Genomic DNA, 144,179 nt, shown 5'->3' on the forward strand with positions numbered 1-144,179 from the left:
TCAGTCCCATAATGCTGAGCGCGCCAGCCCGGGTGGACTGGAGGGCGGGAGCGGCATCGCGGACAGGAGCAGCATGGAATCAGGTAAGTATATTATTATATTTATTTATTTTTAAACCTATATGCACAACGGGGGAGGGGTTGGCTACTACTGGGGGGGACATCTACTGGGGGGGGACTACTCTACTGGGGACTACTCTACTGGGGACTACCACTTGGGGGGGGGGGGGACTACCACTGGGGGCATTCTAAAAGGGGCCTAGTATTACTAGAGGCACTGCACTCGGGGGACCACTAATGGGGGCAATAATAGGAAGGGCCACTACAGGGACCACTGGATAGGGGGGGGTCACTACTGGGAGCCTGCATCAGGGGGACCACTGCTGGGGGCACTGCATGGGAGGGGGGGACACTACTGCTGGGGGCACTATATAAGGGGCTTACTGCTAGGGGCACTGCGGGGACCACTACAGGGGGCACTAGATAGGGGAGATCACTACAGGGTGCCTGCATAAGGGGACCACTACTGGGAAAACTGCATGGGGGGACTACTGTTGGGGGCACTATATAAAAGGGCACTGCATAAGGGGATATCGCTACTGGGCGCACTGCATTGTGGGGACTGCTACTGGGGGCACTGCATAAGGGGGAACACTACGTGGGGCACTGCATTTGGGGGGGCCACTACTGGGGGTACTGAGTAAGGGGAACTAATTGGGGGCTGTATAAGAGGGACCACTACTGGGGATACTGTATAAGGGGCACTACTATGGGCCTGCATGAGAGGGACCACAACTGCATACTGGGGGTACTACTGGGGTTAAGGTGCATATGGATAGGAATGTTCAGTTTGAAAATAAAGGGGTGTGTCATGTTGACACGCCCCATTTTTAAGTGACCACGCCCATTTTTTGCCGCGCGACGAAGGCGCGCGCACATGGGGTGGGGGGCTCCTTTTTCAGATTTGCCCTGGGCTCCAAATACTCTAGTTACGCCACTGGGTACCACATGTGTGTTCACAAACTTCACATATCCCCAAGGAGAGACTAAGGGTGTCCATGAGTGTTGTGTCAGTCTGGCAATTTTTACACTATAATCCTAGAGAAACATCCTTCCACCATTTTCAAATGTGAGGATGAGTAGCAGTAAAAGTAATGATGGTGACATAGAAATTGAGGATGCTACTGTGGAAGTGCAATAGCATGAATGTCATATTTGTGTATCTGACACTAATAAGAATATTGATGATGAATATGTTAAACAAGAGGAAGTTGAAAAAATTCAGGAGGAGGTTGTTGTGTGCGTCAAAGTAAGTCAGTCACCAGTGGCAGCAGTTCTTGCCAGTGATAAAAAGAAAACAATTGTCATGCCTGGGCATAAGACCAAATAAGTTACCTCTTTCATGTGGATTTTTTTTAAATATCCTGACATTTGTCAAGCCATCTGTACCATTTGGGAGGCCAAAGTAACTAGAAGTAGGGACATTAACCATCTAGGCACTTCCTCCCTGTTATGTCATATGCAGCTAGTTAATGTAAATTATTATTGAAATCTGAACAGATTTCCTCTTTTACAGCCAGTGGAAGAACATGGAATTACGTGATGCGACAGTGTCAGTGAATGCCCAGCTGGCTGCAGTCGCATCCCTTGCGAACGTGCAAGGTATGTGGTTAAAAAAAATGCAGACTTACTGGGCAATACTTGCATTTGCCCCAGTAGGCTGGTTCACATATAGCAGAGGAATCCACACCCATTGTTTGATTAGGAACCAGCTGAGACTATCTTCTGCTGGGTAACACTAAGAAATGTGGTGGGGTCTTGCTACCAGATATTGTAAATACTAACAACCAACACATTAAACTGAATGGTCCTTAAAATGAGAGAAACTGCAAAATGTGTACACCATCACTGGTGACATATAGATCACAGAGGTTATACACAGAATTCAGGGTTTTATTATAGCAGTTTTGATCTATTTTCAACTGCAGAACAAGATCGATCTTTAATAGATTCGCATCCTTGTATTATAGAACTGAATATATTTTTGGTGTATTGGTGACATGTTATAAGGATATTGAGGACAGTGAAGATATGTACTGTATGCTGGTACAGTTGTGTTACATTAGCAATTATTACAGAGCACAGTCATAAATATTGTATAAGAAAGAATTGAATACAAAAAATACCATTGTTTCCTTTGCTCTGACAAAAGACATCACTAATGTGAATTGTTCATTCCACAATATATGTTAAGACAAATAAATCCTGCAAATACCCATCTTATGACTTCTCCTGTGCTGCTTCCCACCTGTAGAACTCCCTGCATTATCAGTCTCTTCCCAACCTACAATCACTCCCTCATAACTCCCGCTTTCTTCTTACCCTACCCTACACCTTGTGTATACTCACTCCACTTCCTCCACTGATCACTTGATCCGATTTGCATCTACAGTCTCTCTAACTCTCATGCTATAATAAAAGCTGTCAGAGTCAGGGTGCTTCCTAATCCCTGTATCCTGTCCATCCAATTTCAATATACTTTCTCTCCCCGGAATGGAGCATTTTTATTTTTGTGTGTTTTATGCCAATTTTCTTGCTCACTCGCACGGAATGCTTACCTGCATTTGAACTGGCTGTAATTGTTTGTACACAACTCATTCTTGTATTTGTACCTCCCGCTGTTATCATACACCATTTTATTAATTATTAAGCTTAATGCTATTCATGTACTATGCTTACTGTATTCTTTGAATTTTTATCTGTATGATGATTGCCCAGCATTATGGAGTCTGTGTCGTCCTGTGATGAGGATTTCACAGGGTCCTCCTATTCCCTGGTTACTCATACCAACCCATTACCTCTGTACCATCCCTTACATTCTCTACATTTGAAGTCCATGCTTTACGCCTCTTCCACCCAGTATACCTCCGAGTAGCTGTCATTTACCGTCCCCCTGGCCCTCCCTCCAAGTTCCTTGACAACTTTGCTTCCTGGCTCCCTCACTTTCTCTCCTCAGACCTTCCCTCCATTATCCTAGGTGACTTCAATATTCCAATTGATATCCCCACAGAATCCTCTGCCTCCAAACTCTTCACTTGGTCTCTCCCAATGGACCTCCTCACCCTCCCATGTGAGTGGCCATTTGCTTGATCTGGTCTTCACTCACCGATGTGATATTTCTGATCACTCCAATTCCCCTTTCCCACTTTCTGACAATCACCTTCTCTCTTTTAACCTGTCCCTCTCTCCTTCCCCTCCTCTACCTCCAAAAGCCACCATCACTAAGCGTAATATTGACGCTATCGACGCAGTTTCTTTTTCTTCCCTGCTGGACTCGCTTCTCTCCCCTATCCTCTATCTCTCCTGCCCAGACCAAGCCACTTCCCTATACAATGCCTCCCTTACTTCTGCTCTGGACTGTTGCTCCAGCAATAACTACTCACACTCGCAGATCTACTCCTCAACCCTGGCATTCCAAATGCACCAGATACCTGCAAAAGTGTTCATAAACCGCCGGGCGACAGTGGAGAAGATCATGCTCTAAGGCAGATTTTCTCCATTTCAAATTTATGCTCTCATCCTATAGTGCTGCTCTCTCCCTCTCTCCCTCTCTAAACAGTCATATTTCAAGAACCTCAACTCCTCTCAGTCCTCTAATCCCCAGCGTCTCTTCACCACTTTCAACTACCTCCTTCACCCACCCCCTCCTTGCTCTCTGCCCTTGACTCTGCTACCTACTTTACATCTAAAATTGATTCCATACATCAGGACATCATATCCAACCAGTCCCCCAAGCTCTCCCCCTCCCAATCAACTTTACCAACACTAACATCCTTTTCCCCTGTATCTGGAGAGGAAGTCATGGCCCTCATCCAGTCCTCCCCCCTTGATCCTATCCCCTCCTGCCTCCTCCACCTTCTCTTTCTGCCTGATCCCATCTTGCCCACCTCATTAACCTCTCCCACTCATCAGGTACTGTTGCTTCTGCATTCAAGCATGCCCTTGTCTCCCCCATTCTTATAAAGCCTACGCTTGATCCTAACCTTCTTTCTAATTAACTACCGACCCATCTCTCTGTTCCCTTTTGCCTCCAAACTCCTTGAGCGGATGGTCTACAAATGCTTTACGGATTTTCTTTCCTCCCACTCCATCCTTGACCCTTTTCAGTCCGACTTCTGTTCTCTCCACTCCACTGAAACTGCCCTCACTAAAGTCAGCAACTACCTCCTTGCTGCCAAATCCAAGGGTCACTACTCTCTTCTCATTCTCCTTGATCTCTCTGCTGCTTTTGACACTGTGGACCACCCTCTCCTGCTGCATATCCTTCACTCCATTGGTCTACATGACACTGCCCTCTCCTGGCTGTCATCCTACCTCTCTGACCGATCTTTATCAGTTTCCTCTCATGACTCCTCTTCCCCCCCCACAGCCTCTTACAGTAGGTGTTCCCCAAGGTTCTGTTCTTAGACCTCTCCTATTCTCCCTCTATACTTCCTCTCTAGGTGAACTCATCAGCTCTTTTGACCTCCATTATCATCTCTATGCTGATGATACTCAAATCTACATTTCCTCCCCTGATGTCTCCCCCTCTCTTCTGACTCGTATCTCCAACTGTCTCTCTGCTATCTCTTCCTGGATGTCCCAATGATTTCTTAAACTTAATATGTCTAAGACAGAGCGGATAGTGGCCCTGATTCAGAGCCGGATGCTCTGACCAGAGCGCTCGCTCTGAATCAGGGCCCTCCTCCATTAAAATGGAGCGTCCTCCTGGACGCTCGTGTAGCTGTGAGTCACCACCCACAGCATATACGAGCGTGCAAAAAGATGGTCGCGATGGTCAAGACCTTCGCGACCATCGGACTTGCAAGGGAAACCCTGCGGTCGGGTTTCCCTGCCGCAAGCCCAGGAGTGATTTTGGCTCTATCAGAGCCAAAATCACTCCCACTGACATCACTAGTGATGTCAGTGGGGCCGGCTTCAGATGGTAGGCGTTCCCATGGGAACGCCTCCGTCTGGCAGGCACCCCCCCGGCACGCCCACCAAAGGGGGCGTGCTGTCAATCAACATCGACAGCATGCCCCCATTGGTGCGAGACCCCAAGCGATGGAAAGCCTGTCGCTCGCCGGGTCTCGCGCATGCGCACGACGGAGCTCCCTCCATCGTGCGCATGCGCAGTGGGGAACATCAACCCACTTGCGAGCGTACTGCCGCTCTCGAGTGGGTCTGAATGACCCCCAGTCTTCCCACCCTGCCACATAACCTCACTTCCCACTATTTCTTTATCAATTGATGGAATAACCATCTCATCTAGTCCCAAGGTGCGCTGTCTTGGAGTTATCCTTGACTCACCACCTCCTTCAAACCACATATCCAGAACCTCTCACAGTCCTGTCGTTTCCATCTCAAAAATATTTCTAAAGATCAGACCCTATCTCACCCAGGATGCTACAAAAACCCTCATACACTCACTGGTCATCTCCATATTGGACTACTGTAACCTCCTCCTACCTGGCCTCCCCAAATCCCATCTCTCTGCTCTCCAGTCTATCTTTCATGCTGCTGCACGGCTTATCTTCATCTCCAAAACGCTCTACATCTGCCTCCCCTTCCCTTTTAAAACCCAATTTAAGGTTCTCACGCTCGCTTACAAAGCCCTCACCCAATATTCCCCCATATACATCTCTGATCTCATCTCACTTCACTCTCCTATCCGCTCTCTTCATTCAACTAATGCATGCCGCCTTTCATGCCTGCTGATTACTTCCTCCCACTCCCGCCTCCAAGATTTTGCCCGCACTGCTCCCCACCTCTGGAACTCTCTCCCACTCCCCATCAGACTCACCACCTCTTTGCAATCCTTCAAACGGGCTCTTAAGACCCACTACTTCATCAAAGCCTTCCAGCTATCATTCTAACTCCCTAATACTTTCACCTTCCTCCCCATCTACCACATCTGTGTCACTCCTGTTTGTCTCCCCCCCCCCTTTTAGAATGGAAACTCTTACGAGCAGGGCCCTTTACCCGCTTGTGCTTCTCCCTACTTTAGTTTCATCTACTTCTTACTCACCACTAGGGCACCTAACACTTGGTTGCCCATGCTCTGTTGCTTATCTGGGTGTTATGGTCGCTAATGTAGCAATATATATTATCCATGTCCTGGTCCTGTATTGTATTGTTCTGTAAGTCGCTGGTCTACAACTTGTGTATGTACTTTGTAAGGCACTGCGGAACATTTGTAGCGCCATATAAATAAATAATAATAATCACAATGTAAAAACAAAACAAGTAAGGCTCATATGATTTATTACCACTATCTTTACTCAAATCTACATTGTACATTATAGGGTGCTCAGGAAACACACTTCAGTAACATACAAAAATTAGTAACAGGGAAAGCAGCATAATGATAGAGAAATATAGCAACAGTTTGTTTTGTATTATTTATTCTGCGTTTTATAAGGATTTGCATACATGTTCTTAGTGGTAAGAGATGAGAAGTATGTTTGAAGACAATGTATGTCATTGCTTTCATACTTCTTGTATGCATATTTAAATTCATGTGACCCTTTTATTTGACAGTTGCCTCCATAAGCTCTTTAAACTTTTCCATATCACATCCATTCATTACAAAAGCCTTATTTTGTTTCTTGAGGTCATCAATCAAATCCAGCACCATCATTCCCCGAGTGAATTTTCCAGAGAGCTCCACAGTCACTGCACATTCAATGACCTTTGTAACTGTGCTGCCATCAATAGCTGCAGCCATGGCATATGAGTCGCAGGAAACAAATCCGGGCCCGTCTACTATAGCCTTCTCCTCCTTCTCACTCCTGGAATACTGCAAGCTGTGAGCGTAGATCTTCTTTATAAAGTCAGATTTCTTTGTTCCCATGTTCACCCATTTATCATACCACTCCTGTGTGATAACAAAAGATTGTATTATAAATGGTCTTAAAGTGAAATGTTACCATCATATTAATATCTATTTTACCAATTTATATGATTAGATTTGATGCAGCATTTTTGCTCAGTCCAATAATGGTCACCCTGAAAGTACAATACTTCTTACATGTGTTCCTCATAAGTCCTGTCCTCCAGCTTCTAAAATTTCATTATGGTAAACAATTCTAATTGCTGAAAGCAAAACAGTGTGAAGATAGCAGATAAAATAAAATCAGAAGTCTCTGCAGATTGTGTTCCAGACTGGGTGAGTGATAGCACAGTAGGTGATTTATGAAGATCACTTTTCAAAAAAGAAAAAAAAGAAAAGTAAATTACCATGTTTGTATACTCAGCACAAACCCTCCTCTCCCCCCCCCCCCCCCAGTGGTGCCTATCCCTAGCCTCCCCCCCAAAAAAAAACTAACGCTCACCCCGCTACGCTGCCTAAACCAAACCTTCCCTCCCCGCGACTAACAACTAAGACGCCCCGGGGTTACCTGGTTCGGGCTGGTGTCTGTCTGTGTTCCGGCATCAGGGTTAAGATAGGTGTCTGTATTTCGACGTCTATCTTAAGTCCCGTGTCGGACTTCCAGTGTCAGGATTCAAACTGGCGGCATCCCGTCCGCCGGTCTGCTAACTACATACCCTCAGCACCTACAACTAAAATTACTAGTCAAGATATCACACTATGAGGCCTAATTTTCAAGCCCTTCTGCCCATAAAACAATACGGAAACAGCAGTTTCATTATATATTTAGCAATGTCAAAAGCAGGAGATATAACAGACATTTTCTGCGTATGACATAAAAATCACAGCATAACGCAGCTTCGATACAAATTATACAATGCTTATGGACGTTGCAGTAGTGCAGTTTAACAAGCTCTGAAAACAAAGTTTTTGTAGCTTATCTATCTCTAGAAGTAGCCCAGTTGGAGAAGAATCTTGCAATAACTTCTTGGGAGGCTGAAGCTCATCGCAAGTACTTTGCACTGCACTGAAAGTACAGTAAACTGATCACATAAGTGATCACAGTTCTCCTTTCTCATTGCCAGAACATGCTCTTAACAGCCCCATATTATACAATGTTAAAAAAAAATTATTTATTGCCGCTATATGCAGCAATAAGGAACATTCATTTTCGGGGCAGCTTGTGATTCTACATAAATAGGCCTTTTTCTTTAATAACTGTCATACAACTGTAGCAGTATACTAATTCAAGCAGTTGGCCAGGATTGTATTATTCCAGAGGATTTAAAAGCGCTCACAGTGGATTTTCCCATTACCTCTTTGCTGGCCAATGTGCCAGTTATCATATCGTCTAGTGCAGTGGTTCTCAAACTCAGTCCCCAGGACCCCACACAGTTCACGTTTTGCAGGTCACTGAGTAGCTACACCAGTGAATTCATTACTCACTGACATTTTAAAAGATCCACAGGTGTTTGAGAACCTGTGGTCTACATGGTTCCCAAGATATACAAGCGGCTCCAAGAATCCCAGGCCGACTCATTACAGTATTTCAGACTGTGGTTTCTTGTACCAAATAGTTTCTATATACCTTGATGCTTTCCTCTAACTGTGCATTCAAAACATTCCTTCCTTCCCTAAGGATTCTTCTCTGCCGCTTAAACTAGGATATCTCCTCAGTTGCCTATTGGCTGCTTCTTGTATAGCATAGATGTCAAAACCTCGTATACTTATATTCCACATGCTGATGTGTTAATAGTTGTGTGATCACAGATGTTCTTCTGTCTAATATTGAGTTCTTTATGCCGTTATTGTAATTAGTATTAATGAGGAAATATTGTGCTATTATTTACAGACGACAGAGTGCGCGATGGGGTCAGTTAAGACCCCATTCTACACCAATCCCTTTATGTATTTTAATGAATCAGATCTCTTTTTTAACAGTCAACATATTAAGGATAATATTAACTTATATTTGCATTATATAGATTATTTGTTATTTTTTTTGTTTTGTTTCTGATACTAGTGCCTCATTTGTTATTTTATGCTAAGTTAACATAGTGCCTGATTCAGCAAGGAACGCCTTTGCAGGGGCGTGCATAAATTATCCACTGCGATGCCTTACGCAGCCTGAGGCCTGATAGTGTGCGTGGAAGTTAGCAATTTTAGAGTAAGGTCAGGGATTGTGCAAGTGTGCATGAGGCTGCGATGGTATTCGATTGTACAGATGTTTTCACAGTCTTGCTAAATATTACTGATGTGTGGTAACTAGAGTGGGCGTCTTTGTGTAGTGCATTGCGATCACAATGGATTAGCATATTATCACAGTTGAACTGCGTGCATAATCGTTATTGCATTCGCAGTTGCGGTCCTTGCTAAATCAGGCCCATAGTCTATGGATTAGGAGCGTATCAATTTATTAGATGCAAGTATCTCTATGAGAAATTACCATTTGGGGACTTTGCTCTTTGTAAAACCCACAGATAGAAAAAAAAATAGGGATTCTCTTGCTTGCAATTCCCGAGAGTCTGCAGGATAACCAGCAATTTAGCAACACAGAAATATAATTGAATATTATGTAGGTTAAATTTGTCCAACACAGTTACAACCGCACAGATTTAGGAAAAGATCACATCAAAAGTAAATGACATGTCTCGGGATGATGCCTTTCGTCCCGAAAAAAAAAGGCATGTCTTCAACATTCCTTGGGTAAATCATTTTACAACAACTAGCCAACATGCTAACTAAATGACTAACGGGTCTATTTACTAAGCCTTGGTTGGAGATAGAGTGAACAGAGAAAAAGTACCACCCAATCAGGTCCTAACTGCCATGTCACAGGCTGTGTTTGAAAAATGACAGTTAGGAGCTGGTTGGTTGGCACCTTATCTCCATCGACTTTATTTACATCCAAGGATTAGTAAATAGACCCCTAAAAACTTTTGCTCAATTGTCAGCTCTGATAAAGATCTTACAGCTCTATTCAGCACCATGAGAAATGCCAGCATCAAACATGGTAAAAAATGTTAGGGACTTTGTAAATGGATATCACAGGATTAGAGACAAGTCAGCATAGTCTTTGACCTCCTAAACCAGGTTGTTTTGAATGCATACGTTGCCTAATGTGTAGATATCTTTTACCAGTTAAATTTTTTTTTTTTTTTCACCCGTACTCTGGGGAAAAAAATTCAGAATTAGTCATACACTTACCTGCACTAACAGGTTTGTGGTTTACCTTCTGTCTTACCCTTCTGGTCTTTACTACATGGTTAAGACAGAGAGGCAATTCAAAGAAAGGATGACATAATGTATCATAGATCTGCCATCCATGCAGCTATCCTGACAGGAACCAGTGAACAGCATGTGGAAAGGCATTTCAACTACGTCAACAAAGTAGCATCAATATGATATTGCATAATAGATCATGTAGCTAGGCATGGGATTAGAGTGAGGAAACAGTTACAGATGGAGTCTAAAAAGGGGTACATTTACTAAAGTGAGTTTTTAGAATTGGAGATGTTGCCCATAGTAACCAATCAGCTTCTAGCTATTATCTTCTAGAAGGTGCTAGTTAAATGTAAAGTAGAATCTGATTGGTTGCGATGGGCAACATCTCCACTTTTAAAAACTCACTTTAGTAAATATACCACTAAATGTACTTCTCTGTTAGATACTCTGGAACCCAAGGGGTTAAATGAATATCTGAATTTACATTGCTTTTTATAATTATATTAGTTTAAAGATAGATTTGTAAGGCCTATATGCGCACCTAACAAAGCAGCTAAGGTGCTCTGTTGGGGTGTCCCTACCACCCAAAAAAGGTTTAAAAGCAATGTGTATTAGCAGTGTCCCTCTTGCGCTATGCATTAAAATGATATACAGGATCTCTCCGAACCCAGTAATATATATATTTTGTGTGTTTAATAAATTTAGATTTTTTTCTAAAAACAGTGCAAGGATAATAATAAGAGTTCATAAAATTATACTCCAACAGGTGGTATAGACTGGAGTCATGTAGTTCACCACAAAGGTGCTGGTGAGAAAATGAGGCTAACCCTCACATATACTGTATAGTTGATAAGCAGCTTAAAAATAAATAAACAGACAAAAAAAACCTCCCTAATAGGGATGTGTAAATTAGCTCTCAACAGAGCAGATATAGTCAATTAGCTCTATATGAGCAGAAGAAAAGTTTCTAATACCAGTAGATGGAGGAGAGTGTCTTTCAGGTAATTTAGCAGGGTGTCTCCGAATCGGTTACGACCCCGCTATACACTCTCAGGCTTAAGTTACCAAAAGTCTGGTGGCTGTTGATGAATGCATACACTACTTCCCTATTAGTGTTTATAATTTACCATTACTAGCAAGAGGGTCTGATTTCAGAATCAATATAAATCATGTTGAATGGTTGATGATTTTATTAAATAGTTTTTAAACATTATGATTATTAATAGTAATTTTATATTACTCTGCTTTGTATGCATATTTGCAATTCTTGTCTAAGCTGCACATTTTCTGTGTTTTACTTTTTATACATGATGCTGCCCATGGTAACCATTCAAGGGTTGCATCAGTTTTTGGGTCCCCCACACTCTGTGCCACAGTGCCAGATATTCCTGGGCTTGGCGAGTGATATTTATAATTTATTATAAATAATCAACCACTCTGCAAATAGGCACCATTTTTTCACCGGCTATAAGCTGGCAGGTCTACTCCTGTCCTTTATACAAGGGGCGGGCTGACATGGCCATTGTCCATAGCACTGTAGCCTGGAATGCCACAGTCAGTCCGGCCCCTCAGACTCTAGTATGCATTGTTCCAACTGCCCTCCTGCTGCCTCTCCTCTGCTCCATCTATCCTGCCCAAGGGTGTAACAACCTTGGGTTGCTATGGAGCCCAGACTGGAGTTCCTCCAGAACAGTCCTCCCCTGCACGCAGATGGCAGACATATGAGGACTCGGAGCGTGTGGAACTTCTTTTTTTTACCAACATCTGGGTCAGCAGCTATACCTACAGTCAGTGCGACAGCACATTTGTTATTATATGTACTGAGCGGGATGTAGTCCCAATACTGGCTCCAGAATCCAGACGGTCAGAATCCAGACAGTGAGCATTATGGTTAGGTTGAGGGTTAGGCACTAGGGGGAGGGGACAGTTAGAGTTAGGTTGCGGGAAGAGTGGGTTAGGGGTAGGGTTAGAATACTCACCATAATGCATAAGGATTTTGACCATCATAATTCCGAAGTCGGCCTTGTGACAGTCGGGATTTTGACTGCCGGGATATCAAACCCAACCCGTGCTGAGCTTCTCCAATCAGAGCTCAGCACAAACTCCGCTGAACTCTAATGTGCAGTCTCCCCTTAGTTCACAATTAGGCTACCTCTCGTCTGTCAACAGCTGCTGCTCTCCTCTTTCCAGGACCAGGTACATGTCTTCAATGCTTTATTACATACATGCCTAAGGGCTCCCTTATCCCTACTCCATGAGCCCAGCCTGCTCTTTGTTAACAGCACACAGTGTGCTAATAATGCCGAGAGACACACAGCAACTGGGTTTAGCACCACCTGGCAAATACTCCACTGCTCAAACTAGTCAAAAGCCTCTAATACCAACTCCCCCATTCCAACAGAATGATACCTTGAGTTTCTACACAGAGCATGCAGTAGCTGTCCTATAAGCTTTCTCCTGACGGCAGATGTAAGAATCCTGGTCCATGTGCAGCCTGTGTGTAATGTCTGGTCAGTCAGGAGCCTCAGTACATGAGTTGGGAGAACGTTACTGAATTTCTTTCTATAGTGAGGAAAATACATATATGTATGTATTGGTATGTATGATACCTGTATGTAGCAGTCAAAGTGTATGTGTATTAATGTATTGGGTATGTGTGTGGAGATCTATATATTGGTATGTGTAATGCAGATATTGGTCATTTGCATGTCTGAGACACAGTAATTGTATTTTCCCCTGTCACCCTGGGCCAGATCACCTGCTAGGTGGCATTACTTTATTGTAAGCTATTCATTGTGATTTGCACATGACTACTAGACATTTTTTTAAAGTGAATGTATTCATTGGTCTTATACAATGGCAGTATTTTTATTCATAATTTGTTCAGGAAAGTAGTTAACATACAAGGCTTCTCTATCCATCTTTTCGGGATAAAGTCACAAACCCGGCAGTTGAGATGCCGGTGCTCAGAATACCAGAGGCGGAATCCTGACAGCAGTCAGAATTCCGGCGCCAGAATTCCGACCTCCGGTATCCCGATGGTAAGTATTAGGGTTAGAGGGAGGATTAGGTTTAGAGTTAGGCACTGGTTTAGGGTTAGGGTTAGGCTGCAGGAAAGGTGGGTTAGGGTTAGGCTGCTTACCTTCATGCATCCAGATTTTGACTATCGGGATGCCACTGTCGGTATCCTGACTGCCGGCATCCAGACTGCTAGGATCCCATACACGTTGACAGGTACAAATTAGAACGATGTGTTAATTCATAATAAGGGGGATCCAGAGGCGTTTCAAGAGACGGGGACAGTGTGCAGTGCGGGCCCTACTCTCTCCAGCGGTGCTGCACTGGCAGTAGATTTTGGCGCCATTTTTCCGAGGACAGCGGCACTGTGCATGCACAAGTCTCCGGGAAAATGGCCGCCGCCATTTTCCCAGTGATTTTTGCACTACGGACAGCTAAGTATAAGACTCTATGGGTGCAAGTTGTGCAGTGTGGGGCCCCCTGGACCCAGGGGCCCGTGTGCAGTGCACACGCTGCACCCATTATAGATACGCCCCTGGGGGGGGATCTATGGCCACATGGTGGCACTAGCCACCCTCTAGGTACATTTTTTGCAGAAGTGTGAACTGGGGCTCTACAATGTGACATAATGTGAACTGAAAGTACTGCAATGGTGGATAATGTGACTTTGGGCCATTACTGTGGGGCATTAAATAATAACCCCTACAAGGAGAAAAGTCTCTCTAGAAGCATTGGGACATGTGCCCCGTCAAAATATTGTATGGGGCCCACAAAGTTCTAGTTATGCCCCTAATCTTGCCCCATAGTCCATGCAGCCTCTGCTCCATCCCACCTCCTGTTCCATGGTATCTTCCCCCACTACATACTGCCTCTCCTCTGCTCCATCCTGCTCTGCTGGTCTGTTCTAGCCTTCTCCATTTCATACTGCCACTCCTCTACTCTGTACTGCTTCCCTCTGCTTCATGCAGCTGCTGCCTTTCCTCTTGCTCCATACGGCCTCCCCATGCGCTGTACTGTACCCCCACCCCCTGCTCAGTGGTACTTCCCCCTCTGTCCTCTTCACCTGGTCCATTCCGCCTTCCCCCTGCTGCATACGGCCTCCCCTCTGCCCTTTGATGCTGCCTCTTCTCTGGTCTGTGGTCAGTGACTAATCTTTCCTGGGTTTTCCTGCTGTCCAGCAGCCCAAGTGATGTCATGGGGCTGCTATAGGAAGATAGGAGCAGCCTAGAAAACAATCAGGTAGATCATGAAGACCAGAGCTAGACATTTGGTGTCCGGTGCCAGAAAGAGCTTTGGCGTCGTCCCCCCATCCTAAACAGGGACAGTGCGGTCCGCAGGTGCGGGACAAAGAGGGCATGGTCTCATAGAGAAAGCACGTGGCCACACTATAGTACCCGCAATTCACATTACGCCACACAGTAGTGCCCCTTCTTTACATTACAAGACATACCTGTAGTAGTGTCCCTTATACACATTACGCTAAATTGTAGTAATGCCCCTTGCACATTATGCCACACAGTACAACTCTCCCCCTCCTCCCTTACATATGCCACACAGTGTTAACTCCCCCTCTCTCCCCTTACATATTATGCCACGGCACCGCCGTCTGTAACAGTGTTAACAACACAGTGGACCGGACCTCACCTGGCAGGTTCTATCACTGTTCAGTGTCCTGGTGTCCACATAGCGCAGCTGCAGCGCGCCGACCCCTGCCTGACCCACCCAACAGCAGCAGCTCCTCAGCAGGGAGACTTCACCCACGCAACTGTGGGAGCCTTAGGAGGGGAGATGTCATGACATCTCTCCCGTCCCAATAGATACAGGGGTTTTTGACCTTGCCGGGACTCGAGAGGCGGCACCGGAGACTAAGACTGAGAGACTCACACTCTGTCACATGTAGGGGGATAGCTGGAGGCTGCGGCTGTTAACTGTCCTCCTGCTGGGCGCAGCGCATCCGCGCTTTAAGCAGCGCCCGCCCAGCGCCAGCAGAGACCAGAGAGAAAATGAGGTGGGCGGCCAGTGTTCCCTCCTCAGGACAGTTGCACTCTGGGCCTGATTCAGAGCCGTACGCTCTGACCAGAGCGCTCGCTCTGAATCAGGGCCCTCCTACCTCACTCACCATCGACAGCACGCCCCCTTTGGTGCGAGACCCCGAGCAACGGATTCCCCGTCGCTCACCGGGTCTCGCGCATGCGCACGACGGAGCTCCCTCCATCGTGCGCATGCGCAATTAGGCACCATCGACCCGCTTTCGAGCGTACAGCGCTTGCGAGCGGGTCAGAATCAGGCCCTCTGTGCGGTAGCACCGGCTGCACCACCCTAGCTACGGCCCTGATGAAGACTAGTACATAGGTGAGTGTACGTGTGTTAAATTAGCATTATTTCTCTAGTTCACCATTTATTCCTTTCCCCCATGTTTGTGTTCTAGTGTTTCTCTCTATCCTCCCTCACTCTATGGCATGTCTGTTATCACTTTCCTCTGAGCTTTACATTTTTTAGATTCTCTCCTCCATGTAGGGAATCAGAGTCTTGCACAAAATTGCAGTGTGTAAAAAAAATAAAAAAAATAAAGCAATCCCAATGCATCCTTACTGTCAAGGGTTAATTTAATACATGGAGGGGGCTCAATTGAGCAATATTTTACCGGACAAGTAAAAAAAAGTTTTATTTACTAAAAGAGGTTGTTCTACAGTGGTAGGAATTTGGACTTTTCCACAGTATATTTCTGGAGAATTTTTGCAACTACCTCTGGTTTGCAAAGTAAGATGCACTTCTGGCTTGTATTCCAAGACTGCATTTGTGTCATTTGCTCCTTGATGTTTACAATGATGTTAAGTGAATACAAAATGTGTTTTTTTTGTACATAACTGTTTTACTGATTATACAGTCACATTATTCTTCCCAGAGACATTCAGGTTACTAATGTACTAACCAGGATAAGATAAGATTTTACTATTATAAAACCCGCTTTGAATTAAAATGACATTGATAACCAATGTTTTATTGTTGCGCTTCCTCTTTAAGGTACACCTTCACTGGCAATACTGCAGCTTCCCAATACCACAGGGACTTACTGGACTGGTGCACATACAACTTACTAGGTGGGTTATAACTTATAACATTGCTGACTTGAGGGCAAACAAGATGCAACTCCCAATGGTGAATGATCTGATACAGTACAATATTTTGAAATACGGAATTATTTTGGCATGACTGAGATAATGAAACCTTTTTTGATGGTTCAATGTACACAAACTTTGTCTAAGGCACAAATTATTACAAATATTGAATAAAATTACCTTCAGGCTGTGTGTATAAGGTGTATATGAAACAAATTAATTTCATTTCTGTACTCAAACTTTGCTTGAGCCACAAAATTATTGAAAATATTGTATAAAATTACCTGCAGGCTGTGTGTATATTTGGGCCCCATTCCTAAGATACTGCAATATGGTATGCAATTATTCCAAAATACGGAATATTTCGTTATCCAAAATACCACTGGTCCCAAGCATTTTGGATATGGGAGACTCAACCTGTAGTAGCTTTCATGAAGCAGCCAAACAAATTTTACTCTGCAAATGCCAGTAGCTCACCTTCTTTTTGCTAGTTGATGAATAAAGATTATCACTATTAAGAATTATATTTGCCTGCAGGGCTGCCATCAGACATTATGGGGCCCGGGACTGACAAAATAGGCAGGCCCCCGGGCCCCCTTGCCTCCCAATCCCCCCCGGTCACGTGCGGAGCCCACCAGCCCCTTCCTACGCTACAGTTTTCCTTTTTCCCTGGTTTTTAAATCTGTGCCAGTGGTCCTAAGCCCAGCTCTTTTTGCAACTTCCCTTTTTCCTGGCCTATTAAATCTTATGATTTACTTACCTTACTCCGAGTCCTTTCTTCTGGCTTCATCTCCTACGGCAGACGCTCGCGCTGCTCCGCGGCTCCTCCGGCATCTCCCATCCAGACAGAGGCGCGACGTGACGTCATGACGTCACGGGCGCCGACTCCAGGATGACGTTGATTGAATACAGTGGCTGGCAGACCTCAGCGCGACTTGCCATGTAGCTTAGAGCAGCCAGAGAGGGCACTTTATGGAGAACGGGTAGTGCGGTCCTGGTCAGCGGCGGATGCCAGCAGCAGGTGGGTCAACCTTTTTCACTCAAGGGAGCTGCGGGCTGTGCATTGGCAGTAATAGCGGGCCCCCCTGTCCTGCCAGTGTCCGGGCTCGGTACTACAGTCCCGGCAGTCCCCCCCTGATGGCGGCCCTGTTTGCCTGCACTTAATCTTGGGACATGAATAACCTTGCATCTATGCCACCACATTAATTTTTATCTTTTATTTGTTATGTCTAGCTATGTAAGCATTTTCTTCATTTTCTGTTTCTCATCTAGCCGCTTGTGGAGAGAAAGATATTGAGCATTTTGGAAGATATCTCATGATTAGAAATCGGAATGGCCTAATAACACAGAGGTGCACTGTGTTATGAGGCTTACAGATGTGTTGTCCTCAGTACACCATGTGGCACAACACACCTGGCGCAAGTAAGCCGCAAAGTCCAGTGCGAGTGCTTGTGTAATGCAATGAGACTGCACTGATTCATTTGATATGTGACACTTGTAGATCTGTATGCGACTGAGTCTGTAAATGAAACACAATGGAACTGGACATGATAAAAACCAAGGGCTGCTGCGTTCAGAAATACAATTGTTACATATCACATTCATCAGTGCAGTAACCTTTGGCATCCTAGTCACACCACATTGCCCCCAAGACACTTTTCGGGAAAATAAAAATAAAAAAAGTAAAAAAAAAAGATGATCGGCACAAGCAGAGTCACACGCAATCTGGTGCGCATATTTGGTCAAGTGCAGTAAGAGGATGTTTTTGGTGATAGGATCGTGGATACCATCAGCAAGTGGGATGCTATTTTCGCAAACAGGAGGCACTTCTTGATTGGCGGATACTGGTTAGTGGATTCACATCATGGTGTTTGATCAGATTGCTCATGCATTAGTCTGCTACTAATTATTCAATTTTATTACATTTTCATTTACAAATTCGATTTCTATATTTAGTTACAATAAATTTTTTAATAATCATTTTAATTACACCATACATGTTTCCTGGTTTTTACTTCAATATATAGTGGTTAATTCTTGTGTATCAATGGTTAAGCCATCTAGAGGGTTTAGTAGTGCTAACTCATAGCAGTCAGTCAAAATCTTGTTTTTTCTAGGACAGGTTATAAAAAGAAAGATCATGCCATTGGTTCTATGTGATACAGTACGACAGTCTGTGCATTATCATATTGCAATATTTATAACCTCTACAGCAGGCTTACCCATGAGAGCTTGTGACGGCATGAATGCTCCCAGGTAGCAATGTAAGTTGTGCACAGGAACTCATTCAGGACAATGTAGGCTCCTTCAGGATCCGCAAGGAAGTTAAACTCTCCACATGCTGTGGTGTTTCCTCTTGCTAATGAAAAGAAAAAATCATCATTAGTTCTCAAAATAGAATAACAAACTTGAACAAGAACAAAATGTTTTCCTCACAGTGAACATGGCCAGCAGGTTTATTTCTTTATTCTATTTAAGTCAAACAAGCAGGTGTACATGTGATGTTTAGAGAAATGATATCCATGCGAAGACTGCAACTTTGTTAATAAGCCATGGCTGGTTAGTTTTATTTGCACAGTTCAGATACATAGAATGAAACAATAGGAGCTGTAACCCATACTACTTTCTGTAGATCAGAGACAACTAGATTGAACTTTATGGTTTATATCTGAGTACAGAGTGAGATCGGATTGCTAATGCAATGGCAACACACCCCCTTCACGGCTAATTGAATGGACCGCATTGAGCAGATGCACTATGTCTACACTTTGTAAGCCGCCAGGAGTGAAAGATATTTGATAGATGTTCTACTGTAGATATTTATGAAGTTGCCTGGTGTTTTAGATATAAATGTGTGGCATGCAGTCACGATGTTAAAATTCAGAATGTTGACATTCAAAATGTCAACATGGTTAAAATTAACCTGGTCGACCTTATTAGCTGTGAACAAGCCTTAAGCAAAACACGTGTCAGCAGCCAGTTAAGTGGTCCCACTGTGTGCTCAGAATGGGACTGTAGATGGAGAACTAGCAGACTGCACGCTGCCCAGACACAGAACTAACTACGCATACAGGTAACACTTCTCTGTCACACACTCATCAGTGCAACCACCTTCAGTGACTGCAATGTTTTCACATCAGGGCACTACTGGGACCATTGCCTGACAGAGGTAACACCACTTCCTTCCTCCATAGAGTGAGATGAGTCTGCTCTCACCTCACTGTTCACTGCATTGCCAAAAGGGCTGAGGCCAAATGGGCCGCTTTAGCTGAGCCAGGCTTACCCGGCAGTACACCCTTCTGGGCGGCGCCTTGCTCAGCAAGCAGACGTCACGAATGCGCGGCCAAACACCACGGCAATGGGGGTAGTGGGAATCTGGGCACCCCGCTATTTCCTTCTGTCTCTCATCTCACCTTATTCCTCCTCCTCTTACTCTGTCTTCCATCTCCCCTGATTTTTCTCTCCTTTCTGTTTCCTCATATGCCCTTCTCTCACCCCTCGCGCCTTAAACAGGGTGTTCAGTTGCAAGAACAGGCATTCTCTGACTAAACTTCCCGGCGTGATGCTGTTTTTGCCTCGCTAAGGGCAGAAAACAGCATTGCGCCTGGACTTTTGTCGGATTTTTGCTTACATCCCAGGAGAGATGCGAGAAGAAATCCTTAGTCGGGTTTAGCAGCGTTCTGAATTGAATAGCTCCGGGAACTCATTACTGGTGCTATTCAATTCGCGTTGAATTGAATCGGGCCCAATGTCTCTCCCGGATTGCACTATTCCTTCTCTCTCTCAGCTTCCCCTCTTTCTCCTATGACTCTCCTGTCTCCCTCTCTTTCCCAGCTTCCCCTCTTTCTCCTATGTCTTTCCCATCTCCCCCTATTCCTTCTCTCTTTCCCAGGTTCCGCTCTTTCTCCTATGACTCTCCCGTCTCCCCCTATTCCTCCTCTCTCTCTCGTCTTTCCCAATTCCTTCCTACTCTCTCCCAGATCCCCAATTCAGTCACTCTCCCGGCTTCCCCTATTCCTTCTTCTCTCCCAGCTCCCCCTATTTCTCCTATGTCTCTCCCGGCTTACCCTATTCCTTCTCTCTCTTTCCTAGGTTCCTCTTTTTCTCCTATGTCTCTCCCATCTTTCTCCTATGTCTCTCCTGGCTTCCCCTATTCCTCCTCTCTCTTGTCTTTCCCAATTCCTTCCTACTCTCTCCCAGCTCCCTTCTCCTACTGTATGTCTTTCCCAGCCTCCCCAATTCCTTCTCTCTCTCACGTCTTCCCCTATTCCTTCTTTCTCTCCCAGCTCACCCTATTTCTCCTATGTCTCTCTAGCTTCCACAATTCCTCCTCTCTTTCTCCCGGCTCAATCTGTTCCTTCACTCTCGTCGCTCTCCCTATTTCTGCTCTCTCCCGGATCAACCTAAACCTTCTCTTTCTCTCCTGGCTCTCCCTATTTCTTCTCGCTCTCTTCTCACTCCCCATATTTCTCCTATGTCTCTCCTGGCTCCCCATATTCTCTCTCTACCCCAGTTCCTCCTCTCTCTCTCTCCTGCCTCTCCCTAATTCTCCTATGTTGGGTCCCCTATTTCCTTCTCTCTCCCCAGCTGCCCAAATGTCTCCTCTTTTTTTCTCCTGGCTCCCCCCTTTCCTCCTCTTTTTCCTGTCTCCCTCTATTCCTTTTTAGTATGTTACTATTTCAAACCTGCAGATCCATGTAGTATTAATATTAATTGTATACAATATATTGTTTATATTTCTATTTTATAATACTTGTTATGGGCAAATATTCATGTTTGTATGCAAATAATGGACACTATTGTGTGACATATCGTGAAAAAGGGACACTACTGTGTGTCGTATCATGAAAAAAGGACACTACTGTGACAAAAGGTGAGAAAGAGCACTACTGTGTGATGTAACATGAATAAGGGACACTACTGTGCAGTGTAGTATGATGAAGGGATACTACAATGTGACTAAGGGACACTACTGTGTGACGTAATGTGAAAAAGAGACACTACTGTGTGACGCAACGTGAAAAATTAGGTGGCTACGCCCCTTCCCAGCAAGACCACACCTGAATTCTTTTGCAAGTGCCTTTGGCACGCGCTCTCCGTGCTTCCCCTATGGATGGCGGCACACATGCTCTTTTCTCAAAATGTGTACTTGTGGCTCTGCTCTGGTGTGCACAGATGTGTCCTCTGCATTCAGCACCCCTGCCCTACAAAAGTCCTACAGTGAACACTATCTAATTTTCTACAGGTGCTAAACTAGGGCTTGGGAAAATGCATTTCCCTTTCTTTGTGTATGACCTACACCAGTAAAGTGCCAGCTTTACCTATAGATATCTGTCCAATCTATCTGGCGGGAAAGAAAATCTGGTCCATTTTCTAGCATCTGGGAGCAAATATCTATTTTTATTTGCTCCCATACATTCCCAGATTTTCTGTCCCACCGCACAAATTGGACAGATATATCTATAGGTGTGTACACAGCTTAACAGAACCAACAATACCAAATGTTTGACTCCCCTGCAGGATGTGCTCTGTTGTATGTATTTTAATAGAGATTGATGTGTACTTGTCTGATGTTCGAATATTAATTATATATGTAAGAGCATAGACTAAGAAGTGGGAGGGGTCAAGAATAGTAAGGGGAGGAGTCTATGCCAGGAGCCAGATGCTGACGCAAGGTGGGCCTGTGTGCTCTTTAAATGCCAGGGCCTATTTTTAGTCCCAGTCCGGTCCTGGTACTTGTTAACTGTGATGCAGGCTTATTAAGTGAAAGAAGATTCACATGCTATTTGGAAATTAAAATGCATATGTTATTTATGCTATAATAATCATAAATCATTTAACTGAATAGACAATCATTTGTGTTCGTAATTTGTTTATAACTGCGGCTATAACTTGATGCTCAGGTACTATTTTTATCTATGCCTGTGTGTTGCTAAAACTTAACTCATAAGGAGGAAGCATATACCAATGTCTGGACAATTATTGTATATCATATAGATTCTAAGTGATATTGGATCACATTGGTATTTAATATGAGGTGTTAATCAGGTTTTCTATGATAGGATTCAGAAGTGCAGTTTGCTACTAACTTGAGCAAGTGCTCCACCTAGTGACCATATTTGCATCACTCATATTGTATGCAATTTAGCATGTTAATTATTTTTTAGATTATGCATTTATATATTTTTTATACTTCACATTATGTTTATGTGCATGACCACTAATCCTCTAAAAAAGTGGCAACTATCCAATCTGTCAATTATTGAGAAATAAGGCAAACACACAATAACCATGATATACATATTTAATTGTTATGAATTGCTATAACAAGGCCATAATCCCTTTTGACAACATAAAAGTAACACAAGAAGATACCTCTATTATACCCCTTTTACATGACCTAAAAATCCTGGGTTGATGCGCATCCACCCAGGATTTTTGTCTGCGTAAATTGATCCACCCCGGTTCAGAGACTCGGGGATCCAACTTGGGTACTTTGCAGGGTTGGCCATGGGTCATTCCTGTGGCACCCTGCAGTGTAAATGGCACTATCAGAGTCACAATAACCCAGATCGTGCTGCATGCCACCCAATTGGCCGACTTCAGTGGCGCTTGCAGTGGACGCTTGGAGCTGTAGTGGATGCTTGGAGATGATATAATCTCCAAGTCACAGCAGACCTGGCTTCGATGAGAACAGCGCCGACTCGGGAATATTCTGGTTCGGCGCCGCAGACTGAAAGGGGTTAGTTTCTGGGTCTGAACCGGATTGGAACCCTGTTCCAACTCCCAGGTCAAACCTGGAACTTTGGTATAATAGAAGTAATAATCTTGCGGTTCCCATCATAGGATACAATGTAGCAGTTCTCACCAAAGACTTCAATGGCGCTTTTCCACCATTGAAGTCTATGGGGGAAGTTTGACAGACAGGCTGACCACTCAGAGCTAAATCAGCAGGCAGCTACTATGGAGGCGACGATTGCTGGCTCCTGTAATGACAGGAGTCACATAGGTCTCGCCCATTCGCACTGAAGAGTATGTGTTAACACATGCACTTCCTCCTGCCCCACTTTGTTTCGAGTGTCTGTTTTTTTTGTTTTAACCCCTTGGATGCCTACTTGGAACGAAAAGGGCATGATCCACACTAGGTATAGGCGAGTATGGATTTTTAATTTTTTTTCCCCCTCTACAGGCGTCGTGGGCAAGGTGAATAACTACAGGGATTAAAAGGTGAGTATGCGTGATAGTAAGTGTGAATGTACATGTATGTTTTAAAAAAATTATACTTACATGGTGTGTGTGTCTTGTAGTTATTTTAATATTTATTTTGCAGTTGAACTAGAGGTAGCAGCAGGCCCTTAATGTCATGCATGCTGGTACTTGTGGTTCTCCAAGTACAGGCATGCGGGGGGAGGCTTGCTGGGACCTCTACCTCCAGTAAAAGACAATGTGATTCTTTTTTTTCTTTTTCTTTTTTACACAATCAACCCAGCACCCACCACCCACAGGTGCCTCATTAGCCCTTGGCTATCACAACAGGCCTGGGGTGCCCTGAGGAGGGGGAACCCCAGCAGTCAGGTGTCAATGCTTTGGCTGTGGGACCAGGCGAAAGGGTACCTCGACTGTGGCATTACACCTCCGCTAGAAAGTCTGGTGCTGGTTGCGGAGAATATGAGGGACCCCTACTCATTTTGTACCCCGTATTTCTACAACCAGGATCGGCTCACTGAGTCTGGTGCTAGTTGAAAATACGAGGGACCCCTACGCAATATTTCCTCAGTGCTGTAAAGGCAAATGTAAAGCACTTTGAGTCATTTTAAGAACAGCGCTTATTATTAATTATTATTATTATTATTATTATTATATGTGCGAAAAGGACCAAGTTTGTCTCAGATGTTCCATCAAAGGATCTGTGACCTCCGTGTTTTTGCATGCAGTTGCTTGGATCTACGAATTCACCGGTCGGCGTCTTAATACATTTCTAAGCAACTCCATGCATTAGCATATTTTCGCACAGCAGCTGCATATGGGATCAGGAACAGATTTCATTAGCATACATATCTGAATCAGGGTCACAAACAGGGTAATAAATTAGTTTTACATAAAAGTATTGGGGAAACGATAAAATTTAAGCTACTTGGAGGCATACTACAATAACACCATTAAGCACAAACTGCAGACACAACCCTATGCATTGCTATTATTTCTAAAGCATAGGTTCTCAAACCTGGTGCTCAGGACCCCAAAGTGGAGCAGAGTAGTGGGTAGTGGATACTGGCAAGATGTGCAGAAGCTGCATAGGAGCATAGTGTTGGAAAGCGGAGATTGGGGAGATTTGCAGGGATCAAGCAGGGACTGGAGGCAGCAGGGAGGTGAGTGAGGTGATATTAGGCTAGCGACAGCATTGATGTGGTGATTGGGGACTTCACGCAGCAGGGAGGTGGTGAGTGAGGTGAACAGAGACTGCTGGGAGGTGGTGTGGGGTGATTGATAATTTCACTGACCTTCTCAATACCCAGAGGATGGAAGTAGCAGAGTGGAGGTGAATGAAGTGTTAGAAGTTGCAAGCAGGCAGCAGGGAGGGTAGTGATGTGATTGGAGACTGGAGGCAGCAAGGAGGATGTGAAAGGTGATCTGAAGCTAGAGACAACATTGAGGGGGTGTGATGTGATTGGGGCCTGGATACAGCAGGGAGGTGATGAGTGAAGTGATTAACTGCAGGAAGGAGGTGAGCGAGGTTTTCGAGGACTGGAAGCAGCTGGGAGGAGGCGAGTGGAGTGATCAGGGTTGGAGGCAGCAGGGAAGAGGTCTGTGAGGTGATTGGAGGCTGAAGGCAGCATGGTGCAGGTGAATTAAATGACCAGGAAATGGCGGGTAGTGGTGCAGGTAGTAGATGAGTGAGCAGATTGGTGGCTGGAGAAAGCAGGGAGGAGGTGAAAGGAGACTGTAGCTAGGAGGCGAGTGAGGTAATCGGGGACTCCAGGGATGAGGGACTTGAGGCGATCAGTGGCTGGATATCAGTGCTATCTCCTGCTTACATTTTATCCCCAATCTGGCCTGCTGTTCCCATACGCTAGATGGGGACCTAAATTCATCAAGCTCAGAAAAAATAACAGTTATGGTATAACATACCTTGTTAACTCTTTCTTCGGGGTCCATGTGGTCCACAGCCATTACGTTGGGGTATGAATCCCGGTCACCAAACAGTTAATGCAAAAGAGTTCTCTGCTCCCAGGATGCACCGGGGTTCCTCCTCATATACCCCACCCCCTGCCTCAGGTAGCCAGTTCGTTACAAAGCTCAAGCAGGCAGAGACAAACAAAGGGTAAGAAAGAAAAGGACCCATACTCACAAGTTCAGACTCTCAAGAAAAGAACTACGGAAAAACCTCCCCCAGAACTACAGGTGCGTCTGGGTGGGTGTCCTGTGGACCCCATGGACCTCGAAAAAAAAGTTAACAAGGTATGTTATACCATAACTCTTATTTTCTTCTTCAGGATCCATGGGGTCCACACAAATTACTTTGGGGATATCCCAAAGCACTAACCCTATGGGCGGGGACGCTCCTGACTCTCGGAAGAGAGGAGAATCATACGCCCGAAGGAGGCATCCTGAGAGGCAAAGGTGTCAAAGGAATAAAATTTGACAAAGGTATGGATGGAAGACCATGTGGCTGCTTTACATAATTGCTCAGCAGAAGCACCCTGGCAGGCCGCCTATGATGGACCTACCGCCCTAGTAGAATGTGCAGTCACTAAATCCAGCACCCGCATACCAGCCTGTGTATAAGCCAATGAAATTGCCATGCGAATCTATCTGGCCAGTGTCTGTTTACTGGCTGGCCAGCCACGCTTATGACAACCATAAAGCACAAAAAGTGAAATTGGACTTCCTCCATTTGCTCGTGCGTTTAACGTAACTTAACGTACGGACCACATCCAGGCAAGCCTCACCTTGTGAGAGACTTGTGCCCTGAAATGCTGGAACTACTATTTCTCCATTTATATGAAATCTAGACACCACTTTCGGAAGGTAACCCTCCCTAGTATGTAGCACTGCTCAATCTTGATGAAATACCAAGAACGGCTCTCGGAAGGAAAGTGCAGCTAAATCCGACACTATACGTGCAGATGCCATAGCAAGGAGGAATACCGTCTTTGCTGTTAGCCACTTGATGTCTATTGAATTCAAAGGCTCGAACGGAGGAGCCTGTAAAACCTTCAGAACTAGAGTCAAGTCCCACAGAACAACCGGGGAAACGAAGGGAGGCTGAATCCTCAACACCCACTGAAAAAAGTCTTTATATCCAGTCTCAGAGCAATTTTATGTTGAAACCAGACTGAAAGAGCTGACACCTGTACCTTTAGAAAGAGGCCAGGCGGAGCCCTTTTTCCAGACCGCTTTGAAGAAAATCAAGCACTCTGGATATCAGGAACTTCTGTGGATCATACCCTTTCAGTTCACACCACTGAAAGAAAGTATGCCAAACCCTATAGTATATACGGGTTGAGGATGGTTTCCGTGCCTTCAACATCGTCCGTATAACAGACTCGGAAAACCCCTTCTTCCTCAAGACGGAGGCCTCAAGAGCCATGCCGTCAGCAATAGCCGATGAAGATCCGGGTACCAGCAGGGACCCTGTAGCAACAGATCCGGTCTCAATGGCAGAGGCCATGGAGTGTCTATGGAGAGAGACTGTAGATCTGTGAACCAGTGCAGTCTCGGCCATGCTGGAGCTATTAATATGACGGTGCTGCCCTCTTGTTTGATCTTTCTGACAACTCTGGGCAGAAGAGCAAACAGGGGAAACAGATATACCAGCTTGTAACGCCACTTTACTGTCAGTGCGTCTACAAACTCGGCTCTCGGATCTCTTGTCCAGGATCCGTACCTGGGAACCTTGTTGTTCCTTCTTGATGCCATCAGATCTATTTCTGGTAGGCCCCACCTGTCCACAAGGTTCCGAAAACCTGTGGATGTAGGGCCCACTCCCCTGCATTTATCTCTTGCTGGCTGAGAAAATCGGCCTCCCAATTCAGGATTCCTGGAATGAACACGGCAGATATTGTGGGCAGATGAGTCTCTGCCCATACCAGGATCTTTGATACCTCTGCCAAGGCAGCTCGACTCCTTGTGCCCCCTTGATGATTTAGGTAGGCGACCGCGGTGCGATTGTCCAACTGTATCTGCACCGACCTGCCCTTTAGGATTTCTTGAGCCTGCACTAAAGCTTTGAATATAGCGCTTAGTTCCAGGATGTTTATCGGTAGCCGGCTTTCTGCCACTGACCACTTTCCCTGGAAAGTGTGTGACCCCGTCATCGCCCCCCAACCTTGAAGACTGGCGTCTGTTTTGACTAATGTCCAATCTGGCACCAAAAAGGGGCGACCCTGCCTGAGATGCTTTGTCTGCAACCACCAGGTCAGGGACAACCGTACCTCTGGAGAGAGACGTAGCAGCTGAGACCTGATCATGCGATGATCCTTGTTCCAGCGAGACAGAACTAATTGCTGCAGTGGTCTGGAGTGGAATTGAGTGTATTCCACCATCCTGAAGGTGGCCACCATCGACCCCAGGACCTGCATGGCAACTAGAACAGATATCTGTCTGTTGCGAAGCAACCTGCGTATTCGTGATTGTAGGGCCAGGATCTTCTCCTCCGGCAGATATATTTTCTGCACCACGGAGTCCAATCTCGCTCCCAAATGACACATCTGTTGCACTGGACAGGGTGACGACTTTTGCCAGTTTATGATCCAGCCGTGACTGTCAGCCTCAATGACCCTGTACCCGCTGTGGGGACTGCCCCAGCAATAGGAGGTCGTCCAAGTAAGGCAAAATCCTGACGCCTTGGCGTCTGAGGCATGCCATCATCACCGCCATCACCTTGGTGAATACCCAAGGGGCTGTGGACAGGCCAAACGGCAGGGCCTGGAACTGAAAGTGTTCCTCCCCTACCGCAAAACGAAGAAATTTTTGATGAGCCTGTGTTATTGGGATGTGAAGGTAGGCATCCTGTATATCTAGGGATACCATATAGTCCCCCTGTTCCATCGCCAACACAATCGATCGCAATGTTTCCATCCTGAACCTGGGGGCTCGAACAAATTTGTTGAGCTCCCTCAGATTCAGAATAGGTCGGTATGACCCATTCGGTTTCTGAATCAAGAACAGATTGGAGTAAAACCCCTCGGAACTGATTCTCTGGCACCGGAATCACTACTTCTGATGCTAGCAAGGCAAGAATAGCCTTCTGAAGGGCCAAAGCTTTTCCTGAACCCACCTGCGGGTTTACACAAAAGAACCTTTGCGGAGGGGTCCTCCAAAACGTCAGGGCGTATCCCCGGGAAACAACTCCTCGAACCCAGGCATCCTCCATTGTGAGGTGCCTGGGCTCTGAGAAGCGAAGTAGTTCACCCCCTACCCTGGGATCCCCCAGGGGGAGGCCCGTCCCATCAGGCCACTGGTTTATCCTGAACGTTTGTTTTGCCAGGGCTTCCTTGGTCCTGCCTTTTTTGGTGGAAGTCTCGCTGAGGGCTGACCTTTGGCCTTGCCCTGTGGCCGAAACCCCCGAAAGGACGCCCTCCTCAATTTAGACGAGGTTGCTGATGGCAAACCTGCCATCTTTGAGGCTGCCATGGAGGCTACAATTTTGTCCAATTCTGGACCAAAAAGAACACCTCCTGTGAATGGAAGGAATTCTAGGGCCTTTTTGGACCCTGCATCTGCCTTCCAATCCTTCAACCAGAGGATCCTCCGTGCCACCACGGACTGCTGAAACCTTAGAGGAAAGGATCCCTGCATCCAAGGCGGCATCTCCCAAATAAGAGGCCCCTTCTCTAATAAAGGAGATCATATCCAGTTGCTCCTTAGAGGCATCTGGTAAAGACTAAGAGTTTTGGCCCACTCCTCAATAGCTCTTGCTACCCAGGCGGTGGCCATAGCTGGGCGGGTGGTCATTCTTGCCAGCAAAAAAATTGATTTTAGACAAATCTCCAGTCTCCTATCCGTGGTTTCCTTCAGCGAAACTGCTGGGATTAGCAGAGTGGTACATTTAATCAGCTGTGCCACATATGCATCAACTGACTGTGGATTCTCCCACTTGGCACAGTCCTCTGCTGGAAAAGGATATAGAAGCGCCATTCTTTTAGAAGAATGGCTTATCTTATCCGGACGGACCCAGGCTTCCTCCATAAGTTCTGATAAATGTTCAGACTTTGGGAATTCTGCCTTAACCACTTTCTGGCGCTTAAACAGGGGGATTTTCCTAGGAGGAAGATCCCCCTCCTCGATATTTAACACCGATTTTACCGCCCTTATCAGAAAGGGGACATCGGCTACTGGGAAATGATCATCACCCTCCTCGGAGCTAGACTCCTGTGAAAAGTCCTGTGCCTGTTCCTCGGAGGAGGAGGCACTAGAGTGCTCAGCCATATGAGGCGATACATGGCGCCTAGATTTAGGCGGCTTTGGCTTGACAGCCTGAAAAACCCCCGAGGAAGATGCCATGACCTTACCAGCACCAGGGTCCATCCAAGGCAGCCACATCATGAGCATAGGATGCATCTGCTGAGGCAAACCCCAAACCGGTGGTATCGGGGCAGCCAGCCGTTCCGCCACCTAAGCCATAACCTGAGAAAAGGACGCCCAAGGGGGCTCAGGGTCTGAAACAGGCAAACTTAATTGGTGTGGAGGCTGTCTGAAACAGTTCCCACAAAGCCCATTTTGTAGAAAGTCCTGTGGGGACAATCCTGCCTCGCAGGCTATACAGGATATCAGCACCGGGGCTCCCGCCACCTGACCCTCAGACTCCTTAGACATAACACTATGCTACTGGTTCTGAGTGTATGTGCTGCTTTCTACTCTCAACCCACACACCTGTAGCAAGGGAAGGGGAGAGACAGTGACAGTATACAGGAATTACAGTTCTTTTACAGAAGAAACAGTATCCATAAACAACAATCACATGTCATGCAAAAATACTCCGCGAGCCATATGCATATAAGCTCTCAGTACCACAATCAGACTAAGCTTAGGTAGGATAGAGCCCTGTAAAATACCAAAACCAGCAGTACGCAAGGCATACAGGGAGACTGCCCAGCGTCCTGTTAGGAGCAGCGTTCAGAGAGCAACTGACATACACTCTGGCTGCCCTATATGGAGGCTGAGAGGAGCAATCCACAATCAACTGTGCCAGAGGACTGAACTAGCGTGTGGATTGGGGGAGGGGCCACCAGGGAAGCGTACCTCCCCTATGCTGCTTGGACCTGCCTGGTAAACTGACCTGGCCGCCGCCACAAACCCCGGCTGGTCATGAACATCATATCACGGCGGTCTAGGCTAGGAGACAAGCCGTATGCTTCTAGACTGCAGTGCGCCTCGGGCCAGTCTCACCGCCGGAGGCCGGACCGCCACGTGGTCCCGGCATCAGCGGCCGCCGCAACCACCTGCTTACTTGCCATCCCCTTGATCCGGTTGCGGTCCAGGGCCCGAGAGCCCCTGCCGAATCCCCTGCCATGGACCTGCCAAGGCTAGCGGTGCAGCGCCGGAGGAGGTAGTTGCAGCGCGTGGCCGGTGCGCCTCCAATCAGGCGCGAGGCTGCTTCCAGGACAGCTCAAACCACCCGCTGAGATAGAGAGTAAACTCTCTCTTTTTTTTTTTTGTACTCGTCTGCAGGACTGCTCCAGCAGTCCCACCGTCTATGTGGTGAAACACACCAAACAGGAAGAACTGGCTACCTGAGGCAGGTGGCGTATATGAGGAAAACTTGTTTGCATTAACTGTTTGGTGACCGGGATTCATACCCCAATGTAATGGCTGTGGACCCCATAGAAGAAAAAACATTTTTTCATATCTTACCAGAAATAATACTCACTGGGCATGATTCAGGAAGGGTCGCTATTGAGATTACACACGCAACTGGCCGATTGTTGCATTCTGCCATTGCAGTGACTACGCAGACCCATCGCAGAGTGATTAATAGGGTGTAGTACAGTGGCAGCAGTTCCTTCCAATGATAAGGCGGCTATTATCATGCCTGGGCATAAGACCAAAAAAAGTCACCTCTTTCGTGTGGAATTATTTTGATCCACATCCTGACATTTGTTAAGCAATCTGCTCCATTTGTGAACCTAAAGTAGGTAAAAGTAGGGATGTTAACGATCTAGAAACCGCCTCCCTGTTGCATCATTTCCTACAAATTTGGAAAAATCTTGAATACTGTATAAAAAAAAAAAAAAAAAAAAAATAAGCAGTCTACCATCAGCTTCCAGCAGCATCTATGGATCCCAGCAAATGCAATCTCCACCGCAAACACCTTCATCCTCAATCTCCTCAATGATCAAAGGTGGTCCTCCTGAATCCAATTTACGAAGGCTAACAGACTTCTCCATAAGAATCCTTGCGCATTAAGGCTGCTGCTGCTGGTGGTGACTCTTCATCCCAGAAGGGGACCAAGAATACTAGTTTCAAACAACAATTGACTGAAACAATCCTTTGCAAGAGGAAGCAAGTGTGAAAGCTGTCATCCAGTTGCTGCACAGTGGATCACTGAAGCTATTATTGCTACGCTAGCATTAGATTTGCATCCAATATCTGCCATCAATGCATGTAGTTTTAGACAGTTAATTGAGGTCCTGTGTCCCTGCTACTAAATTCCATCTCAATTCCATTCTACCAGAACAACAATTCCTTGACCTAGAAATAGCCATTGTACCCAATATCCATTTAACTACAGATATGTGGACAAGTGGTACAGGTCAAACTAAAGATTACATGATTGACAGCACACTGGGGGAGTATCACCTTCAGTGGCAGCAGCATCTTACACACAATGACAACCAAGTCATAGGCAGGCTACTCTCTGTGGCTTTAAAGAGTAAGAACTTGGTGTCATGGCACAGTTACTTAGATGACATTTTATTTTTTGGAAAAGGTAATCTAGAATAACTGAACTCATTCTGTGAACAGCTGAACAACAATGACCTTAATATAAATCTTACCTTCCATATCAGTCAGGAGGAGATACATTTCCTAGACCTTACCATTTACATTAAAGAAGGGATCATGAATACAAAGTGCTATCATAAACCTACTGATACAAATAGCTACATAAACAAGGATAGTGAACATCTCAGCAGATGGCTTGAAGGCATTCCAAAAAGCCAGTTCTTGCTGATAAAGTGAAACTGCACAGAACAAAATCTGCCAGGAACAAATGGAAACTGTGGGCTCTAATTTCATTGCAAAAGGTTATAATGAAGAAGATATGGAAAGAACCAAACAAGAGACTCTGAAGCAGCGTACACACTAGACGATATTAATAAGCGATTGAACGATTAAGACATCGTAATCAATCACTCATTAATCGTGCACTATAATGTCGGAAATGATCAGCGATGCACTCTCCCGCTGGTCATTTCCGACATCTATCATCACCTGAACATGCAGGTCAATCTGCCGATAACTACAGATTGGCCATGTTCAGGGATGAGGGAGGGTGCCTACACTGAATGACTTATCGTTCAGTGTAGGCACTACAGGGGATCAGGAACGACTGTACGATTAAGATGTCGTAATCATATGGTCTTTCCTAATCACCAAGTGTGTACACTGCTTTAGTCTGAATAAAGAATCTCTTCTTATTCCAAAGATTAAGAAAAAACCGGACAATAAAGATTTTTTCCTTTATTACCAAATACAGATTCCATCATCGCATCTTTTAGAAATGTTTTATGAAACACTGGCACATCTTAAATAAGGACCGGTACTTTCTTCCATCTTACCGATGAAGCCAAGTTTGGTTTACAAAAAAACTGACAATTTAAAGAATAAACTAGTTAGAAGTGCCTTGGATAACGATGCACCAACCAGAGTTAGAACAAAAGTGTGTGGTACATGTATAATGTGCAAAACTGTTCAAAGCACCAACACAAAACTAACTACATTTGAAATTAAAGGAAAAAAAGAGTACCACATCAAAGACTTTTTAATTTGCCATACCCCCTATGTCGTCTATCTTTTGGAATGCTCATTTACATTGGGAGAACTTCAAGAGCATTAAAAACAAGAATGCAAGAACACTTGAGAAACATCAAAAAAGGTTTCGATCCCCACTCCATATGAGAACATTTTAAAAAATGTCACAACTGTTCCACTAATAACATTAGAAATTCTTTGCCATTGAAACAATAAGAGATTCCTGGAAAAATAGGGAAAGGAATACAAGATTAACTGAACAGGAAATTAAATGGATTTACCAATTAAAAACGCTTATACCAACAGGCCTAAACAAAGATTTTGAACTAAAATTGTTTTTATATGTTCTTTTTCATCTCAATGTCTTAATTGAACATTAGATCTTTTAACATTTTTTGCTTAATTATTTTATTCATCATTTTTAGCACCAATTCTAAAATATCTTCTTAATATGTTCCCCTTGTTTCATTTTCATGAGGTATTTCATAAACAAAAGAACAACCATTCCAACGAGAAACCTTTCTGAACTAAATCGCTGAAAGAACAATCACTCATGCTTCCCACTCAATTCATGTCAGAACTTCCTGCCTTCAATTCAGCATCACTTCTGTTTGCGGGTTCTTGGACATTTGTGCCCTCAATTTTACAGTACATCACTTCCGGGTTGCGGCTCCCCAAGCGCACCGGGGGTCGCACACATGCACCTCTGGATGCACCAGGAGCACGCTCACCTGAAGTGCTTGATGATGGGTGGGGCTACTGTACATGCAGAAAAATAACCGGAGACCACTCAGCACAGGAAGAGGAAGAGCCTACAAGGCTCGAAACGCATTGGCCAATTAAACTGTACCCAGACTATCTACTAGATTGGAGTGGACATTTGGAGCCTATGCAGGGTACTCCGGAGGTGCCTTGCATTTTTTTTTTACCTGTGGCTCCAAAACCCATCTTGGGTAAGAACTCTCCATTTATATTTCTTGTAATTATTTGCACACTTGCACTTTAAACTGTTTATACTGAAAGTGCTTATTGGATGTTTTACAGGTTGAGTCTCCCATATCCAAAATGCTTGTGACCAGGGGTATTTTAGATATCGGAATATTCCGTATTTTGGAATATTTGCATACCATATTGAAATGTCTTAGGAATAGGGCCCAAATCTAAACACAGAATACATTTATGATTCATATACACCTTATACACACAGCCTGCAGGTAGTTTTATACAATATTTTCAATAATTTTGTGGCTCAAACAAAGTGTGTGCATACATGAAATGAATTTAAAGGAAATCGCGGCACTGCGGACCTCAAAAGGTGCCTCTCCCACTCACCCAACAGACCCCAGGGGACCCCAGGTGACCGCCCCTACCCGCCGCATAGCGATAGCGGGCCCGGAGGAGCTGACCGGCGGTAGCACTGAGGTGACGCCGATCCCCTTCTGCAGCCAACTCCCTTGCTCCCGGATGCTGTGGCCTCCCCGCCCCTCCGATTGCCCTAGGGATCAGCATTACCCCAATTTTGCACCTGGCTGGAAATCAACAGAAGGGGACATTCTGTAATACACAGCCTATCCCTGTGTAGAAGCCCTTAGCCACACTCTACTATACCCATACAGATTGATGAAAGATCTACTACTACTATAACAATAATTTACAAAGAAATCCAAAGCAATTGAAATTACACATCACTGATATTAAAATCTTATATCATTGCATAATTGGTTTGGAGCTCCCTCCTGTGGCCACTAGTGAAGCTACAAATAAACTCCAAACCTATAACCCTGGACATCTCTCAACTGCCATATAGATACCAGATACCCTCCGTAGAATTTGTATACGGTCATTCACCAATTCTGTGAATATGCTGGGAGAACCCTGTTTGCTATAAGTCTTGCAAAAAGACGCGCAGTAGAGAATCATCATTTTAGATTGTCCCCAATAAACCGGGACATAACAATTGAAATAGTTCTGAACATTTCTTAAACAATAAGTTCAAGTAGACTTCTGGTGGGCAGTTCAGACAGTCTGGCCGCTTTTATTTAGAGCTCCCTGCACGACATATACGAAGTGATTCTCGCCTGCCACGAGTACCGGTACTTGGATCCCCAGTATCGACAGAGGCCTTCAGGATACTGCCAGGAAAGTGTGGCAATAGCCCCGGCTCCCTGTGCATCATACCGCCGAAGTCTAGCTGCACACAGGAGCACCGCCGCTCACGGCCGCAGTCTAGGATTTGCGGCTGAGCATCTACTTTCACATCTCTCCCCGCTCTCAGCTGCTATCAAGTGCTTAGAAATAAATCTGAGCTCTCCTCGACCTCTACATTAATCACAGGTGCAGCTGTTCTACTGTGACCCAGATAGAGATATCAATCTCAATTTGTCATGGAGAAATTTGTAAAATCCCAGAGAGGTCCCAGAGGCTCTCAAGCAGCAAAAAACAAGGGTAAAACGACAGTCTCGAGAGCCTCCTCCTCTCCGTCTCCTGAGGACCCTTTTGATAATCTGTTTGATTCAAACAAATACAGCACGGTATCTGTTCAAAAAGCTAAGGAGATTGCTGACAATTTCACCTTTACTAGACCAAAAATTAGCCCCACTGACAGAAGCCATCAACTTAGCTGTCACCCAACTATCGCAACATTCCCAACGGTTGTCGGAGGCAGAGGAGAGGATATCAGTGCTGGAGGATGAGCTGCATAAGACCAAAACACTAGTGCACACCCATGAATCTACTATAACGGCACTACATGATAAACTAGACGACCTAGAGAACAGGAGCAGACGTAATAACCTCAGATTGATAGGACTGCCCGAATCGATCAAACCAAGAGAACTGCTACCGCTTGTCTCCTCATGGCTGCCTACTGCTCTAGGTATTGAGACGCCAACGAAATCCATTCTGGTTGAGAGGGCACACAGAATCGGTCCACTCCGACAAGAACCACAGCAGCGCCCAAGACCTGTAATCTTCAAGATCCTGAATTATGCCAATAAGGTGTGCATTATGGAGGCGTATCGCAAAACTAACTCGCTGTCCTTCGAGGGCCACAGGTTGCTCCTGTTCCAGGACTTTTCATTCTAGGTTTCATCACAACAACGAGAGTTTTCTCTTATCTGCGAGGAACTCTTTAACAAGGGAATATGATTTGCATTAATGTATCCAGCGAAACTGCGTATTATGCATGAGGGCAAGCCTGTTTATTTTAATTAGCCTAAACCAGCTCAGAATTTCCTGAAATCTCTAGACACTAGTTCCACTTCACCTCGTCCCATCCGGAACGAAAGCAACTGATCTATGAAAATGATATGTTTCTTGATAAGTATTTTGTTATCATCAATATGTTGTGGATAGTGTATTTTCTATTATCCCACTGGAAATTTATGCTATGCACTGCCTCAAATGTTTCAAGGAGTATTACTCCTTTTAGTTCTGATTTATTTATTCAGTTGTATTACATTCTACAATCTTTAGGATTGTTTTATTGGATCGTTATTCACATTTATATTACTGCAATTATGAGAAACTCTTGTGGTTGCTCGCCTGGGTTCATAAAATTAAAAATTAGGTTAGGATTTTTTGGATAATAGCTAATAAGTGTTACCTAAATGAAGTTTTTGTTTATAAGTTGCACACCATGGAATATATATTGTGTTACAAGATCTTCCTCCCTTGTCCAGCTTGCTGGGACTGGACGAGAGGAACAGATAGGTATAAATATGTACACTTTCCACCTAGGGCTGGCATTGGTTGATGTCTACATCAGATTCACAAAGGCCATTCGCTAAAAGTACCATGAATTTCCTTACATGGAATGTCGAAGGGCTGAATACCCCTATAAAAAGGAAGAAAATATTGCGGCATTTAAAACGTTTCTCACCAGATGTGGTATTTTTGCAGGAATCCCATTGGAAGCAAGGAGATTCAAATACTCTTAGGGACAATTAGATAAAGGAATTTAAAAGCGCATCTTGCACTACTAAAACCAGAGGGGTGATTATTTTATTTAGCAAATTTATGAGATATTAGATGAAAACACTGACCCAAATGGTAGATTTCTATTTCTGAAAACACGGATAGAGGGTGACATATTTACTTTTGCGTGTATCTATGCTCCCCCTGATCCTAATACATCCTTTTTTTCTGACATATACTCTAATTTACAAGTTTGGGCAGAAGGAACTCTAATATTAGGGGGCGATCTTAATGTGACTATGGAACTCGCTGTAGATTCTACACCATCCACTCTATCGCTACTTATAGACATTCCAATTGATAGACCCTTGGCGCCACTTACATCCCGTGTCCAGAGAACATACTTTCTTTTCCCATCCGCACAACTCGTTTTCAAGGTTGGACTATTGATTGATCTATGAGCCCTTGCTACACAGAGTGCTAGATTCTGAGATAGCGGATATCGGACCATGCTCCAGTGTGGTTTTCTCTCTGTTTACAATCCCCTACCTCTCTTTTCACATAATTGGCGTTTTCCAGACTATCCTTCCTCCTCGGAGGACTTTAAACAGCAATTAATAGGTCATTTTCAAAATTACATAGATGACAATATTATCCATAAACAAGATATCAATCTTCGCTGCCAAGCCTCTAAACCAGTCATGAGGGGCCATGTGATAGCCTATATCTCACATAAAAGAAAATCTCTTAAGCAAAGGTTCCAACAGGCTAGTGACTCGGTAGCCACAGCTTATGCTAAACTGTTGCAGGATCCTTCTGATTCTCACTCCAAGAGATATAGAGATGCTAAGGCTTTATATGACCTGTTATGTTTGGAACAAGCCCAAACTAACCTTCATTTTCAAAAAAACAAATACTTTCGTTGGGGGAACCGCCCTGGAAAGCTCTTAGCAAGAATGGTATAATCTTATACATCATCTAAACCTATTTCTTTAATTAATTTAACCCCCTCTGGGTCCACTAGGATGCCTTATAAAATAGCAGAAGCATTCTTGCAGTACTATGAAACATTATATCGAGCACCTATGGAGAACTCAGATAAGGGAATGGAATTTTTAAATCAGGCAGGATTAACTAAACTCACATTATTAGATATGGAGAGTCTTTTATTACCTATAACAGAGCAAGAGATTACCTCTATTATAAAATCGTTACCCACTGGTAAAACTCCGGGCCCTGACGGGCTGTCAGCGGCATATTATAAAATACTCACACCACAGGTCATTCCTCATCTTTCAGTTTTATGCAATTCAATACTTAATGGGAACCCGGCACCACCTATATTTAATACTGCACGTATCATAGTTCTCCCGAAACCTGATAAAGATCCTGCCCTGGTCTCCTGATATCGCCCAATTTCTCTGCTCAATCGGGACCTGAAATTGTTTTCCAAGATTATGGCCCAGCGTCTACAGTTACTGCTCCCTAAATTACTACATCCAGCTCAAACAGGCTTTGTTAAAGGACGTCACTCTACTCACAACATCTGCACTGTTTTAGCGACAATGTACCAGTCACATGCGGAGAAAAGAAAAAGACAAATTGTGGCGAGTTGTGACGCTGACAAGGCATTCGATAGAGTGTCTTGGTCTCATTTAATACGTATATTTAATCACCAAAGATTTGGCCCTGATTTCATTCACATATTCAAAACACTATATCAGGATCCGAAAGTCTTTTGACAAATTCTTTAAACACCCGACCATTCTGTCTGACTCGAGGTACGAGACAAGGTTGCCCGCTCTCATCACTACTTTTTGATTTGGCCCTAGATCCCCTACTATGCCATTTTGAAAAGGCAGGGGGCTGGCGGGGCATTTTCTTGGCAAGGCATGAGTTTACATTTTCGGTCTTTGCTGATGATCTTTTATTGTATTTCGCTAACTCCAGGGAGGCTATACTGCTCCTCCTGCATGTATGTATGAGGAGATAGCGGGTTTTAAAATTAATAATGCTAAAACTGAGGCCTTGGCCTTTTTTGGGGAGGCTAGTGCAGGATGGGGAAACTCCTTTCCCTTTAAATGGGCAGATAAATACATCACTTACTTAGGTGTCAATGTTCCTTCACACCCTTCTCAATTATATGCTGTTAATTACACCCCACTGTTGTTAAAAACATACACAGATTTTAATAAAGGGGCCCATCTTCCATTGTCCTATATAGGCAGATGTAATCTTTATAAAATGATCAGTTTCCCTAAATTTCTTTACATTCTTCAAATGCTACCAATTATCCCAGATAAGAGAGACCTTAGACTTTTTAATCAGGCTTTCCAAAAATTTATATGGGCAGGAAAACGCCCCAGAATTTCACTGTTTAAGTTGCAACAGACACATCTAGGAGGGGTAAACCTACCATGTTTCAGACAATATGCCCTGGCCGCTAATTATCGAATAGCAATGGACTAGATTGGAGGTCATAACATTTATACCGCGTACTCTATGGAGCAGGCATTTACTCCTCACTATTATTACCATTATGGGGCAACCCATCTTTTTCACCTGGCAATTCAGCCCAATTTCAACGCTGGCATACCTGTGGCATTTGATATAGATATAGATAGATAGCGATATATATATCTCTCTATCTATCTATATATATCTCTCAATTTTTACACGACCAAACACTCCAACCTCTCACTCGCTCTCAAATGCAGGAGGAGAAATTTCCCTCCATTATTTTTCCTTTATTTCCTTATTTGCAGGCAATGAGTTATATTCAAACCATGTTGCGTGGATTTTTGTCAACTGATTTAAACTGGCGTCTGGATGATGCGTTACGTTGCAAACCACAGGGGCCTTTCTCTACTTCCTTTATATATTCCTGTGCCCAACCTCTTATTAATTTAGAGTCAAGTACTACAGGACTTGCAAAATGGAAGGAGGTCTTCCCGCAAATCCCCATAGAGACTATTGCTCTTTCATGTCTTAAAATGAATCAACAATTGGGATCAGTCTCTTATAATGAAATGCATCTCAAAATTTTACACAGCGCATACTATACCCCCAAATTTAAATATATTATTGGTGATGCACCCAACGCCAACTGTTATAAATGTTCAGCACCTGATTGCCGATATAGTACATTGCCTGTGGGATTGTCCACGTGTACAGGTTTTCTGGGGTGAATTTGATCGCTATATCAAAGAGGTTCTAAAAATTGTTTTGTGATCTCTAAAGGTTGGGTTTTCTGGAATAGACCTACAAACACACACTCACAGGGTGTGACAAAAGGAAATAAGCTACTTCTGACCAAACTGACTGCAGCTGCAAAAAAGACCATCCTCTCACAATGGATTGAACCTAACCCACCTACTCTTACAATATTACATCGTAGAATAATATTTCTGTTTACAATGGACTGGACAGAGACGTCCACCAATAATGAAAACCTTACTGAAAGGTTTTTTGGTACATGGTTACCTTATATTCATACTTTATCCCCATCACTTAAGGATTCTTTACGGAGATGTTTCCAACTAACGTCATGGTTTAACTTGGAAGTACTTGATAATGGCCCTCCCTTTTGATATTGATCCTGATTATGATTTTGACTCGCACTATAATTGTAAGCCGGCCCATTAATGATCATGGTAATGAAACTAACTAAATATGTAACAGTGCATGTGACTGTTTCTTGTGTGCGCAACTGCAATTTATATCTGGATTTATATACTGCAAATATATTAAATATTTTGTTGGATGATTCTCGGCAATGTGTTTATTATGCTGAGGATTATTTAAGATATATTTGTATTACAATATGTCGTTTTCCGAATAAAATATTTAAAAAATAAAAAAAATACATTTATGTTTCATATACACCTTATACACAACCTAAAGGTCATTTTATACTTTATTTTTAAGAATTTTGTGCCTTAAACAAAGTTTGTGTACATCGAACCATCAAAAAGCAAAGATTTCACCATCTCAGTCATGCTAAAAATATTCTGTATTTCGGAATATTTGGATATGGGAGACTCAATCTTTATTACATTTTATGCACATATATCAATTATTTGCATATGTTGCTGTAATTTATGATCTTCTTGCACTTGATTGTATATCTTGAATGTGCTTATAGAACGTCCTATTGGAACTTTTTACATGTGCTTTTTATGTATGTATTGCTGTTGTCAAATTTTATATTTTTTTTTATCCCACATTCATATAGGTCTTCATTAAAATAAATTGATAAATTCCGTCATATTAAGTATTATATAGCGCCTAAGGAGCAATTATACATTTCTTTACTAAGGCTACTCTGTGTATTACCAGCTTCACTAAGTAGCATACCAGTGTCAACTTGTTGGAAAAACTCAGGGTTGAGATAGCAAAATGGCTTACCCTGCTACTGCTAAGACTCTCCTCGGGATTTGTCCTTTCCGATAACGCAAGTTTCATTGTGAGTATTACAAATGGGTGAACATGTCTGCTATTTTTCCCAAACAAACTTGGTGGTTCAGAATTTTTTTTAAAAATTAAAGGGTTGGGCCTGTGGCCCAAAAAAATTCTGGACATTTTTAGCATTCAACAAGCACATGTAGAAGATTCCAGCGGCTGCAAGAACAGTTCATTTTGCCATGCTACCAACTGAAGCAAGAGGTAGTGACAGGTGGAATTACACCCTTTATGTATGGATCCCAGCACAAGTAATATACACCGCCATCACCTTCATCATCAATCTCCTCATTAATCATCAGAGGTGGTCCTACTGCATCCAATTTGCGAAACCCAACTGACGCCTCCCCATTCCAGGATTCTCCATAAGAATCCTTGCGCATTAGGGCTGCTGCTGAATCTTCATCCCAGAAGGGGACAAAGACGACTAGTTTTAAACAACAATTGACAGTTAAACAATCCTTTGCAAGCAAGTGTGAAAGCTGCCATCCAGTTGCACAGTAAATCACTGAAGCTATGACTGCTATGCTAGCATTAGATCTGTGTCCAATATCTGTCATCAATGCATGTGGTTTTAGACATTCCATTTTACCAGAACAACAATTCCTTGCCTGTACCGGGCCGTGAAAAAAAATAAAATAAAATCGTTCTTGACCTAGAATATTCAATTGTACACACTATGCACTTAACCACAGATATGTGGACAAGTGGTACTGGTCAAACTAAAGATTACATAACAGTATTTCTCATCTCCAGCTACTGCTGGATTCTGAAGAAATTTTCACGGGAAGAGAAACGAGTTAAGGACGATAGGGTGCATACCCATCTTTTATGTGGCAATGTGGCAATGGAGATTTGCTGTGTATAGCCACGAGTGAATCAACATTAGCCCAGGGTGAGCAGTGCTTACTATTCACACGCTACTTGCAAGATGGAAGAGTGGACTTGCGATCCGAGATACAAGCAGCTTGTGCAGCATTAGCCGGAGAAGAGGAATACAGTGAGCCACAACCTAAATACTAGCTGCTAGCACAGCAGTGAGCTGGGAGAGAGAGGAAGCAGTGGAGCTGGAGTCCGGTAAAGTAATCACACTGCTGGCTTATATATAAGTAGCATGCATACCCTCATCCCCTATTATGGCCTATAGATAGACTCACACTAAATTCCGCTCCATAGATTTGGAGCCAACAATTGTTTTAAATAGACACTCCAGCACATATAAAGCGTGACTGCTCTTCTTTGAATAGGTGTTTTATATACATTAATAGAAACTGTGTTCACATTAGTATATGGACATTACATCGATAAAGATCACATTTACCAAACAAAATTAAGACAATGTATGGGATGTAGTCGACATCCCGGCATGTGGCAGACGGTCCAAATACCAGCCCCGAAATCCCGACAGGTCGGGATCCTGGCACCAGTATCCTGACCGTCGGCATCCCGAAGGTAAGTATCTGGGTGTTGGGGGGGAGGTTAGCATCAGCTAGCGGGGTTAGGATTAGGTATTAGGGGGGAGGATTAGGATTACAGTGTTGGGAGGGGGAGGTTAGGCCTAGGCATTTAGGGTGTAGGCAGGGGGAGGTTAGGTTTAGGCACTGGCAAGGGAGAGTTAGGGAAAATACTTACCTTTAGTTCCTATGGGTGTCGGGATTCTGGCTGTCGGGATGCCACTGTCGGTATTCTGTACAGCGGCAACCTGACAGTCGGGATTTCATATCCAACCCCTATGGATGACAACTTCTAAGTGTTCTTTTATTTATATGCAATACAGTATAACATTTGGGTTATTTTTTTGCAACATTTTTCAGATTCATACTTTTTATAGAAGTGCTTTAATAATTGGAGGGAATGTTTGTTCCATCTTTTTTATTATTATAAAGTGACTGAATTATGCATTTAATAAGGATTAAAATTAATGTTTGAAACCATGAGTTGATTCTTGGTTTTATTAGATTAGAGTTTAGGCTCTCTTTTTTTCCGAAATTTTTTAAAAATGAAAAGGTGTGTGCAGGACATGCTGACAATGTCAGCAGTCAGCAACCGCAAGTAGAAGATAGCAGCTGCTGCAAGAACAGTTCAGTTTGCCATGCCACCAACTGAAGCAAGAGGTAGTGACAGGTGGAACTCCACCCTTTATATGCTCTAGTAAATAGAGGAACAGCAACAAGCCATCCAAACCTACACAACAAATCATGACATAAGAAGAGGAGTGGGATGTACCTTAGACCAGCAAACCGGAGAATAATCTATTTTATGCAAGCTACTAAATCCATTTGAAGTAGTAACTAATGAAGCGAGTTCAGACACTGCCAGCTGGAGTCAGGTGATTCCCTTAATACAATTACATAAATAAAACAGCTAGAGAAACTGAAGGAGGAGATAAAGTTATTCTGCTAATTGTGTTGGAAAAGTTATTTTTTGCTCCTCTAGAACCAAAAAGGTTGTCAAAATCTTGCAATTGATCACTACAGTCTGGCAACCATGCTTGATCCCAGGTTTAAGTCATACGTAATGTCTTTCTTTCCAACTAAAACAGATCTGAAGAGATGCAAAAAGCTCGTTGCCAGCAAGCTGCCAGCTCAAATGGCACATAATGTGGCAACGTCTCCTGCTTCAGCTTTTCCTGCAAATGCTGCTGCCAGGTAAAAACTGATCTTTTTCAAGAGACTTTCTGGGGGTGAGAATGAGGTCCATTCAGCGCACCAAAGTCAACCACCATTTTGACATTTGGTCATGCTTAAAATAATTGCTAACAATTAGAGACACCTTCACCGTGAGTCAACCTGATACACAAAGTATCAATAGAATGGTGGAGGATTATTTTAATGAATTTTGATTTTAATGATTGTACAAATTAGCATGTCACACAGTGCTTTTTATTACTGGGAGGAAAAAAAGGCAATTTTTAGCTCCTTGTACAAACCAACTTTGGTTTACACCCTCCATTGTGTGTACGCAGTGAGAGTGTTTAGCACAGCCAGTGACCTTGTGAGCACTCAGCGTAGGAGGCTACTTCCTCAAAATGTGGAAAAACTTATGTTTATAAAAATGAACTACAAATTCTATAAGGAAGCCTTTACTACCAAATGCAACAAAGTACAGAGACCTATGTGATGGTGGATTCCAGTGGGGAAGAGCTAATATTGTGTGATGATATTAACAATAATGAGGGTGAGGAGGATGATAATGACATCTTCCAACTGTGATGATGATTAACAATGCTGTGAGCCACCTTAAGCCCATTGGTAGCTTGTTTTGTGGGGACCGAAACAAACCAAGCACTTTTGCCACCAAAGTGTCAGTCTCTGTTGCTGAAGTGCTTGGTTTGATAAATTGTGCATGTACTTTTTAATATAGAACATAAGGGTGGGAGGGAGGACCCAAGGACCACCCCATTGTGCACCACTTTTCATTATGGGCTTTACCAAGATTGAGTGTTTGACAGGCAGCATATAATCACAGTACTACACTGGGGCAGTATTGTTCTGTAGTTTGCAAAACCACCTTTTTTCAGTCTCTGAATAGTTATAATTTTTTGTGTACATGTTTAGTTTTACTGTAACAAAGCAAATTGTACACTTTAACTGTTAAATCTGAGCATTTTTCCTGTCTAGCAAAAAAAAAAAAAGTTTGAACCCAACCCAACCCCAAAAAAGGATAGCTTGACTACTTTGTACTATCGCACAGGGTCTAATACTCCTTAGCTTCCACCAGTGATGGCAGCCATGCGGCATTGGGTCCGGCCCCATACGTCATAAAATTGTACAGTTTATAGTTTGAACTATTCAGTTCTCACCCCTCCCCAAAAAAAATAACGTTATAAACCATATTCTAAATAAGGAGTGTGGTAAGGACCTAAAACAAAAAAGGTGACAGAGCATGCACAAAAATAAAATAAAAAATAAACAAGCAACAACAACAACAACAACAACAACAACAACAACACACACACACACACATATATACTCTTGCTCCCAGAGACTGGGTAAAAAAGTGGAAGAGAGTGGAATCCAAACAATGCAATAATTTAATCTTCTTCATCTATAACTATTATAGAAATAATGTAGACAACTGAAATTCCCACGAATTTCAATAACTTAGGTTTTTCTCCCCTGATCAAAGAGAAAAAAAAAAAAAAAAACACACAACAGAATAGTGTATTTAAAATTGATACACTTTCCTTTTTACTATACAATGTGACTGTGCGAAGACAATTTGGTCTAAAATATGTACAGACTGATGACAGAAACAATGCAAAGCTGTCTACAATGTTTCAAAGGGTAGATGCAAAGGGTCAACATAACCAATTGTACTGAATTCTCAGGGTTAGAAACTGGATGGAATGGAAAATTAAAAGTCTAATAAATAATCAATGTGTTAACCATTTGCAGGTTACTACATTAATATACAATTTACAGGTCACTCATTTTACATGGAACAGTGCTAATAATCCCGATCTATTATCCACAAACACTAGATGTGCCATATTTGAAGATGAATTGCCACGTGTTAGTGCAACCCCCTTTGGGCAATAGGGGTGAAAACAATATTTGGAGCTGTAAAGTGGTCAAAATTGACTAGACATTACAGGAAATTAAGTAATTGAGATTAAGAATACTGTAGGAACAAAAAAGGCCCAAAAACATGATTTTAGCTGTTTTTAACCTTTATAAAAAAATAAATAAATAAAAACCCAAAACACTTGGGGGTGGTTTTGTCAAAACCATATATCACGACGAACATTAGAACCAAAACACGGAGGTCCGCGCACTTCTCTAGATGTATGCTTCCAGTGGAGTTTCTTTTTCCAGTCTCTACTCAGCTGACTAAGGTTTTAACCCATTCATGGACAGCTGCCATGAATCATTCATGGAAGGAAGTTTACAAAAAGAGGGGTCTTTGATTCCGCACAGGATATTTTAAAAATGGAGTCTGTGTCACATTTATTTTACTTCCTTTATGAGGAAAGAATGAACCAATAATAAGACAATAAATACGCCCCTTGCTTGCCAGGAGTCTAATCGATTTACTAATGTTGATGGTACACCCGGAGTCAAAAATAAGTCGAAAATGGGTACTTAGAAAAAAAACAGACTCTTTGGGGCATATCCAATTACCCGCGGGACCTCTCCCGCGAGTAATTGGGGCTTGAAAGTCCCGCAGCGCGGGGTTAAGCTTTTCAATAAAATAGCTTTTTCCCCGCACCGTTAGCTCCTCTGTCGCATGCGGGAACACACTGTTTCCACGAGCAACGCGGAAACAGAGTGTTATAGCATCTAGCGCGAGGCCGATTAGGACGGCTACATGCAGATTTTACCTCGCACCTACATGAGGTGCGAGGTAAAGGCCGACAGCGGGGACTCGCGCGTGGGGTCTCGGGGACACCCGCGCGTGCAATCCCCGCTAATTGATTTATGTCAAGCGTGATAATTAGTTATCAAAGTGTGGATTAGTTTAAAAAAATGTTTTTCTTTATATTTTTAATTATTTTGTATCCTTATTTATATCTTGTTATATTTCTTTAGATCACAACATATGTGATCACCTACAATCTGAACAGGGAACTGTACTAGTTTTGGTAGGCATATTAATGATGGATAATAATGTGAGTATATCATACAACAGTGCTATGATTTTAGAAACAAAATGTGTGATTCTACTATCAGTTTATATTTTGTAGAAATATTGAAATTTCCAGAACACACGTACACTAGTGTTTCCAGAAAAGCAGGCGAAAATATTTACAATTGTTGCAATCTAGTGAAATCTGAAGAAAAGGTTTATTATAAAATAAACTTAATAAAAGATAGTTACTCCCGACGTAAGTGTTATAAATTTACACATGTGATCTATTGCAAAATAAATTAATATGTTATCACTGCAGTATAAAAGTTATACAATATAAATCCGGAAAAAAATTTCCATCAACAAGCAAAAACAAGAAATGGCAAATATTGTTCAAAATAGTCCAAACATTGCAGGAACAACCCCTAAAAAGTTCTCCAATAAAATGAAGCAGGGGAAAAAAGACCTACATAGAAACAGATACCATCTCAGCCTGTTAAACGCAGAGAAATAGGCGGATCATCCAAAAAAATCCGAGATTCGTACCAAGTAGTATTTCAGAAACAAATATATTTGGCGGCGTAAGGCCAACGTGAAGGAGTCTATAAAACCTTCCCACAGCTGAAAAAATGCAGCTGTCTTAGGGCCTGATTCAGACCCACTCGCGAGCGGCTGTCCGCTCGCAAGTGGGTCGATGGTGTGCACTGCGCATGCGCGCGACGGAGGGAGCTCCGTCGTGCGCATGCGCGAGACGCGACGAGTGAAGGACTTTCCTTCGCTCGTTGTGTCTGATCAAAGGGGGCGTGCTGTCGATGTTGATTGACAGCAAGCCCCCTTTGGTGGGCGTGCTGGGGGCGTGCCTCCCAGATGGAGGCGTTCCCAAGGGAACGCCTACCGTCAGAAGCCGGCCCCACTGACATCACTAGTGATGTCAGTGGGAGCGATTTTGGCTCTGATAGAGCCAAAATCACTCCGGGCCTTGCGGTTGAGAAACTCAACCGCAGGCTTCGGCTCGCAGTGGCGATGGTCGTGATAGTCAAGACCATCGCGACCATCATCCTGCACGCTCGTATATGCTGTGGGTGGTGACCCACAGCTATACGAGCGTCCAGGAGGACGCTCCATAATTATGGAGGTGGGCCCTGATTCAGAGCGAGCGCTCTGGTCAAAGCGTCCGGCTCTGAATGAGGGCCTTAGTCTCCTTAGATAATGTGGTCTCTAACCAATCCATCTGGAAAGTAAAAAATAATTTAGCCCGATATAATGAAACTGATGGGGGATCTGCATGGGTCCACATCTGCAATATACATTTACGTGTCACTGCTGATATAATTAATAATAATTTTTTAGCATCATCTTCACCCGAACCAGATGGCGGCAGGATACTCAAAATCGCCCACTCTGCCGATAGCGGGAGATGATTGACTAGACACTCAGATGCAAATCTGTTGTCCGATGACCAAAATCTGCGTATAAGGGGACAATCCCACATAGTGTATAAAGGTTGCATCAGATGCCCCACACTTAGCACAAACACTAGTATCTGATAATCCCATCAGGAACCTATGGTGGGGGGAGAGATGCACATTATGATAAATATAGAACATTTCTCTATATACACTGGAAGAAAGCACTGATGAGAATAGAGGAATGAACAGAACAGGCTTTCCATTATTGAATTATTCCTTTACTATTCATTTTCTGCCTTCTACTTTATAGCAGAATATATAAATTAATAATCTATATTAAAGATACTGTATACTTGAAACTTAGCTATACTGTATACTACACATTTCACGCGTGGCCACCGACAAATAACTCATGTACTTTCAGAACTACATGTTTTGCAGTAGGCAAATGTCCCTGCAATAAAGATTTAGGCCCTCATTCAGAGCCGTACACTCTGAGCAGAGCGCACGCTCTGAATGAGGGCCGCCCTCCATAAAAATGGAGCGTCCTCCTGGACGCTCGTATAGCTGTGGGTCACCACCCACAGCCTATACGAGCGTGCAGTTTGATGGCCGCGATGGTCGTGACCATCGCGACCATCGAAACTGCGAGCCGGAGCCTGCGGTTGAGGTTTTCAACCGCAAGGCCCGGAGTGATTTTGGCTCCATCAGAGCCAAAATCACTCCCACTGACATCACTAGTGATGTCAGTGGGCTGGCTTCTGACGGGAGGCGTTCCCTTGGGAACGCCCCCGTCAGGGAGGCATGCCCCCGGCACGCCCACCAAAGGGGGCGTGCTGTCAATCAACATCGACAGCACGCCCCCTTTGATCAGACACAACGAGCGAAGGACTTTCCTTCGCTCGTCGCGTCTGGCGCATGCGCACGACGGAGCTCCCTCCATCGTGCGCATGCTCAGTGCAGACCATCGACCCACTTGCGAGCGGACAGCCGCTTGCGAGTGGGTCTGAATCAGGGCCCTAGTTATTGTATTCTGACTTAAAAAAATTTAATAAAAGTAAACTTTACAATTTTTAGTTTTAGTTTCGTTTTTGCATGCTGTGACTTACATTCCATATTTCCTCCCATTATGTACAAGCTATAAAGTTTCTGGGGAAAGGTAGGATCCATTTTCACTGCTAGAGCCAAGTTAGTCAGCGGGCCTGTAGCCACTAAAGAAACCTAAAGACAGAAGTTGAAGAAAAAAAAATGATGTACATTTACCACATTCATTAACTCACCTGTGTGTTTGCGTGTGAGTTTTTTATATCTACACATCTATGTAGTATTTAACAGAATTACAGCTAAATTCTGCCTTATATGTTTGTCATATTTGAAATCACCATACAAGAATATACAGTATATCTGGTGCTCTATAAATAATTCAGAAAAAATTATCTAACGGGTTACATCTGAAGTAACATTCTTACCTCCTCAGTAAGGTTACTGTTGCATGGGAAAGCCCATTTGTAAAATATTGCTGCGTTACAAGGTGGTGGGTACGGGATGCCAATGCTCAGGATCCTGGTGCTCAGAATCCAGACGCTGGCATCCCGACTGGGTTATAACGCCAATAGCTAGCGGTAAGTACCCTAACCCTCCCTCCCCACAGCCTAAATCTAACCCTCCCCCCCTAAACCTAACCCTAACTTTCCCCCCTGCAGCCTAACCCTCCCCCTAGTGCCTAGCCCTAACCCTCCACCTAACACCAACACTTACCGCTGGGATGTCAGCGGTCGGGATTCTGACGCTGACATTCTGAACACTGGCATCCCGACTGCCGGGAACAGAACTACATCCAGTTGCAAGCGTAAATATATCAGGATGGCGCAAAAAAAAAAAAAAAAAAAAAAATATTGGGGGCAATTTATCCCAGTCATAAAATTGTTTTTAGACTCTAAAGGAGAAGATTTATCATAGTTTGGATAGAGATAAAGTACTAACCAATCAGCTTTTGTCATTTTTTTTTTTTTTTTTTAACACAGCCTGTAAAATAATTAGTAATGGTTAGTAATTTCTCTCTATCCGCTTTATCTCTCTCCAAGCATTGATAAATCTCCCCCTACGTTTTTAAAATAAAATCGGTCTACTGCCCTGTCCACAAAAAAAAAATATATATATATATATATATATATAATAATAATAATGCAAATGCTTTATTCTATTCTTATTATTTCAGCATTCTGCGGCATCCTCTGCTCAGATGCTGGAAGCCTATCCCTGCCAGCAACGTACTTCTATGTCATGCTTATGCACAACTGCCATTCTGCACATGTGTATGACGGTTTCACCCGGCAGTGCCTGGAAAGCTTTGCTGAAGCCAAAAAAGGCTGCTGCAGGATCCCCATTGCTGGCAATGGGGACCGTATCACACTCGCCATCTATAGATGCGAGAGCGATGCAGTGACAAACAGTGGTAATCTTAGATTACCGTTGTTTGTTATTTATTAAAGGGATGACATAACCCCTTTAGCGAGTGCTAAAGAGGTTATGCATCGTTGTTAAATGGAGCCCTTAGTGTTCAAAACTGCTCAGCTTGTTAATAACTGATAAACACAAACACAATGTATTCAGCGCACTATCCCTCTATGCAAAATGACTGAAAAGCAAGTGTATAATGTAGTCAAAAAAAAATGTCATTTATTGTGTTTGACACTAATAAATAGAATGAATGAATAAAACTGGAGCTTGGCTGTTAATTCTCCCTGGGTGGGTAAGAAATGTATGGCCTGTGGATGGGTTTGCTGTCCGCAAGATAAATGGGAGGTTTGTGTGGATGGGACTGTCTCTTATAGACAACGCGGCGTCCCGCTGTTGTCTGAGTGAATATAGTCACTGAGTGGCTGGATGGGTCGGTGCCCGGGTGGTCTTCAGTCCAGGTGGGAGACCACTGGGGCCGTGGGGCTAGGTGTCTGGACCAGTAGATCAGAGCTAGATCTGGACCACCCGGGCACCGACCCATCCAGCCACCCAGTGACTATATTCACTCAGACAACAGCGGGACGCAGCGTTGTCTATAAAAGAGACAGTCCCATCCACACAAACCTCCCATTTATCTTGCGGACAGCAAGCCCATCCACAGGCCATACATTTCTTACCCACCCAGGGAGAATTAAAAGCCAAGCTCCATTTTTATTCATGCATGCGATTTATTAGTGTCAAATACAATAAATGAAATTTTTTTGACTACATTATACACTTGCTTTTCAGTCATTTTGCATAGAGGGATAGTGCACTGAATACATTGTGTTTGTGTTTACCTGCTATCGAGGAAGGGCAGACACCCCCCCCATTCAGCAGCACATCCCACCTCACAGTTGTAACTCCAGTGCGCAGTGTTTTACTTGTTGTATATTGTTAATAACTGAGCAGTATGTTCTAAGGTGATGTCAATATGAAGGTAAAATAAATAAAATCAGTAAATGGCAATAGTAGGCAGAAGTTCATGAAGCACATTTGAGGATCATGAGATTAGTGCTTTAATTCAAAGTATAGAACAAGTTGGCAACAGAAGATCCATTGAAAATATAACAGGACAGGCAGGGGCATTTCTAGAGAGGAGGGGGCCCGTGTGCAGTCTCCGACACGGGCCCCCTCCTCTCTGTCCAGCAGCCGGCAGCTCACTGAGCTGTGCGCGTCCAGTGCCGGAGTTATAGACTCTCGGCACTAGAGTGTGCCCAGAGTCTAAAGAGTATGCGTAGGACACCGGGAAAATGGCCGTGGCTGACATTTTTCAGTTGTTTTTACAGTGCCGGACCCCCGCTCCGACGTGCGACTCCGGAGAGGTAAGTAATAATATGGGGTGCAGGATGTGCGGGGCACCCCTGGACCAAGGGGCCCGTGTGCCCCGCACACCATGCACCCATTATAGATACGCCCCTAAGGGCAGGATAGTATTCTGTTGCAAATACATAAACGGTTTAGCAAACCTGACAATGCACATGTGAAGGTTCTGGGCTGCAAAGAGCACACAATGGACATCTGTGTATAGGAGAATAATTATCTGGTCAGATACTGTAAATCATCCTTCCAGTGTTCTCAGCAAATTTGCTATTTTTTTTATTCTAGTTAAAAATGCATAATCTACTGTATCATTTAATTTACCTTCAGAAATGTTAGTGCCTTTTAATGAGTACTAATTGTTACCTTGCCAGGATGCTCAGATACCAATCGTGTCAGGGCATCAACAGCATGTTCTTTTTGAAGGTGTTCCAAACCAGGAGTATAAGGATCAGGTACGTCACCTAGGCCATCTTCACCATGAAAATCGGATGCATGAATGCTCTGTCCCAGGATTCCTATAGCTGCTCCTTTATAGACAGGAATCTAAACAGTTGGCAAAGAAAATAAAAAAGTATTTATACCGTGCTTTTGGCATACTGTAATATTAAGGTACTCAATAGCAACTTACATAGAAATGTCTGACCATGTTATGGTGCCAGTTTTAAACAAATATACAATGATCTGTATAGCCTTGAAGGTTAAAGCAATAATTTTTGTCTGGGTGTACAGAATTAGTAACGGATTAATTTGTTTCTATTTAAGGATATTTGGAAAATGGTCATGAAAAAAAAAAAAAAAAAAAGGTCTTGTGAAGTTCATGTCTCGATAACGGTTTTGGCTGTACAAGGGGGACCTACACAATATTATGTAGGTAACTATAAACAAAACAAATCGGAGACATGAAAAACCCTATTAAGAAACAAGCTTCCAAATTACCAATGAGATGTTTAAAGTGGAAACTGAATTCAAACAGCAAATCACAGGCCTCAGGATTCAAGGCAGAGTACAAGCCTAGTCGCAGTCAATAGTTATTAATTATAGGATTTTAAACTACTACTGTGTATCTGTGGAGAATCTGCAGGAAATGTGGCCTATATGCCTGGATTTGAAACTGGTGATAGATGGCATTGCAAGACACAAAATAACATGAATGCCCTAGTAAAATACTATATACACTGCCTCAAAACACACACAATCTTGGCAAAGCCCATAATGAAAATGGTGCATGACAGAATTGTCCTTGGGCCCTCCCACTCACCCTAATGTTGTGTATTAGAAAGGACATGCAGTTTAAGAAATCTAGCACTTCAGCGACAGGGACTGCCACATTTTGACTAAAGTGCTCAGTTTGTTTGGGCCCCCACAAAACAAGCTACCAATGGGCTTAAGGTGGCCAACAGTGTTGTTAAGATAATAACATAATCCAACTATGATGCTTATCAGTGTTAACAGCATCTTCACACAATATTAGCTCATCCTAACTGGAATCCACCATTACAGAAGTCTCTGGACTTTGTATGACGATTGCTCACAAGGTTCCCGGCTGTGCTAAACACTGAGGGCCTGATTCAGACCTGCTCACGAGCACTGAGCGCTCGCAAGCGGGTCGATGTTGGCTAAGTGCGCATGCGCACGACGGAGGCGGCTCCGTCGTGCGTATGCGCGAGACCCGAATAATGATGGCCAAGCCGTCATTATGGGTCTCGCACCAAAGGGGGAGTGCTGTCGATGGTGAATGACAGCACGCCCCCTTTGGTGGGCGTGGCTGCCCAGACGGAGGCGTTCCCATGGGAACGCCTACCGTCTGGGGCCAGCCCCACTGACATCACTAGTGATGTCAGTGGGAGTGCTTTTGGCTCTGATAGAGCAAGAAGCACTCCAGGGCTCGCGGCAGCGAGACCCTACCGCAAGGGCCTCGTCGCAAGCCCGATGGTCGCGATGGTCTTGACCATCGCGACCATCATTTTGGCCTCTGCTATAGCTGTGAATGGTCACCCACAGCTAGGCCGCTCCAAAAAGTAAGAGGGATGGCCCTGATTCAGAGCGAGCGCTCTGTCAGAGCGTCCGGCTCTGAATCAGGGCCTGAGTATGCACTGGAGGGTGGGTAACTTAAGTAAAGCAAAACCAGTTTGTACAAGGAGCTCCCTTTTTTTTCTCCCAGTATTCAAAGAGACTGGTTGACATGCTAATTTATACATTGTCATTAAAATAATCCTCCACCATTCAATTGATGCTTACTGTATCAGTCAGGACCTGATTCAGACCTGCTCGTTGCTATCGACTTTTGCTAATGTGTGCATGTGTATACTTCGCAGTGCGCATGCGTAAACTAGTACGAGCGATCGGAATGTCAGATCCAATGGAACCCGATGTACCGATGTTTGTAAATACTTCCTGGAGATGATGTTCGCAAGTGGGCGGGTAAAGACAGACTGGTGGGCGTCTGTAAACACAAAGTGATCGCACACCAAGACATAGTGGGTGTGCTTATGCTTTGCCATGTGAGCGCCTGCCTTGACGTCACTTACCTGAATTTCCATACGCTGAGAGCGAGCGGCCGCATCTAGCGGGCGTGTCTGAATCAAGCCCTTAGTCATTATAGAGGCAAGTCTGCCATCAGAGTGAAACAGCCAGTACTAATGTACCAGCCCTGGGCTCAGAGGGAGGCCCGCAGAGTGCAGATGATCCAGTCTGTGAACATAAAGCAGTTTGCGGTCAAGATCATCTGGGCTCTGCAAGCTACTGTACCCTTTCACTGACTAGTGGCAGCACAGAAGAAAATGCAGATAGATGCACCAGGCCCCCTTCTTTCTCATAGGCGCATAGGTGCTGGAACGAAAGATGGGGGTAAAGAAGCAAATCCACCCGCAAAACATTTGAGTGTGCACCAGTCAATGGCCCTGATTCAGACCCGCTCGCTGCCGCAGGCAGCTCGCAGGGTCTGTAGGCGTTGTTTTTTTTTTTTTTTTCTTGTCTGGCCGCTCCAAAGCTGTGGGAGACCTCCCACAGCTTGTACGAGTGGCCAGGAGGCCGTCGCGATAATTGCGACCATCGGCCTTGCGACGAGACCCTGTGGCAGGGTCTCTGCTACCGCAAGGCTGAGTGGACTTCCTGCTCTAATAGAGCAAGAAGTCCACTACTGACATCAGTAGTGATGTCAGTAAGGCCTCCCACAAACGCCAGGCGTTTCTAAGGGAAGGAGTGAGTTTGTGCAGCCACCCCCCCTACCCGCCTACAAAACGAGGCGAGCGGTCACTCACCATCGACAGCTGCTCCATCTTGTAGCGAGCCCCATAGCGACTGAGCTTCTGTCCCTCGACGGGACATGCGCACGCCGGATGAGGCGCATGCACAGTGGGGAAACATCGAGCCGCTTGCGCGTCTATGAATCAGCCACAATATACAGTGTCATAGGGAGCAGTGTGGCCGCTGTCTAGGTTTACCATGGGCAGTTTCCTGATGGAGCTAACTATTTCCGGATGCTCCACCTCCTCCCTCCCCACATCCCTTCTCTGTCAGCCTCAGGGCCCCTCATCCCCCCTGTTACTGTTGTCTGGACCCTTTATTGGGACAAGCCCAGTGCCCTTCTCACCTCACACATTCTTTCCCTCTTCCCCTCAGCTACCCCACCCCACCGTCCTTCAATCTCCCCACTTGAAACCACATACACCCCCCCCTTTTGGCACCCCTCAAAATTGCAGCACCAACTCCCCCCTTGCCAACACACTTTTCTGCATCCCGGAATTCCACTTGTTGCAGGTACACCAGACCCTCCTAACCCCCTGCCATACAGCCTGCTGTGCGGTCAGCTGGGCACGAGACTTGGTGTAGCCTGAACTGTATTACAGCCTGCCCTCTGATCCCTACCTGTCAAGGCTTGCCACTGCACTATACCCAGGGCCAGCTCAAGGGCTGTTCAAGCAGAGCGGCAGCACGAAGGTGCCTTCCTATAGGGAAGCCAGAGCTGCCCTCGGCTAAGGGAGCGGGAGCTCAGGTAAGTCTTCTGTGCAGTACTGGGGCAATAGTTAATGTGTGTCATATTTCCTGTTGGGGTCAATGAGTTTTTATTTTTTCTGTGGATGACAATGTGCATGGGCGTAACTACCATCGGTGCAAGGGGTGCAGCTGCTATGGAGCCCAGAGTTGAGGGGGCCCTATCTTTCTTGTCAAAGTTATGTGTGTTATATACATTTTTACATAGGGGCCCTAACAAAGTTTCATGTGTTATAGACATTTATCACCCAATGGTGAAAAAGTATATAACACATGTAACTTTGCCAAGGAAAATGAGCCACCTCAGCTCTGGGCCCAATAGCAGCTGCACTCCTTGCACCTATGGTAGTTACACCCAGGCATAGAAAAGATAATGTCACTAGTGTCACCCCCTCTTCTCCCCCTGACAGTATAACTATACACACATTCATTTGAAGTGGTTCATGCATATAGGGGTATTATCTTCAGGCTCTGATATGCCATCTGCATCTAAACTGCCATTTTTATGTACTAGAAAGAAAATCACTTCTAATTTGGCAAAAGTGAGAAATAGACCAAATTATTTTTGTATATCCACATGTGCCCCTGGTTTGAAGGAACAGCCCATTTTAAAAAGGCACTACAGTCAGAGTACCGTCACCAATATTTATCTTTTGTATTTCCATCTGAATCCAGTTTTCCAGTGGGTAAAAATAGAAACATTGAAATCATGGCAATATTTGCAGAAGCACACAGTTCACAGGATAAAGTAATTGGTGGGTACCTAGCAACGGGTTGTAGTAAATTCACCAGCGGGCACGATGGCGGCAGTCAGAATCCTGACGCCTATCCATAGCCAGATGATGAAACCCTGACAGCTGGCATCCCACACGGACATAAGTGGGGCTCTGTAAAAGGTCACCCTAGGGGAAGGGGGGGGGCGGAGAATTGGGGAAAGGCTTAGTTTTAGGGGCCCCAGAGAGAGATTAGGGTTAGGCACCCCCAGGGAGGTTTAGGGTTAGGGATGGGGGGGTAGGGTTATTCAGCTGCCGGGACTTCATACCCATTTCCCTAGCAACAGAGTGGCAGATTCAATTAGCCACTGGGTTTACCCACACATTCAATTTAGAAGTCTAGGAAAAGTTCTCCACCTACAAATGCCATTCAGCATTTCTCCCTATATAACACTTTTCTAAGCAGTACATGAGCACATGAAGCAAGGAGGCTCTCACACTCATCCCTCCCCAAGTGTGCCTATGCCACCTCCTCCCAAGTGTACCTTTGAATCACCTCCTCTGACTTCCACTCCTCATGTATGCCTTTGAACCCATTACTCCCCATGTGTGCTTCTGACCACCACTCCCCATGTGATCCTGACCCATCCCAAACTGTGAATTTTACTCCGATTTCAATGGCCTGTTAATCAGAGGTACCATGGATGAGCAGAGACAAGATCATGCTCAATGTTGCATAATAGAACTTAAAGATAGCAGGTAATCACAATACTTCTTCCATAAATCATTTGGACTCTCTCACTTCAAAAAGTTTACAGTCACCTATAACTATCGCCAGGGCTCATTGGACCTCTGCATCCAATGGGTCAGTGGATTAGGGGGGACCTGCCATCCATTACACATACATACATACATACATACATACATACATACATACATAGTGATGACCACAGGGGTAATTAGCTCAGTAATGGCATGTATTGGTACAGTGTCTAGAGGTGCCTACACACTAGACGATTTGCTCACGATGCAATATCGTGAGCGATTTCCCTTTAACTTCCCCCAGCACTCCAGGACACGATATGGTGTTTAAAAGTGTCCAATCTGACCAACAATCTATCGTGAATCCTGAACGATTTCCAGTGCATGGTGTACAAGATTGGCAGATCTTGCGATGTACGACCAGCAGGTACGCACATCGGCACTCACTATTTGGACATGTTTTACATGATTTGTCGTTCCGATGTGTCGAAATAGAGCGAATTGGGCAAAATATTGTCTAGTGTGTGCGCACCCTTAGTGCTAATCAGGATCCAAACATAGCTTTCCGGTTTTAAATAAATGAAATGGTGCTTTACTGGCACCATAAATCAACCAGAAAATAACAAACAGCCTAGCCCCCATTCAGGTCAACTCTCTCACTTATTGGTCCCGCTCTATAATAGGCAGCTAGCCTGCATAATTTACACAAAGCAACAGTCTCCCGTTTATGGAGTCCGGTTTGCCTCCTGCAGGTGTGGACACTCTGGCTTCCTTAGCCTGCAGCTTAACTGCTTCAACATCACACGTACAGTCAGAGATTTGTGGACCTCCCTGCATCCTGCAGGTCTTGACTCGGGACCCCTGGCCCCCAATAGCTTGGTTGGGCTCTCTGGCTACCACAGTCCCACTTGGACTGTCTCCCCTGGCAGCCAGACTGGTCTGCCTTCTCATCAGCCCACACCTGGGCTCTGTCCACAAGGCAGCCGCTAGGTGCTATGGGCCCTGGCATATGTGTCAATGTCCAGTCACAAGCCATATACAATATAGATTCATCGCGGAAGCAGCTTGGCACTAGATACACTGCCATTTTCAATACACCTCCTCTAAAGTTAGTCTTAGCATGGCTTAAGCAAACTGCTGAGTTATGTTATGGAGAACTGAATACTTTAAGACTTGCACAAGTCTTACATCTGGCTGAGAAAATTCCATGATCATATTACAAACATGATTTCTGTGGAAGGATAGGAAAAAAACACAATACAATACTAGAACATAAATGAGTGTGAAATGTGGCTTACATTTTACCTGTAAATATTTAAAGCACATTGCCATGGCCATTAATAGATTGCAACATGTGGGGATTATGAAGGCAGCATACTTAGGACAGAACAACAGGAAAGAAGGTAGGCTGGGAAGAGTCACAGGACTCATGAGCTGTGAGACTGCCAGCTTTTGCGGTGATGTCTGTACAGATTTAAATCATTTTCTCATCTGTGTAACTGTAGCAGATGTATCATGTGCAGATTTCTAAATCTCATAAAATAATGCAGCTTTGGAACTGCTGTTTTGGGTTATAGTAAATAGAAGTTGTCAGTCTTCATACCCCCAAAAACATGGGCATAACTACCATAGGTGCAAGGCATACTTGGCTACTTTTGAAAAAGCATTTCAGGGAGATTGTGAAAGTAACACCTATGAGCGCGGCGGTAAAGTGGGCGTGTACTGCTACATCTGAGAGGCGTGTCATAAAATTGATTTACATCCACATGTAAATGAGCCCCAAAGCAGTTAGTAAGATCTACTTGTTGATGAAAACACACTGATACTTCTCAGAAAATACATGTAACCACAGGGATCATTGTGCCTTATACCCAATGCAGGGAAATTATATTAATGATCCCATTTGAATGTATATATCTCTGTTTTTTCTTCTATATAACAGTGTCATACTGGGGGTAAGGTAAAATGAGGGAGATTGGTAGACTTCAGGAAGACAGGGAGATTGCAGCTATTTCAGGGAGTCTCCCTGACAATGAGGGAGAGTTGGCAAGTATGGTGCAAGGAGTGCAGCTATGGAGCTTAGAGAGGCCCATCTTACTTGTCAAAGTTGTATGTGTTCTATACTGTATATTTTTCACCATTGGGTGGTACATAGGAGCCCTTACAAACTTTTGCTATGGGACCTTCAAATACCTAGTTACACCCCTGCCCAAAAGCTATACAAGAGTGATTTTAGGGTCCTATTTATCATGCAAGTCTGCTCTTAAAATATACAGAAACTTTTGGTTCCGCATATTTAAAAGTCCAAATTTAAGTGTTGCTAGTATATAATAAGATTTTAGAAAGCAGGAGATATTTGAGATCTCTTGCTTTCTAGCCACCAATTCCCCCCAGCTACCATCCTCATAGTTTTCAAGGGGACAGTATTTAACAAGGTCTGAAATGCTTTGCATATTGGATCTTGCATGCGTGGGTTGAAAGATGGCATTAGCCCATTACTTTCAATGGGGCAGCCCTGCCAGAGAGGGATCCCATGATCCTTCTCAGGTGGGCTACAGGATATTCATTGTGCATCGTGTCTACTTAGCTGCGCATGCACAATAGCGCGGCCGGGTTCAAACCCCAAAAGTAGTGATCATATATACCATCGCTTGACATCTCTTATTGGAGCCCATGTCCCATCAATTTAAAATGGTACATTCCCCCCACCCCAAAAAAAAAAAAATACTTTTTGCCATGATATGCGGCGATACGGATTCTTGATTTTTCAAAGGCTGGGAGCATGGAGTTGACAATATTAAAATAAATAAATAGCCTGCTACCACAAACTTCTGAAACCCACAGTTAATAGGGAAAGGTATTTACTAATGGGTAGTTTGACAAAATGCAAATTTCAATAGAAAACTATTCACATAAAAATATCAATGTTACAAAATCAAATCATAATCCGAGCCAAAATTCCGAAACATCTGTTATTTATCAGAACAAATAAAACGGATAGCCAAATCAGCCAGGCATAATACTGCACAGAAATGAATTATCCTCTAAACAAGTCCATGTGCAAATCACTCATATATAGTTAAGGGGTCCATTTATAAATAGGCAAAGAATCCTAGGGGTATATATACACACACACACTGAAAGTTGCTTTTAATGGAGTTTAATCAATTTAAAATAGACCAACATCGATGTGTTTGAGGCAAAATCACACATTTACTAATACTTAAAAAAATAAAATAAAAAATTGTCTAAGTATTAGTAAATGTGTGATTTTGCCTCAGAAACACATCAATGTTGATCAGCTTTGATACATTTTAAATATATCAAAAATGGAAATAATAAAATATTCCTCCTATTGTCTGCAATAGAGCTCGTTCTCACATTGCTAAATAAACTTCTTTGATGTGTTGGGCAATCATTGCAGCGGTACCTGTTCTGTTAATCCCATCTCATGCACGGTTTAAAATATGATAAATTAAAAACACATTTGACAACTACATTTTTAAGTACTGAAATTAAATAAATTTAAATAAACTATTTTCGGTTCCAATGCGCATACGTGAGCTGGTACAATAAGTCGGCTCACACGTGAAGACTGGCCCACTGGGGAATAGTCAACTAACATGGCAGCATAGATGGTGCAGTGGTTAGCATGACTGCCTCACAGAAGGTCTTGGGTTCGATACCCGCTATGGCTCAAACTATGTAGAGTTTGTAGATTCTTCTTGTGCATGCGTGGGTTTCTTCAGGGTGCTCCAGTTTCCTCCCACACTCCAAAAATATACTGGAAGGTTAATTGGCTCCCAACGAAAATTAACCCTAATGTGTATGTGTGACCATGTGATAGGGAATATAAATTGTAAGCTCCACTGGGTCAGAGACTGATGTGAATGTACAAAAATTTTCTGTAAAGGGCTGCAGAATATGTGTGCGTGATACAGTCAGGTCCATAAATATTGGGACATTGACAGAATTTTCATATTTTGTCCTCTATTCACCACCACAATGGCTTTGAAATGAAACAAACAAGATGTGATTTAACTGCAGACTTTCAGATTTAATTTGAGGGTAATTACATCCAAATCGGGTGAACGGTGTAGGAATTACAACGGTTTCTATATGTGCCTCCCACTTTTTAAGGGGCCAAAAGTAGTGGGACAAACTAAACAATCCTAAATCTAATGGAGCATACACACGGTCAGATTTGTCAGACTTGTCAGATTTGTCAGATGAACGATTGAACGATTTGAACGATTTTACCAAAGTTTTGAACGATTTGAACTATGAACGATTTTTGACTGCATTAAAAGGAATGGAATCGTCCAAGTCTGACTGCAAACACATCAGATGTCAAATATCGTTATCTGACAAACGGGAACGCGCATCGTTGATCGTCCAGGCATGTCAGATATGTCAGATTTTCCTTCAGATATGAACGACTGAACGATTTTTAAATAGTTATCGTTCATATCTGAAGGAAAAATCTGACAGTGTGTATGCACCATAACTTTTACTTTTTAATACTTTGTTGCAAATCCTTTGCAGGCAATTACAGCCTGAAGTCTGGAATGCATAGACATCACCAGATGCTGGGTTTCATCCCTGGTGATGCTCTGCCAGGCCTCTACTGCAAATGTCTTCAGTTCCTGCTTGTTCTTGGGGCATTTTCCCTTCAGTTTTGTCTTCATCAAGTGTGATGCATGCTCAATCGGATTCAGGTCAGGGGATTGACTTGGCCATTGCATAACATTCCACTTTTTAGCCTTAAAAAACTCTTTGGTTGCTTTTGCAGTATGCTTCGGGTCATTGTCCATCTGCACTGTGAAGCGCCGTCCAATCAGTTCTGAAGCATTTGACTGAATAGGAGCATATAATATTGCCTGAAACACTTCAGAATTCATTCTGCTGCTTTTGTCAGCAGTCACATCATCAATAAATACAAGGGAACCAGTTCCATTGGCAGCCATACATGCCCACGCCACGACACTACCACCACCATGCTTCACTGATGAGGTGGTATGTTTTGGATCATGAGCAGTTCCTTTCCTTCTCTTCCCATCACTCTGGTACAAGTTGATCTTTGTCTCATCTGTCAATAGGATGTTGTTCCAGAACTGTAATGGCTTTTTTAGATGTTTGGCAAACTCTAATCTGGTCTTCCTGTTTTTGTGGCTCACCAATGGTTTGCATCTTGTGGTGAACCCTCTATATTCACTCTTGTGAAGTATTCTCTTGATTGTTGACTTTGACACATATACATCTACCTCCTGGAGAGTGTTCTTGATTTGGCCAACTGTTTTGAAGGGGTTTTTCTTCACCAGGGAAATAATTCTTCTGTCATCCACCACAGTTGTTTTCCGTGGTCTTCCGTGTCTTTTGGTGTTGCTGAGCTCTTCGGTGCGTTCTCTCTTTTTAAGAATGTTCCAAACAGTTGATTTGGCCACACCTAATGTTTTTGCTATCGCTCTGATGGGTTTGTTTTGATTTTTCAGCCTAATGATGGCTTGCTTTACTGATAGTGACAGCTCTTTGGATCTCATATTGAGAGTTTTACTTGACACAACTCAGTCATTGGACTGATATCGAAGTGGGTTAACTCAGAGAATTTACTAGGAGATTAAACGAGTAATCCTTTTCTTCTGACATCACCCCGCTGAGAAATATTTTCACCTTGCTTTCTGTATATTTATGTTTTTCATGTTTCATGTTTCGTTTTGTCCTGTTCTTGTATATCTCTTTATATTGCTACTAAGGAACTTACTGTAATGTGGCAGCCATTTTTAATGCATATCCATTAAATGTTACATATTAGTTATTTACTTATATTCAAGAGTGACCCCAATTAGAGAGTTTTTTCTTTCTTCTCGTCTTCTCATATTGAGAGTTGACAGCAACTGATTCCAAATGCAAATGTCACACCTAGAATCAAGTCCAGGCCTTTTACCTGCTTAATTGATAATGAAATAACGAGGGAATAGCCCACACCTGTCCATGAAATAGCTTTTGAGTTGATAGTCCCATTACTTTTGGCCCCTTAAAAAGTGGGAGGCACATATTGAAACCGTTGTAATTCCTACACCGTTCACCCGATTTGGATGTAATTATCCTCAAATTAAATCTGAAAGTCTGCAGTTAAAACACATCTTGTTTGTTTCATTTCAAAGCCATAGTGGTGGTGAATAGAGGCCAAAATCTGAAAATTCTGTCAATGTCCCAATATTTATGGACCTGACTGTAAATAACTGGTAATAAATACATAATGGTAATATCTATTGCCAACTGTTACAATGATAAGAAATTTAAAACTCTAAATATGCACAAATTGCCACAAAGAGATGATTGGAAATAAAATTTAGATAGATAAAGATAGGATAGATAGGGCAGACCAGAATAACCACAGGAATATAGTCACTCACAGTTTTCTTTGTTTAATATCGATTAGAGGTGATTGGCTCTATTTCTATTCTTCCTTCCGCACAGTAGAGAGGCAAGTGATCTCTTCAACCCAACCAGTAATACCTGTCTCTTAGCTGCTCCTCTGGACTAACAACCGCTCCCCAAATGCCGCTCCTATTCTCTGAACTGTCTCCAGCCATCCAGCTTACCCATCACAGGACCCCTCTACTTCTGCATGTATAGGGAAACACAATGTAGAGCAGCAGGTATAATACCTCAAATATTTGGGGTATTACATACTTTCCCACCAGAAACATGCATGTCCTCATGCTCAACTCAATCCATCTCAGGATAAACACGAACTATACACATGAAAAAGTTAGTGTAGCCTCTCCTTAACATTTGTTTCAGGCCTTCTGACATTTTCTGTTTTTCCTATCAAAAGTCTTTGGAACATTTTCCTGACTGCAAGCTCGCTGCAGAATTAATTATATCTACGTAGATTCTGTTACACTATAGTCTTTATCTGCCAACATATTTTTCTGGAACAGTCATTGGGATCTTTGGGATACAATACAGGTTTCCTTTGATACACTAGATTCCACAGGCTTCTGTTCAGGGTATCCCAATTTCTCTGGTAAGGGTGAGTCTGTAACTTGATCTGTGTCTTCTGCATGTTCAGCGGCATCTGACTCTGGTTGATTGCAGGGGACCACATTGGTAGTGCTGTTATATACTTTTAGTTGACTCTGTGGTTGTGGCTCTAGCGGAGATGTTGGTCGGACTACTTCTTGCAGGTCCTGGTACACAAACATTTTGTTTTTCTATATCTTGACCAACCGTTACCTCCAGCACTTCACTCTGCACTTGGACACCGGAATCTTGAGGGCTGCATCTAAAAGGGTTCATCCATTCGTGTGTGAAGTAGTAACATTTCTGGCCAGGTGATCGCTGATAATATCTTCTGTGCGTTAGGTTTTGCCAATGCAGATCAGCTGCATATCTGCTACCTTGGACTGGAATACCTCCAGGACCAGTCACATTAGCGGCTTTTACACCCTTCTTTCCATTTACTACATCAAATTCGACAATCTCTCCATCACCCAGGCTTCGGATATATTTCTTTGGATTGTTCTTCTGGATGCCAGTGTAGTGCACAAAGATCTCTCTCTTGGTGTCATCTCAATTTATGAAGTCATAACCATGTCGCACATCGAACCATTTAACTTTGCCCCAAACTTTCCTTTGCAGACTTGAGGTTCAGTGTCTGCAGCTGACGTTACAACCACTCGGGTTTTGATTCTGGACTACAGGACGTGGATTTGCATCTCTGGATTGTCCTCCTTTTAAGGGTGAACCAAACCTCTCTGGTTCTTCCTGTGTGTTGACCCTTGCCCTCTGGACCTCAAGGTTTATAGTCGCCAACTGATTGCAGGCCCTTTCCATATGGCCTTTTGCTGCAACACCTACATATAGGCCCTCCCTTTAAGTCAAACTGATTAGAGGGCCTTCTTCTGATACTAGGAGGCTGGTCCCAACAGTCCTTATTACATCGCCTTCTCTCAGAGCGCCACTCTGTCCCCTTCTGACTCTTGGTCTGGTTTTTCATAAAACTCTGGAATTCTGCACATTTCAGAAACTCCCAACATCAATTCTGCAATCTGCCCCTTCAGAGCATGGATAGAATCGGGTACTTGGGATAGTACACTTTGGATAGCAGTCTCTTTAATCAGTGTAATTTTATGGCTGGGATAACTAACTTATGGCAGATTTTTTTCCATTTGATATCCCGTCATTTCATGGAAGGGCATCTCTTGCACCTGACCGAGCCCCAGCACCTTGATAGCAGCTTCTTAAAAGTCCATGAAAGATACTTGGAAATTGCAGTCGCAGCAGGCGTAGTTGGGCTTAAACAGTTTCTCCACTGGACCCATCTATGAACTGATTTACCAACATCTCATCAGACTTCTTCACTTCTGCTGGGTCAAATGCCTGGATAGCTGTGATTGCAAGATTTCGCCCTTACTCTCCAAGAAGCAATGTCTCACTAGGTTGTTTTCTCGCATAAAAATGCATCTGTAGTTTGGATAATGTTCTTGCATCAAAGATATGGACTAATTTTTCAAATATTTCTTCTGTCATTTCTTTCTGACTGGCTAGCCATGAGTTTACTTCTCTAAAGGGCAGAGCCTTGTAATTGTCCAATCAAAATCTCAACTCTCTGCTGTTCATTCAATGGATATAGCTTGAACATAGATTGTGTTTTGGTTTTAAATTCACTGAACTCACTGCTCCCTGGTGTGTGAGTATCTCCTGAATAACAAGGGAGCCATGGAGCTCCAAAATAATAAGGCATAGTAAAAGGTAAAGCAATATTCATGTGGGAACTTTCTGGGCTGTGCTCTTCCCCTTGACTGGCTTGACCACCTGGTTGTGACATCCTGGATGGGGTTGAAAAGTACTTCCTTTTGACTCTAAGCGTGTCCTGTTCGAGGATGCCAAATGTAATAACCAGAAATAACCACAGGAATATAGTCACTCACAGTTCTCTCTCTTTAATATCGATTAGAGGTGATTTGCTCTATTTCGATTCTTCCTTCTGCACAGTAGAGAGTGAAATGATCTCTTCAACCCAACCAGTAGTTCCTGTCTCTTCGCTGCTCCCTCTGGACCAACAAACGCTCCCCAACTGCCGCTCCTGTTCTCTCAACTGTCTCCAGCCATCCAGCTTACCTATCACAGGGCATCTCCACTTCTGCATGTATAGGTAAACACAATGTAGAGGAGCAGGCATAATACCTGAAATATTTGGGGTATTACACACACACACACACACACACACACAATCTAAAAAGCAAACAAAGGATGCGCCACATAGTGCCTTATCAAAAACATTTATTCAAAGTATCATAGGTCATAAACAACGTACCAACGGTGGCGGTCAGACCACCGCAAGTGTAGACAGCTTAAAACATTAGGGATCTGGGTGCAGCAGCTTGTAGCTCCAGGAAACTTGTTGCACAGTTTGGGTCACGCTATGCCATACCCTACGCGTTTTGACACTTGGACTTAGTCAGAGGGCTGGCCTAGAATTTCCAGTACTCCCCTTAAAAAACACATTGTAACCAATCACTTGTTACACATCAATTAGTACCACCAACATGCGGTGAATTAAAAATACACAGGTGTAGCAAAATCCTAATTCCAATACAAACATACAGGATCTCAATGCAATAAAATTACTAATGTACCACCAAACTAAAATATACCTTATATAAAATATAATAATGAAGTTTCAATATTTGATTTATATCTCCTAGTTTATTACCCAGCTGTAAGAATCAAGTAAATTCACTATCTTGGTTACAATGTGTTTTTAAGGGGAGTACTGGAAATGCTAGGCCAGCCCCCTGACGAAGTCCAAGTGATGAAATGCGTAGGGACATAGTCTAGCGTGACCCAAACTGTGCAACAAGTTTACCAGAGCTGCAAGCTGCTTCACCTGGAGACTTAATGTTTTAAGCTGTCTACACTTGCGATGGTCTGTCTGCCACCGTTGGTACATTGTTTATGACCTATGGTACTTTGAATAAATGTTTTTTCTAAAGGCACTATGTGGCGCACCCTTGGTTTGCTTTTTAGAATTATTTACCCGTTGTGTGGATACGGGGAGTCTTGAGAAAAAGGGGAGGACGCCAGCCCAATACACGAGGCAGTGCATACAGACCGGTGTTGAATGATTTGAAAAGAACCGGGACTGACTTTTTTCATGTTGTGATTAGCGCACCAAATGTTAAATAAATATATATATATATTTTTTTTCTATTATTATTATTACACACAGTGGCGGTTCTAGGGGCGGGCTAACAGGGCCGTCGCCCGGGGCGCCGGCCCCTAGAGGGCGCCACTGAGTCCCCAGAAGGTAAAAGAAAAATAATCCCATAATAAAAAACATAATAAAAAAAAAAAACAGCGCCGGACCCCCCCCGCGCATTGCCGGACGCCTGCTGATATTTGTTATCAGCGGGCACCCGGCTCCCTCCCTGCAGCGGCAGCCAAAGCCCATTCCAGAGCTCCGGCTCCTGCATAGAGCACTATGGGAGGGATGTCGTGACGTCTCTCCCATAGATCCATGGAGGAGCAGTGGTCGGATCGGACGGCAGCGGACGCAGGAGTGGGGCCTAAGGTAAGTACTTTATTTGTATTTTTTATTTTTCAGAAGGGAGGCATGGGGGCATTACTACTGGGGAAATGTCTATAGGGGGGCATTACTACTGGGGGCATGTCTGTAAGGGGCATGTCTATAAGGGGCATTACTACTGGGAGCATGTCTATAAGGGGACATTACTACTGGGGGCACTACTATAGGGGGCATTACAACTTTGTCTGCATCTATTAGTTGTCACATGTCTGTCCCTGATGTACATCCATGAATCCGAATGCGCGAGGACTGAGGCGCCTACTTCAGCTTCCGTATATGCTGATATATCGCATAGGATGTCTTTAGACACAACATCGGTCACACCATCAAAACTTGTACCAGCCCCATGGCAGGTGCCGATCCTCCGTTAGAGTATGGCCTCCTATGTGAGCGATTCAACGTCTGTGTACACAACCACTGTCACCAACACGCCCGCAACTCTCCCATAACACACCCATAAGACAGACCAACTTCCATCTTGCCACCTCCCTGTCACTACCCAGAAACACTCACTATATTTTGAAAACACATTTCTGAGACAGAGCTTCTCCCGTGTGCCTCAATCGTAACTCCGGCTCGGTGTACACGTTATTTGGATGCACGTGCAGTGTGACAGACATGCGCAGAAGGAAAATAAATCACACCACTGTGTTCAACGTCAGTAGTGCATACATCTCAGAATCAGGCCCTTACTGTTCTCTACTTAAATGAATGTACAGTATTCCAAAGACCTACATTCTGAAATCCAATAAGATCTCACTAAAGAGACATTTTAACCTGCTTGCACCCCATGAATTGTGTTCAGTCTGTTCTACGGCTATAATATCCAGCTACTAGCTAACCCATACTTGCCAACTCTCCCTCACTGTCAGGGAGACTCCCTGAGGACGCTAGCAATCTCCCTTATTGCACCATACCCCTATTATGAAGCAGTTACATAATAAAAAAAAAAAATACAAAGGACCCTTTGGCTACATGCATTTTCGGAAAAGTATCAGTGTGTTTTCATCTTACTAACTGCTTTGGGGCTTATTTACATTTGGATGTACGGCATTTTAATGACACGCCACTCATATGTAGCAGTACATGCCCACTTTACCAGCGCGCTCATAGATGCTGCCATCACAATCTCCCTGAAATGCTTTTTCAAAAGTAGGCAAGTATGAGCCAACCCCTGATGGTACTCTCTACAGGTTGTGGCCACTGTAAAAAATGTACTCCTATGTTCACCTCAATTTGATAGCTTGTATTATGCATCTTACATAGTATATCACACACAATATATTATATATAACAGAAAATAGGGCTACAGTTAAGGAAAAGTAGATAGATAGGCAGATAGCCTTGCAATGCGATCCTTGCAATCTTGCAAATGCAGCAGGAGGTGTAGGACACCTCCTGCCGCATTTACAAATTTACCACTGCCCATACACTTGCACTCCATGTGAGTAGGGTATGTTTGGCTACCCTTGGTCTTATGTTAATACCTCAAAAAGTTTGTGAGCGTTAACAAGGTTCGACACATTGAGTTCTCTTTTTCTCCTGGTCTTACATGTATTGAACAACTTTGAGGGAGAAATAAAGAACAAGGCTCTATATACTCCATCTCAACTGTATTTTATTTATTACACCTCCTCATATTATTGTTCCTTGTCTGTGTCCAGTAGCGCCTGTGTCTGAGAACTTATAGGTTTCTATTTTAAATAATCCTAGAGAACTCTGCAGCTCACTAAACTACAGTCTGTTGTCTTGCATTTATTCTGGTACATCTTTGTAAACTCTATTCAAGGCTCCTTAGTTTGTCTGCTATATCAGTATTTTCACATCTCTGTGAAAGTTTGCTTTGTCAAGTATTTGTCAATATCATGCAAGTGTCCACAAATCAGTATTTCTATACCTATGAATATCTGCCTTGTTAAGTGCTTATTTGTATCTCAAGTTTACTGCATATCCAGCCACACCTGAAGTTTGTTAACCTTTGCTGTTCCAGTATTTCCTGCAATAAACACATTGAGGGGCGATTCAAGTCAGTGCACCCTCAGGGGGGGTGCGATAAGAAATTCTTAAGTCCGGCAAAACAGCGCGGTGAATTGAACAGCCGCGGGAGCTCCCTCCCAGAGCTATTCAGCATCGAGTTGAATGGAAATCGCACCCATTGAATTTGTATGCTACGTTGTGATTCTGGTGAACTCCGGAGATTTTTATAACAGTATATCAGAGGTTTGTATGGTTCATGTGAAACGCTGCTGGTATAAATCCAATTGGCTTTAAATAAACTGAGGACTAATGCTGGGTACACACTAGAAAATATGTACCCAGCCCGACATCGGCAGAGACGGGAGCTGTGTACCCAGCCTTGGGGCCTGATTGAGAAATGTAGATCTGATTAACGTACATCTCCGATGTTGAGGGATCTGCACCTGCACAGGACCCGTTCTGCACATATGCAGTACAAGTCCTGTGATCTCGCTCGTAGACTCCCCCAAGCCGCAGCATGTCAATCAGGCATTCAGGAGGCAGATCGAGGTCATGTCTGGTCACCGTACCCGGAAAGGGGGGGGGGGGGACGGGACGTGTCACCCCTGTTTCCCCAGGAGGGATGAGGCCTGGGTAATTCTATAAGGAATTGTCTCTAATGTAAATAAAGATCATTCATTTAGGGGACTAAAGTGCACTCCTTATATACATATATGGGGAAAAACAGCAATGGAGTACAATTCTAAAAATACAGCATGAACAGAAAACAATAGAGAAATACTACAGTATACATTTTATTAATATTGGAGACTGAACAGAGAAACACTTCAATACAAAATTTTACAAATGCTCATACAGAGAGTTACAATTTCAGATGGAACTAATTTGTTACAGGTAAAAATGACAGTGTGTACTGATGGATATGTCTCCATTATATATACTAAGGAAAGGAAAAACAGTATTATTAAAAGATTATTGTAGAATAGGTTTTCCAACCAGGGAGATACAGTATAAGACGGTGCATGTAATTGACTGATTTATAAACAGTTCTAGAGTGAGATAAAATAATGGCTAATAATTTACTGTATGGCGTTAATACAAGGATACAACTATGACGAACCGAGTAGCTGATGCAATAAGGACTAGAACACGAACTGCCTAATTTATAAATATTAGCAGTGAGTAGGAATATTCAATATAAAATCAGCCTCACATAAGCCCTGTCAAAGTCAAATAATTGGATATGATCGCTGTACAATTATTATCTGACAATATAGTAGTCTATGGTCGGATGACTTATTACTAGGACGCTACTTTGCGTCAGTGCAATCCAATGCGCACAAATGCGAATCCACAATACACATACACTGACGCACAGACACACACTCGTATGCGTATTCACATACAATATACATGGACGCTCGCCTGTATATATTCACGTACATACACAGATGCACATATGAGAACGCATACATATAAAATGGTTCCCACACATTATAGTTAATAACCAGAGTTATTAAAGATATTTGTTAGCTAATAATTATGATGTGAGATGTACTTAAAAGGAGATCTAAGGTTCAGAATACAGTGGACATGTCATGTTTGGTATCATACTAAATCCCTGTTTATTTGCTGACATCTGTTTCCATCGGCAAAGAAGTCGCATCATGTGTCCGCTAGTTATGGATGATAGGGAATTACTGAATAGAATGTTATTACTGGTATGCAGTGTTGTAGCCAGTTTTAACTAGTTCTTCGGCGGGAAGCTACACAATGTGACTGTTGGAAGATTGAGCCATACCCCTGATGACACCGTATGAACCATACCCCTGATGACACCGTATGAACTGACCAATGACCAGAAGCAAGAACCAATGAGAACCAGTCAATTTGCCCCTTTGTTAACTCTGAAACCTATAAGGTATATAGGCTGTGTCCTGACCTCAGTGTACACACATCTTCTTGTGACCGCAGACTTCTGGATTGATGACTGTATACTGGGACCAGTGCGCAAGCGTATGTATCGGCTGTACTATTTTCATTGCTTTTTACTCTAATTGTTAAATCTTACATCGTGTTATCCCTTTTACATAAATAACTTTTTGTGCTTTGAAACCACATGATTGGACTGGAAAGCAATTCTTTAAGCGACTTGCAGGGATAAATAGTGACTGATAGGAATCAATAGCCCTCTAATCTTTTTCTCCTGGATAATAGGAATTCAAGGAAATTGATAAATTTACCATTAACCTCAATGAACTGTCATCAGCTTAACATTTATGGGCAATAGAAGAGTTGTGACTGCCTAATTAACATGTTATTGGCAGGAATACCACTAAAATTAAGCACATTTTATTTTTCCCCTCTCAGGAAGCAAGAAACTAAAACACAGAACCATTTGAAAAACACAAATCCTATCATACATGTTGCATTCTATCACGGTCAGTACTCCTGTAGTTGCAACGGTGTTGGTTGTATATTGCGTCTCCTGGCCTCCTACAAGTGAAACACCCTTATATGTATGTGAAGTCAGACTTCTCTGGGATCTAGGTGGGTGTTAAATACAAAGATAAATCATATAAAAACATAAAAAAGTTGTAAAATCAATATATGATAGGCGGAATGTGTATGAAGTCCCGGCGGATGTATAGCCACTGATTCATATCCCGACGGCGGAAGCCCGAAGGATGACAATGCAGACAGGGTTGGTAAGAATGCCATCCCTACCCCTCTCCCCCCCCCCTTCCCTTAGCGGTGCCTATCCCTAACCTCCCCCAGGTGGTGGCTAACCCTAACCTCCCCCCTGGGGTGGCTAACCCTAACCTCCCCCCTGGGGTGGCTAACCCTAACCTCTCCCCTTCCCAAACCCTAAACCTAACCCTCCCGGGGGAGTGCCTAACCCTAACCGCACCCCAGGAGTGCCTAAGCCTAACCTCCCCTCCCCGTAGCCTAGTTCTAACCTCCCACTGGAGCCCCTACAAGTAACCCTCCCCCCCGTGGCTAACATCTTACAGTGCCCAGCTTTCCTTAGTTCGGGATGCAGGCTAAAGATATGTGTTGTTATCGGGCTAAAGATAGGATATCAACGCCCATCTTTAGTCCCGGGTCGAGATTCTGATGTCGGCATCCCGACCGCTGGTAAAATTAAGTACATCCTGACACAGGCATAGTGCTAAGAATAGATATTTGTTTTACTGAAAAATATCGGTGACAGTTACGGAATTTATTTTGAATTCGAAGTCCCATTATTACAATTCTACAACACTACTTTATCTTTATTCATGTTTTTATAGATATTTCAGCCAGATAAAGAAACTTTTTTTTGGATTCCCTATAGAACAAACTTTAAATTGTAAATACTCGTACAAATAGATATTGTAATTTTTAGATTATATAAACAGCAATAAATATTTGTTTCTCAAGTGCACTACAAATAGTTATTTTGTTTTCTTCTCCTTTTTTCCTAATCATATGATTTAAACAGACCATGTGATGTTCAAAACAGAATACATTTAGGAACATTACTTACATCAGATCGGTCACACAGTTTAAGGACACGCAGGACATTTTTGCAGACATTGTCCAAAGAAGTATTTCCTCCCACACACGTGATTCCCAAAACTTCAATGTTGGGTGCAGAGATTGCCATCATAATAGCCTGGGCATCATCCGTACCGCAGTCCACATCGATAAGAAGTAATTTTTTCTGTGATGTCACTTCTAAACAAAAAGGACATTAGCAATCAGAAAGTTTACAATACAGTTTAAATCCACAGTGTTTTTCAACTCCATTCCTTGAGAACTGCACAGGTCATAATTTTATGATTACTGTCTGTGGAAACAGGTAGGATAATTACTGCTTATAGCTAGAATCTGATTGGTGCTATGGGCAACATCCCCATTTCTAAAAACCTGCACTGTAGCAAATATACTCAGAGGTGTACAGTACGTGATCAAATAATCAAAGTATGATTATTGGAAAAGAAGGAAATTTCATTTTTTTCTTTTAATAAAGTGGAATAACATCCTATTAGGTTTATTATACAGAATCTGTAGATTTGCTGTGGCTGGAGTCATTTTCTCACCCAATTATTATTATATCCCACATTCATATTAATTAATTCCAAAATGGATCTACAGATATTAGGAAAAGTTTTGCAATATCCTGTCTTTACTGTTCAGCCAACAGAAAATAATAAGCTTTCTGTAGAATTGGATGAGCCTGTAACGCACAAGGCAGAGGAACACTAAAGAGCACAAGGGTTCAGTTGAAAAAATTCCTAGGACTTTAAGACTAGACAAAGGAGTGGTCTGAATAAATCTGTAAAAAACAGCTTTGAAAAATTATTATGAATTCAGTATATGTAAAATGTATCTTATATCTGCTGAGCACTGATGCCACTTGTCACATAAGTTAATTAGAAAGTCTTTTACTGCATAACTATCATTGGATAGAAAGTACGATACATATGGTTAGCCATATCAACTCATACTGTACAGATAATTTCTTGGTTTAAAAATCAGTGTCTCTTTCCTCTTTTCACATATTCATCTCTTCCTCTAAATGTAGCTCAGCCAGACCATACTCAGATTACAGATCACCTGCACCCTGTCCCTCCAACAAGCAGAGACCTGTCACATAATACTCTCACAAGACAACTGTCAGGAATCTTGCCTCAAGAAAAAAAAAAAAACCTGTACAATACAATAATTGTAATTGCAATACTAAATATTGTACATAACATACATGGACAAAAATAAATGTAACAAACAACATAAATAGGATAAAGGAATAGCACTATCAAGGGGTTGGGTATGAAATCCCGGCTGTCAGATTCCCGCTGGTCAGAATACTGACAGCAGAATCCCAACAGCCAGAATCCCGACACTCATAGGAAACACAGGTAAGTGTTTATCTAACCAATACCATAACCCCCCCTCCCTGGTGCCTAAACCTAACCTCCCCCCATGTGCCTAAACCTAACCTCCACCTCGCCACACCCTAATCCTAACACTCCCCCGATGCCTAACCCCACTACCTAACCCTAACCTCCCCCTAACACCCAGATACTTACCTTTGGGATGCCGGCGGTCGGTATACTGGTGCCGGGATCCCTACCTGTCTGGATTACACGCCGGGAGGCCAACTACATTCCCTGTCGTGGCAGCCTAGCAGTGCTCATGTGTTAAGCAAAAAATATTCCAGCATGGCTGCAAGAGGGGACCTCAATTACCTGGAATGACTTTTGGGATGCATTTGGCAAGAGTTTCGAAGCTGCTAATGTTTTAGGAGCAGTAAAATCTGAAGTAAAGTACACATTAAACTTCAAGTAATGAATATGTTCACAGTGATTAATAGGGTGAGGAAAAATAGGAAACAGTTGCACCAGATTGACTTTCTAACCCAGGACTATGAAGCAGGCAGCATCATTTGTAGAGAATGCTGCAGATGGCCTGATGAGAACTCAGAGCAGAGCAGATTACACTCATGCAAAGAGCAATGGACTACCAAACAGTAGCCAAAGATATGGTCAGATGAATTACACTGGGGAACAGTCAGTCAATCTGTTGCCAGGGATTAAAGAGAGTCAATTTCGATTAATTTGTGCTCCTGATCATGAATAGGTTATGCTTATTCTCTAGTTTTTTTTAGATATTCATATGTGTCTTTCATGTTTACGAAAAATTAAATTAAACAATGTTAAAAACAGCTAAAGATTTTTTTTTATTCTGATTAAATTGGATTCGGAAAATGTTATAAAAAGACACAGTATAATTACATATATAACTGTTAGGGAGCTATGAGAACTGTTTTTTGTAGGATTTTCTTTTGTATTCCTGTTGCGGGCAGTCCCTCTGCAGACTCCAACAGTAATCGGCCATCATGTGACGATCCCTCCTTCCTTGATATCTTTCTTCTATTACCTGAATATCCTAGTAGAACTGTTCACTCTGTTCTTTGCGTAAATCACCTAGATTGGACGGGAAGCGTTCTAAATGGCTGTACAAAAAAAAAAATGTACTTTAATACTCATGTTGGCACCTACTTTCTCGAAACATTTTAGCATGTTGTGGACTAATGCATGATATTTGTCTGTCTTGTGATTGCCTAAACAATTTTGAATGACAGACACATAATTCGGTTTTGGTCATAGATGTGGTAAAATTTGCATCCTTTACCAGTTTCCGTATCTGTGGGCCGTCAAAAATTCCTTTAATTTTTCAATACTAAGCGATGGAAATGTTCGACAAATATATGTGAAACAATCGCCTGACTTGTCCAATGCTTTTACAAATTGGTTTCATTAAACCCAGTTTGATATGGGGAGGTAGCAGTATGATTTTTTTTTTCATGTCAATTAAGGGCTCATGAATGATGTTGGCTTCTCCTACAGTTATAACTTCTCTTGGAGGCCATACAGTTTGCTGCCAGTGCTTTTGTTTTGCACGACTATCCCATAAGCATATGTGACAAGGATACTTAGTATATCCACTTTGCTGCCCAAGACCAAAGTTTACCATTTTTAAATCGACACAAACAGACCACTGATGCTGAGAATAAGCAATTTTTTCTAAGACTAACTTGATATTTTCATACTGTCCTTTAAGTTTTGTTGAATGACCGATAGGAATCGACGCAAATGTATTCCCATTGTGCAGTAATACACATTTTAAGCTCCCTTTAGAACTATCCAAAAAGAGCAGCCAGTCTTCTGCTCGATATTCTGTTAAGCCCGTCATCTGGAGAAGTTCCGGAATATTGTTGCAATACACAAGATTATTATCTTGTGCTAAAGAACACTATTATGGCTTGCTCTCTACTTCGATACGACGTTATAGTAACATTCGGCTCAAGACAGTGCTTTTCTTGAAGTCTGGATGCTAAAAGCTCAGCTCCTTTTTTCGATAAATTCAAGTCACAAAATAAATAGTTTAGTTCCTTTTGAGAACATTTGTTTGGAGTAGAGGAACTTTCTTCAAACTCACATTCATCTGTGTTGTCACTTGCTCTGGATGAAATTAACATTTCCACATCATCATATTCAACTTCGCACAAAGAACTGAATGATGGTACAGGCAAATCTTCACTATGTGGTATCCGTTTTGCAGAATTCATACTTGGGTATTCCCATTTGAGTTTCTTAAATAGTTTCATACCCTTCACATTTACAGCACAAAAATAGCAGCCACTCAAGTTATCTTTTGGCTCACACCACATCATAGGTATGCCGAAAATTACGTCCTTTTCGATCACCTTTAGTCCGATTGCGGAGTGATTCCACGCAAGTTTTATAAACTTTGTGAGGCAGCCCAAACGGTGGGAAATTGGTTGTGGTGAGAGAGGACCGAACAAAGGAACAGGAGGTGTGCTAACTGCGTCACTCGGTCCTCTCCGTATGCTGGGAGGAGTCGTGGCTGTGGTCTGAGAATGTCCCAGCAGGCTCAGCAGTGACTGCCACGCCTCCTTCCAGAGTTCGTGAGATTTGAATGTGTTATGTATCTCAAATGTGACTACCAGCTACGTTATCACAAATTAAACAGTAACAAGAATTTTTGTTTTAAGAGGGTAGTTGTTAAAAAAGCAAAACTAAGGCGATTCTGTTAAGTAAAGCAGGCCTAGACTAGTAAGGTACTTAAAAAAGGAGAAATTAATTGAATTTTATATTTTTTTATTAATTTGAAAACTGGAGCCAATTCAGCTATAGCGAAGATCTAATGCGAAAATAGGACCTGCGAGTACTCTCAAACCGATCTTAAAACCTTGGCAAGGGAAAAAAAAAATTTTTTGTTCGCCAGTGTTATCTTTTCCTATGAGTGACAAACAGATCAGTACATGTGCAAAGCCAACTCTACAGCCCATTGTGCTTATTTCCGTCAGTGAGGGGTTTTGGTGCCATCATAATACTGTGGAGGATATTTCCTTGCATGGTTTGGGTGCACTTATTTGCTTAAAAAGCAAGGTCAATGCTTATTCCTACTAATTGGTATAAAGTAAACATCTTTTTCTCAAGGCAATGGTGCATAGCTGCAGTTACTGGCTGTATGTGGTGGCCCAACACCCTATTAAGGAAATACATATTTGTGCTTCCATTTTGTACCCGCTGCATTCATGTGTTTTGCAGTGAATTCAATAATTATAGAAAGGTGGGAAAGAGAAAGAAAAAGATTGTTCTGTTCGATTTTGGTCGAACTTTAGAATATTTCATATATTGGAGTATATATATGTATATAGCTTTATCATTACATTTTATAGTAGAAAAATCTTTCAAATGCAAAAATTGCATCTCACAACAAAATGTTGAAATGTTGATACAGTTCAGTTAATAAATAATGGTTGCTAATATTTAGTATTGAGTAAGATTTAAAACAATACATTAAATAGAAGTTGAAATGATAAAATGTAGAATGGAAGCCAATTTCATTGTGACTATGTATTGAGTATTCTCATGGCAATGCATGTATTCAATTGAGTATCTAATTTTGATTGCAATTTATTTATATCTACATTATATATTCTATATTTTATGATGCGCATTATGTCCTAAACTTCAGTGAATTTTCATACAAAGAAATATAATTATATATAGAACCCTGTGCTAAAAAAAAGTCCAAAAGAAAAAAAAAAAATCATTGTCATTAGTGGATTCCATGTTATCGGAATTTGAACTTTCCTTAGCGCTGAATTGTATATACACATATATTGTTTGTATACCACCTGATTAGTCAGTGACAGGTGGACAATATGCAACATCATAAATTTAAACTCAGAGGACCTGATGTAGATTTGGAAAGAAATCATGCATATGTGCTCCTGCATGGTGTCACAGAAAACTAATGGGCCGGATTCAGATTTGGGAATAGAGCAAGATAGATCAAGTAACTGCATCTTGGTAAAACCATGTTACATTAAAGGTGGGGCAGATGTAAAATGTGTAGAGAAATTTAGATTTGGGAGGGGTGTGTCCAAATTGAAATATAAAGGGCAGTGTAAAAATAAAGCGGTCCAGCATTTGTGGGCTACATGCAAAAGCAGCCCATATTTGCCCTGCATACAAAAAATATATGTATTTGCCCCCTTAGATTGCAACATGGTTTGTCTAGGTACACAGTTGCCTGCTCTATCTTACTCTATTCCCAAATCTGAATCAGGTCCAATATGTGTATATTCGCCGATATATGCAGCGTTGTATGCATCTTGCCATTCACCTGCCCCCAGTGGAAAAACTACTGGTGGCGCAGCAGATGCATTGTACAGGGGCCTGCCATAATGAAGGAGCCCACAGACGACGGCACTATAATTAGTAGACTGGCACTGCTTTCCTCTATCTCTGGCTGCCTGCTCTCTGAGACAGTCCTGCAGCTCACAGCTGGGGATCTGACATGATCTTGTGACCGTCCCCAGCATGCAAAGCCAAGGAGGAATGGAGAAGCCATCCTCCATGTGCTGCAGCTCTAACGTGGGCTCAGGTAAGTAAATTGTAATATATTAGTCACCCTCTGCCTCTCCCTTTTAGCCAATCTTGCACCCTCAGTCTCTCCCAGTCACCCTCTTTCTCTCCACATCACCCACTGCCTCCCCTTGTGGCATAGTGTGCCAGTATGCCACATGGGACAGAGGAAGGGGACCCAAAACATATTTTTGCACCTGGGCTCACCACGTACAAACTCCGCCACTGCTGCCGTCTACACATATAATAGGTTTGATAACAGTCATCATCAACATCAGAGCGCACTTGCACCAGTCTTATACTAGGTGCAAAGATGATCTTGGGAACTTGCACTAACATTCAACTTTGCATAACCCGCAGTTACATTGACACAAACTCATTGAACGTTGCTTTGGAGCAAACCACTGACAAACTCAATTCCCTGTCAGCTGATTAATCTGCCAGTCCATATGTATCAGCAGGTCACAGGTAAAGTGCTTTTAAACAAGTCTTTAATCTCTGAGAGAACATTTAAGATAATTAAATCATATAGGGACATAAGTAGAAAGTTAATTTTGATCGTGCCCAAAAAGTTTCTGAGAAAGGACAACCTTCCCTGTATTCCATGCCAGCTGATGGCCATACGCTGCCCTTCTTGCTTAGAGAGAAAGGGAATATCTGACTTCCCTTCCTACATCATCAGAATTTAATGTAGAGGTCTAGAATGCAGATTCACATTAATGGCATTCTGCGCCTTCAAACGTCTTACCATATCAGTGGTCACACAGCAGAGAGCTCACTAAATTCCTACTGACACTGCACTATTCTTCTCTGAAATGCCAGAAAGGAAAGGGACTGAAGCAACACTTGTGGAAGCTACATGGGGTCTCACAGTTTCATGAGCCTTGTAGCAGCTGCTACAACCATGTCACCAAAAGTAGTCAAGTTTTCTCTTTGTGGTGACCTACATAAACAAACAAGATTTGAACACACTCACATCTCCTTCCAAAGAAGTCTGTAGCCATGTCATGTAAGGAGGGGGTCTATAGCACAATCTGTGTGGCCACACCAGTTCTGAAATGCTAGGCCACCCCTAAGCACACCCTTGAATTTCCAAATATACCAGAAGCACTGTCCCTGGTGTGTGTGTGTAGCACCTGCCTGCCACTGCCAACATTCACAGAGTCAGGACTAACGTGTCAACCTGTATGGTGGCAGGACAACCCATTTAAATTGGGACTGTCCTGCTGGAATCAACAGTTGGAAGGTGTGCATAAACATGACAGGTTATACGCAAGGAAATAAAGGTCTCACTAATAAGCACTTACTGTAATTTAGCTGCCAAACTAGCCTTGAACTAAGTAATCAAATCAGACTTTACACTTCTAGTGCAAACCGTATGATTTGCAACTATTCATTTTATTATACTTGATACTAGAGCATCATAGATAGGACAAGGGAAATGTTGATCTCTGCATATCGCTTGTAACCACTCTCCTTGCATGGTCGCATCGTTTGCAACCACGCCAGGCTGCGTATTACCTAACATGGTTTTAAACAATGCAACCAGTCAGAAATGCACTCTGGGTGGCTGCTGGAAGATAATCTTCCAGCCTCCGATGGCAGAAGGACCTCCAGGCCCCCTGCATCCTCACCCAGTGTCTACCATGCTGGCGATCATTGCTGATGAGGCCGCACTGCAGGATCTCACACCCATCGGCTGCAGAGAAGAGCAGCCGACCGAGAAATGTAAGCCCTCAGCACCCCGCGTTGTATATATGGTGACTGCTCAGAGGGGCAACCACTGGGGAAATTCAAAGACGCAAAAGTCCGATATATCGATGAACGATGTAAAAAAATAAAACACAATAATATATATTTTAAATAAGTGTTAAATAGATGTTCTTGACTTAATTCAACCATATAAAAACCAGACAATTTCTGAGCAGATTTCTGAAAAAATATTAGCCAGTTAAGTGATTAACAGACATTCTTTTTCAGCTGAAGTTTTAGTAAACAAATTTTCTATTAGTTTAAATAAAAAAAATAAAAAAATGATCCTGTGCAATGTTATCAAGTAAGCTCTACAATAAGATAATGAGATACACCAAGTCAAGTCCACTGATAAAATATATGAGATATGGTAAAAACTTACCTTTGTTATCTCTATTTCTACGAAGTCCATAGGGTTCCACAGGATACCTTGGGGTATAGGTGATGACGTCAGGCATCGGGCACCATAGAGTTAAAGTTTTCAGCCTCCCAGGATGCACTAGGGTCCCCCTCCTAAACCCCCGATCCAAGGCATCTCAGTTACATACCAAGCCATAGGCCGGAGGAGGAGAAGGAAGGGAGAGAAAAAAAAAAAAAGATCTGAACACACACAAGAATCGCATTCTCATCAGAGAGAGACGGAAAAACTGGTGACCAGAGCAAAGCCCATCTGCAGCACAGGTGCAACAGGGCGGGAGTCCTGTGGAACCCTACGGACTTCGTAGAAAGAGATATAACAAAGGTAAGTTCTTACCATATCTCATATTTTCTACATCAGGGCCCATAGGGTATCCACAGGATACCTTGGGGGATGTCCCTAAGCAGTATCCTTCAAGGGTGGGGACGCTCCTGTGCTGAAAGGAGAATCCGCCGCCCGAAGGAAGCATTCTGAGAGGCAAAGGTGTCAAACGCATAATACCTCACAAAGGTATGGACAGAGGACTACGTGGCAGCCTTGCAGATCTGGACTGCAGAGGCACCACGTGGAGCTGCCCACGAAGGACCCACAGACCTAGTGGAATGAGCCCTCACAGAGGAAGGATCTGGAAGGCCTTCATGAAGATAAGCTTCTGAAATTGCCATACGAATCCAGCCTGCCAATGTCTGCTTTGAAGCAGGCCAACCCTTTTTACGGAAACCATAGGAGGACAAACAAGGCGTCCGACTTCCTAAACGAAGAAGTGCGGTCAACATAAATCCTTAAGGACCACACAACGTCCAAAGTGGCCTCACCCATTGAAAGGTCAGGTGAGTTGAAAGCCGGCACAACGATTTCCTCGATGTGGAAACTTGAAACAACTTTAGGAAGGAACCCAGGATGAGTGCGCAGCACCGCCCTGTTCCTATGAAAAATCAGAAAAGGGGGTCTACAGGAGAGAGCCCCTAAGTCAGAAACACGTCTGGCCGAAGCAATGGCCAGAAGGAAAATGGTTTTAGCTGTCAGCCATTTGAGGTCCACTGAGCCCAGTGGTTAAAACGGCGGTCCCTGGAGAGCTCTCCGGACCACAGCTAAATCCCAAGGCGCCACCGGTGGAACAAAAGGTGGCTGAATTCAGAGAACACCTTGCATAAAAGGTGCGCACATCAGGGATTGCAGCAATCCTATGATGGAACCAGACAGACAGGGCAGACACCTGCACCTTCAGAGATGCAAGGTGAAGCCCATGGTCCAGTCCCGCCTGTAGGAAAGCTAACACCCTAGACAGACGGAACTCTCGAGGAGCATAACCTATCGGTCGACACCACTGGAAGGACGTATGCCACACACGATGGTATATCCTTGCAGAACATGGTTTCCGAGCTCTTAGCATAGTTTGCACTACAGAGCTGGAAAACCCCCTGGACCTTAACATGGCCGTCTCTACAGCCACGCCGTCAAAGACAGCCGAGTCAGGTCCGGGTGAAGACAAGGACCCTGTGATAGTAGGTCCGGTCGTAACGGCAACCACAGAGGAATGTCCACGGACAGCCTCTGGAGGTCTGAGAACCAGTGCCGCCGGGGCCACGCGGGAGCTATCAAACCGGAACGTCCACCGGACGGACAGAGAATCCACCAGAGACGCCTTTTCATCTCTTGTGCGAGACCCCGTACACCGGCAACTTGTTGTTGTGCCGTGACGCCATGAGGTCGATCTCTGGAAGACCCCACCTGTCCACCAGAAGTTGAAAGACGTCCTGGTGCAGAGACCATTCCCCCGGATGAACGTCCTGGCGACTGAGAAAGTCCGCCTCCCAGTTTAGGACTCCCGGGATGAATACTGCTGATATGGCCGGGAGATTGCGCTCCGCCCAAACCAGGATTCGGGACACCTCTACGAGAGCCGCTCGACTTCGGGTTCCTCCTTGCCGATTTATGTAGGCCACGGTGGTGGCGTTGTCCGACTGGACCTGCACGGGGTGACCCTGGAGAACCCGATGTGCCTGCTGGAGAGCATTGAAAACCGCACGGAGCTCCAAGATGTTTATTGGAAGCTCTGTTTCCGCCCGAGTCCACCTGCCCTGGAACAAGTGTGGACCCGTGACTGCTCCCCAGCCCCGAAGGCTGGCGTCCGTTGTCAACAGGACCCAATTCGCCACCCAGAATGGACGACCCTTATTGAGATGGGTCGTCTGCAACCACCAGGCAAGGGACAGGCAAACCTCCGGAGTGAGCACCATTGTCTGGGATTTTAGACTCTGAGGCAGTCCATTCCATTTGGACAGGATCAATTGCTGCAGAGGTCTGGAGTGAAACTGGGCATATTCCACCATGTCGAATACTGACACCATGGAGCCCAGTAACTTCATCGCCGAGTGCAGAGACACACGGCGATTCTGCAGACAACTGCACACCCTCAACTGCAAGGCAGAGATCTTTTCCCCCGACACAAAGATCAGTTGCTGTCCAGAATCCAATAAGGCTCCGAGGTGCAGAATCCTATGAGACGGGATCAGGGTGGACTTCTGCCAGTTTATCAACCAGCCGTGCCGTTGCAGTACCGCAATGGTCAGGTCCAAGTGGCGTAGAAGGGGCTCTGGAGATCCTGCCACCAACAGAAGGTCGTCCAAGTACGGTAACATGCGGACTCCCTGCAGCCGCAGGGAAGCCACCGTGACCGCCATCACCCAAAAGGTAACGCCCGGAACTGGAAGTGATCGTTACGGATTGCAAACCTGAGGAACTGTTGATGGCGTAAAAGAATAGGGACATGCAGGTAAGTGTCCTGTATGTCCAACGAAACCATGTAATCCCCAGGTTCCAGCGCCAGAATGATGGACCGTAGGGTCTCCATCCAAAACCTCGGCACCCGCAAGGACTTGTTGAGTGCTTTGAGGTTGAGAATCAGACGGTACGACCCATTGGGTTTCTGCACCAAAAACAGATTGGAATAGAAACCCTGGCCCCTCGAGGAAAATGGAACAGGCACTATAACTCCAGCCTGGAGCATAGTGTGCAAAACCTTCCGCAATTCCATGGCTTTGTTCCGGTCTGATGGAAGACCTGTGGTAAAGAATCGGGATGGGGGCCTGTGCCGAAAGGCGAGGGCATACCCGTGAGAAACCACCTTGTGAACCCAATTGTCTGTCGTGGTTACCGACCAAACGGCACCCCATACCCGAGTACCTACCCTCGGTCGTCCGGCTGATCCATACGGCATATGCACAGGGAACACGCGCGCATCCCACACCACGGAGCTGCCAGCCCATCGCAGTCCACTTACCCAGCCCGGGTCCAGCCACCACGCTGACTCAGACACCTCCCAGTCTGCCAGCACAAACAATATTGCCGGTATCAGCAGCACGAGGCACAGCCGCACCAGGAGCCGCAGCACTCAAAGAACAGCCAGCTGATCTGGCGCTACATACCATTAGAGACTGCCGATCACCATCCCCTTATCGCAACACCTACCCAGGCACCTACCGGTAGGTAAGTTGTACTTTTTGCAGGACGCCGCCACACCATCCACCCCAAACAGACTTCCACCACCACATTGCCGGGCGTGAAGACTGTTGACCAAAGGTCCAGCAGGGACAACGTGCTGGTCAAGAACTGCACGGTAAGGAGCCCCCTAAAAGGGTCCACCCACTTTCCCCCCCGTGCATTCATCCTGCTCTACCCCCACTGCCCCTGGGTCATTTGTCCTCAAGCAGCATTGTGCCTACTAATAAAACCTTTGACCCAACACCACGTCTAAGTCTCTCTGTTACACAGTTCACTCTTACCTACCTACATTACACACTCACTCATCCATTAGAGAGCGCACCTTACCCATATTCTACCAGAGCTAGAGCTCATTCCAACAAACTGTATAGTAGATCGCGCCATTGATGAGAGTCTAGAAGAGTTACAAAGAGAAAAAAGGGGCCAGCATAACATTCCAGGACAAGTATAGTCAGTCATCAAGACTGCAGTCCTATAGGAAAGTCAGGATTGTACAGGATAATAAAGAGGCATTCAGAACACAGTAAAACTAAAGTTATTATTCAACTAGTTAGGCTTGCTGTAATATCACTTTGGAAAGAGCACTACTGCGAAATTGAACATAACATTCTATGGGGCCCCAAGGTTAAAACTTAAAAGCAATTTATGAGCTATTGCATTGATCTCTGTGAACACTGTAGAAAGGGTAATGTTATTATGGAATGGGTTTGAAATACCCGACAAATCTCGACAGCGGATGCCCGACAGGATGAAGATCCTGACTGGGGCAGGTAAGTACCCTAAACCCTCCCCTTTACACCCCTAATCCTCCCTTAGTGGAGCCTAACCCTAACCCCCTCTTAACGCTCCCTATACCTAACCCTCCCGGGGGGGGTACCTAACCCTAATCTCTCTGCTGGTGCATAACCCTAACCCTCCCCCCTAGGGGTGCCTAGACCTAATATAACCCCCACCCCCCAAAACCTAACCCTAACCTCTAGAACCATAACTACATCCCATTATTATAGCCTGCTTTGAATAATTTGTTATGCACTAGTTTTAGTTTATAAAAGGGAAAGTGCATAAGTTCATTAGGATCAACAAATTCATTGTAATATGCAATTGTCTATGGATTGCTTACAAACCAGAAGTTCTCAAAGATTCGGGAAGAGGGAAAAAATGGAAATAGATTCTGCACCAGAGAGAAATAAATATGTAAATGTCAGTGTAAATAAACCAACTGTAATAATTGTAGTTGGGAGTAACTCCTCCCTCCTTAATTAAGTATTGTTGGTGGTGCACCCGATAGTCATAAAGTTTAATTGTAGAAGGCATTTCCTGCACAGCAAGCAGACTATTTTGTGGGGCACTATATATTTAGATAGAGATAAGATATTTATAGATATATCTCTATGAAAAGTAAGTGCAAGATACGATTGATTAATTATAACACATCTAATTTTATTAATACTCTTTAAAAAATATAGTGCACAAAGTAGAGATATGATGGTTATAAGCAAAAACTATTAGTTTATAAATCCTGTCGAAAAAAATCAAATTGTACTTCCTATAGCAGGATAACAAAAGGGTGAAAATATTTATGAAGCAATCTTTCGATCCCACGTAAAGTAGAGGAAGGGGAATTGCCAGCAAACAGACAGATATGGGTCAATTATCAAAAGTGTAGTATATCATCTCTATTTTAGGTTTGATCATACACCTACAAAAGGATAAATTACTGGATTTAAATTCATATCTCAACCAGACAGCCTTAAGCAGTGGATCCAATCATTCAATATTCAGCGTTCAAAGAGACTTATTGACCTAATTAATGTATCAATCCTCAATAGGCAGTATCACATGAATGCATCAATAATGGTGGACTGTTTTGTATACGTTTTGATTACTGAAATAACATTGCATAGATCAGCATCTTTATGTCATATAATTTAGCCAGGCATTAATAATAGATGGAAAATAGATAAAATAAGACAGCAGCAAGTGTCTCTCCACTTCTGCTTTCACACAGGAAATGTGCAAGCTGTGTGATGAGAGAGTGGGGAGACTGGTGCCTTAAGAAACAATAGTAGTGATAGGGGTTTGTTAAAGCTCTGCCAGGTGTTAGGTGAACCCTGTTACCATAGAGGCATTTCGGGGCTCAAATGCGCCCTGGAGCAGTCAAACTCCTACCTGAGGGGATAGAAACAGTACCTGTATTACCATGCGATATCTGCACTGAAGAAAGAGGTCTGCGCTGTGCTGCTACAGTTTGTCCTGTCCGCTGATTAGTGCTTTGTATCCACACTTCACAGGCGAGCCAACTGGTGTGTGGCTGGGGAAAGTATCAGCCTAAGGTGTGTTGCACAGTGGTGGTCACGTGTTCACGATCAGCTGACAGGTGCTTGGATGACGCTCATTTCGCCCGGAGGCTTGTTCACAAGGAATGCCCAGAAGTTCTCCAAGTCAGTGAAGATGACTGAGCCAAGGTCCAGTTGAATAAATATAATTTTGGTTGTCTCAAGTAAAAGAAGTTATTGTCTAGAAGAAACTATCATTTATATCATGTATGAAAACTGTTGAAATTAAATATGAAAGTCTGATGTATAGTACTGGTTATGAAGTTCCCTCAGTTGCATCTAGAAGTAAACCAAATAAATGCTTCACTTCAGAAGAAACCATGGTCATCGTTTCTGTAAGAGTTTACCTCTTTACCACTGTAGGAAAATAGAGCAACCTGTACCAGTCAGGCCATACATTTATCCAGATCCGGTAAGAGACATTGGGCCTGATTCAGACCTGCTCGTGAGCACATAGCGTCGCAAGCGAGTCGATGGTCAGCCAGTGTGTGCGCAAGCCCCAGAGCGAGTGAGAACTTCACTCGCTCTGGGGCTCGCTACAAAACGGGGCGGATGTCGATCGACAGCTCGTCCCGTTTTGTAGGCGGGGAGGGGGGGGCGGCTTGACAAACGGAGGCGTTCCCGAAGGAATGCCTGCCGTTTGTGGGCGGCCCTACTGATATCATTCGTGATGTCAGTAGTGAACATCCTGCTCTATTAGAGCAGGAAGTTCACTCGGGCTTGTGGGAACCGAGACCCTACCACAAGGGTCTCGTCACAAGCCCGATGGTCGCGATAATTGCGACCATCGCCAGGCCGCTCACAAAAGCTGTGGATGGTCACCCACAGCTATGCGAGTGGCTTGGAGGTGGATTTTTTAAAAACAAAATCCGCCCTGATTCAGAGCGAGCTCTCGCAAATAGCGAGCGCCTCTGAATCAGGCCCATAGTACTGGGCCTATCCATACTTACCTTTGTCTGAAGACATACACTATACTTACCAAAGTGTCACATATGTGCCAAGGGAAACGATTGCGGTAACCGCTGTCCCTGCAAGTTGCATCCCCGGCATTTAGAAGTAGTCTTTACATGCGCATAGTCTGAAAAGCTTTGCTTCAGATCATAGTCCCCATTGAGAATAATAGTGACTGCGACCTGCAGTGCTAATTAGCACTCTGCCAGAGACTTCTGTGAAATCTCATACATTGTGCAGATAGTACATAGGAACAATTCCTAAAATTATGCAGAAACTGCAGTTTCTATACAAAAAAACTTGATAAATAGGCCCCTGAGCACAGTTGCCTACCTGTGGCTTCTCCTCCTCGGGAGAAGCCTTGGTAGGAGAAGCAGATGAGCTGTGACGGGGCAGGGCCTGATGGTTCACATCATTAAGCCCTACCGCCTTCATGGCAAATTGTCAAGATTGGCTTAAATTTAAATAGGGGGCGGAGCTAAATGAAGTGATTCACTGAGAATTGTGCCATTAAGCACCACCCCTACACGGGGATCCGCGATCGCCGCAGAAATTCTCCCCATTCTGCCAACTTCACTAGGAAGTGGGCAGAATGCGGGAGTAGTGCCTACCCTTCCGGGGTGCAGGGGGTTACCCGAAAAATCGGGAGCCTCCCGCGAAAACCGGGAGGGTAGGCATGTATGCTCCTAAGGCTTGATACATCTCCCCAAGAATGTGGACCGCTGCATGCTCTATAAGCAGGCAATGCTCTGCTCTCATAGAGGGAGATTTATCAAACCTTCTAAAGAGAACAAGCTGAGGGGTTTACCATAGCAACCAAAATAAATGTAGCTTTCATTTATCTATTACATTCGATAAAATCTAACAGGATAGATAGAATTTGACTGGTTGCTATGGTTAACATATCTACCTGTCCACTTTTGAAGGTTTGATAGGTCTCCCCCAAAAGCAGAATGGAAACTCGGGAGGCTGGAGCTGAACACACTAGATTTCACCCAAATTTTGCAGTTTAATTCCTGGTACATCCACTTCCGAAAGACAGAACCTGGGTCAATGGAGATGCCCAGTCAGTTTATCAGCTCTAGGTTTCCAGTGTGCAGACGATCGATGGCGATGCTTCAATTTTAAACACTCCCATCTAATTTTGTCAAATACTAACCCCTTGCTTCCTTAGGGGATACACAATTCAAATAAATAAATAAATAAAATGTTGATGCCCATATCCCTTTGTAATCAATTAACAAGGACTAGTAATTTGTAAAATAAGAGACTCTAAATTTAGCACCACTGAATGGAAGTGAAATTATACAGTACACCGACAAACACCGAAAGTTTATGAGGTACAACAAAGGTTCCCAAACTCAGTATTCAAGGCACCCAAATGCTGGGCATACACTATACAATTATCTGTCATATCTGTGGTTGAAATGAAAACCTGGTATTGTATGGGAGCCAATGACAGTCATTGGTTTGGTCATATGGTTTTAGACATTGGAAAACTGACAAAAAACAATTGTTCAGATTGGTTAAATTCGTGTGTTTTACTTTTAACCAATTTGTCTGAACGACCATTTTTGTCTGTTTTCCAGTGTTTGTGAAAAAATGGTCGATTGTCATTTGCTACAATACATGAACATGTTTTTCATTCCAACCAGCCAGATTGGACAGATAATTGTATAGTGCAGAGGTTCCCAAAAGCGATCCTCAAGGCTCCCCAACAGTCCAGGTTTTGGAGATATCCATGGTTGAGCACAGGTGACTTAATTAGTACCTCAGTCAGTTTGATTTAACCACTTGTGCTCATCCATGATATCTCTGGTATATAGTGTAGCATAGCAAACCAGGTTTTAAAGATATCAATGCTTGACAACTGATGACTTAATTGGTACCACCTGTGTTCAACCATGCATACACACGATTTTTTGAACGATTATCATTAAACGATATTTTACGATAATCATTTGAAAAAATCGTTCACTTTCTGAGTCAAACAATGAACGATTATCGTTAATGCGCATTCACGTTTGTAGTTTAGTCAGACTTGTCAACTCAACGATTTTCATTAAGGGAATATGCAAAAATCGTTTGTAGTTCAAAAAAATCATGTGGGGGTGCCTTACCCTAACCTCCCCCCCAGGGATGCCTAACCCTAAGTCCCCCCTGGGAGCCCTTAACCTAAAACCGTGGCTGTTCGCACCCACCGCCTGGCTTACCTTCTTCGTTATGCCGGGCTCCCAGCGTAGGTATAATGACAGGTCTCCCTGCCGGGATTTGACAGTCGGGAAGCCGGCGGTCGGCATTTCGATCGTCGGCTTCCTGACTGCATCCCGTAAATACACCTTAATTCAAGGAAATTATGACAGACAATAAAATATGTTTTGGAAATATATATTTTATGTTTAAAACATATCTGTATATTGTACAGGTACCATGCTCTGCAGGAGATCAAACAAAGGTCCTGCAAAGAGTTACTTTGCTGAAAGCCAATTGATTTTCTCACTGATAAACAAGTTAAATGTATAAGTAGCACATTACAAATGACTGTAGATATTGGTTAATACAGAGGTACCCAAACTCGGTCCTCAAGGAACCCTAACAGTCCAGGTTATAAGGATATCCATGCTTGACCACAAGTGACTTAATTAGTGTCTCAGACAATTTTATTTAACCACCTGTGCTCAACCTTGCTCAATATCTCTAAAACCTGAACGTTTGGGGTGCCTTGAGCTTGGGAACCTCTGGGTTAATAGATTGCGACTTCTGTGTACTGTAGATAAATGTTTACAAGGGTTAAAGGAACCAGTTTGTTACAATTTACTTACCATATAGATGTATATGTGCAAATTATCTTCATATTTCCAGTGATCTACCTTAAGTTTTGAAAATTTGATAAGCTAAATACATTTTATATATATATATATATATATATATATATATATATATATATATATATATATATATGAGTTAATGCTCACCTTCTTTGCACGCCATGAGAACTAAACACAAAACTTCTTTCTTGCTGCGTCTCTAGTCTCTATAGAGAAAACTCCCTGAGTAGAAGAATGTTCTCCTGTAAAGCAGCAGTCTCTACGGATTGTTCGTGTCCCTGCAGGCTTTTATGTGAGCTCTCTCTCTTGTGATTTGTTTCAGGTTTATGCTGTACTCTCTGGTATCCTTCCCAGTTCCTCTGAAATCCTTTACAGTTTGCTCTGAATGTAAATATAATAGAATAGTTGGTTTAAGTCGATCAGGAAAAAAATCATGTGGAGAGTCTGTACAAAAATAAGAGATCTAAGTCTACTCCACTCCCTCAAATGTGCTTAATGGTCTGAGCAGGACACTTTCAGAGCACCTCCTACTTTATTGATTGCTGTGTAGTAATGTGTTCATTACTAAAGTAGCTTGCAAACTATTATCACCCATTAAAGTACAGAGACAAATTCCCACCTCCCTTATAAACACAACAACAGTCACCGATGTGATCCTGCAGTAGTGTGTACTATTAAAAGAGAGCAGTGCAGTTATAACTGCAGCAAGTGTAGGATTTTCCTGGGTTGCATGGAGACACAGATGCCAAGCAAATGCAGGTCAGGCAAACAATCTGGACAATTAACATTTAGTGACAGGAGCCCCTATAATATTCTAGCCCTGGAGCTACAGTAGGCTTGCCATAATATCCCTTTCATTTGGGACACACGCGAATTACACAGGTTCTGTGGCCAATTAAAACCAGGTGAAATGAAGACTTGAAGTCAGCCAGTCACAGAACCTGTGTAATTCACATGTGTCCCGAATTAAAGGGATGATATAGAATCAGGCGCACAAAGCCCAGACGTTCGGCGGAAGGAGCCGGACAGGGGCGGAGGGATCTGAAAGGATCCCTCTTTGTAACCCGGTTCTCCTTCATATAGGGAAGGAGCAGGGTGGGCACTAAGAGCAGGAGCAAACGCCATCTGAAGAAGGCAAATGCTCGCGCAGTCAAGCTCCAAAATCCAAAAATATTATATTTTCGGAGCTTTAAAAATTTCTGTTCCCGTACTAGTGTATGGGGACAGCGGGCCATTCTGGGACAGAAAGGTAAGCAGGAGATATCTGTGATACTAGTTTATGGGGACAGCGGGCCATTCTGGGAGAGAAAGGTAATCAGGAGATATCTGTGATACTAGTGTATGGGGACAGCGGGCCATTCTGGGAGAGAAAGGTAATCAGGAGATATCTGTGATACTAGTGTATGGGGACAGCGGGCCATTCTGGGAGAGAAAGGTAATCAGGAGATATCTGTGATACTAGTGTATGGGGACAGCGGGCCATTCTGGGAGAGAAAGGTAATCAGGAGATATCTGTGATACTAGTTTATGGGGACAGCGGGCCATTCTGGGAGAGAAAGGTAATCAGGAGATATCTGTGATACTAGTTTATGGGGACAGCGGGCCATTCTGGGACAGAAAGGTAAGCAGGAGATATCTGTGATACTAGTTTATGGGGACAGCGGGCCATTCTGGGAGAGAAAGGTAAGCAGGAGATATCTGTGATACTAGTTTATGGGGACAGCGGGCCATTCTGGGAGAGAAAGGTAATCAGGAGATATCTGTGATACTAGTGTATGGGGACAGCGGGCCATTCTGGGAGAGAAAGGTAAGCAGGAGATATCTGTGATACTAGTGTATGGGGACAGCGGGCCATTCTGGGAGAGAAAGGTAAGCAGGAGATATCTGTGATACTAGTGTATGGGGACAGCGGGCCATTCTGGGAGAGAAAGGTAAGCAGGAGATATCTGTGATACTAGTGTATGGGGACAGCGGGCCATTCTGGGAGAGAAAGGTAAGCAGGAGATATCTGTGATACTAGTGTATGGGGACAGCGGGCCATTCTGGGAGAGAAAGGTAAGCAGGAGATATCTGTGATACTAGTGTATGGGGACAGCGGGCCATTCTGGGAGAGAAAGGTGAGCAGGAGATATCTGTGATACTAGTGTATGGGGACAGCGGGCCATTCTGGGAGAGAAAGGTAAGCAGGAGATATCTGTGATACTAGTATATGGGGACAGCGGGCCATTCTGGGAGAGAAAGGTAAGCAGGAGATATCTGTGATACTAGTGTATGGGGACAGCGGGCCATTCTGGGAGAGAAAGGTAAGCAGGAGATATCTGTGATACTAGTGTATGGGGACAGCGGGCCATTCTGGGAGAGAAAGGTAAGCAGGAGATATCTGTGATACTAGTGTATGGGGACAGCGGGCCATTCTGGGAGAGAAAGGTAAGCAGGAGATATCTGTGATACTAGTGTATGGGGACAGCGGGCCATTCTGGGAGAGAAAGGTGAGCAGGAGATATCTGTGATACTAGTGTATGGGGACAGCGGGCCATTCTGGGAGAGAAAGGTAAGCAGGAGATATCTGTGATACTAGTATATGGGGACAGCGGGCCATTCTGGGAGAGAAAGGTAAGCAGGAGATATCTGTGATACTAGTGTATGGGGACAGCGGGCCATTCTGGGAGAGAAAGGTAAGCAGGAGATATCTGTGATACTAGTGTATGGGGACAGCGGGCCATTCTGGGAGAGAAAGGTAAGCAGGAGATATCTGTGATACTAGTGTATGGGGACAGCGGGCCATTCTGGGAGAGAAAGGTAAGCAGGAGATATCTGTGATCTAGTGTATGGGGACAGCGGGCCATTCTGGGAGAGAAAGGTAAGCAGGAGATATCTGTGATACTAGTGTATGGGGACAGCGGGCCATTCTGGGAGAGAAAGGTAAGCAGGAGATATCTGTGATACTAGTATATGGGGACAGCGGGCCATTCTGGGAGAGAAAGGTAAGCAGGAGATATCTGTGATACTAGTGTATGGGGACAGCGGGCCATTCTGGGAGAGAAAGGTAAGCAGGAGATATCTGTGATATCTCCTGCAATACCTTTTTGATGATTGGCCCGGACACTTCATTTCTACAAAAGCAGGTGAAAATTTTAATATTCACCTGCTTTTGTAAAAATTAAGTGATAACGAATAGACCCCTTGGAGAGAGATAAAGTGGACAGAGATAAAGTACAGATGTGTCCTCATACATCTAGCCTCAATACACCGCGCAGCGCAACTTGCCTGGCGTGAGTGAGCTGCTAGTTCCTGTGCTACTCTGCAAGTTTCGGGCATCTTTTTTCACAGAAAATGCAACCATGGCCCGTATTCAATTTGGAGCAAAAAGCCGGAATCGTCGAAAAAGTTTCGCCGATGACGTCATTTCGCCAGGTGGAAAAGTATCGCCGTATTCAATTTGAAAGACTTTCCGCCTAGGTGGAAAGTCAATGCAATGTAGTAGACGGAAAAGTTTCGCCTATGAATAGGAGGTGGAAAAAGTGCAGAATTGGGGTTTTGGGGCGCAACGTTGCGGGAACACCCGTGCAGCCTTCAGACAGTCCCCCAAAGGTAAACTGCGTCAAAATTGAAAAAAAAAAAACACTTAAGAACACCCCAAAAAATCACTTTCATTTTGGGGGCGAAAAAAAATGTTGGGGGACAAAGTTAAAAACTAGCGAACTAGACTCCAGGGGGGTCCCCAAGTATGCCCCAGGTGTTTCTTTTCATTGCAGGGCCTTGCGGAAGGTGTTTTTTTCATGATTTTTAAACTTAACTTTATCAACTTTTAAATATGCTGGCCCCCATTTTCAAGTACCCCAAATTTGCTGGGATAAGTTATTTTCTAAAAAAAAAAAACACCTGAATACTATTCTTCACCACTTGTAAAACGCTATTTAGCAGCTATTGAGGCCGTTTATAAAACACCAAATACTTTCAGCAAGCCAAATCGGGGGTAACCATAGCTAACCCCCATGTCAGAGCATCTTTTGGTGGGTGTCAGGCTGATTTCCCCAAATCTGACATGACTTTCCGCTTGTTTAAGTTTCACCGGGTCCCATTTTCGCGTACTTTCAAATTAAATACAGGGATATGCGGGCACGCGCGCGATACTTTTCCACCTGCAAAACAGGCGAAAAGTCCGGGAGGTGGAAAAGTATCGCGGGTCCGGCTCAAATTGAATACGGCTCTAAGTTGCAATGCGATGCTAGGATTCACCAACAGACTGTGCTGACTAATTTTATATGCGACACTTGTATATCTATTTGCACCTGAGTCTGTATATGAACCTCAATGGAACTCGTAATGAAAAAAGCTGCTGCAGCTACATTGTAGCACTTTGTATACAGATTCAGAGAATCAGTCGCACCCAGATATACAAGTGTCATATATCAAATTAATCAGCACAGTCTGCTGGTGCGTTCTAGTCACATTGCAACTTAGATGCATTTACGGTAAAAAAAAAAAAAAGACGCCTGGCGCTAGCAGAGTCTCACGGGATCTGGCACGCCAGGAGGGACAGCTTGTAAAGTGACCATTAGGAGCTACTTGGTTGGTACTGTCCACTTTATCTCTAGGCTTAGTACATAGACCCCGATGTTGGTGGGTCTGATAACTTTATTAGGGACTTGTGAATAGATTTACTTAAAAGTGTTAAACTGTTGCTGAGGCATTTCTCAATCACTACTGGTGAGTACAGTCTTTCTTTGAACTTCCTGTGGTCAAGTTTCATCACCTATGTCACTCGCAGTGAGGATTTATTTGCAAATTCATTGACTGACAGGGACTGTTAGGGGGCAGTGTAGGACTTGTGCATGAAGGGCCCAAAGGGGGGATGTAAAATAGAGGCTCACTAAAGGATAGCAGCGCAAAGCTGAAGGGATTGGCCAGTTGTACGTGAGGGTGTGGCCAGTCACCAGGATGGGCAGATGGAGAGAAAAATAATTGCCTTGGTCACCTCTCCTGAGTGATACTTATTTCATTCTGGCATTGCAAGGGGCATGGGTATCATTTAAACAAGTGTGAGACTGCTGACTGAGCAGGGCAATCCCTAAAAATCCAGACTGCCCAACCAGAATGAAGACAGTTTGCAGACTGTCCTGCTCTATCCTACCAGCTCCTGAAGATTTCTGTACCTGCTGCTGCTTTTCTGGCTCCTGGAATTTTGGGGATCTATTTCAAAAAAGAGATAGATGCAAGTCCTTACCAGTCCTGCAGGAAGAGAAGCCAGAAGCAAGAGGTGCTGCCTGGGAAAGGGAAGGGAGAAGGGAAACACTGGGGGAGGCACGGCTGCAAGGAGCTCAGGCTGTGGGCGATCCTGTTAGAATCGATGATCAAAGTCTGGCTGGACGATCCTGATAGGATCATCCTTCACTTTTGCCAGGGAGGGAGGAGAGGACTGGGGGATCAGAGGAAGCACTCTGTCTACTAAGCCCAATGACTAGAGGAAGATTATATTCCAGCAACTGATGGTGGGCATTTCTGACACATCAGACATGGGTCCAGCGAGAGCACCATGCCATAGGTCCGGCACCCAGGACAGACCGCCGTGCCTCAATTGAGGTGGGTACGGGATGCCAGCCCTTGGGATCCAGGCAGTCAGAATTCCTACGCCGGCATCTTGACCTGGTTACAATGCCAGTGCCTAAAGGTAAGTACTGTTAACCTAACCCTCCCTCCATGGTGCCTAAACCTAACCTCCCCCCTAGTACCTAAACCTAACCCTCCATCCCCCCCCACAGCCTAACCTTAACCCTCCCCCTAGTGCTGAACTGTAACCCCTTATCCTAAATCCAGTTCTTACCTTCGAGATTTCGGCGGTTGGGATGCCAGCGCCAATATTCTGATAACTGTTGGGATTCCGGCATCGGCTTTCTGACCACCGGAATCCCAGTGGTTGGGATTCTGACCACATCCCCCTGAATGTGCGGTGCGGTGCGGTGCCTACCTCTGCTTATCCCATGGCGCCATCTATCTAGTGATATTGACTGAAAGATGGAGCCACATAGGAGTTAACGAGCCAGAGCCTTTGCTTCTGTTTTTGCACATGTGCTATCCAGTGTTGTGCGGTCAGGTGAGGCAGAGCCTTTCCTGTCATACTTAGGTATACTCCAGAGTTTTGACTATAACAATTATAAGAAAAATGTAAAAAAATATTATAAATATTTTCTTTGTATTATTCTAATAATTTCTATAGTCAAAACTCTGGAGTAAAAAGTGTATGTCTACCTTTTGTGCACATCCCTGATCAAAACTCAGAAAATTTCTAGCACTATATACTGCTGCACCTCTGTATAATGCCCACATGAACCCTCAGGTTTATATATGTATCTGTAAATCTGGCTATGATACTAGCCAGTGCCTCCCCAGCCTTTACCTCACCACACGTCACTGGTGCTATCTTTCCAAGTTTATCACCGGAAAGATGGTGCCATGGGACAAGTATAGGGAGCCAGCACACTGTACAGGCAGGTAAATTCAAAAAGGTATGGAGTGGGGCGCTTCATGGCGGGGGATGAGGTGCTGCACATGGGCCCCCTCAGCTCTTAATATACCCCTCCCATGTGTATTACCCATTAGACATGGGCAGATTGTCTAGTATCTATGTAAAGAAAAATCAGTTGTCATGTGAGAGGTGACACTGACCTTAAGGCATTTGCTTAAATGCCTAAAGTTTAGACTCTTCTGACTCAGCGTCTCTGCTCCTGGCTGCTGGGTCCTTTGAAGAACATATGCATTCGGTCTGTCTTCCTTCTCTGTGTGGTGCTGCTGCTAGTGCATCATAAGTATAATCTAAAGTTAAGAGCATAGTCCTAATTAACAAGAAAAAGATTGTGAGAGAGAGTAAGTGGTAAATATTAAAGAGCCTTTCACACCAAGTCCATCACAAATGAAATATTTTTTCAACACGTATTCAAATATATAGGTTGTGTATGCAGAGTCACACATGCATCAGGTTACATGCAGAGTCACACATGCAGCAGGTCACATGCAGAGTCACACATGCAGCAGGGGGTTGGGTATATGATGCCGGCGTTGGGATCCCGGTGGTAAGAATCTTGACGCCGGCATCCTTGACAGAGTTAGGATACCGACAACTATCGGTCAGTATGCTAACCCTCCCACTCTCTCTCCCCGAAGCCTGAACATAACCTCCCCACACACACATGCAGCAGGTCACACATGCAGATTCACATATGCAGCAGGTCATATGCAGAGTCACACATGCGGAAGTTCATATTCAGAGACACACATTGAGCAGGTCACACATGCAGTTCATATGCAGAGTCACACATGCAGCAGATCACATATGCAGAGTCACACATGCAGCAGGTCTCACATGCAGTTCATATGCAGAGTCACACATGCAGCAGATCACATATGCAGAGTCACACATGCAGCAGATCACACATGCAGAAGTTCATATGCAGTCACACATGCAGCAGATAATAGATGCAGAATCACACATGCAGCAGGTCACACATGCAGCTCATATGCAGAATCAGGCAGGGGCAGAACTATGGGAGACAATGGAGGCGCCTGCCGCCGGGCTCCAGCACTGAAGGGGCACCTCCTCCATTGCCCACAATATATTCACCCCACTTAGGGCTGCAACTATGTACCCGGAGTGTACCAGCACGGCTGCCCACTACACGGCATCTCTTCCCGGCACCTGAGAAGCCACCATACACTAGTGGAGAGCACAGTATCAGACCATCATCTGCTGCCTCCGTCTATCTATAGTCTGTCCTTACTCCTTGGTGTTGCTGCTCCTCCTCCTTATGTCAGTGTGACACGTCCAGTGCCCTCCTCACCCACAACTCTCTGTCTCAATTCCTCCATGGCATGCCTATATTCTGTGTGCAACTGCGGGTGTATCTGCTTGCAAAACGTTACATTACATTGCAGTGTCAGCGGCTGTGACGGGGGGCACCAAATTATAACTTGCCTCCGGGCATCTGGGATGCACTTCCGCCACTGGAATCAGGCATGCAGTTCATATGCAGAATCACACATGCAGCAGATCACACATGCAGAAGTTCATATCCAGAGTAACACATGCAGCAGATAATAGATGCAGAATTGCACATGAAGAAGATTAGAGGTGCACAGTCGCACACACATTCAGCAGGTAACACATACAGTCACACATGCAGCGGATCATACATTCACAGAATTTAAGACACACACAGATACTTCTGATTAAACTCTCTTACCATTTCAGACTGATTTTAAAATTTTTCACTGGGCAGTTGGAAACGGGTTGATGTTAGATCCAAGTTGGCAGAAGAATCTCTGACGTAACAACCATGTGACTGCTACAGCTTTTACTATCCACGTGAGCATAGAGGGGGAATATAAACCTGTGGCGATGGAAGCAAACCACCGTGCCCGAAGCACAGCGAGTGAAGCAAGCCCGCAAGGTACACATTTGGCCCCCAGTTCTGATCCTTGCTCCTCCCTGTGTTATTGCGTGTCACATGGTTGTGACGTCAGAGGTCTTGTAGCCCACTTCACTTTAGACCTAACCTTGGAACTTGGGAGCGGGACTGCTTTAACTTCTTTCTCCTACTTCGCATGATGACAGCAGGACACGACTGTACAATCATGTGCCGTTTAGCCACGCCCTCCCTCTCCTGCTTTAATGCACAGGCAGCCCAGAGATGTAGCTGCACTTAGCAACATGGTTTCAAGTAAGGTTTGATGGGGGTGGGCCTCCTTCCTTAATCCGGCTCATGCTCTCTGTGGCTCCTCAATGATGCGATTGGTGCTTTATCTGTTAACCCCCACAGAACAGCTGCCTGCTGCTAATGTACTAGTGAGGCAGTTTACTGGTGGCCGTGGGTGGCACACAGGGCCCCGCCCCACCTGTGATAGTGGGTAGAGCTTTAAATCTATTCCCCGGGGCCCCCGGCACACCAATCCAAGCCAATTTGGGGGTGGCAATGGTGGTGGCGACTGAAGCGCAGGTGTGCTGTGACCATTTTCAGGGCATGTCATTGCCTGCAACTGCGATCCCATAGGCAATGAAAATGGTTCCGGCATCTCAGTTCTGGCGACATTTGCATATTTTCACACAGCTACTGCATACAAATCTGCAGCTGCTACAGCATTAGGTGCATCTCTTAATCAGGCCCCAAGCTTGTAAATGTAAGCCAGATATTTATGTGTGATTCATAGAGCCTGATGCCCAGGGCTGAAAATCGGTGGGTACCAGGATAATGGACAAAAATGGATTTGTAGAGTAGTTGTAACTTTGTCTTTTCAAACATTCCATCGCTAAGACCTCTGTTTTAAAAATATATTATAGAAATGTAAATAAACACACACATTTATAAATAATTTAAGTTTTATTAAATAAAACACTCACTATTCTGGGAGAGAAAGGTGAGCAGGAGATATCTGTGATACTAGTGTATGGGGACAGCGGGCCATTCTGGGAGAGAAAGGTAAGCAGGAGATATCTGTGATACTAGTATATGGGGACAGCGGGCCATTCTGGGAGAGAAAGGTAAGCAGGAGATATCTGTGATACTAGTGTATGGGGACAGCGGGCCATTCTGGGAGAGAAAGGTAAGCAGGAGATATCTGTGATACTAGTGTATGGGGACAGCGGGCCATTCTGGGAGAGAAAGGTAAGCAGGAGATATCTGTGATACTAGTGTATGGGGACAGCGGGCCATTCTGGGAGAGAAAGGTAAGCAGGAGATATCTGTGATACTAGTGTATGGGGACAGCGGGCCATTCTGGGAGAGAAAGGTGAGCAGGAGATATCTGTGATACTAGTGTATGGGGACAGCGGGCCATTCTGGGAGAGAAAGGTAAGCAGGAGATATCTGTGATACTAGTATATGGGGACAGCGGGCCATTCTGGGAGAGAAAGGTAAGCAGGAGATATCTGTGATACTAGTGTATGGGGACAGCGGGCCATTCTGGGAGAGAAAGGTAAGCAGGAGATATCTGTGATACTAGTGTATGGGGACAGCGGGCCATTCTGGGAGAGAAAGGTAAGCAGGAGATATCTGTGATACTAGTGTATGGGGACAGCGGGCCATTCTGGGAGAGAAAGGTAAGCAGGAGATATCTGTGATCTAGTGTATGGGGACAGCGGGCCATTCTGGGAGAGAAAGGTAAGCAGGAGATATCTGTGATACTAGTGTATGGGGACAGCGGGCCATTCTGGGAGAGAAAGGTAAGCAGGAGATATCTGTGATACTAGTATATGGGGACAGCGGGCCATTCTGGGAGAGAAAGGTAAGCAGGAGATATCTGTGATACTAGTGTATGGGGACAGCGGGCCATTCTGGGAGAGAAAGGTAAGCAGGAGATATCTGTGATATCTCCTGCAATACCTTTTTGATGATTGGCCCGGACACTTCATTTCTACAAAAGCAGGTGAAAATTTTAATATTCACCTGCTTTTGTAGAAATTAAGTGATAACGAATAGACCCCTTGGAGAGAGATAAAGTGGACAGAGATAAAGTACAGATGTGTCCTCATACATCTAGCCTCAATACACCGCGCAGCGCAACTTGCCTGGCGTGAGTGAGCTGCTAGTTCCTGTGCTACTCTGCAAGTTTCGGGCATCTTTTTTCACAGAAAATGCAACCATGGCCCGTATTCAATTTGGAGCGAAAAGCCGGAATCGTCGAAAAAGTTTCGCCGATGACGTCATTTCGCCAGGTGGAAAAGTATCGCCGTATTCAATTTGAAAGACTTTCCGCCTAGGTGGAAAGTCAATGCAATGTAGTAGACGGAAAAGTTTCGCCTATGAATACCCTCATTCACCCCTTTACTATATAGCAGTAAACCTATGGCACTTGTTACAGTTTTTAATCCAAAGGGAAAGCCAAACCAGATCTTCTATTAATCAAAGTGAGCCCTTAAATTGTAGTCTAAAATTAAAAACAATGTGTTTTAATCCATGGGAAAATATCCTTTTAATACACAGAAAGTAAAAAAGTCCCTTAACGGATAAAGGGAACTGCTTCTCTTAGAGCCATGCCACAGAATTAGATTGAAGTCTATTGACTTGGACTCCCTATAACCACTCAGCCAATCACAAGTAGTTTCCCATACCGAGGTGTAGATTAACAGCGATGTGATTGATTGGCAGTATCAGGATTTCTAACTAGTGCTTTGTTCATACATCATTAACGAGTAATTGAGGACCTGATTCAGAGGCGGGCGCTAATGCATGCATGGCTGTGATTTCTTTCATAGCTGCGGTAATATGCAAATGCTTGTCTCCACCTTCTCCTTGTGTACTTACAAGCGCTGGACATTGCAAGCCCTGAAATGCTCACTTTCAATGCCTGTTGTCAATGCAAATCAGCCAGTGGACTCAAACACTCCACCATCGGTGCACCATCACGATCACAATGGACACGATGCCGTTGGCTGGCGCAGTATCTCCTTCTGAACTTTCTCTAATCATGGCCTATGTAGCTGCAGGTCTGCGTTTGAGAGTACAATCGCATTTACTGACACGCCCTTGACACTCCCATAACACGCCATGAGACTACCTTTTTGTATGTTCACTTCAAGCTGCCTCCCAGTAGCCACCGAGGAACGCCCATGGCTGTCCGCCACCAGCTCTATTGTAAGCAACTCTGTTCACAACAGTGGTCTCTGCGTACACTCAGTGGTACACATGCACTGTAGGGGACGGGTTTCCGCATGCACAATAGCAAATAATCGGTCAAATGCACAAACATTGACACTGCTTCCTCCTCTGAATCAGGCCCCGAGTGTCTACTGGGGTCATTTCACTGTCGTAAAAACATTCTTTTTTTTTTTGCAATTTATCGATAAGTGGTTAAGAATATGAAGATGTGGAATTTTATTTTCACATTTCTGTTTTGAAACCATAAATGTGCCAGAAACTATTGTTTACTGCAAGCAACAGCATATTTAAACACACCCATTCATATTTTTTGTAGCATCTTCTTTCATTAAACAGAACCGGTTTCAAACCTCTTACTTTAACTGTCTGAATGCAGAAATACAGGTAACACTTGATGGAGGACTAGAGATTTTTAATCTGTGAAATCTTTCAGTGTTTAACAACAGTACAGTACACTGCTAATAAATTGTTCACTGTGAAAGATTTAATTTAAAATATAAAAGATTTGCAAAAAAAAACATTTTGAAACATCTGGGTGGAGACAACATATGTGCAAGCTGGGGTATCCTACATTGTCAAAAGATGCTGGTGGTGGGACTGCTGGAGGTTTGGGAATAAGGAGTAGAAGAAACATCACTGGAGAAGAGCTGATATCATATACAGTATAAGAATTTAGACTGCATAAAATAAAGCTGCGTCTGGTTAAAGTGCCATATAAACAAAAAAAGGGAAAGATTTGTCGCTAGTCGATGCACAATACTTAAAACATAACCTTTATTATCTAAATCCTAAAGGATATTGATGTTAAAACAGTGAAATATAAAAAATAGTGTTGTGTTAATAAAGAAAGAAAAATGATGTGTATTAAAAGTAATCCAGACCGCTCGGGGCTCCTCTCTTGACCTACTTTGCTACATACTGTTAGTGAATGGAATGTTACCAATGTTCCACAGAAAAATGAATAATCATATAAAATATACACACACTATGGTTGTTAATCTATGTATAAATATATCTAAAGAATCACTGTCTAAATGGGAACATTTATTGCTTTTTCAATATATTACATAAGGCAGAGTGTCTATTATCTAGAGCAGTGGTTCCCAAACTGTGTGCCGAGGCACCCTGGGGTGCCTTGGGACACTTGCAGGGGTGCCTCAGGTTGGTGGTCCAGCACCAAATCAAATTATTTCTGGTCAATGTAATGTACATATGTGGACAAACAGAAGCACAAACCTGTCCACCACCAGATAACTGAACCTGAGGACAACAGGTCAGCACAATTTACTTAACTTTACTACATTTTTTTCAGAATTTCTCACTAACAAACTTTTAGCTTAGGTGCGCCGTGAAAACAATGCTGATACTCTAGGACACCGTGGTTCAGAAAAGTTTGGGAACCACTGATAAGAGGGTTTGCACATGGTTTCTCTTGTTGCAGACTTTAAAAAAATAAACATTCGATGACTTGTTTTTGTGTAAAGTCATCCACTTAATAGCTCTCTCATGTAAGACACTCTGGGTTTGTAGTCATACAAATAATTTCAAATTCTACAATTGAATTAATTTGAACGATAATATATTCCTTTCCCTATTCTTATCTGGATCTGTGGTTAGAGGTAATTAAGTAGGACTATATTAAATATATACAAATATTTCTGATTTCAATTAGAGTACACAGTAAATTATTGCACATTTATACAGTAAGGTTATGTTCATCTCTTTAAATTTACTGCTTCATGGCAGCCCTGATGGTAGCTGCTTTTATAGACCCCTTTTCCTATGGAGCAAGACATATGTTCTCATCTCTCTATGTAATGCTGTATTAGTCCTTCCTACATTCATGTAATCCCAAGATAATATTGACAAAAATATTCCATATTCAGGATGCACATCCTGTTATATTAGGGACATATTCATTATAAAGTCGTGGGAGATTGCAGTTCGTATGGGGCCACGTGTGTCTTAACTGTTTCTCTGTGCAATACAAACATAGCGCTGTCTATAGTAGTATTAGAAGCGAGGTATGCCAGTTATCCTCTCTATGCTCCTATCCCTAACATATAGGACTGGGTTTTTATTTGCGTGACAAATTCACAATAAGTTGTTTCTATCTATCAAGAGAAAGGGGTTAATGAGCATCCATTAATTATAGAGCGGCATGTGTGTTTTTCATATTGCCGTTTTCCTAAATCCAATAAACATCAAGGTAGCGCTAATTGTTTTTATATAATTCAAGAACACCAATATCAATGAGGTTTTATATACGGGACACGCAATTAATTTACATGTGTACTGTAATTGAAATCAGAAATATTTGTATATATTTAATTTAGTCCTACTTAATTACCACTTACCACAGATCCAGATAACAATAGGGAAAGGAATATATTCTCCTTCGAATTAATTCAATTGAGTAGTTGAAATTATTTGTATGACTACAAACTAAGAGTGTCTTACATGAGAGAGCTATTAAGTGGATGATTTGACACAATAACAAGTGATAGGGGTCAATCCTATTCTGTGCGATGATCCCACCAGTGCAAGTCATCGCGGCAGTGGGCGCACTTTACAGCAACCCGGATTCGCCAAATTTTGCTCGCAGCACCATAGGGCAGCGGGCACAGTTTGTCGAATTCAGGGTTAAGTCAGGCTGCGAAGGGCGCGATGTGCTGGTCAGTTGCCGGTGTTTTAACTGCATTGCAACGGCACATTGCACCCTTCGCACAGAATAGGGTTGACACCATAGAATGTTTCTATTTTGAAACTCTATAACAAGAGATACTATGTGCAAACCCTCTAAATAATAGACACTCTGCCTTGTGTAATATATTGAAAAAAGCAATACATTTTCCCTATTTAGATAGTGATTCTTTAAGGTATGCAGTCGGGATGCCGACAGTCTAAATGCCGACCGTCGGCATCCCGACTGTCTAATCCCGGCAAGGGTCTAATGACAGACGTCGAAATCCCAACTATCACAGCGCACCGGACACCGGCTGTCATTTACCGGGTCCGGCGGGACTGGAGTTCTGGGTGGCGGGCAGTGTGTGACCGGCGCCCGCTACTGGTGTGTGCGGCGTCCATGGAGGATGGCTGCGGCTCACCCTGCTAGGCGGCTGGTAAACTACAGGCGGCTGCGGCTCCTAGGAGCTCGCGTGCCGACCTGTAAGGAATTTAAAGGACCATACACATGTAGTGGTGACGTCACAGTAGGCGCCAGTTTCAAACCTGCCTATTTAAGGAAGTCCCTTGGAGCACTCCTGAGTAAGGCTCCGGTACCTTACTCTAGCATTCCAGTGTATATCCTGTTATCCGTTCCTGACCTTTGGCTTGCCTGTGACTCCGATTTTGCCTGACCCTTGATACTGCGTTTATACTTGGTTCTGACCTCGGCTATTCCCTGAGACCCGCTTTTCGTCTGCTCACTGGTACCGTATTGTCTGTTGGTTCTGAGCCGGCCTGTCGACTATGCTGTATATTCTCTACGCTCTATCCAGAGTTTCCTAGCACCTGTATAGGGGAACCTATCCTGAGGGCCGCGACCTGTGTGTAAGGCGCAGCCAAGTCCAAATCTTCTTGCGAGGGTCCCTGGTGAATACCGCCGGCATATTAGACTCCGCGCCTCAGAAATAGGTCACGCCAATTCCCTAAATACGGGTTGCATCCATTATCTACCCAAGAGTTGTGACACCGACATTTTTATATTTATACATATCAGTTTAACAACCGTAGTGTGTGTATCTGGAGAAAGAGATATTCACACGTTTGTTTTGTGATAGTTTATATGACTTGTAATTTTTCTGTGGAACATTTGTAATATTCCTATGACTGAAAAGACGTAGCAATTTAAATCGTGAGGGTAGCCCCGAGCGGCCGGGATTACTTTTAATACACATCATTTTTCTTTCTTTAGTAACACAACACTATTTTTTAAATATTTCACTGTTTTAACATCAATATCTTTTAGGATTTAGATAATAAAGGTTGGTGTTGTTTCTTCTTCATTTATAGCATCTAGTACAAGTGTCACCACTTCTGCCCTCTATCAATATGGGATCGGTATGAAACACCGCCGGACGACGGAGGACCGGCAACAGAAGATCCCGACCGGTAAGTTTTTTTCACTATTACTAACCCTCCCCCCCCAAGCCTAACCCTCCCTTAGGGGTGCCTAATCCTAACCCCCCCCCAAGTGACTAACCCCCATGTACGTGTCTAAACCTAACTCCCCCTTCCCCGCAGCCTAACCCTAACCTCCACTCCAGGGGTGCCTAACCCTAAATCCCCCTTCCCCTAGCCTAACCCTCCTGAGGGTGTGCCTAACCCTAAGTCGCCCCCTGGGAGCCCCTAATCTAACCCTTCCCCCCCGCGCCGCTGTCCGCGCCCGCCGCCCGGCTTACCTTGGTTCGCTATGCCAGGCCTTTAGCTCCCGGCGTAGGGATAATGATAGGCGTCGGGATTTTGATGCCTATCATTAGTCCCCTGTCTGGAAGCCGGCGGTTGGCATTTCGACCGTCGGCTTCCTGACTGCATCCCATCAATATATCCGACTAACAGTAGACATCTACAAGCAATTGACAATATCTTCTAACTGTATGTATTCCTAGCTGTTATAGGTATATTATTTTTGGATTATGTGCTTGGGGACAGCTTTTTAACTATGCCAATAGTTATCTATAGACACTTGCAGTACATGGCCGGCATATCACAATAAGCGTTGCTGGCTGGTCAGTCACTTATAGAATCCTGTAGAGGTAGTTCCACTCCTCAGAATATAACTTCCCTAGACTTATTTCAAAGTACACACAACACCACAACCACTGTCAAAACCAATAAAGACCAAATATATTTTTTACGTATTTTGAGGTACATATTGCTGCCACACAAAGTACCCATTCTTCAGAAATATACCCACTATGCATCTTCCCAAATCCCCACTCTGACAAGTTCAAAACTACCTGTGTTTACTAAATGCCCATAGGTACTGGAACGAGGCGGGGTGGGGGGGAGGACAAGGGGACAACTTGACCCTCCCAAACATTTGAGAGGGGCACCAGTCAATGTACTGATCTTGAATGGAGGAGGGGTGGATGGTCAGGTGAAAGACCGCACATTACATTTTCTCCGTGCAGTGCAGGGGCTGTGCAGCCTATTCCTATAATGCACAGTCCAAGCCTCCTGCTCCCTGGTGGTGCTGTCTCCTCCAACCCGGCAGTCTCGTCCTCCTCCTTTTCCATGGCGCCGGCCTCATTCTCCCCTGAGGTACTGCTTCCCCGGTGGTTCCGCCGCCAGCCAGTCCTCACAAGGCCAGACCATAATTATCTTGTCAGAGACCTGCTGGTTTCCCTTAGACAAGACAGAGAAGGCAACAAGTTGGGGATGGAGGCATGCCCAAATGAAATTATAACTTGCCCCCCCCCAACCTAAAACGTTCTGGTGCCCCTGTAAATATCCCCCAGCTTTCTCGTAAATCTCTAGAATTGGCAGCCATTTTTCATTTATTGCAACTCCATTCCCGTAGTGCAGAGTCTGCAAATCGGTCCACAGTTGATACCAGGTCTTATGTGCATGGTAGATGTTTACATAGAATCAGCTCCAAACAATGATATATTGGGGAGCTGAGTATACAAAGTCTGCTTAGGCTATAGCAAGCAGTATGGTAATACAGTAACAAAAAGTCAAGTGCGGATTCAAAAAAAAATCTGTATGGCTTTCAAGTTCTAATCAATGATCTTAACTGGAGCCACACAAAATCCATTGGGAGAGATGATATTACCCAGATATACTGCCAAAGAACTCCCAGAAGATCTCTTTGAGTTAGGGCCGTATTCAGTTAGTTTCGTACCCGCGATAAAGTTTCGCATGCTGGGCTTTTCACCTACATCGCGTATTTTAGCAGCGGAAACTTATTGTGCGTGTATCCGCTATTCGTCCTATTCAATTCCAAAAGACGGGAAAACAGCGACACACAAAGTCAGAACAGGCGGAAAGTGGTGTCAGAATCAGGAAAATCAGCCTGAACCACCCAAAAAGCAGCAGAAACATTGGGGATTAATGCCCTAATACAACTGCTTGGGGTACTTAACTGCTTGGGGTACTTAAGTTGGTACAATTGCCTCTAATTAGCGTCTTTGCACAAGTGGTGAAGAATGGCATAAAGCAGCATTTTTTGGTGAATAGAAGTAGTCCTGGCAAATTTGGGGTACCTGAAAATGGGTGCTAGCATATTTTAATGGCTCTAAAGTGCAGTTTTAATAGTGAAATTCCTCCATCATAAAAGCACCTGCAACCCCCAAAACACTTGACCCGTTCTTAGAACACCCCCAGAGACTTATTTCACTAGTTTGCGAAGTTGTCCACCCACTTTGTGCTTTTTCACCCCAAATTCAAAGTGCTTTTTTGGGATGTACTTATGTTTTTTCCTGGATTTTTGGACACAGTTGTCCTTTGGGGGCTGTCCCAAGGGTTCTGAGTGGTTTCCCCACCTTTGCACCCCAAAACAAAAATGTTGCACTTCTTTTCTCCTGCTATTCAGAGGTGAATCTTTTTGCCTATTACATTGCAGTGACTTTCTGTGTAGGTGAAAAGCGGATGGAATTGAATACGGAGATAAGTTTCCGATAGACAAAAAGACGCAATCGGCGATACTTTTTTGCGGATCTCGGCTTTTCGCTTCTAATTGAATACGGCCCTTAGTCTTGAAATAAAGATGAGACATTGCACAGACAGAAAGGTCTAGTCAGGAATTCAAAATGCCATGCATGAGTTTTAAATGCTGACTTTCTCTCATCTCCTTTCATTGTGATTAAATTAGGTGCCTCTCTGAGGTCGGCACTTGAAAATATATTGCCTCCCAGAATTTGATAAAAGAGGGAAGAATCTATAGGATTAAGTATTTGTTTTTGTTTTTTGAGGGGGTGTTTTTTATGGTGATTTCAATGCAACCCCTAGAATTAGTACATGGGTGTAAATACCCATTTTTCCCCACTATAATATAGAACTGAGGAAATTAGTCCAAAAAAGAGCTCAGCCCTTACAGGAGAACATGGAAGGGTCGACGAACATTTTCCCCATATAATCTTTGATATATGCATACATGGCCATGGCCTGGGATTCAAGGTTAGATAATGCAAACATTTTGCCCTTAAGCAACTTAGAACTTGGCATGACCTCAATGGCACAATAGAAATCTTGATGCGAAAGTACCCTATCCGCAGAATTCTTGCAAAACACAAAAGTATTTTCCATACTGAAGAGGAACATACTTAGGCCCTGATTCAGAGCCGGACGCTCTGACCAGAGCGCTCGCTCTGAATCAGGGCCCACCTCCATAATTATGGAGCGTCCTCCTGGACTCTCGTATAGCTGTGGGTCACCATCCACAGTATATACGAGCGTGCAGGTTGATGGTCGCGATGGTCTTGACCATCGCGACCATCGCCACTGCGAGCCGAAGCCTGCGGTTGAGTTTCTCAACCTCAAGGCCCGGAGTGATTTTGGCTCTATCAGAGCCAAAATCACTCCCACTGACATCACTAGTGATGTCAGTGGGGCCGGCTTCTGACAGTAGGCGTTCCCTTGGGAACGCCTCCGTCTGGCAGCACACCATCGACCCACTTGCGAGCGTACAGCCGCTCGCGAGTGGGTCTGAATCAGGCCCTTAGTACAAAATGGTAGGTAACTTCTATCAGCCAATTAAGCACATTTTCATGCACTCCTCAGGCCATCTCACAAATCTCTTTATCCTTCCACTTGATTTCAGCATTATGGGCCTGATACATGCATCTGAATTGCAAAACATGCGCTGCATGATTTGTCCGTAGTCAAAAGTAGGAGTATGTGTGCATCACTTTATGCGAATGGATACCAGCATGAAATAGGCGTTTCTGGATGGCAACTGGGTGGATAGTATCAAAACACATACTGTATAGCGGCTATTTCTGATGGGAGTGTAGTGGGTGTGCAGGGGTGCCGGCATTGGCAAGTGCATGCACACTTGCCAATGCTGGCAGCAATGGTGCGACGGTGGGGGCCATGCTGCATTGGATTATATATATATATATATATATATACACTACCATTCAAAAGTTTGGGGTCACTTAGAAATGTCCCTATTTTTGAAAGAAAAGCACTGTTTTTTTTCAATGAAGATAACATTAAATTAATCCGAAATATACTCTATACATTGTTAATGTGGTTAATGACTATACTAGCTACAAATGTCTGGTTTTTAAAGGAATATCAACATAGGTGTATAGAGGCCCATTTCCAGCAACTATCACTCCAGTGTTCTAATGGTACATTGTGTTTGCTAAGTGCGTTCGAAGACTAATGGATGATTAGAAAACCCTTGAAAACCCTTGTGTAATTATGTTAGCACAGCTGAAAATGGGTTTGCTTGTTAGAGAAGCTATAAAACTGGCCTTCCAGTTGAGAATCTGGAGCATCACATTTGTGGGTACAATTATACTCTCCAAATGGGCAGAAAAAGAGAACTTTCATGTGAAACTCGACAGTCTATTCTTGTTCTTAGAAATTAGGTCTATTCCATGCAAGGAATTGCAAAGAAACTGAACATTTCCTTCAACAGTGTGTACTACTTCCTTCAGAGAACAGCACAAATAGGCTCTAACCAGAGTAGAAAGAGAAGTGGGAGGCCCCGGTGCACAACTGTGCAAGAAGACAAGTACATTAGAGTTTCTAGTTTGATAAATAGACACCTCACAAGTCCTCAACTGGCAGCTTCAATAAATGGTACCCGCAAAATGCCAGTATCAAGGTCTACAGTGAAGAGGGGACTCCGGGATGCTGGCCTTCTAGGCAGAGGGGCAAAGAAAAAGCTATATCTGAGACTGGCCAATAGAAGGAAAAGATTAAGATGGGCAAAAGAACACAGACATTGGACAGAGGAAGATTGGAAAAAAGTGTTATGGACAGACTAATCGAAGTTTGAGGTGTTTGGATCACACAGAAGAACATTTGTGAGATGCAGAACAAGTGAAAAGATGCTGGAAGAGTGCCTGACGCCATCTGTCAAGCATGGTGGAGGTAATGTGATGGTCTGGGGCTGCTTTGGTGCTGGTAAAGTGGGAGATTTGTACAAGGTAAAAGGGATTTTGAATAAGGAAGGCTATCACTCCATTGTGCAACGCCATGCCATACCCTGTGGGCAGCACTTGATTGGAGCCAATTTCCTCCTCCAACAGGACAATGACCCAAAGCACACCTCCAAATTATGCAAGAACTGTTTAGGGAAGAAGAAGCAGGCAGCTGGTATTCTGTCTGTAATGGAGTGGCCAGCGCAGTCACCAGATCTCAACCCCATTGAGCTGTTGTGGGAGCAGCTTGACCGTATGGTACGTAAGCCAATCCAACTTGTGGGAGGTGCTTCGGGAAGCGTGGGGTGAAATTTCTTCAGATTACCTCAACAAATTAACAGCTAGAATGCCAAAGGTCTGCAATGCTGTGATTGCTGCAAAAGAAGTATTCTTTGACGAAAGCAAAGTTTGAAGAATAAAATTATTATTTCAAATAAAAATCATTATTTCTAACCTTGCCAATGTCTTGACTATATGTTCTATTCATTTTGCAACTCATTTGATAAATGAAAGTCAGTTTTCATGTAAAACACAAAATTGTCTGGGTGACCCCAAACTTTTGAACGGTAATGTGTGTGTGTGTGTATATATATATATATATATATATATATATATATATATATCATGAAGAAACGGATCGGCACTCACAGTCCAAAGAATATATAGGGTGCCCAGGTTTCCTAGAGAGGGCTAGTAATACAATAGGTATTTGTCGATCCTAGGATAGACTGAGGCGGCACTCCAGGACTTATATGCAAAAAAGGTATCTACTTGAGTCTGACCGACCTTTCAGAGCCCACCTGGCTCTGATAAAAGGGCCAGATGTGCTCTGAAACGTTGGTCAGACTCATGTAAATACCTTTTTGCATGTAAGTCCCAGAGTGCCACCTCACTCTATCCTAGGATCGACAATTCCTTTTTTGGGGATCGACAATATATCTATCGATCGACATAGATGCATGTAGCCTACATCCATCTATATTATCTATCTGTGTATATGTATGTGTGCATATATATATATATATATATATATATATACAGTCAGGTGCATAAATATTGGGACATTGACAGAGTTTTCATATTTTGGCCTCTATTCACCACCACAATGGCTTTGAAATGAAACAAACAAGAGGTGCTTTAACTGCAGACTTTCAGATTTAATTTGAGGGTAATTACATCCAAATCAGGTGAACGGTGTAGGAATTACAATGGTTTCTATATGTGCCTCCCACTTTTTAAGGGGCCAAAAGTAATGGGACTATCAACTGAAAAGCTATTTCATGGACAGGTGTGGGCTATTCCCTCGTTATTTCATTATCAGTTAAGCAGGTAAAAGGTCTGGAGTTGATTCTAGGTGTGACATTTGCATTTGGAATCAGTTGCTGTCGACTCTCAATATGAGATCCAAAGAGCTATCACTATCAGTGAAGCAAGCCATCATTAGGCTGAAAAATCAAAACAAACCCATCAGAGAGATGGCAAAAACATTAGGTGTGGCCAAATTAACTGTTTGGAACATTCTTAAAAAGAAAGAATGCACCGGAGAGCTCAGCAACACCAAAAGACCAGGAAGAACACGGAAAACAACTGTGGTGGATGACAGAAGAATTATTTCCCTGGTGAAGAAAAACCCCTTCACAACAGTTGGCCAAATCAAGAACACTTTCCAAGAGGTAGGTGTATATGTGTCAAAGTCAACAATCAAGAGAAGACTTCACAAGAAGTAAATATAGAGGGTTCACCACAAGATGTAAACCATTGGTGAGCCTCAAAAACAGGAAGACCAGATTAGAGTTTGCCAAACAACATCTAAAAAAGCCATTACAGTTCTGGAACAACATCCTATGGACAGATGAGAAAAATATCAACTTGTACCAGAGTGATGGGAAGAGAAGAGTATGGAGAAGGAAAGGAACTGCTCATGATCCAAAACATACCACCTCATCAGTGAAGCATGGTGGTGGTAGTGTCATGGCGTGGGCATGTATGGCTGCCAATGGACCTGGTTCCCTTGTATTTATTGATGATGTGACTGCTGACAAAAGCAGCAGAATGAATTCTGAAGTGTTTCGGGCAATATTATATGCTCATATTCTGTCAAATGCTTCAGAACTCATTGGACGGTGCTTCACAGTGCAGATGGACAATGACCCGAAGCATACTGCAAAAGCAACCAAAGAGTTTTTTAAGGCTAAAAAGTGGAATGTTATGCAATGGCCAAGTCAATCACTGACCTGAATCCGATTGAGCATGCATTTCACTTGATGAAGACAAAACTGAAGGGAAAATGCCCCAAGAACAAGCAGGAACTGAAGACATTTGCAGTAGAGGCCTGGCAGAGCATCACCAGGGATGAAACCCAGCGTCTGGTGATGTCTATGCGTTCCAGATTTCAGGCTGTAATTGCCTGCAAAGGATTTGCAACAAAGTATTAAAAAGTAAAAGTTAGATTTAGGATTGTTTAGTTTGTCCCATTACTTTTGGCCCCTTAAAAAGTGGGAGGCACATATAGAAACCGTTGTAATTCCTACACCGTTCACCTGATTTGGATGTAATTACCCTCAAATGAAATCTGAAAGTCTGCAGTTAAAGCACATCTTGTTTGTTTCATTTCAAAGCCATTGTGGGGGTGAATAGAGGCCAAAATATAAAAATTCTGTCAATGTCCCAATATTTATGCACCTGACTGTATATATATATATATACATATATATACTGTATATATATATTTATATATAATATATATATAATGTACTGTATATATACCCGCACACGACAGTTAATGCCCGGCGCTCCCCTTAATAAAATCTCCACCAACCCAGGTGTTTGTCCTGCAGCTATTGAAGCAATATATAGAGAAAGGGTACTGGATGGCACTCCGGAATAACAATGCAATAAACCAGCCCACACAGGAGTTGTAGTCTACAACTCCTGTGTGGGCTGGTTTATTGCATTGTTATATCTCTTTCTCTACATATAAAGACGTGAAGGAAGATGGCAGCACTCTGAGACTTTTAGTCATGTTCATATTATATTTGTTCCAAAAATTCCAACATTTCAGGGCTTGCAAGCCATTTTGTCAAGGTAACCTCATATATCTCATATATACAGGTATATTCCTCTCTCCAAGTGCCGAAGTCTTCCTTCACGTCTTTGATTATTGATTTACCACAGAGGGCACCTGACCTTTTTTAATGCTGTATAGATAGAAAGCACAATTACAGTGTTTTATATTTGGTGATACATGTATTGGGAGGGATGTGTGGGTTGTGTGGAGGGGGGCCCCCAGAGATATTTGTGTAACGGGCCCCAAGATTTATGTTGCTGACCCTGCCACCAAGGTACAACACAATGATGAATTATCATACACACATATAATACGAATGGCAGAATAAATAATATATAAATAAAACACACAGAGGGCCTGATTCAGACCCACTCGCGAGCGGCTGTCCGCTCGCAAGTGGGTCGATGTTATGCACTGAGCATGCGCACGACGGAGGGAGCTCCGTCGTGCGCATGCGCCAGACGCGACGAGCGAAGGAAAGTCCTTCGCTCGTTGTGTCCGATCAAAGGGGGCGTGCTGTCAATGTTGATTGACAGCACGCCCCCTTTGGTGGGCGTGCCGGGGGCGTGCCTCCCTGACGGGGGCGTTCCCACGGGAACGCCTCCCGTCAGAAGCCGGCCCCACTGACATCACTAGTGATGTCAGTGGGAGTGATTTTGGCTCTGATAGAGCCAAAATCACTCCGGAGCTTGCGGTTGAAAACCTCAACCGCAGGCTCCGGCTCGCAAATTCGATGGTCGCGATGGTCTCGACCATCGCGGCCATCACAAAGCACGCTCGTATAGCCTGTGGGTGGTGACCCACAGCTATACGAGCGTCCAGGAGGACGCTCCATGAAAATGGAGCCCGGCCCTCATTCAGAGTGTGCGCTCTGCTCAGAGCGTACGGCTCTGAATGAGGGCCAGAGTTTTTTAATTTTTAATCACAATATTTTTATTTCACAATTGCTTTGGAATCTCTTTGTGTCTATAGCAAGCATATAGTATGATCCGGCAGTGGACTTAGAAAATATCTTCAAATAAATATGTATAAGAAGTACCAAATGATTGCTTGTAGAGGACTACAGTCTCATTTACATGCTTATATTTGGCGGTGCTCCCAGGAATAAGTAGAACTACTCAAAAATATTTTAGCAAGGGCTAAACAAACAGGAAATTCCTTGTTTGGGGAGCACACAGTTAAATGTGTTGATTAACAAAGATGTGTGGACATATGGTTTTATTTAAAAAGTACCTTTTATTATCGTTTCGTTTAAAATGGAAGGGCATAAGGACTCTAAAACATCGTGAGTCCACACAAATATCAATTAAACCTTAGTTATTGAAAAAAGCAATAATTGTGACAGATATGCATTTTTTGCTATATCTTAATTAATTATCGGCGAAGTTTCATTCAGCGTTATATACAATTATTGTTATTATTATGTAGACACTTGGTAGCAATAGAGAGACTTTCTGAGCATATATGGTTCAAAACGAATCGTTAGTAGTGTTCAGAAGTATTTCAAGTCTGTATCATTTATAAAACTGCTCAATTCCATGCAATCATATCCTGTGATTCATAATCTCTTAGTTCCATGGATATTGACAAGCGTATAAACAATAATAGCCTTCAAGGAGAAAAGTGACTGCCCTTGATCATAGGCCCTCATTCAGAGCCGCTCGTTAGCGGCAGTACGCTCGTTCCGAGCGATGTTTGCACATCTGCGCATGCGTACGCTTTTTAGTACGCATGCGCGAACCAGTCAGTGCGGCCGAAAATCCTTTGTACGCTATATAGCGAGTGCCTGCTATTTTGAGTGACAGAATGAGGCGTATGTGGGTGGTAACAGGGGAAGGTGCTTGAAAATGGGGAGTGGAGATCCGAACGCAGGCGTGCTTAAAGGTCAAAACGGGCGTTTTATGGGTGTGTATATTTAAAACAGCAGCGTCATTGACCACGTCACTGGGTTATTTTATAGCCAGAACTGCACGCAAATTTGTGGTAGCAAACACCAACCACAAGAATAGCGAGCAGTTCATACGCTGGTCGATGTACTCGATTAATCTAATAAATAGCGGACATGACGTAGGATGCGTGTGGCCAGGGGGCGTTTTTAACAAATAAACGAGCGTATGTTTTGCTCGTTCGTTCAGACTTAGAGGTGTGAACAGACTGCAATGTGCGTACGGATCATTTGAATAGCCACCCCTTGTTTTTAAACGAACGACCGCAAATAGCGTCCGGCTCTGAATGAGGGCCATAGTTTCTAGAGCAGGTCAGTGTATACCAGATCTCCTAGGCAAAATATAAGCAATGTCTCATATATACAAAGAAACGGTTGAAAAAATAGTTGTTGAAAAAATTATTTTCAATATATATAATCTTAATGAGCAATATTGAGCATAAAAAGATAGATAGTAAAAGTCGTGAATAGAACAGCACACAGCTGTTCTGATACCTTCTGCCTTCCAGCATTTTACAGAGAGAGGACGCAGGATGAGAGTGGTGCCAGTAGCTGTGCTGACAGAAACAACAGTGACGTGAAGATAGTTAAACTCACAGCCAGGTGTTAGATGGTCCCTGATGTCACAAGGGCATTGCAGAGACCAAGGGCCTGATTCAGACCCGCTCGGCTCGAAAAATCACTCGCATCGGGGCTCGCTACAAGACGGGGCGGCTGTCGATGTTGATCAACAGCTGGCTCCATTTTGTAGGCGGAGAGGGGGGGTAGCTGCACAAACGGAGGCGTTCCCGAAGGAACGCCTGCCGTTTGTGGGTGGCCCTACTGACATCACTAGTGATGTCAGTAGTGGACTTCCTGCTTTATTAGAGCAGGAAGTCCACTTGGCATTGCGAGTGCAGAGACCCTACCACAAGGGTCTCCTCGCAATGCCGATGGGCGCGATAATCATGACCATCGCCAGGCCGCACGCACATGCTGTGGGTGGTAACCCACAGCTGTGCAAGCGGCTTGGAGGCCGGTCCCAAAAAAATATAGGGACGCCCTGATTCAGAGCGAGCGCACGCAAATAGCACATACTTGGCACATACTTTCAGGTATTTCCATTTTGTGCAGACAGCCCTTACACAGCGAATTTGGGGCCTGATTCAGAACCGCTCGCGAGCGCTGAGCGCTCGCAAGCGGGTCGATGATGCCCTAGTGCGCATGCGCACAACGGAGGGAGCTCTGTCGTGCGCATGCGAGAGACCCGCATAGCGTCGGCCAAGCCGTCGTTATGGGTCTCGCACCAAAGGGGGCGTGCTGTTGATGGTGCGTGACAGCACGCCCCCTTTGGTGGGCGTGCCGGGGGTGTGGCTACCCAGATGGAGGCGTTCCCATGGGAACGCCTACTGTCTGGGTCCGGCCCCACTGACATCACTAGTGATGTCAGTGGGAGTGCTTTTGGCTCTGATAAAGCCAAAAGCACTCCTGGGCTTGCGGCAGCAAGACCCTACTGCAGGGTCTCGTCGCAAACCCGATGGTCACGATGGTCTTGACCATCGCGACCATCTTTTTGGCCGCTCGCATATGCTGTGGGTGGTCACCCACAGCTATGCGAGCGGCCAGGAGGCCACTCCAATTTTAGGTAGGAGGGCCCTGATTCAGAGCGAGCGCTCTTGTCAGAGCGTCCGGCTCTGAATCAGGCCCTTGGTCTCTCAATGCAACATATTATATTAGAGACTCACTGCATAAGGCTGCACCCCTAATTTGATTAATGGTATTTTCTTCAAATAAGTATGGGGTTTCAATACAAGTAAAATACAGATAACATTAGTGCAGAAGTTTTTCTCTTTACTTTTCCTACTTGTTGATACTGGTTATATATTTTATCGTTACTGACCTTGGCTATCCTTTTTGACTACAATTTGATTGCTGCTTACCCTGGAATGCCTAAAAGCTTCAGTCATTAGCATTGGCATGTACTATTGGATTTTATTGTTTTCTTTACCTGCACACTATCTACATTATATAAGTGGTGAACATTGGTATTTTATGTATTTGCAAACCAATACTCTGCATAAAATCTCTACTTAACTGTGGTCCACTGGCAATTGAACACTATTACATAGCAATTTGCGTTTATTCCTCTATAAAGTTTATTACATTGTAATAAAGTTAGGTATTATAATTATATTACATGCCTATGTTGATATGTACCTGGAACATCTAAGTATATCTATTAAGAACTGGTTAGTCTCCTGTCTACCTTTGAATCCTAATAATACCTTATTACCGATAAGCCTCTACTACCTAGAGCTGAAGACAAAGCTATTTGCATACCAGTAAGCATATTCAGCATTAAGGGGAAGGTATCTGCTACAGGTGAATACCTCTATTAGTTAATCTAGGGATCTTAATACTTCTGTTCAGGTATTATTCATAATACTGTAAATGTAAGTGTATCACATCCCCCAGGAATCCAGGGGTTGAACACAATACTGCTGCTTAAAGGTATATACTTTAGGGGTACATGAGACCTGGGTGTAGATTTACTAAGGAAAAATCAGATTCTAGCTATCATTCATCTAGTACAGTGGTCAGGGAACAGGGGTAAATTACCCCACATGGGGTAAAAATGAAATTCCTGGGCGTAATGGACGGACAGCCGGGCATTGCCGCAGGGAGGCTCTAAACCGGACGCCCGCTGAGATGTTATTACCAGCGGGCGCCCGGCTACTTCCCTGCAGCACCGCGTTAGCTGGATGCACGAGTTCTCTTCTGAACTCCAGCTTCAGCCTCTCTCCATGCGCACTATGTGAGAGACGTCCTGACGTCTCTCCCATAGTTCTGAGGAGCAGCCGGACCAACAGGACGGCGGCGGATGCAGGAGCGGGGATTAAGGTAAGTGTTTTTGTTTTGTTTTTTTGTACAAACGGCACTACAGGGGCATTATATGGGGGCACTACTACAGGGGCATTATATGAGGGCACTACTACAGGAACACCATATGGGGCACTACTACAAGGGCATTATATGGGGGCACTACTACAGGGGCACTACTACATGGGCATTATATGGGGGCACTACTACAGGGCATTATATGGGGGCACTACTACAGGGAATTATATGGGGGCACTACTACAGGAACATAACTATGGGCGCACTACTACAGGGGCATTATATGGGGGCACTACTACAGGGGCATAACTATGGGGGCACTACTATATGATTTCCTTCCTTTCAAATCAAGGGGGTAACGTCTGTGTATCTAAATGTATTTTGGGGTAAAAGGTAAAAAAGTTCCGTGACCCCTGATCTAGTACATTCTAGAAAATGATAGCTACAATCTGATTGGTTGCTATGGAAAACACAGGCATATACTGTTCTTTTTTAGAAGCAAGAGTAAATCTAATCCTGTTGTAAGATAAGCGCTGACAATGATGATTCTGTGCACACAAAGGTGCACTTTCAGTTTGTGGACACAGTATGTGTACAGTACAGTGTGCGCTAATTTACGATTGTAGTCACCTGTGTTTAACTAGTTAATTGATGAGAAAAGTGTTTAAACACAGGTGGCTGCAATCATAAATTAAGAGGGAAGACCAGGAGCAGAGCATTTTGTTCCTGATGGAAAGGGTCATGTTGGAGGGTCTGAGGGCCTCATTCAGAGGCGGTCGTAGGATGCAAGTGGTCGTTCTGAACAGGGTGGCCGCTTGCATCCTGAACGGCTGCCTCCATGACGGTTGTTAGGCTGTGGGTTAATACCCACAGCTCTAACGACCATCAAGGGTGATGGTCGCGATGGTCAAGACCATCGTGACCATCGGGGCTTACGGCAAGACCCTAAGGTAGGGTCTCGTCAACCTTAAGCCCCAGGGAGCTTCCTGCTGTGATTGAGCAGGAAGCTCCCCACTGACATCACTGATGATGTCAGTGGGGCCGCACCCAAACGGCAAGCATTCCTACTGGAACGCCTCCATTTGGCCAGGCACGCCCCCGGCCCACCCAGAAAATGGGGCAAGCTGTCCCTCAACATCGACAGCTCGCCCCGTCTAAGACGAGCCCCCTAACGACGGATCACCCGTCATTAGCCGGGTTTCGCGCATGCGCATGACAGAGCCGAGCTCCATCATGCGCATGCGCTGTGGGGCAACATCGAGTCGGTCATGAGCGCTCAGCGCTCACGACCGACTCTGAATGAGCTCCTGAGTGTGCATGCCATTTCGATACACCTCCCAAAGTCAAGGGGTGAGTTAACGTTCACTCTCATCGGCAGGTCTATTTCTTCTAGTACACAGCTCGGTAGCCTCCTCCTGCCTCGCAGCGCTAGCAGGCAAAGCAGGAGCGGCTTTAACACCATGATATGTGTACTAATAGTACGTAGCTATGTATATCTGTAAAGCATTCACTGCAATCTAAAAAACTGGTAATCCCCATTCTACAGAAACAGAATAAATTCAAAATATGTTGTGAAAATAATACAATAGTTTAATTCTAATGACAGGAGCCAATGTGACTATATATATAAGTTTTGTCGAAGGGGTTGACATTTGTACAGACATATAAACAAAAGCCATTCGATATACAAATTTCAGCGGCAATTAAAATTAAAACTTTTTTTGGTAATCAAGAGAATGTCCCGGTAAATTCCGGACAATTTAGGCCTAAAAGTACTTTTGAACCGAATACTAATGTTCCCTTCATTGATACATTTATATCATTGGTTAAAAAAGAGGTGATGCCTTTGGTTGCTAGACAGAAAACCTCCTTTTCCAATCTCACTTTAAGTCAGAAGCAGTCAATCACAGCATTAAAGAACAATAAAGAAATAATGATACGCCCGCCGACAAGGGCGGGGGTATCCTGATTTTAGATAGGATTGACTACATTAATGAGGTTTCTAGACAGTTGTCTGATGAAACTAACTATATTAAATTGAGAATGGATCCTACATTGACTTATAAAAAAGAAATTGATAGTGTAATCAATTTAGGGTTAAGTAATCGTTGGCTGGATGAAGCAACAGCTAAGTTTCTGATGCAGGATTTTCCTGTAATACCCTTGATTTATGTGCTTACAAAGGTTCACAAAACCTTACACAACCCCCCTGGGAGGCCAATCATTTTCCCCCCGGTGGTCATTGTGTCAGAGTCTCTCGCAATATGTTGATTTTTGGTTTCAGCCTGTGATCCAGCAGACAGACTTTTACTTAAAGGACACCACTCATTTTTTGAATAAATTAAATGCATTGTCCGTACCCTCCAGTGGCGTCTTGTTGGTTACTTTCGATGTTGTTAATTTATATACGAACATCCCGCATGATGAAGGTATGAGTGCTGTGAGAGAGGCGGTCACCTCCAGTCCACACTACAAGGGTCCACCAGTAGATTTTCTTATGCTTTTGATCCATATTATCTTGCATAAGAATTATTTTTTGTTTAATAATGAATTTTTTTTGCAACGCTGGGGAACCACGATGGCTTCGAATATGGCCCCGGCGTATGCTAATTTATATATGCAGAATTATGAGTTAAGACATATATTATCACATCCACTATCTAAGTACATTTTGTTCTATGTTCGCTTTATAGATGACCTTTTTGTGGTGTGGACTGGAGGTGAGAAGGACCTCATCAAGTTTTTCAATTATCTAAATTCCATCGATAGTACCATTAGATTAACCTTGAATTTTAGTACATCTGTGATACACTATTTGGATGTGATGATTAAATTAGAAGATGGTCATTTTGAAACAGTAGTTTATAATAAGGCCACAGACAAGAACACTTTATTGGCAACAGACAGTTTTCACCCCCTCCCATTGAAGAAAGGGCTTCCATATTCGCAACTGGTGTGGGTTGCCAGGATTACATCAGATAGGTCTAAATTATCAGCAGAACTGAGAAAAATGGGTAACAAGTTTATTCAGAGGGGATATGCCGCATCAGAGGTACAAGAGGCAATCGATAAGTGCATGAAATTAGATCGGTCCACACTTTTGAGACCAAATGTCAAAATAAAATCTGAACGCATTAGATTTGCAACTACGTATTCCATCAGTTCCACTATACTAAAACGTGCAATTTCAAGACACTGGCATATTATTCAAGCTGACCCTATTTTGGGAGATTTGTGCAAAGAACCACCTATGTTCTGCTATAGACGGAGCAATAATTTGAAAGACTGTATAACTAGATCTGATGTGAATCAGCAGCAGTCTACAAACTGGTTGTAGACTGGAGTGTTCCGTTGCCCAGGATGTATTAATTGCAGATTTTTGATTACGGGTGGTACCTTTGAAGATCCAGCTTCAAATAAAGTGTACAAGATTAAACATCGCTTAACATGTGAGAGCAAATTCGTAGTATATGTGATTAAATGCCCATGCAATCGTATCTACATTGGCAAAACGATTAGAATGCTCAAAGAATGACTAGCTTTACATCGTTCCTCTATTAAAAAAGCCTTTATTAGTATGGACGGCAATACTCCCCCCGGTAGCGAGACATTTTGTGGGAATGAAACATAGCCCATTGGACTTTAAAGTCATGCCTATAGATCAAATTCCACCAATGAAAAGAGGGGTTGATCAAAATAGGAGTCTGTTGCAATGTGAGGCTAGATGGATCTATGATTTGAAATCAATTTCTCCAGTTGGTTTAAATGAGGAATTAAGCCTTTCTTGTTTTTTATAATCTTTTTTATAATAATTTTTTTGCCTTAACTTTTTCTTTTTCTTTTTATGTATTCTATATGTATTGTTTGTGGGATTATTAGCATGTATTATACTGATAGATCACATCTGTTCATCCATTTTAGTCCGCTTCGTCCCCTACATTATGCGCTCTTATTAGGTAAATAAGGTTATCATTATGGTTGCGTGGCAACTTTATTTGTATTCCAATTATGGAACTAGTTATGCAGCCTTAGCGGTTGCTTAGTTACGCTGGCTATGGCTTGCGTTCCATTGTACAGGAAGTTGGACAGAATGTCACTTCTGGTAACACCACGCAGTATGTAATGAGATCCCGGCGGGATTACACAGGTGAGCACGTTTGTTGTGGATGATTGTGGGTGTTGACAGATGGCCAGGTGTGTATATCATATAGAGCTGGCTCTGTATGCATTATCCTGCCCCAGGAGGAAGGTGCACGTATGCACCGAAATGGCTGCTGTTGGGCATGGGCATCGGGTTGCTTACCCTGATCATTGTTCTCAACATGAAGCGATGAGTATTCAATTTATATGGGAAGTGTTTCCCTTGTTTTCATACAGTTCTGTGCATGTTTGGAAGCTTTGTGGAACTGATTATGGGATACATGCTATGTGCTTTATAAAGACTTTTTTTGCATTCAATTTGGTGTGCTGATCATCTCTAACAGGACTGCTGCTATTAACCAAGTTTAAGGTCATGCACCCACCGGTATACTTAGTTTGAGTGTGCAAGTTTCTTTGTTTTATATATATATATATTAGGGATGTGCAGGCTCGGATAGGTTCGAGTTTGCACGTGGAGTTCGGATTTTTCCCTCCAAAAAAACGGAACTCAGAACGAGGCAAAACGTCATCTTACATGGACGAACATCATCATTCCTGGACAAAAGACCAGGAATGATGATGTTCGTCCATGTAAGATGACGTTTTGCCTCGTTCTGAGTTCCGTTTTTTTGGAGGGAAAAATCCGAACTCCACGTGCAAACTCGAACCTATCCGAGCCTGCACATCCCTAATATATATATATATATATTATATTCAATGAACATTTAATAACTCAAATCATCAGGGCAACACTTTCAAAAGTCGACGTTTCGGGCCACACAGGGCCCTTTGTCAAGATCAGATCACCACCGCCCAGAGTGTAAAAGTAGGACGCACTCTGGGTGGTGTGAGTTATTAAATGTGTTTGCCTACATTATGAAGACTGGTGAGTGCTCTCTCTGTTCATTGAATATATTTTGGCTGCCTGTGGATGGATTCTGCTGGGTAACCTGAGATCTGCACCCCAGCACTTTGACTGATCACAACTTGTGAGTGCCATTCTGATCTTGGATTTATTTTATATATATATATATATATATATGTATATATATATATATATATATATATATATATATATATACAGTGCATCCGGAAAGTATTCACAACGCTTCACTTTTTCCACATTTTGTTATGTTACAGCCTTATTCCAAAATGGAATAAATTCATTTTTGTCCTCAAAATTCTACACACAATACCCCATAATGACAACGTGTAAAAAGTTTTTTTACGATTTTTGCTAATTTAATAAAAAAAAAAAAAACTAAAAAATCAAATGTACATAAGTATTCAAAACCTTTGCTCAATACTTTGTCGATGCAGCTTTGGCAGCAATTGCAGCCTCAAGTCTTTTTGAATATGAAGCCACAAGCTTGGCACACCTATCTTTGGGCAGTTTCGCCCATTCCTCTTTGCAGCACCTCTCAAGCTCCATCAGGTTGGATGGGAAGCGTCGGTGCACAGCCATTTTCAGATCTCTCCAGAGATGTTCAATTGGATTCAAATCTGGGCTTTGGCTGGGCCACTCAAGGCCATTCACAGAGTTGTCCTGAACCCACTCCTTTGATATCTTGGCTGTGTGCCTAGGGTCGTTGTCCTGCTGAAATATGAACAGTCGCCCCAGTCTGAGGTCAAGAGCGCTTTGGAGCAGGTTTTCATACAGGATGTCTCTGTCCATTGCTGCATTCACCTTTCCCTCTATCCTGACTAGTCTCCCAGGTCCTGCCGCTGAGAAACATCCCCCCAACATGATGCTGTCACCACCATGCTTCACTGTAGGGATGGTATTGGCCTGGTGATAAGCGGTGCTTGGCTTGCTCCAAACATAACACCTGGCATTCATGCCAAAGAGTTCAATCTTTGTCTCTCATGGTCTGAGAGTCCTTCAGGTGCATTTTAGCAAACTCCAGGCGGGCTGCCATGAGCTTTTTACTAAGGAGTGGTTTCCATCTGGCCACTCTACTATACAGGCCTGAATGGTGGATTGCTGCAAAGATGGTTGTCCTTCTGGAAGGTTCTCCTCTCTCCACAGAGGAATTCTGTAGCTCTGACAGAGTGACTATCGGGTTCTTGGTCACCTCCCTGCTAGGGTCCTTCTCCCCTGATTGCTCAGTTTAGATGGCCGGCCAACTCTAGGAAGAGTCCTGGTAGTTCTGAACTTCTTCCATTTATGGATGATGGAAGCCATTGTGCTCATTGGGACCTTCAAAGCAGCAGATATTTTTCTGTACCCTTCCCCAGATTTGTACCTCTAGCCAATCCTCTCTCGGAGGTCTACAGACAATTCCTTGGACTTCATGCTTGGTTTGTTCTCTGACATCAGGGCCGGATTATAGGGAGGGCGAAAGGGGTGGTTGTCCCGGGGCCCCCACACATAGGGGGCCCCCAAACACTGTCCCCGGCCCCATGCCACATCACCCAGATTAACATGTTTTCTTTTAATGGAGCCGTGGCCTGTGATTAAGCCCCACCCACTCTGCATTTGACTCCACCCCTTCTGCTGCTGCTGCCGCCTGTGGAGCCAGAAGTAAGCAGTAATATATATATATATCTGTGTCTATAGACTATGTGTGTACAGTATATATATATATATATATATATATATATATAAACGATCTCTTTGAGGAGAAGGCGGCACTCAGATGACTTTTGAAATAATGCAATCACACAGCCCAGTGATGGCAACGTTTCAGAACATATAACGTTGACATCACTGGGCTGTGTTTGCATTATTTCAAAAGTCATCTGAGTGCCGCCTTCTCCTCAAAGAGATCGTTTACATGTTTGCTACATTTTTGTATGCAGGAGGGCACCTTATGCAGCTGTACCGTATTTCCAGCAAGGGAGTGCCGGCAGATCCAAAAGTGTATATATATATATATATATATATATAATGTATGTATACGTGTGTGTGTATATATATATATATATGGTATATTGTGATATGATCGGGTTAGGGGTCCCTCTCCTGGGGTAGATAGTCCCCTCCTTACACAAAGCAGCAGCAGCTGTCGTGGGTTTTTATGCAAGCTGGTCGGCACCAGTTTTTATTGTGTGACACCAATAATCAGACAAACAAAACATAAAAATAAACCCTAGCCCGTCTGGGCTCTAACTAGACAGGTAGCTCCCTCTCTACATATGGCAGGGCCTACTGCCTTACCACAAACATAGTACATACCAATGTCACAGTGTCTCAGAACAAAACCTCAATGTCTGTTCTCCCCAGGGTGTGTGAGACCCTGCATCAAAACTCTATACAGCTCTTATGAGCCACTTCCAGGTGTAATCATTAATTAGCCTGCTCTCAGGCTGAAAAGCCCAACACCTGAAGCGGTCCTGTGGATGGAGCCCTCACTTCTCTCTTATTGCCCACACCCCCAGGACCCATTATCCGGCTTTTACTTAAAGCCGACAATCAGATCTGTTTGTAAAACAGACTCTTCCTGGGGGTTAAGATACATATTACAGGAATCTGGGATACATATACACGCCATCCCTAACTTCTCCAGTGCTTCTATCACAATATATATATATATAACCAGCATATGGCGGCATTCCTTGCAAGAAAGGAATGTAATGTGTTTTTAATAGTATTGTAATATGTATTTGTTGTTGTTCAATGTATTTGTTTCTGTTGTCATACATTTGTTTATGGTGGTATATTAAAACATCATAAACAAATGTATCACAATAACAAAAACAAATGTAATATACAGTCAGGTCCATAAATATTGGGACATTGACAGAATTTTCATATTTTGGCCTCTAGTCACCACCACAATGGCTTTGAAATGAAACAAACAAGATGTGCTTTAACTGCAGACTTTCAGATTTAATTTGAGAGTAATTACATCCAAATCAGGTGAACGGTGTAGGAATTACAATGGTTTCTATATGTGCCGCCCACTTTTTAAGGGGCCAAAAGTAATGGGACAAACTAAACAATCCTAAATCTAACTTTCACTTTTTAATACTTTGTTGCATATCCTTTGCAGGCAATTACTGCCTGAAGTCTGGAATGCATAGACATCACCAGACGTTGGGTTTCATCCCTGGTGATGCTCTGCCAGGCCTCTACTGCAAATGTCTTCAGTTCCTGTTTGTTCTTGGGGCATTTTCCCTTCAGTTTTGTCTTCATCAAGTGAAATGCATGCTCAATCGGATTCAGGTTAGGGGATTGACTTGGCCATTGCATAACATTCCACTTTTTAGCCTTAAAAAACTCTTTGGTTGCTTTTGCAGTATGCTTCGGGACATTGGACCTCATTCAGAGTCGGTCGAAGCAGCCGCACGGTCGTACGCCACCGATGTTCACTATACTGCGCATGCGCAAACTAGCTGCTACGATCAGAAATTTCTCTCTCCTTGAACACAGCCAGGTCGGTAGTTTGAGTGACAGATGGAGGCGTTTGTGGGTGGTAACAGGGGAAGGTGCTTGAAAATGGGGGAGTGGAGATCCGAACGCAGGCGTGCCTCATTATGCGAATGGCGTTTTATGGGAGTGCATACGGATTATGGGAGTGCATAATTAACAAAGTAGCGTCATGGCACATGTGACGTGGGAGGTTTTTACACTGACATGATCCTAGAGCTTAAGAGAGGGTATGGTCAACCTTAAGCTCTACGACCAGTTCCGATGGTTCCCGATGGTCTCGATTAATCCTTATATGCCTGGAGATGACGTGTAATGCATACGAGAGGGGGGCGTATTTTTTTGTCTTACGACCGCTTCCTCCCCTTGGTCGGTCAGCTACCGATCCGAACTTAGGGATGCAACTTGCGAGGGAATCATTTGCATATCCGGCCCCTTTTCCCGTACGACCGTGCGGCCGCTTCAACCGACTCTGAATGAGGTCCATTGTCCATCTATACTGTGAGGCGCTGTCCAATGAGTTCTGAAGCATTTGACTGAATATGAGCATATAATATTGCTCAAAACACTTCAGAATTCATTCTGCTGCTTTTGTCAGCAGTCACATCATAAATAAATACAAGGGAACCAGGTCCATTGGCAGCCATACATGCCCATGCCATGACACTACCACCACCATGCTTCACTGATGAGGTGGTATGTTTTGGATCATGAGCAGTTCCTTTCCTTCTCCATACTCTTCTCTTCCCATCACTCTGGTACAAGTTGATCTTTGTCTCATCTGTCCATAGGATGTTGTTCCAGAACTGTAATGGCTTTTTTAGATGTTGTTTGGCAAACTCTAATCTGGTCTTCCTGTTTTTGAGGCTCACCAATGGTTTACATCTTGTGGTGAACCCTCTATATTTACTCTTGTGAAGTCTTCTCTTGATTGTTTACTTTGACACATATACACCTACCTCCTGGAGAGTGTTCTTGATTTGGCCAACTGTTGTGAAGGGGTTTTTCTTCACCAGGGAAATAATTCTTCTGTCATCCACCACAGTTGTTTTCCCTGGTCTTCCGTTTCTTTTGGTGCTGCTGAGCTCTCCGGTGCGTTCTTCCTTTTTAAGAATGTTCCAAACAATTAATTTGGCCACACCTAATGTTTTTGCTATCTCTCTGATGGGTTTGTATGTTTTTTCACCCTTATGATGGCTTGCTTCACTGATAGTGACAGTTATTTGGATCTCATATTGAGAGTCGAAAGCAACTGACTCCAAATGCAAATGTCACACCTAGAATCAACTTCAGACCTTTTACCTGCTTAATTGATAATGAAATAATGAGGGAATAGCCCACACCTGTCCATGAAATAGCTTTTGAGTTGATAGTCCCATTACTTTTGGCCCCTTAAAAAGTGGGAGGCACATATAGAAACCGTTGTAATTCCTACACCGTTCACCTAATTTGGATGTAATTACCCTCAAATTAAATCTGAAAGTCTGCAGTTAAAGCATATCTTGTTTGTTTCATTTCAAAGCCATTGTGGTGGTGAATAGAGGCCAAAATATGAAAATTCTGTCAATGTCACAATATTTATGCACCTGACTGTATATATACATCTGTTATATTTCTTCCTGAAGTCAGATTGAACTCTGAAATATTGAAGGCATGATTTAGCTTCCGAGCATTTCTCTGTGGGACAAGTCCGTTTGAGTGCCGCTTGTTCCCCGGCATGTGTGTATATATATATATTAAAATATATATATATATATATATATATATATATATATATATATATATGAAAATATATATATATATACATACATGTACACATGTATACATGTACACATGAAGAGAAATCTTCAGGCTTCACGATCTTCCCACAGAGATTATATTGGAAAATGGCGTGCAATTCAAAATTTGGTGTTCCTTATGGTCTTATCTTCAAGTAAAACTTCTTTTCAGACTATCACCCCAAACTAATGGTCAGACCGAAAGGGCGAATCAAGATTTGGAGACAGTCCTTCGGCTCTACGTTTCCTCTTCACAGGAAAATTGATCCGGATTACTACCCTGGGCTGAATTTTCAAGCAATAACCAATACGATTCTTCTTCAAACTCTACACCTTTCTTCACAGTCTATGGACTTCATCCACATGTACCAGAATTTCTACCTTTACCTTCAACTGTTGTACCTGCCACAGATATCACTCTTTGACAATTTGCCAGGATCTGAAAGAAAATTCTTTGTTCTCTTCTAAAGGCCTCTCCTCGGTATAAGAGTTTGCTTATCGTAAATGACAGCCAGTTCTAAGCCTCAAACATGGAGATCAAGTGTGGCTTTCTACTCGCAATCTGAGATTCAAAGTGCCTTCCATAAAGTTTGCCCCCCGCTACATCGATCCATTTCCAGTGACATGAGTCATCAAATCTGTGGCCTGCAAATTAAAAATACTACCGTTTCTGCTGATTCTGAATAATTACCATATATTTCTGATGAAACCATTAATTTTGAACAGATTCCACTTGACTCTCTCTAAGGCTCGCAAAGTTCAAACTCAATGGGTGTCACGGCCAGGGTATTTCAGCATGGCGCTAGGCGAGTGTTACCTGTGAGGTCATTGTGGCGCGGGCTGTCTGGTGGCGGAGCTGGTGTCTGGCGGGGGGCTTTGGCTGCGCGAGTTGTTGTGCGGGCCTGTTGTCACTCTGCGCTAGTAAGGCCTGGCGGCATCTCCATTCCGTTTGGCATGGCGCCGCCATCTTGCCTTCTGGCCATGTGATGCGGCTGGCCAATCCTGGTGAGTCACATGTTCCCTCCGGCCAGTAACAGCACGGCAAGGGTCAGTGCCTTCCTCCTTTGCCAGTGCAATGTGTATCTCAGCCTAGATGAGAGGGAGTTCTCTGTGCTTATCCTGTTCCTGTGAATTCGCTGTCTGCCAGTCTGCCTGTCAGCTCCTAGCTCCCACTGGACTACCCCGCTTCCTCCATCACCCTTGCCCATACCTGAGTGCCTGAGCCTGCTGACATCCTGCGCTTCAGTTCACTACCTGCATACCTGGCTTGATTATTTTCAGTTCACTACCTGCATACCTGGCTTGATTATTTTCAGTTCACTACCTGCATACCTGGCTTGATTATTTTCAGTTTCACTACCTGCACACCTGGACAGCTCTAATTGTTTCTACTTGGACATTAACCCTTTTACTCCCACCACAGAACTCTTGTGCACATTTATATATTCCTGGACTTTTATTTACTGCCACATTATATGTCTACTCAAGCACTTATTAAAAATCCTAGTTTTATTTTCAAATCTGCTTCTGTGATCGCTCCTGCTACCACCCCGGGTCCACAAACAACCCAGAACATAACAGTTTGCACTGGCCCCATGGAGCCGGCCACGGATCAGGAGTCAGGAGTGGATTTGTTCCGGTGCATTTCTGGTCGTTTAGAGAATCTGGAAAACATGCAGCATCAGATGGCTCAATTTCTGCAAGAGATGTCCAAGCGGCAGGATAGTTTGCAAACTTCCTTTTCTACCCCTGGAGTACCAGCATCTACATCCGCTTTAGCGTCTGGGAATACAGGAGGCAGATCATCTCCCCGCTTACATCTTCCTTTACCAAGTAAAGTTGACGGCAACCCTAAACTCTGCCGAGAATTCCTAAATCAGTGTGACATACATTTTACCCTGCAGCCTGACAACTTTCTAACTGCAAGAACTAAAGTGGCTTATATAGTCTCTCTGTTATCCACCCAGGCCTTGGAATGGGCTTCCCCACTCTGGGAGCGCTCAGATCCGCTGCTGGATAATTACGCAGGCTTTGTGTCATCCTTCAGGAGGATTTTCGATGAACCTGGGCGTACTGTATCAGCATCATCAAACATCATGACACTGAGACAAGGGGTCCGTCCTGTCAGTCAATATGCCGTGCAATTTCAAATTTTAGCATCAGAGCTCAAATGGAATGAGGAAGCCCTCACCTCTGCCTTCTGGCATGGGTTGTCAGACCAACTAAAGGATGATTTAGTCACTGGAGAGCTTCCTACTAATCTGAGCGACATGATTTTGTTGTGTATCAAAGTTGACCTACGCTTCAGGGAACGTCAGGCTGAAAAACACAGAACTGACCGGCAAAGGTAATTTACCCCCTCCATTTCTACCCGTCCCATTCCTTCTCCTACTGAAGAGGAGCCTATGCAGGTGAATCATACACACCTCTCCAAAGAAGAACGTCAGAGAAGAATGCAAAAGAACCTCTGTCTGTACTGCGGAGAGTCCGGTCACCTGCTGATTTCCTGCCCCCGTAAACCGGGAAATGCCAAATCCTAACTGACCCTGGAGACATCAAGTTAGGAGTTATGAGCCCGCCTCCAAAAATGTAAGATTTCACGATTACCCTAGCTTTGGATCTTAAACCCAAACCTGTCTTTGCTACTGCTCTACTTGACTCGGGAGCAAACCGGAAATTTCATAACGTCTAGTTTCATAGATAAATTTCAGATTCCTTGTTTGTCTCTCAACCATGCCATCTCTCTGACCTCTATAGACGGATGCCCTCTAACTAACGGGATAGTCACCAAAGAGACTCAACCAGTATTGGTCCGAATTGGGGCACTTCATTCTGAGTCCTTAAAATTCCTGGTGATATCAGAGGCCTCTCAAGAAATTGTTCTTGGTCTACCCTGGTTACGTCAACATAATCCCAGGATTGATTGGAGTTCTATGCAGATTCTGTCATGGGGTATGGACTGTCAGAAATCCTGTCTTCCAAAAATTCGACCTGTGAGAAAGACAGTTCCATTAGTTTCTTCTGCCATTCCCAAGGAATATCAGATGTTCGCCGACGTGTTCTCTGAGCAACAAGCAAATATCTTACCCCCTCATAGGGAATGGGACTATCCAATTGAATTGATACCTGATAAGATACCACCTCGTGGTCGTACCTATCCGCTGTCCTTGCCTAAGACTCAAGCCATGACCGAGTACATCCGGGACAACCTGGCAAAGGGGTTCATTCGCCCCTCTACTTCACCTACCGGAGCTTCGTTTTTCTTCGTTGGCAAGAAGGACGGTGGTCTAAGACCATGTATCGATTATTGAGGCCTTAATGACATTACTGTAAATAATCGATACCCTCTTCCCCTGATTACTGAGTTGTTGATAGGGTCAAGGGCTCTGTCATTTTTTCTAAATTAGATCTGAGAGGGGCTTACAACCTCATTCGTATCCGAGCTGATGATGAATGGAAGACCGCTTTTAATACCAGAGATGGAAATTTCGAATATTTAGTAATGCCTTTTGGATTGTGTAACGCCCCTGCTGTCTTTCAAAGTTTCGTTAATGAGATTTTCTGGGATCTGTTATATGTTTCGGTTGTTGTCTATCTGGATGACATACTGATTTTTTCACCCTCTGTGGCTAAACATCAAAACATGTTAAAGAAGTTCTGACCCGTTTGAGAGAAAACCACCTTTACTGCAAACTGGAGAAGTGCGTCTTTGGAGTGCCCAGTGTACCTTTTCTCGGCTATGTAATATCTGGCTCCAGTTTAGAAATGGACCCCAAGAAGGTACAAGCAATTCTGGATTGGACCCGACCTCAGACACTGAAGGCCATCCAGAGATTGTTGGGCTTCGCCAATTATTATAGACGCTTCATTAAGGGATTTTCTACTCTGCTGGCTCCCATTACAGCCTTGGTGTAAGGTGCTAATCCTGCCCAATGGTCACCTGAGGCAGAGTCTGCCTTTCATCTTCTAAAACAGGCCTTTATCTCAGCACCAGTTCTTCGACAACCAGATCTGGACAGGCCTTTTTTGTTGGAAGTAGACGCATCATCTGAAGCTGTGGGAGCAGTCTTGTCTCAACATTATGAGGACAACCGAGTCCATCCATGTGAGTCCTTTTCTAAAAAATTCTCACCTGCCGAAAGGAACTATGCCATAGGTGAGCAAGAACTACTAGCTGTAAAGTTGGCGATGAAGGAATGGAGATATTTGCTAGAAGGCGCCAAGTTTCCATTTACTGTATTTACGGACCATAGAAATGTCCTATTTCTCAAAAACCTCCAATGTGTGAGTCCTCATTTGGCCCGCTGGGCAATATTCTTTGCCAGGTTTCAGTTCACCCTGACCTGCCGGTCTGGAGCACTTAATCAGAAGGCTGATGCCCTATCGAGATCTCTCCTCTGTGATGATTAATCTGAAAATCAAAGCAATACCCCTGTCTTGGAATCAAGAGTTTTCGCCGCATTACAAGTTCAGCCTCCTACGGGAAAATCATTTGTGGCCCCGGAATTAAGGAAGCAGCTTCTCACTTCGGCAAATTCCTCTCGCTTCGCAGGGCACTCAGGCACTCGGAAGACCTTGGAGTTCCTGAAAAGACACTATTGGTGGCCTTCTATGAAGGCAGATATAATGGAGTTCATCTCTTCCTGCTCCTCCTGTGCCCAGCATAAATCATCACGACAAGCTCCAGCTGGGGAATTGCTTCCATTACCTACTCCATCACGTCCATGGACGCATCTCTCCATGGATTTCGTCACAGACCTGCCAGTCTCTCAAGGTTTCAACACTATCTGGGTTGTAATAGACCGATTTTCTAAGATGGTCCACTATATACCGTTGAAGAAGTTACCTTCTGCCCCTGACCCGGCTCAGTTGTTTGTCCAACACATATTTCGTCTACATGGCCTTCCTTCTGAAATTGTCTCTGACCGTGGTGTGCAGTTTACTGCAAAATTCTGGAGGGCTTTGTGTTCTGTTCTTCAAGTGAAGTTAAACTTTTCCACGGCCTACCATCTGCAAAGCAACGGCTCCACCGAGAGAGTTAATCAAGATCTAGAGACTTTCTTAAGAATTTTTATGTCATCTTCCCAAGACAATTGGGCTGCCTTGCTGCCATGGGCCGAGTTTGCGCATAATGCTTCCTACCACTCGTCAACTAACCAAATGCCATTTCAGGTTGTATATGGCCTTCATCCTCATGTTCCCGAATTCCGAAGCCTGCCTGTTTTTGATGTTCCGGCCGTGGAGGACACGGTGCAGAATTTTGCTGCCATCTGGACTCAAGTACGGTCTGATTTGTTGAAGGCATCCTCTCGCTATAAGACCCAGGCCGATAGAAAGCGTAGAATAGTTCCACGCATGCAAGTTGGAAGCCAGGTCTGGTTGTCCACCTGGAATCTTCGTCTGAGGGTTCCTTCTATGAAATTTGCACCACGCTTCATTGGTCCCTTCTCCATAACAGAAGTCATTAATCCAGTGGCCTATTGTCTACAGTTACCCCCATACCTAAAAATCCCTAATTCCTTCCATATTTCCTTATTGAAGCCCCTGGTCCTGAATAAGTTCCATAGTGCTCTACCTGCTTCTCCTCGAGTCCAGACAGAGAGAGGAGTTGAGTTTGAGGTCGCACAGATCTTGGACTCTCGTCTACGCAGAGGTCATCTACAGTATTTGCTGGACTGGAAAGGTTACGGTCCAGAGGAACGTTGCTGGACCGAAGCTCGTGATGTCCATGCTCCCACACTCATCAGGAGATTCCATTCTGCCCATCCGGAGAAGCCTGGTGAGTGTCCTGAGGCCACCCCAAAAGGGGGGGGTACTGTCACGGCCAGGGTATTTCAGCATGGCGCTAGGCGAGTGTTACCTGTGAGGTCATTGTGGCGCGGGCTGTCTGGTGGCGGAGCTGGTGTCTGGCGGGGGGCTTTGGCTGCACGCGTTGTTGTGCGGGCCTGTTGTCACTCTGCGCTGGTAAGGCCTGGCGGCATCTCCATTCCGTTTGGCATGGCGCCGCCATCTTGCCTTCTGGCCATGTGATGCGGCTGGCCAATCCTGGTGAGTCACATGTTCCCTCCGGCCAGTAACAGCATGGCATGGGGTATTTAGGAAGGGTCAGTGCCTTCCTCCTTTGCCAGTGCAACGTGTATCTCAGCCTAGCTGAGAGGGAGTTCTCTGTGCTTATCCTGTTTCTGTGAATTCGCTGTCTGCCAGTCTGCCTGTCAGCTCCTAGCTTCCACTGGACTACCCCACTTCCTCCATCACCCTTGCCCATACCTGAGTGCCTGAGCCTGCTGACATCCTGAGCTTCAGTTCACTACCTGCATACCTGGCTTGATTATTTTCAGTTCACTACCTACATACCTGGCTTGATTATTTTCAGTTCACTACCTGCATACCTGGCTTGATTATTTTCAGTTTCACTACCTGCACACCTGGACAGCTCTAATTGTTTCTACTTGGACATTAACCCTTTTACTCCCACCACAGAATTCTTGTGCACATTTATATATTCCTGGACTTTTATTTACTGCCACATTATATGTCTACTCAAACACTTATTAAAAATCCTAGTTTTATTTTCAAATCTGCTTCTGTGATCACTCCTGCTACCACCCCGGGTCTACAAACAACCCAGAACATAACAATGGGGAGTTGAATATGAAGTTGAAAGAATTTGATAGAGATTTGCATAAAAGTTTCCAAACTACCAGGACCTGGATTTTGGAGCAATAAGTTTTCAACCTGCTTGTATAGACCCAGCTTAAATTGATCTGAGCTCTGGATTGTTCACAACCAAAATATGACAAAACCATCTTCAACAAGTCTGTGTCCTTGTCATAAGGAGCGCAGATTAGTTCCCACTAATGTGACCTTGTCAGGATTGTCATATAGTAATCGTAACTGTTAAAAAAAAATCAATAATCGAGCTGAAGGAATTATTATAAGGCTCTAAGCTAAAATCATAGGACTAGGACTCACCCAGATGTAGGGATATGATTATAGCAAATCTGTGTTGCTAATATGCTAAGAAATGGGGTCTAAGCTTAAGGTAAAGTTTACAACTTTCTGTAAAAAAAAGTAAGTTATTTTATCCCCCGTGAATTTGTCAGCAGTTATCTGGGGCCCTATGAACACTTCTTCCTGGGTTCTAACCCTACTGGTTAATTCCTTGAATTATTGGGTCAGTACCTGCAAATGGTTTGCCAATTCTTGTGCAGGGTTAGTCTCCATAGGTATGGCCTGTAATAGTATAATGAATGCCAAAAGATTTCTTATTAACCCCTGGAACTCACATCTGGTCCACCTATAAAAGCTCTCTTAAAAGTGGAGCCTGCTCACTTGTACTCAGTTGGATCCAAGTCTTAAAGTATGTGGCAGTAGAGGTTAACATAGAAACTGGTGCAAATGCAAACAATTAAAAATAAGAGACTGGACCCCAAACAATTATCTGCCAAGGTCTGCTGAGATGATTCTTTTGTGAAGTTATACAGTAAAGAATAATCAAGTACAGATTTGAGTTCATGGCAGGGAACAACACAATAGTAAGGTCACAAGCTGAGGTTAGGGTCAGATGCATATAATCATAAAATGGGACAGAGATATTTTGAGGCAGGTGGGAGATAAGAATAACTACAGTAGTAACTAAGCAGAAGTTGAAGAGGATGGCAGGCAGAATAGTCAAAACAAGTTGGGTCAGTAACAAGCAGGATAATGCACGAACAACAATGAAAACCAGATACAAATGCTATTACAACAATAAATGAGTTCTAAGGAGTTAGGGGCCTATGTACTAGACCTTGGAAAAAGATGAAGTGTATAAAGGTGAAGTACAAACCAAAAGGCTCCTAACTGTCATTTTACAGGTTGTGTTTGAAAAATGACAGTTAGATGATTGGATGGTACTTTATCTCCATCCACTATATCTCTCTCCAAGGCTTAGAACATAGAGCCCTTAATCAGGTGAGCGCTAATGAACGAATGTCTAGCACCTGTTTATTATTGGAAATAATTGAAGGTATCAAGGCATCCAATAAAACTAATTGACATGACATGCTGTGGCATAATTGAGGCTGTTATGGTTTCCATTCTGGAGTCTGGCACTACTCCTGGACACTGTATAGATGAACAACCTCATAAGACCCCTTTTCCACTGACCTGAAAATCCCAACTTATTGCACATGAAAGCGTATTAACCCTGGATTTTTGTCAGTGGAAAAGCCTCCACCCAGGTCCAGTCACCTGAGAAACTAACCTTGCTAGCGAGCAGGGTTTTTCCCGGGAAGGACCCTGGTAAGGCTCACTGTAAATGGGTAACTGGGGTCATCTGACCTGGGACCCATTTACAGCACGGGGTGAGCCACATTCTGTCGCAAAGAGATGATGTCATCTCTAAGTGCCTTCATTGCACCCATGTGCAGTGTGAACAGCGCCGATCTGGGAATAATCCAGATCGGCGCCGCAATGTAAAAGGGCTTTGTCCGAGGTATATCCCGATTTGGAATGTTCCAAATACCGGATCAGGCTCGAGACCCGGGACTTTAGTGTAAAAGGGGTATAAGTTACCCTCAATCATTCCTTGCCAAGCTATATAATATTTCCATATTAAAAACCTACTACTCTATATAACACAACTCTACTCTTCTCAATTCATATGGTTCTAAGTAAAGATCTTTGGATTTCTATTATCATGTAGTATTCAAAACTTATTGCTAGTCTTTTGTAGTGTGCTGGGGGAAATTTATTTTTTATTTTATTTTTTTCAAGTCTAGATTAAATCCCTCCCTTTTCAAGCACATGTGAAAAAGACCATTAAGTTGATCTGAGCAGCCACTATTTTATATTATTTTCAAAACTATCCCACATTAAGCTACATACATCTTATCACACAGTAATCTACCTATATGTCACAGAAATCAGCCTTCCTCCTTGCTAAACTGGTTTAAGAAATTAAAAACATTGTGTACACAGTTTGACTCTGAATTTCTTGGAATAGCTTATCCCAGAATAGAAAGCAGTCTGGGAGGTACAGAAGAATGGAGTGAGAATGACTGAAACATCCCTAGCCCAGAAATCACACAGCCTACATATATATATATATATGTTCCTGAGACCAAAAACAACTTGCCTACTTATTAATGATGAACTGTATTATTATAGCATGTGTGTATCTTGTAAAATGATTTCACAGTTTGATTTGTACAAAAACATAACTAAGCTCTTCAATAAAAGGATTACTAAGCATGGCATGTCATATGATACAACACTTAAGGTGCCCACAGACATCACGATCCGACATCATGTACGATTTCCCCTGAACTCTTCCCGGGAGCTCCCCGGCACTCGTGGGCACGATTTGGTCAAAAAAGCTGCCAATTTGATTCACGATCTCACGATCTATCATGCATCATGTCTGAAGTCCAAATCGTGACATAGTGCAAGATAAATCATGAGTTTACAAAACAACACACAAGGATCTTCACGATTTTAAATAATGGGCGGGGCTAGCTAGGGGGTATAAAAAGCAGGCGCCATTTTAACCATGTGCACATTCTGCTCTGCTACTAGTGAGGCTAGGTACAGAGGAGTAGTGTGGAACCATGGTGTCAGGCTCAGCCGGGGATCGGCTCCCGCTTACCGTGCTGCCGGCTTCCCCTGTCATCCTGGGTGGTCGGGCAGCTGGTGCGGCGGCGGGGGAGAAGCTGAGTATTCTCCCCGCATGCAGTGGCTTCCTGGTGGGCTGGTGTCTGGCATCGCAATTCCGGACATGGGCGCCGCCATGACAGTCGGCCCATGTGACAGTATCTTCTTCCCAGGATAGGTGAATGATCAGCTGATGCTGTGCATCTATCAAAGGGTTCCCTTGGGTATATAACTGTTCCACAGGTTACAGGAAGTTGCCTGAACAACGGTTGTCTCCTAGCGTGCTTTAGTGAGTTCCCGGTCCAGGTTCCTCACCTTCCTTGTAGCAGCAGTGTTATCTTCTCTACCTGTGTGCCTTCCGTGTTTAATAACATCCGTGCAGCAGCGTATACCATCTCTACCTGTGTGCCTCCTGTCTCTGGTGAATATCCGTGCAGCAGTGTATACCATCTCCACCTGTGTGCCTCCCGTCTCTGTAACATCCGTGCAGCAGCGTATTCCATCGCTACCTGTGTGCCTCCCGTCTCTGGTGAATATCCGTGCAGCAGTGTATACCATCTCTACCTGTGTGCCTCCCGTCTCTGGTGAATATCCGTGCAGCAGTGTACACCATCCCTACCTGTGTGCCTTATTTCTCTGGTGATTTCTCAAGTAACCATGAGTCTCCATCTGAACCTATTTGATCTATGTGTCAAGATATACTTATTGTACGTTTAGGGTATTGTCAGTGCCTATATAGGCATTACCTCTCAGGGCCACGGGTGTTGTGTCTCTATTCCTGCAGGGCTTGGGTACCTGGTCAAAGGACCGCGACCTGCTCATGGGGTGCAGCTAAGCCCAAATCCCAATTGGGGGGGTCACTGGCGAACACCATCCTATGGGTTAGATTCCGCACCTTTGCCCAGGTCTCGCCAACACTCAAGACCTGTGGATGAGGAGAACATATATCCAGGCCCCTCGTCTCCGCTTCCTTCCACAACTTAGGCCTTCTGCGTCTCCTACCCCAGTCTCAGACGTGACACATGGCGCCCGGAAAAAGTGCATGTCATTGGGCCCCCCTCCATATACTGAACTGTGCCAGTGGGGTATGGCCAGCCTGCGGGGGAATACTGAAGTGAAGAGAAAAACCGCAACCAGTGGCAGTATCACACTGGGAGTTGAGGTCCCAATGGGGGAATAGAATGCTTCAGTGATGCGTTATCTGCTTTATTTATGTATAGCACCCAGGATCTGACTTTTATCTCCTTAGACTCATTGTTATTAGTCAGAAGAGGAGATTGTATTATATATTCTAATCATTTAACTTAAATTGACAGAATACATGTACTAGAGTGAGATTCCACAGGGTGCACAGCTTATTACTGCCCCAAGCAGCTTTCACTGGAATAGGAATATCTATGGGAAGCTCCCTTCTCAGCTATGTTCCTACTTTGCAAATATACAGTACATTGCACCTACATTAATGTGAGTACTACTAATCATGTTCTGTCTACCACCATTATTATTAATTCAGCTCTCCTAATATTTTTTAAAAGACCTTTCAAATAACACTTTGTTGTCATGCCTGGGAATATCTCCATTACGGTGACTTTTTTAAACTCATACCTTATAATTGAAGTTTAGGATTTTACCTCAGATGTGTCACTTTTAAGTCCAATGAAGCACAGAATGAGGAGAGAAGGAGGGAGGGGATCAAAGGGGAGAGGGAAGAGGAAAGTGCCGATCAGAGAGGGGAGGTGACAGAGGCCAATAAGAAAGGAGAGGGGAGGTGACAGAAGAGACGATTACAGGTTAGAGAGAGGAGGGAATTAAAGAGGTGAGAAGTGAATGTAATCAATCTGATAGGAAAGGGAAGGTGACAAGATGATCATAGAGGAGGGAGGGCCAGAGTGAAGACAATCTGGGCAGTTTTAGGGAGCATTAAATGTAGAAACGGATCTCAGATCCATAACTTATTTAGGATATAGAGCAAACAAACCGTGATAAAACATGCGGCCGTCATACTGTGCAGCTCCCCATGAATTCTGGAACCCTGGTAGGCGCCCTCTGTCCATTGTGGCACCCGGAGCTCATGCTCCACTGGAACCACCCTCACTACACCCCTGGCTAGGTATATACCTGCTGAACCCTGTACATTGCTACTGTGCTCTGCTTTGTATTTGGTTTGCCTTTTATAAAGTGTCTTCTACCTGCAAGTGTGTGCTACCTGCATTCTATCCTGTTCTTAAATTCTGTGCTGATGCATCCCTATCAGTATAAAGTGTTGGTCGCCCAAGCTGAGGTCAAGGTGATCCAGGAGAGGGCCCAGCAAAGGAGGAGGAGAGCATGCTGGACCAAGGAGTGGCTGCAGCAAATGGATACTCGCTCTCACATGTCCCTGCTGATCGAGATCAAGGAGATCAGCAGTTCTCGAGATCAAGGAGAACAATCTGGACAACTACCGCATGGATGACGCCACCTTCTAGGAGTTGCTGAGTATGGTTACCCCCCACATCCAGAGGCAAGACACAAGGTGGCGGAGGGCAATCCCTGCTGAAGAGAGGCTGGTGGCTACCCTGAGGTACGTGGCTACAGGAAGGTAATTTGAAGACCTGAAGTTTGGGACACTCATCTCACCTCAGTCCTTGGGCGTCATCATCCTGGAGACCTGCAAATGCTGCAGTACCAGTATTGCAAGGTAAGAGAAAAAAACACCATACACATTTTGTTTCTTGTCAAAGAAAATTATTTTTTTTTCTTTTTAAATTTAACTCTTTATAATAACTGTGACAGCCAATAAGGCAGCATTAACAAGACTGTGCTGTATAGCAGTCATTAACATTTGTGTGGCAACAACACTACATAGTAGTTAATTAAAAAAAATGTCTAGGTTTATTTTTTTAGCTCATTATAATAAATGACAGCCACTGTGGCAATAACACTGCACAGTAGTCAATAACAATTTTTGTTTTTTTTTATTTAAACTCTTTATTATAACTGAGACAGCCAGTAAGACTACATTAACAAAACTGTGCACTGAACTGTAGGCAATAACATATTTTTTAGTTATATTTAATATATAAATAAACATGTATATAAATTGTACAAAACAGCATTATAACCAAATTTTATCAATCCCAATAGGTAGGCTGCTGTATGTTGTACGGTGGGTCAGACACCAGATTGAACAGGTCAATACACACATGGCACAAGTACAGATTGTGGCCCCGGTTTCCATCAATCTGTACTTGCGACATGTGTGTAGTTACCTTGTTTAGCATCATCACCACCATATACCATACAGCCAGCATCTATTGGGAGTGATAACATTTGGTGATAGTACAGGCAACAATAATAATAAGAAAAAAAAACTAAAAATTATGAGTAACGCGGCAAATCTTCCTCTAACTCCAGCAGAGCATAATAAATGGTCTGGCTTGTGGGCGGGGTGCTGGGTGGCAGAGTAATCTCCAACTGGGCTGGGAGAGCCTTACATAGGCAGTTGGGGCAGGCGAATAAAGAAGTGGGTCTGCAATGTAAGTGGAGTCATATAAATTACGCGACCTAATTAAAAAAAATGTAAAAGCTCATTCTTAGTTAGGTCATCCATTTTTCTCATTCGACTGTTGATATGTGCAATAAAATCGTCAATATCATCCGGCGGTTTCTGAAGGTTGCGATCTGCTTATCAGGCTCTTGGGTGGGAGTCTATATAGAAAAAAAAATAAAAAATATTATAGTCATGTTGTAACCCATATTTTACTATTTTTCCAGTTTCCTAAAACCCTGGATGAGTGGAAGAGCATCGCTGAAGAGTTTGAACAACGTTGGAATTTCCCTAACTGTGGAGGAGCCATCGATGGAAAACACATCCGCATCAACACACCGGATCATACTACAACTACAAAGGCTTCCTCAGCATCGTTTTCATGGCAG

At 43.7% G+C, this 144,179-nt stretch overlaps 1 protein-coding gene across 1 annotated transcript; it reads right to left on the reverse strand.

The window, feature by feature from the left end:
• Nucleotides 1-6,285: 6,285 nt before the first annotated feature.
• On the reverse strand, nucleotides 6,286-92,245 carry LOC148524827 (nucleoside hydrolase-like). Its single transcript, XM_088471733.1, has 6 exons — nucleotides 91,851-92,245; nucleotides 73,995-74,185; nucleotides 52,787-52,966; nucleotides 49,711-49,822; nucleotides 18,494-18,630; nucleotides 6,286-6,915 (listed from the first exon to the last, which is right to left on the reverse strand). Exons 1-6 carry the CDS (start codon nucleotides 91,864-91,866, stop codon nucleotides 6,568-6,570), a joined length of 984 nt encoding a protein of 327 aa, XP_088327859.1. The 5' UTR covers nucleotides 91,867-92,245; the 3' UTR covers nucleotides 6,286-6,567.
• Nucleotides 92,246-144,179: the final 51,934 nt, after the last annotated feature.

This window comes from Taudactylus pleione, unplaced genomic scaffold (genome assembly GCF_031769625.1).
Source record: "Taudactylus pleione unplaced genomic scaffold, aTauple2 ptg000116l, whole genome shotgun sequence".
Classification (NCBI taxonomy): domain Eukaryota; kingdom Metazoa; phylum Chordata; class Amphibia; order Anura; family Myobatrachidae; genus Taudactylus; species Taudactylus pleione.

What these genes read in the sequence shown, in the direction of transcription:
- LOC148524827 (XM_088471733.1), bottom strand. An exon ending in TATCTGAGCATCCTGGCAAG is followed by an intron (nt 49,823 to 52,786) that starts GTAACAATTAGT and finishes TTCTGTCTTTAG; the next exon opens with GTTTCTTTAGTGGCTACAGG. An exon ending in GCCGTCACAAGCTCTCATGG is followed by an intron (nt 6,916 to 18,493) that starts GTAAGCCTGCTG and finishes GTTATCACACAG; the next exon opens with GAGTGGTATGATAAATGGGT.